The sequence below is a fragment of the Rhinatrema bivittatum genome, chromosome 3 (genome assembly GCF_901001135.1).
Source record: "Rhinatrema bivittatum chromosome 3, aRhiBiv1.1, whole genome shotgun sequence".
Lineage (NCBI taxonomy): Eukaryota > Metazoa > Chordata > Amphibia > Gymnophiona > Rhinatrematidae > Rhinatrema > Rhinatrema bivittatum.
In genome coordinates, this window is record NC_042617.1 from 102,894,755 (window position 1) to 103,038,933 (window position 144,179).

Sequence of the window (144,179 nt, forward strand, 5' to 3'; positions counted from 1 at the left end):
CAGCAACCTGAGCTAGAACTGAACCATATTTCCAGAGGTGAAAGATTCTCTTATCTGTGCTGATCCACAGAGCTGATAAGTCCCTTTATTTACTTCTGAAAAACTTGAATGGAAAAATAAAGGAATACAATATACTAACATTTCAGGGACAATGGAATTATAACAAGATTTCCAGAAATTATTTTATGTTCTTGGGAGCCAGTTAATTTCCCTTCTAAGAGAGAGAGAGAGAAATTCAGCGCATCAAATTTTCCCAGCAATTTACTCCTTACAGTAGATTTGTGAGGCATCTCCGAAAACTTCCTCGTGACATGACTCCTTAATGATATTTGAAAACTAGAGGTGAATTTAAAAAGAGTTGCTCATGTTAAAAGGTCCATATACGTGAGTATATGGGCTGAGCGCCACGAACTCTTCTTTTAAAACTGGCAAATTACGCGTGTATATGCAAATGCACGCGCAACAGGATGCACAAAAAAAGGGGCATGGCGGGGCAGGGGTGTTCTAGGGTGCGGCCAACATTTCCACACATAAATCCCAATTTTAAATCCGGCAAACGCAGTGTGCCTCGGGCTGTTACCTGCGCATATTTACTTCTTCTCTTTTTCAAGTGTAAGTCAGAATAAAACTTGTTACAGCCACAAACTGACTGGGGGAGGGATCCGGGAGAGGAGCGCAGGCTGAAGAACCAGAAGGGTGTTGAGGACTGGGCAAACTGGTGGACTAAGTAGTCAAACTGGTTATTTCCTTCACGTGAGCCTGTTTTAAAACGTGCTCACTCGTGTGTGTAAAAGCCACCAAGTGCTAAGGAAAGATACGCTAATAATGATTCCTCGCAGAACCGCATAAAATTAGGAGCACACATACGCGCACCAGGCTTATTTTAACTAACACACGTGCACTTGCACGAACAATTTACAACTCCACTGTATGTGTGTGCTCGCACACTCGTTTTAAAGTTACTGTCTTATTTTTCAGCAATACAAAAATTTTAGATCAAAGAAAATGTATGGATCTTCTCCAAGTGACAGCTAAAATACTCGATTTATATTTCAGTCCATACAGATCAATTTCTAGAAGAATTTTGCAAAAATAATTTTATTAAAAAAACCAAGACATGTTTTTTAAATTCCTAGTTCTGTACAATGCTCCACCACACAAAAAAAATCAGCTATCCTCAACCAGGCTATATTTGATGCCACTGAATTTGTTCGGATGAAAACACAAGAGACAGATACTTCTGTGAGGAGTGAATGAGGAGAGGCTGAGGTGCAATTAACACAGGTTTATTCTGAAGCTCAAGACCTGCACATAATGCTTATGTGGTCAATGTCTGAATATACAGAGCTGCTGCTGCAGATGCAAAGACAAATGTAAGGGACATATTTTATTTATTTATTTAATATATATTTCTATACCGGACTTCATGAATAAAATTCACATCAGGCCGGTTTACATATGAATCCTTACCAGGGACTGTGCTCCTTCCATATTTTGATAGAAAAATGTAGTGAGTAGGTTGAACCATTTGCTAAAGCCTTCCCCATAGATCAGTGGTTCTCAACCCTGTCCTGGGGACCACCCCCCCAGCCAGTCGGGTTTTCAGGATATCCACAACGAATATGCATGAGAGAAAATTTGTATGTTATGGAGGCAGTGTATGCAAATTTTCTCTCATGCATATTCATTGTGGATATCCTGAAAACCCGACTGGCTGGGGGGGGGGGTCCCCAGGACAGGGTTGAGAACCACTGCCATAGATGATGCCTGAGTGGCTTAGTCTTTGGTTTTATGTAGTGACCTGAAAGAAGATTCTACGAGATTTGGTAATGGACTTCGGAGAGGAAGGAGCTCCAGTTTCCCCAGCCTGCAGTGGACTGTAGAAGCTGCCATGTAGGTATATTTGGCAGTCTTTTATAAGTTTGTTCCATAGTAATATCTGGAGTGGATTATTTCCCAAAGTGGATTTCTCTTCAGAGGGACAATCTAGACTGTGTGTAGTGAACCACTGGTTAATCTATCAAGGTGCTAATAAACCAATGTGATATCTCAGCTCGGATGTCGTTATATAAAAAATAATAAATAAATAAAAATAGAAAACTTGGTACCCATCTACAGGAGAGGAGAAAGGAGAGAGAGGAGGGTCTCTGCTGAAATATATGTGGCAACTAGATGCCACTATCCCTGTACTTAGAACATACGTAATAGGAGCCATCCATCCCTTCAGGCTCTCTCACTAGGAGGCTTTGGGTTGGGTGATTCAGTGCTATTTATCCCAGCCATTTTAGCACTCAGGGGCTTGAGTCAGAGAGAGCAGCTGCAGAGTAAACATGTATTTTTTCCACACTCTGATAGGACCTCCCGATCTTGCCCAAAGGAGTTTTCTTTTAGAATAGACACCTCACCGTGCGCTCCCTGCCAGAGGGTCCTTCTTATAATTTACAGTGAGATAGACTTTTAAACCTGATATCCCTTTGGGGCAAAGACCTGTGAGCCTACTCTGCTCACTAGGTAGGCAAGCACCAGTGATGGATCCTGCTGTGAGAGACAGTGAGGGCAGAGAAGATATTCAGATTAAGATTTAAAGGGCTTTTTTTTTTTTTTTTTTGGAACTAAAGAATAGTGGGGGGAGGTTTTTGGAACTCCTTCCCCACTGGGATTTCAGCACAGGATTAATAGCCTGGTCCCCAGATTTTTCCACAAGAGAAATCACCGGAAGTAACAGCTGAGGAATAAAGTAACAGCATAACCAGAGGAAGAAAGTACAAGTAAAGGAGATCCCATCCGGATTTCCACCCCAGGAATCAGGACAGGCTGAGTGTCCATGGGAAAGAAGATCTCTAAAGGTAGGATTTTTCCAGTTAAAAGGGAACCCTCTCACCAGGATTCCACGGGACAACAGCTGGGAGAGTATGCGCTTTTAAAATCACCATGGGCTCCATCCAGAGGTCTGTAATAAGGACACCTACCTACACAGAAAGAACCTTGTAACTACAGACAGGTGTACACTCATCAATTTGGGCAAATGGACTTTAACTTTATTAATCAGTAAACCTTATTTTAACACCCAGACCTGGTCCTGTCTGAGTTCTCACAACCTCTCACCTCATGAGAAGCACTTAAAGTACGGCACACGCACTGGTAACCTTCTTTCATTGCCTGGGCCATAAGCAAGAGCTTCCCCCATACATTAAAAAAAAAAAGCCCCCCACCCCAGGGATTAAGAGTCAGCATGGGAGTGGATTGTTAGCCAGAGCAGCCCCAGAACATATAAATAAGATTGTGTACCCTTGGGACTTAAATCACCCCACTAAGAGTTACATATACATGGATGCCACCCAGTGATGCATTTAGGATTTTGCTGGCCCTAGCACTGTTGGTGCCGACGCACCTCTCCCCCCACCCAGACAAAGGACAATAGAGCAGAAGATCCAAGGCACAGTCTTCTTTGCTCTGCTCTAGGCTCACCTGCTCCCCTAATATCTCTAAATGACAGAAGGAAAGGGGTAGGATTAGAGAGCAGAGTGGCTTTTCTTTGCTTCCTGCTGTATGCTCTTGTCTTTCCCCTCTACTGCTGTTCCCTGTACAGACCAAGAAGGGAAGAGCTGGAATAGGGAACAGAGCAGATTTCCTTTGCTCTGTCCCCTTCCTGGCTTTTACTCTTCTTCTCCAGTTCTCTGCATTGGGAGGGGAGGGGAGGGGGTTGGTTCAAGAAGCAGTGAGATTCAACACAGCTGAGAGGCAGCAAATCTTCAGCTGGCCTGTTGCTCCCCAGATTTTTGCTGCCCAAGTAGGCACAGGCCTGGCCTGCCTATTGGGAAATCCATGCCTACTGCCACTTGGTGGCTACATCTAACACTGACATGCTAGAATCAATACATAACAGACACTTCACTTCACTCCGCATCCACAAAGGCAGACTAAAAGGAAAATGAACAACACACAATACGAATATTAGGAAGAAAATGGATTCTATGCAGAGAAAGATAAATAGATTGGCTGTATGACTCTGATCACTACTTATAACTCCTTATCTCTACTCAAAGAAATTATCAAGGATCTACAATCTCTGCTTATTGTGGATGAAACACCAAGAAGCATATATTCACTCATGGAACTTTTCAGGAGCAAAATACCATCTGACCAAGCAAAAAGGACTAAAAGCCTTCTACCATTTCATAAGAAGATATGCAAGACATATTATATACCATCCCCACAACATACCACAAACGCACACATATACATGATTGCTTCACCTGCAAATCCAGCAATATGGTATATTATCTCATCCAGACCACAAAATGCCCCAACAAGTAGTATGCAGGAGACAACAAACAGGGCCTCTAAACCAGAAAAACTTTGATCTGTTATGTCAAACTCTAATTCTACCACTTCTGTGGAGCAGCACATCATTCAGCCAGGACTCTCACGTTGCAATTTATCTGCATCGGTCTTCCAAGGTAACTAAGATTATAGGAAAGAAGGCTGTAGTAAGAAGAATATAGTCCCTTACTAGATTCAGAAACAAAAAGGGGTTGAAATTAGCCAGGCCCGGTCCTTCCATTAGGCAAACAAGGTCATCACCTAGAGTTCAAAATTTTGGGGGTGGCAAAATCCCACCAGTATGAGGCCCAGAGGGGTGTTGTTATTAAGCCAATGCCACCAAAGAAGGGAGTGCTGGTCTGAAGCCACTGCCGCCAGCAGCAGGGAGCACAGAGCTGGAACTACTGCCAACTGATAAGTTAGGGGAAGGGGGCGTATGTCCAAACGTTCACCTAGATTGCCAAATACTCATACACCAGCCCTGGAATTGGCACAAGTATGACATTTGTGAGCAGTAATGCCAATCATCAAGGCTTCAACTCTGTCTACTGTCTATTTGTGAATCTTTCACATTTGCTCATAATTCAATCATCTTAAAAACAATTTTATCTAAAGATATTTTTCTAATTGAACGAATTTTGACCAGATATGAAAGATGCACAAATGGACAATAGCAAGTGCTGAAGGTTTGACAACTAGTGCCTCTGCTCACGGTTTTTAAACTTGTGCTAATTCAATCCCTTTTTGTATCTATTACGTGTACAATATATGAGTGCCGATTGTTCCTGTGGATTCAGAAATTAATGGACTGAATCGAGACATTGGATTCATTACCCATTAATGATAACCTTTTAACATCTTCTGCTCACAGCTCTGATGAAGTGTTGCTTTCACCTTCCGGGTGAATTTTCAAATAAGTAACACATGAAATATTAACATATACGCACATAAATAGCTTGTACTTGTGTACAAGCTATTTATGTCAATTTTCTCAGTGGAAAAGGGTAAACAGTGGAGTGCCTCAGAGATCTATACTTGGACCGGTGCTTTTTAATATATATATAAATGATCTGGAAAGGAATATGATGAGTGATGTTATCAAATTTGTGGATGATACAAAATTATTCAGAGTAGTTAAATCACAAGCAGACTGTGATACATTACAGGAGGACCTTGCAAGACTGGAAGATTGGGCATCCAAATGGCAGATGAAATTTAATGTGGACAAGTGCAAGGTGTTGCATATAGGGAAAAATAACCCTTGCTGTAGTTACACGATGTTAGGTTCCATACTAGGAGCTACCACCCAAGAAAGAGATCTAGGCGTCATAGTAGATAATACATTGAAATTGTCGGCTCAGTGTGCTGCAGCAGTCAAAAAAGCAAATAGAATGTTAAGAATTATTAGGAAGGGAATGGTTAATAAAACGGAAAATGTCATAATGCCTCTATATCGCTCCATGGTGAGACCACACCTTGAATACTGTGTACAGTTCTGGTCTCCGTATCTCAAAAAAGATATAGTTGCAATGGAGAAGGTACAGAGAAGGGCAACCAAAATGATAAAGGGGATGGAACAGCTCCCCTATGAGGAAAGGCTGAAGAGGTTAGGGCTTTTCAGCTTGGAGAAGAGACGGCTGAGGGGGGATATAATAGAGGTCTTTAAGATCATGAGAGGTCTTGAATAAGTAGATGTGACTTGGTTATTTACACTTTCGAATAATAGAAGAACAAGGGGGCATTCCATGAAGTTAGCAAGTAGCACATTTAAGACTAATCGGAGAAAATTCTTTTTCACTCAACGCACAATAAAGCTCTGGAATTTGTTGCCAGAGGATGTGGTTAGTGCAGTTAGTGTAGCTTGCTTAAAAAAGGTTTGGATAAGTTCTTGGAAGAGAAGTCCATTAACTGCTATTAATCAAGTTTACTTAGGGAATAGCCACTGCTATTAATTGCATCAGTAGCATGGGATCTTCTTGGTGTTTGGGTAATTGCCAGGTTCTTGTGGCCTGGTTTGGCCTCTGTTGGAAACAGGATGCTGGGCTTGATGGACCCTTGGTCTGACCCAGCATGGCAATTTCTTATGTTCTTATGCTTTTGCGCGCATATTTACCTGCACCAAAAAGGGACGTTCGGGGCAGGGCTAAGAGGTACGTGCAGAAGTTGTTATTTTCTAAAAGACTTACAACATTATATTTTATTTTATTTTTTATTTATTTAACACTTTTTTATACCGACATTCATGGGTACATCATATCGGTTTACAACGAACTAAGAGAAATACAGCGAACAAGGCAAAAGGGGGAGGGGTGCAAATAGCAATAAAAATAGATTAACTAATAAGGATAAAAGAGTAAAAGAAAACAGTAATCAGATAACAATAAACATATTGATAACATAATAGGGGTTAGTTTGGGACAACAATATGGGGAGAAAATAAATAATGTAAAATGATAAAATGGAGGGGGGAGGGGAGGGGAGGGAGCTGGAGGACTTATGCTGGGAAGGCCTGCCAGTCTTATATATACTATATCATGCTTAGCTTTCACTATCCCTTTCCCTCATTATATGTGGTAACTTACTCATGCAATTTTATACCTGCTTTTTATCTCACACAATTGATAAAAGCCTGGTCTGTTAAGTATTGGTTGGATGGAAGGTCTGGGTGAATTTCGGGGATATCAGGCTGAAAAACTAGGAGGGTCAAGATGTCCTGGAGAAGGACTAAGTGAACTAGTGGAAGAATCAGCAAACTGGTGATTTCAATTACATGCGCATGTTTTAAAATATATCTACTTATGCACATGAATCAGGGTTTTATGTGAGCAAGTTATATTTTTTTTTGGTACAGTGAGAAGATGCAAAATACTGACAGACACTTTGAATCACTTTTGAATCTCTGTTCAATAGGTTCAGAAGGAAGGATCTCATTGAACTGAGGCCAGAAGGCAAAACACAACTGGAGCCCAATAATGGTGTTCAACCAAAAATAGCTTAAAAACAGGATCCAGGCCAAAATTGAAATTGTTTTACTTTTTTTTTTAATTGTTTATTTGTAACAGGAACAGACAAAATGGAAGAATAAAAAAAAAAAAGAGTATACACAGAGGGCCAGATTTTAAAATCTACGCCCGATTTTATAACATGTGCGTGCAGCCACACGCATATCATAAAATCCAGGGTCGGCGCGCACAAAGGGGTGCACAATTGTGCAACTTGCGCGCGCCAAGCCACGCAGCCTTCCTCCATTCCGGACCGGCCTCAGAGGGAACTTTCCTTCCGCCTCCCCCCCCCCCCCCACCTTCCCCTCCCTTCCCCTACCTAACCCGCCCCCCCAGCCGTACCTAACCCCCCCCCCCTTACCTTTTTCATTTGGCCTGCCTCCGGGCAGGTGTAGGTTGCATGCGCCTGGAGGCTCCAGCCCTGCCCCCTCCCCGCCCCTGCCCCACCCCCTTTTTCAAGCCCCGGGACATATGTGCGTCCCAGGACATGCGCGCGTTGCCGAGCCTATGCAAAATAGGCTCAGCGTGCGCAGGAGGCTTTTAAAAGGGTAACCCTTTTAAAATCCGCCCCAGATTCTGCAGTACATAATCACCTTAAAGAATATAAATCCCTCATTATAATCCAAACTTCAAACTCTAGCAAATCTTAAACAGGGTGCATATACACTGAAGATTTGTGCTGTGATGAATAAGTAAGCTTTTCAATTGTGGCAACCTCTGCAAGCTGTTTATACCAAAGTGACAAAGAAGGGATCGTCTTCCAGAAAATTGCCACAGTAAAACGAGCGGCCAACACCATCTGATCGCACAGTTTCCTTTGAGATTTAGTAAGAGGTAATTACCCATGTCCCCCAAGAGGCACCCACGTAGTGTAAGCTGCACTGGCACAGTCAAGCATCTGGTGATTTCCTTTGCACCTCCTTCTAGAAGGAGAATACTAACAATTTTTTCTAGAGCTACAGTTTCTTTGACAATAATGCACCTCCTCTTAACTCTTCTCCTCTGATCTAAATCAATGTCCAGTATGCCTTCTCCTTGAAGGGTGGGAAAATTCTCCTCTTTCAAAATCATAAGCAAGGGGCTAAAATAATAATAAAAAAAAACTCCTTGCTCTAAAAACTGGATACCAACACTCTTCTTGTCCAGTAGGCTTTGTCCTGTTAACTGGTCACAGATTTGAAGCAACTGCAACATTCAGCACTTCCAGCAAGGGTGTATTGGTCCTTCTGTTAGGATCTGGTCAAAAACCACAAAATTCCCCTTGTAGGAGAGAATGGCTCAGCCTATGGAAGAGGCCACATAGGCCCTCACCGACAGCTGGTGGAGCTAAGAAGTGAAAAGAAAGGACAAGAGTTTCACCTATACCAACCCCTTTCCCCTTGGGTTGAGCCCTTGGGTTCTGGGGGCCTGCAGGTCTTAGGTGAGAGTCTCTATAGAAGTGGCATAAACGCAGGTCCAGGGCCAGACTAGGGTTAGAGGAAGGCAGCAATCTAGAAGGGTTAATGTCCAGGCAGGGGTTCATGGCAGGCAGCGAACAAGAATGGTCAAAGTTTGGGCTACCGTCAGATCCAGAAGTCAGTCCGAGGGCAGGCTTAGGAGAAAAGGAGGACTGACACAGCAGGGCAGAGAGGCAAGGGCTGGATAAGATGAGGCTGGACAGGCTGGAAGACAAGGCAGACACAGGATTAGGAACCAGCAACTCACACTACACAGAGGATGTAGGCGACCCATTGCTGAGGTAAAGAAGAGGCAGCAGGAAAGCCCTTAATAGGAGTATGGAAGTGATACCATCACGGGGATACCATGGCCTGCTCCCACTGCAGGCCCTTTAAATCTGGTGTTGCTGGCCGCATATGCGCCTAAGGATGCACACAGATTGTGGCAGCTGAGGCAGCATCCTGCCACATGGGTGGAGGTCATCAGTGTCCACAACAGCAGGGAGACCCAGGCAATGTTATGGCAAGTCCCACAAGCCACCAAATGTAACACCCCAAAACTCCCAGCTTCCTTCAATTGGCATGCTGTGAAGTCTACCAAAAACATCTCTTCACTTTCCTCAATCAAGCCGGTCTCTGTTCAAGAGCTTCTCCTCCAATTCTCTCTTCAACAGCTTGCTCTGAGCATGTTCACACAGTATATAAAGGGGATGGCCAAAAGTTAAGGGAGGATTCAAAATATGCAAAAATCCTCAAAAGGGTATTACTAGGGAAAATGTTCAGTGAGGGTTAAGAAGCCATTGTCACATTTATACTTTAATTTCCATCGATTCTCTTCTTTGTACCCATGGTCTGTAATTGAGGGGTGATCACAGGTATTGTTGGATTTATTTTCCAGTTATTTCAGGCTGATGTTAAGCCACATTCCATCCTTGCATTAAAAGAACAGGGAAGTTAAACTTGCATTTGGACATTTCCTGGGCTTAATAAGTAGATTTCTTAGGTTGCCTTTCAACCACCAAGGGTCTGATACAGCTGAGCGGTTTCCAAGGGTAGTGGTAAACTTGGCCGAGCGTACTAAATTGATTAGCATCAGTAGCAAACTGATCTCAGGGAAACTATCACTATTTGTTACAGCATGATGGTGAAGGACCTTGAATTGTATACGCTGGCAATGCAAACATGACTTCTGCTAGCACTGACCGTGTCCTTCTCTACAGACTAGAATAATACAACATAGGCTATCAGGCTCAATAAATCTGGCCCCTTTTGATTTTGCAGTCTGCCTGTGAATGTGTTGGCAGTACATCAGAACCATTGACAAGTACTGTGTTTATAGTTATTGGTTTTGACAGCAGTTGGATAAGATCTGAGGTGACCTCTGGTGTCAGGTCACATCAGATTCCTGCCACTAGATCTGATGCCCGCTACCATGTGTGACGCAATGTATATCGGTGACTTCTGTGGTAAAAGGAGCTGCAATGCAGTTATACTAGTAACCTGAAAGATATATATATATATATATATATATATTAGCAAAAATTAAACTAAAACAACTGCCAAGTCCCTGAATGGACTGAATATAAGTAATTCAGCTGCATAAGTTTACTGCTTCATTTTGCAGCCAAGATCAATGTGCTTATTGATTTTAATATTCTTCACTATGGAGTGTTCAGTGCCAGTGAAATGTGGGCCCACTGGGACACTTTCCTTACAAAAAAATCAGTGGTTAGGGGACCTGTTGATGTCCCTCAGGTTTACTCTCCTCCTATAAGTATGGTGTGTCCTTCTGCACGTCTGTTTCTCTCCAGCGTTGGCTGAATCACATCTCTTACACATGCGGCTTAGGTAAAGCAAACAATTTTTGACAAAACCATTTGTCACCGGCTTTTCTCACAGAGTGACTGATTTCATTCACAGTACTGTTGGACTGTAGCTATTTCCAATATTTGTTCACCACGGTAGTACATTTTAAACACTGCAGGAAAAGTGAGCCAACTATTCTAATGTGAATATAGCAGTGACAACTATAACAAAGTGTGGAAAATGTAAAATTACTATGCTACAGCTCATCTTGCTCAGTAGGAATCAATGAGAAAGCAGACACTTATACCTACTGTCAGCATACCAGCCTGTTTATGTTAATTTTACCTGGAACAGAGACATACATAATCGATATCTGATACCTGGCTGTTTCCCTTCAAATCAATGTCACCTAGGCTTTCAAGCCATTAAATCTGAGATAAGAATCTGTTGTGTGTCATATTTAAAGATCTCAGATCTTTCTAAAGTAAAGGCAAACAGGTTTATAATTCAATGTTTGCTAAGCATCAAAGCAGCTTCTCAAAGAAGATTCCTCTCAAATGCATTGGTCTCCTGAAATATTTATTTGCAATGAAACATAGGTGATTTGGGCACCTTTCATACCCCAAAATAACACCATTATTATACCTTTTTCTGGAAGAGGTAGGATGTCTGCATTCTAAAATATGCTGACAATAGGAACTGGCTTAATAATTCTTTGAGCCAGATGTGCAAAATTATTTCTCCCATTGACACAAAGAGGATGATTCACTAAATTATACAATGTTTAACTTTCCAAACTTAACAGTCATGCTAAAACTTTGATTATCACACCATTTACAGATGCCGCAACATGCAAATGAGCAACATGGTAAAATTTCCATGGTAACAGGTATTACGCCTCCATTACTGCTTAAATTTGGGTTTCCTCCATGTTAACCATTCTAATGTTAAAGGTTAGCATGGGGAAAAAACACCCCCCATAGCCACAATACAATTCTCCCACCGAGCCCCAGCATTCTGATCACCCACCAGATCCCCTCCAGGTACTCTGATCCAGCTCTCACTCATACACACATATTGCCCCCCCATCCCACCTCACTCCCCATCTTACTGGCAGAAAAAGAGGTCCTTCCTTCCTGCTAGTAATTCATCACATCTATAATGGCACGTGAATCTAAGTGTGAAGCAGTGTTCATTGCAGCCATTACAGCCGCAACACAGGCTGGCAGGAAGTCAGAATCTTGCCAGCAGCCAATAGACTGGAAGTGGGGATAGTGTGGAGTAAATGGGCTGAAGTGGGGTGATGTTGGATTAGAGTGTATTCTGGGAGCCAGGGGATGAGTGCAGTACCTACCTAGAGAGTATGGGGTATGTTAGATGGGCGTGCCAGAAGGAGGATGGAAAATACTAGCTTGTAGTTCCTGGAGGGGCACGAGGGGATAATCAGCATGTCTGGAGGGTAACAGTATTGGGTGGTGATCGTAGTGCTGGAAGGAGATAGGATTTGCAACTGACTAAGGGTAGGACAAAGGGGCTAGCTAGCAAGCCGAGTTGTATAGTAAAGAGGCCATGCAAAATTTCCCTCCCCATTTGTGGATTGGTGACTAGAGGGATAATATATAATGATCTAATTATTCCCAATTTACATATTTAACATGTCTGCCCCTTGCTCAATATTAGCACAGCCATGCTCTATCAAGATAGCATAGAATTAAAACCATGTTAAAATGCTAGTGCATGGTGCAATCATTAATGTGCATGCTAAATAACAGCACATGTTAAGAATAGCACACGTTAAGAATAGTGCACTTTAGGAGATCTGGTCAAGTGGGCAGTTATTTACACATATGTTGGGAATGCAGGGTGGTTCAGGTTTTTTGGATGCATATCCTCCATGTTATTTCTGAGATATGTGAACATGCTGTTTTTACAGATCCAGTGATTTGTTTATTAAGTCTGTGGAAAGATACTTTTCATTAATTTCCACACAAGAAGCTGATTAATCATCGGACTTCCTGCGTGCAGCTCACCTGACGACTGCTCATATGTGAAAAGCATCACCTGGCTTCGAGCTATGGCAATCTAAAACAGTAGAGATTGCCTATCTTAAACGACTTACTTATTCTCTGCAGGAACAACTGGACTATTACAACAAGATTTGGGACCTAAACTGGTCCTGTGGAGGGGGGGGAGGAGACAACGAGCATCTACAGTTTGCAATTGTCCTTTTTTGATATAGAAGGGTTTAACTTTATTTGCTGGTTTGTAATAGTTACATTGTGTTTCACACTATAAAATGACTCATACTTGAGTGTGATGTGCCTTTTGTTATTGCGACTAGCTTACTGTGCCTAAATCTTTTGTCCTGAGATTCTTATTTAAGGTTTTCACATGAGCACTTTAACATGCGTGTCATGTCTCTTTCTGATTCTTGGAGGATAGGAAGTTTTCCTGGTTGTTATGGAATTACAATGCACAGATATGTGGTACTTAAAGTCAACCACTTTGTTTTTAAATTTCTTTTAGAATCCTCTAAAATTGCCTTAGCCGGCCTCTTGCTGGAAGATTACCGTGCCTATGAGAAAGAAAGAGGAATTTTGCACACAGTTCGATTACTGTGATAATATTTTGTTCATAATAGTTTTTATTTTTAAAGAATTAGAAACAGAGGTGAATCCAGAGACAATTTTTCACGTGTACTCCCTCTTTAACTTTTCATCTCAACATTTTGCTTCCTTCTGCTCTGTGATCTTGTACTCTCAGTAAATGTTCCAGTACAGTCAATCTCATTATTTCATATCCTAAGGGATAAATGAAAATTCATTTCATTGCATGCAATTTGGGCTATAGGCTAAACCCTTTCAGGGGGGAGGGGGAGTGCTGCATGGGATTTGCTTGTGTTCCTGGACAGTTCTGATTTTTTGTCCATTGCAAGTAACACATCCAAGCAACTAATCTTTTCCCTCCTCTGCTCCACATTCTAGGCAAATAGGTGTGTGCATGAATATGGACAGAAATGGATTTTAGAGCATCTCATATATAAAGCTAAGATCAATAAATAGTACCAGTACATAAATGATATATTTCTAATCTGCAGAGGAAATGAAGGGAAATTGGATTTCTTGAAATAACTAAATGGACTTGACATTTGTATTAGGTTCCTGAAGGATGGATTAGAGGGAAGATTAATTATTCAGATTCCAATGTATGTAGGAGTATCCAGGTTAAAACCATTGCAGAGTCATTTAAAGCTGAAAATACAAATATGATATTCACTAATCAAAATTATATGATGCGGAAGAGGACATCTGCATAAATCAAGCGGGTACTACAAATAAACTTAACATGCACCAAATTTTTTTTTTTTTTAAATTTAGGAGGAAAAGACTTCAAATGCTAAACCTGTGTAAAGACTTGTCCTAGGTTGGCTGCTCCTGAGACCTAGCCCTCTCCCTCTTGCTCCCTCCAGCCCCAATCCCCATTTCCCAGCTCTCCCAGGCCCGGCACCTTATCTTATATGGATACTGCAAGAAGAACTGCAATCACTAATGAACACTGATTCACAGACAGAAGGCAGATTGGGGGTGCCGGCAGCACTCGGCAGAGTCTGGGTTGTGGATTGAGATCCACACAGCAGTACAAAGGGTGCTCCTGGGTACCAGAGAGGCTGGGATAGCTAAAGCAGGTCCCAGCTCAGCAGGCAAATCTCCCTCCTGAGGGTGGCTCAGCACAAATGGTTTGCATAATCAGCCTGTCAGCAAGTGAAAAGTTCACAAGGCAGGTAAACAAGCAAATAGGGCCTACACATGCTGCAGGCTGTTTTTAAACTTTCTCCCCTCCCCGGAGGAAATTATGTCTTTGATGTAACTTTTGTAGTGAACAAGATGCAGCTCTGGTAGCAGGAGGGGAGCCAAAGCCAGAGGGGCTTCATGAGCAAGCTTAAGGAAGGGAGTGGGACCGGAAGGAAACAGGATTTGTTCTCAGCTGTGGCTGAATCTTGGGTGGGGGGGGAGGGGGGCATGGCCCCCTTGTTTCCCCCTTCCCGTCCAATACCTATAGATGAAACTTCAAAAGTTAACCCAAAATGATTCAAGTTTGAGACAACCTCATCAGCCAAGTGTTGGATTAGAGAGGTAATTGCCTCCTTCCAAACCTGTGAAGCCCAACCCACCAATCATAGGGGAACCAAACAAAAAGAGCTACTTCTCCTTAAACTGCTAACCACAAATGGTGCACCGATCTATCATCCAGCCTACACTTAAACATGCAGGAGCCTACCACTGCAGCCACCACACAGGGTGCCATGGCCAGTGGTCTGCTCTACTCCCACACTCAATACTCCAGGTCTTTGACTAGGGCCAACTAGTACATATCCCAAGGGATTTTCTACACTTGACAAAGCTAGATATGGCATGAGATCTGCCTGTTGGAGAAAGCAGATCTTGCTTGGTGTTCTCATATAAAGCCATAATGGCATCTAAAATCAACTTATATCTGCAGATACTTTGTCTTCAGAAAGTCCCAGCAGTGTAGTCCGGGGGCAGAAAATCCTGAACCTGTACTGCCTGTTTACCCTTCCTCAAAGTCAACTCCTCTGCCCTTTCCTCCTGCATGTCTTACTATTTCTGGACTCTCCCTCTGTTTGTATCTCTTTCCAACTTCTCACTATTTCTCAGTTTCTACCTCTCTCCCTCTATCTCTGTTCTCTTTTATGGCTTTCTCTTCAGTTTGTTCTGCCCTCTGCTATTGCAGCCAGAGCACTATAATTGGATCCAGGTTAGAGAGAAAAAAAAAGGTGTCCTGTCAGGTATGGGCTTTTTTATCTGATGAAATGTGCATTAAGGAGGTATTTTTTCAAACTATCTCTAGTGGGACAAAGACCACACTTTTTTTTTACCTGCACACTTTGTACTAATTCTCAAAACAAAAATCCATACGTACTTTCACTTTGAATGCTGCTGTGCAGTCATTTGCACCTGTTTTTTCTGCTTGAAAAGTACATGTGAATATTTGAAAATAACATCTATGTATGTGCTTTTTCTTCTCTGACCTAAACCTGCCCCTGGAAACAAAAGCTTTGAACACACAGAGAGGATAACTTTCAAAACTTCTTGCACCTGCCCATACATACATGTAGTGTATATGGGTGCACGCAAAGTTGCTACAATATTTTAAAGCCTGCGTGCAAACAATATGTGCAGATTGTAAAATATGAATACATATGCGCGCAAACATGCCGCTACTTAGCCAGATAAGTTCGAATTTATCTGACTAAGTAGCGGCAAAACCATTACTTATCAAGAAAAAAACTACACTATCTTTCATGTACATAAATCCTGAGGTAAAGTGGAAAAAGTTTACTGAAACAAAATTTGTTCCTGCTGCCCTCAAATTCAAATATGCGTATATTCAATAGATGCTATAATAATGACCATCATAAAAGGCATCATTGATTCATGCAATCGCACTTTGCACTCAGTCTAATGTATAATCATAGGTCATATTCCAACCACAGTTCATATTCCTTTATCTAAATGTCTTCTTTTTTATCTTCTATGCATTTAAAATCCATAAACTTATATAATTCTTCTCCACATTTATCACTTATCTTTTACCAAAATAAAGCCACAAAAAGGGACTTATCTTAAATTCTTCAAAGTCTTTCAAAACTTCAAGAGACGCCATGAAATCCTAGGGATATGCAATCGTTTAGGACAAATTAGGCAATTTCAACGAAATTGCCTAATTCTTCCTGGTTCAGGGAACCCGAAAACCAAACCAAATTTTCCCGAAATTTCAGGAAAATTTGGTTTTCATGTTAGCGCACTCTAACTCCCATTAGGGCGTGCTAATGTTAAAATATTAGCGCGCACTAACAGGAGTTTGTTGTGGTTAATGGTGTTTGGGTGGATCCTTGGACACTGTGGCAGCTGACCACGCCCAAGGGGGGCAGTCCCATGAGGGACCACAGTGTCAAGCTAAACTCCGGACAGACAAACACAGATTTGAATCTTTTATTATACAGTTTATGGAACCACCAGAGGTGGCAGTAGTGAGTAGTGGTTGTAGAGCCCAGCTGGGCGCATCTCTTACAGAATGCTAGAACCGGCGGATCCTCTGTTGAGCAGTGCTATAGTGGAAAGAGACTGAGAGATATGAGTACACAATAAGATTAGCATTCAGAGTCCCAATAGAATTAGAAGAGCTCCGAGACAGGGACAGCAGGCCCTCGAGGAGCAAGTACCTGATCCCTTAGAGCAGAGAGACTCAGTGGTGTTGTACTCACTAGCAGTAGCAGAGATTCCACTAGACGAGAGGTCTGGCACCGGAGCAGAGAGCAGGCCCTCGAGGAGTGAGTACCTGATTCCGGCAAAGCAGTACTGTAGAGAGAGATGTTTTCTGTACTCACTGATGGTGATTGTAAGTTAGTTCTTCCAAGTAGAAGGGTAGAAGTAGCAGGCAGCGACACAGGGAACATGGGCCATCGAGGAGCGAGTACCGGTTTCCTAATAGCATCTGAAAGAAGCAGAGAGGCAACCAAGGAGCGGGTACCCCATTAGTGACCCCGAAGGGTAGTAAGAGTTCCAGGTAGAGCTGGAGTGGCAGAGTAGCTTAGGAACGGAGAGCGAATCCCATCCGTACTCAACGAGCTAGCAAATACTGTAGGCAGATATACCCTGGAGTCTTGATGCGTGCATATGCTCTAGGGCATATGCACGCATATGCCCTAGAGCAGAGCTTTCCAAACTTTTCATGTTGGTGACACACTTTTTAGACAAACATAATTTCGGGACACAGTAATTCAGTCTACTAGCAAAACAGAGGTTAAAGGTTAAACGAACGAAATGTATTTTGACAATTTATGTAGGTTTCCTTAAATATATACATAATAAAATGTTTCACGACACAACCTATCTTGTGAAAACCTTTAATTTATATTAAAAATATATAATATTCCAAGATTAATGTTATTGTTATAATTTATGAGTAACAATAATAAAACAAAGTTATTGTGTTATTCAATTTACCTTTTTAATGTAATTCAGTACCTGAATGTAAACCGGTGTGATATCTCAATTGAGATCGAATGTCGGTATATAAAAATAAATAAATAAATAAATAATAATAATAATATATGAGCTTGATGGGATGAATACAGCTTTTGAATATTTGGTGTTAATAAGAAAGTCCAAAGGGTCTTCTGCGTAATTTTAAAAAGCTGGCCAGTTTCACACTATATAATTATTTGATAGCCTTATTCAACTAATTCTATATGGCTATGAGAGTGAAGTCTGGAATTTATAGGAAGGGACAGAATGTCAATACAAATCCTGCACCTCCAGTTCTGTAACTCTGTGCATCCACTGAAATTCCCCCAAACAATGGAGCTTGAATGTTTCCCTTACAGCTCATCATACTAAAAGATATTTTCAAATTCTTGTGTCACCTCACAGTAACAGCAGCACAAACACCTTCCACTGCCAGGCACATTGTGAACGAAAATAAAACCTCGCAAAAAAAAGACACTCAAAATCTATACTGCAATCCCACTGTAACATAACAGTAATAACACCAAGGACTCAAACAACAATAACCCTACCTGTGAAAAAGCAACGGTAAATATTATACTGGGTCCTAGAATACCAATACACCACCTACTGAGGAAACAAAACAAACCCGATTGCTATAGATTCCTATGCTAGCAAATTTCTCATCATGGTCACACACACAGAGCAGAGACAGATCCTCACCAAATACAGAATACAAAATAAAGGAGCACAAATTAGACAAAAACTGAAATGGAAACCCCAAGAAGCCAGACTCTGTGTATTAATAATGGAAAAACAGAACCACCATTCCTCATAAAACAAATAAAATCAAGAAACATAAAGCATCAGTTATCATAGTAAAACCATACTAATAAAAGAATATTTTAAAACTACTGATAAATATTTCTATTCATTAAAATCATATACATTTCCCAAACACCAATAAAATATTTCAAAACAGCACATATATCAAATAACACCCAATAATTAAAACTAATAAGGATTTTAAAAAGCCCCTGCTGTCCATACGTGGGAGCTCTTGATTTCCAGTCACCCTGATATTGTCAAGGATTAGGAGGTTATCCTCTCTCTCTCACACATACTCACATTTCCATTCTCTCTCACACATACACTGTCACATACATACACATTCATGCTCTTATACCCACCATAACCTCTCGCTCTCACAGACACTGACACACTCTCAAGCTCTAAGACACTCTCTCTCCCTCCACACACACCCCCCCCACACAAACTCTTACTCCCCTGGATTTTCTCATACACACTCTCTCTGGCTCCCTCACATACACACAAACACACACACCCAGGCAAGTTCCCAAACATTCTCACACAAACACACACACCCAGGCAAGCTCCCAGTCATTCTCACACACTGAAACTGACCCCCAGGCAGGCTTCCATTCATTTTCACACCACTCCCTCACCATCCCCCAGGCATGCACACATTCATTCTCACACACACAGACCCCCAGGCAGGCACCAATTCATTCTCACACACACATACACCACACACAGGCCGGCACCTATTCTCACACATACAAACCCCAGGAAGACACCCATACATTCTCATACACAGACACACCCTCAGGCAGGCACACACTAAAGGCAAACCCCCTCTTTCTTTTGCCAGCAACCTCGGAGCCTCTCTCATTCCTCTGCTGCCACTGTCACTGATGCCGCATGGCTATTGGGGAGGCGCTGATTGCTGCTATTGGCACTGAAGCCCATTCTGCTGCCTCCTCTGTGCAGGCCCCGTGGGTTTCCACTTCCTCCATGTTGATCTCGTACATTGTGAAATCAGCATAGAGAAAGTGCTACTCTTGCACATTACCAATGATTACATGTGCCAATCAGTAAAAAGTAATTTATTTCTTTTTTTTTACCTTTGCTGTCTGATCTTAGTTTTCTAATCGGTTGGTCACAGGCTTTTTTGTTTCACCTCCCCTTTCTTATTTTTTTGCCAATTCCTTTCATATTGTCTTTTTTCTATTTCTTTTCTCTCCATCTATTTTCTTCCCTCAAACATTCAGTCAGGTTCTCATTCTCACATGCTTTCTCTCTCTCACACACACACACACACACAGGCTCTCACTCTCACATGCTCTCTCTCATACAATCATTCATACACAGTCTCTCTCTTGCACATGCTGTCTGACTCACACACACAGGCTCTCTCTCACTCCCACATGCTGTCTTGCTCAAGCACAGGCTCTCACTGTCACATGCTCTCTCTCATACAATCATTCATACACACAGTCTCTCACTGGCACATGCTGTCTGACTCTCACACACCCAGGCTCTCTCTCACACCCACATGCTGTCTTGCTCAAGCACAGGCTCTCATTGTCACATGCTCTCTCTCATACAATCATTCATACACAGTCTCTCTCTTGCACATGCTGTATGACTCTCACACCCAGGCTCTCTCTCACACCCACATGCTCTCTTGCTCAAGCACAGGCTCTACTGTCACATGCTCTCTCTCATACAATCATTCATACACAGTCTCTCTCTTGCACATGCTGTCTTGACTCTCACACACCCAGGCTCTCTCTCACTCCCACATGATGTCTTGCTCAAGCACAGGCTCTCACTGTCACATTCTCTCTCTCATACAATCATTCATACACACAGGCTCTCACTGTCACATGCTGTCTCTCTCACACACACACAGGCTCTCTCACATGCTATCTCTGCAAACAATCAGGTCCTCACTCCCACACACAATCTCTCAACTCACCTCATACACGCACACAATCGCTCAACTCACCTCATTCACGCACACAATCTCTCAACTCACCTCATACACTCACTCTACGGGGGCCCTCAGCCTCTCTCTTACCTCTGGGCCTCTTCACGGGTCACTGCAGGATGGGCTCTGCAGCGGCCCTGATCTTCTCGGGCCGATCGCAGCGACAGCAGCAGCCCTGATCTTCTCGGGCCGATCGCGGCAACGACAGCGGCCCTGATCTTCTCGGGCCGATCCGCGGTGGGGGCCCTGCTACCGGGCCTCCTCCTCACCCGCTGCAACAACGCTGCTGCTCCTCTTCTGCACGCGGCTGACGCTCCTCCCCCTTTCTGCCCGTGCGGCTCCGGCAACATTTTTCTTCCGGGGCCACATGGGCAGGAAGGAGGAGGAGCACATGCACGTTTCGACATGACCTTTTTCTTCTTCGGGCCGTGGTGAGGTGAGCTCCACCACGGCCATGCCGATCTTCCTGCTGTGTGTCTCCGGCACACAGCACAGCGATATTTCACTGCTCAGCCGCCAGTGGGATGAGCTCCACCGGCGGCTGCATTGGCTCCCACTTGCCGGTATGTCACGTGCACCGGGCTTGCGCGACACACCGGCAAACTGCAGGCGACACACTAAAGTGTCGCGACACACACTTTGGAAAGCTCTGCCTTAAACGGACTATGATGTCCGACCACACTATGCGCGTGTGAGGCCACTTGATCATGAACTGGGCTAAGTCCTTTTTGATACATGTGAGCAGAGCTCAGCATGTCTTGGAACCAATATCATTGCCCCCAAGGTGAATTACTAATATGTTCGGGGTCCCCCACATCTCAATCCTGTCCCGCAAAAAAGACCACAGGTCATCTCACTGCATGCCTCTCTTGCTGAACCAGGCCAACTTCCACTCGAAGCGTTCCAACTCCAGGCTTTCTCCGTACGGGCGTTTCAATGCACATCGTTGAGCTCTATGGATAAATGAATGGCCCACGATCCAGGCACATCCTGTCCCATGTCTCCTCCCCATGCTCTCTGAAACAGAAGACATACCAGTTAATACAACATTTCATAATACATCCCAATTCCCCCCCCCCCCGCCCTTTCACCCGCTGCGCCCCCACATGCTCCCCTACCTCTACCCTGCAAAATTCCTAATATATCCTTTATATGCATTTGAGGTCCACCTTCCCAATCTCTTAATCCCCTCCACTGAAACACCGGCTTCCACCGCTGTGGTCGCAGCTCCAATCCGAAATGAGTGCGAACTGTATAACTCCGGATCTCTACTTTCCTCCTGCACTACATAATGCAAGACCTGTGAAAATTGATATTGGGTCAGCACCGATCCATCCGCATGGATTAAGAAGGACCCATCCCCTTCCGGCCACCACCGGAGGTAATTCCAAGCCATGTGTACTGGACAAACTACCACATTCAAAGCCGATAATAAATGTATGCGCGCCCCTTTACCCGATTGATCTGTCTTGGATTTAGGCAAGAATAGGGTGACTTCCTCACCAAAAATCTGCATGCATCATGACTGCAATCCTTGTTCCTGGGTTCTGTTCCTGGATTTGGCTTTAAGCTCGCCTATACACATAGCGCCAAAGAACGCCCAAGAGAAAGCCACTCGGAATAAGGCGACTTCGAAACCTGACCAACAGACTTTTGATAAACTTGTGGAAAAACTCACCAATTCATGGTATCGTATAGGTAACTGCTTGTCCCTGATGTTACCCAGACCTCTTTTCCAGCCATTTAACACTTTCTTTAATCGAAAGTTGCGCGCATGGTGCCCTCCCCCTGCTAACTTTTGAAAAAAGGCGAAGCCGGCTAGGTAAGTATTTACCGATCCCACCGTGTACCCCTCTCTTTTGGCCTGTAACACAAATCTGACTAACATGTCTTCCGGGAATCGCCCCCCCGTCCCACCCTGATTGGCGTAAATACTCTACAACAATTTGATTTCCTTTGACATAAGATGACCACGTATTAGGTGCCACCGAACTCTGAATTAATGCCCATTCCTCTTCGTCCATAGTCTTCTCCCTGCTCTCCGCTCCACTCGAGTGCGCTGCGGACAGCCGTCCTTGCGTAAAGGAAAATTGTGAACACATCCTGCTTGCGCATGTATAACTACTTTTTTTTGGTTTTTTTTGTTATGCCTTTTTACGCTGTCTCCCTCCCTCCCCTTCCTGCTACCCCTCATCCTGATGCAAGCCCCCTCCCCCCTTCTTCTGCCGTCCCGCGTATGTATTCTTTTTTTTTTATTATTTGGTTCCCGCTATCGATGATTTGGATATCGCCTGCGGACATTTCGCACTAGGATGGGCACTGTTACACGTCGCGCAGGCATGCCGGAACTTGCAATCCTGAAACAGGCACGTAGCTCTGTTATACCTCCAGCAGACGTCTTTATTACCTCCTGCAATCCTGTCCTCCCTGGTAGCCTGTACCCCTCCCCCCCCTGTCCCCTCCCGCACTATTCCCCTGCCCGCTGCCCTTCCCAGAACGCTTGTTCTCGCTCACCCCAGAACCTTCCCTTGCATGGCGCTCTTGTTGGTCATCTGCATCAACCAGAGATTGATGTCCTGTAAACCCCAACACATGAATTTATTGCCAGCCATCTTTTCCCTAAACTTCTCATCATAGTTGAGCCAAGCCCAACCTTCATAATCCTTGTATGCTCCTAGGATGCTGTCGCAGTAAGATAGCAATGCCCCGTGTAATTCTGGCTGATAATGCCCCACCACACTGGCTAACCTTAAAAAACCTTGCATCCAATTTAAAATATTTTTGGCTATTTTGCTCCGAGGATCGCTGTCCTGCTTCCTTTTGCTTCCCTTCTTCTTCCGCCTCTTACTCCCCATCCTACCTGCGAGTAATTGGAAAATGTTTACATATCTGTGCTTCCTTATTTTCTTGCACAGCTGGCTGGGCACGCTTTCCCATAGCTCCGTTAAGAAAGCTAACGCTGGGTGCCCCATATCCTGCTGTGGCCCTAAGTCGCTACGTCTCATCACCCTCCTCTCTGCGCTGGAATCCGAGGAGGACTCCGTGGAGAAACTGCTACTAGTGTCTGAGCTAGAGGACGTGTCCCTGCGGCACTTGACCTTCTTCTGGCTCACCTTGTCTACCTGCCCTTCCCACGCTTTACCTGCATCTGGTCTGGGCATCCTGCTCCTCATGACGTCTCTGGTCCCTTCTGGTGACCCCTCTTCTCGCTGCACATCGCTTCAGTAAGGAGGCATTGATTGCCGCTCTCTCCACGCTGCTTGGCCCGAAGTCCCCGGCGTTTTCCATTCCTCCACATCTGCAAAGACAAATGCACTGGCCTCAACACCTGGTTCCGCTGCCCAAGCTGCGTCTCCCCTATTTGACCTGCGCTCCAAATGGAGGTCCTTGCACTGCTGCCATGAATCCCCTCTCTTGTATCCCTGATCCCAAAAATCCGGTCTATGTGCTGGCTACCCTCGCCCCCTGTCCGCTCCCTTCTACCTTACCGATCCCTCCCGCTAATCTTCACGCCCCCGCGGATGCATTTGCATGGTAATAACCTGTGTCCCTCTCCTCCTGTACCCCTGCATCCCCCCCTCCCACTGCCCCAAAATCCTCACCATACTCATCGCCTACTGGAATGGTGCTCCGTATCTCCTGCTCTTCTCCTCTCTTGCTCTGCCGTCGCACACCTGCGGCCGCTCTGCTCCGACCCCTTCTCTCTCCGGCGCATGCTGGGCTTTCTTCCATCCTCGTAGGCCGCACCATGCGCTGCGCACATGCGCTAAGCCCTCTCCATCCCGCTCCCCGTCGACCTGCATGCTCCATCCGCCGAAGGAACTCCTCGCCCCTCAACGCTACTATAGTGTGGAGCCTCGGCACCGCTGCCGCAGTCCTGCCAGATCGCTCCTTGGCTCCCGCTTCCCTCTGTGCTCCTCCGCTGGTTACAGTTCCCTGCAGGCCGGTCTCCTCGATCTGCCGGCGTGGGACTCCAAATCGGAACCTGACGCCAGTAAAGACAATTCGCCAGCCCCCCCAGCCCTCGGTTTCCCGACTTTCTTCAGTTGCCTACCTATTCCCTTCCCCCTTTGCCTACGCCTGCCCTCATCTCGCGCAGTTTCCCCCATGTTATTGTCGCGGCTCTGTAATACTCCCGCCGCTTGACTTTAAATTACATATACTGGTTCACCTTTATCCACATACAAATGTAGCAGGTTTATGAGGCAAGGCTTCCCTTGGCTAAATCCATGGTGGCTGTGCTTCATTGAACCATGTCTTTCTATATGTTCTGTGATTTTGTTCTTTAGAATAGTTTCCACTATTTTTCCTGGCACTGAAGTCAGGCTCATTGGTCTTTAAATATTGGGGTTACAATGGCCATCCTCCAGTCTTCAGTTACTCATGTATATGCTATTTTACATGCTTAAGTGCTATTTTTTATGTGCACAACTTTTGAAAATTCACCTTTGAGAATTTGTTTTCAGACAGCCTGTCCACATAGGTATAATACTTTTAATCCAAGAAAATTGCTTTGAAACTTAAGTCTCTTAATAGTGCCCTTTTTCTGACTAATATTTTCTGTGGTGTTTCCTATTTGCTGATTAATAAATATCACAGGAATGACTAATTGGCTGATTATTCCTCATTTGCATGCCTATTTCCATACTTACAGATGAAATCACAATATTTCATAGCATTGCATTGATTGCACTTATTAGATGCATTGCCCTTTTAGCATATAGGGCAATTCATTTATCACAATGTAAATGCCTTTGCTGTATGATAAATTCATTATCACCCTTTCAAACATCTATCCCTAAATGTTAGATCATTGATCATGAAACAACCCATCAGTTAATTCATTTTTTTAAAATCCTCCTTAGCAATTCAGTATGCACCACTTGCATTAACACTCCACCATGTCCATACTGTGGCAGAATAATTAGAAGGGAAGGTGTTAACATGACCTAATCAAGATCCTTTTCTCTGGTAACAAATGTGTAGGTACAGCTCTGAATTGTGTATGTACAGCTTGTGCTTTTCTAAGGTTTGTTCTGGTGATCGCTTACAATACTATATATCATTTCATCTTTAATCCCTCCACAGCCACTTTATTTAGCAGCATGCACGCTCTCTACCATGCATGGGAAACCTCTATCATATAAGCGAAGTCACCAAGAGGTTTTACACACAGACTTGCATTGTTTCCCCTTCTGATTGCTCGGTTCAGTCCTCATAGCCAGACATATAGACTGGCGTCAGCATATTCTCCTGATCTGTAATTACTCTCATTCATGCAAGGGCCAGCAACTTCACTGAAGCACCAGTGCAACTACTCTATGTGCATCCTAAAGTCTGGGAACTGAGCCTGCCAAATATGTGTTTGGAAGAAAATAATAGATTGGAAGAAAATCAAGAACATCCGAAAAGAAAATCCGAAATCCATAGTCTCCACTTTTTGTTAGTCTAGTTTAAAGGCCACATGCTGTCACCACTTTGCAAGTTGTTTCTTCATGACGTGACACGTCCCACAATAGCACTTCTATTGTATTGATTAATAATTAGTATGCTCCTTCCACCCCGCTACAAATGCACATTGTCATGAAATGCTGCTTCCAACAAAAGATGAGGAGGACAAGACAGACAATCTCTGAAAGAGAAGAACCTGGCACTAAAGAAAAAGAGAGGGAAAAACAAAAAAAAAAAGCAGAAGTGAAAAAAGAGAAAGGACAAAATGTAAAATAATAAAAAGAAAAAGAAACACAAGCAGAAGGAAGCGAGAACCAAGAAAATAAGGGAATAGCAGAAGGAAGAAGAAAATCAAGCAGAGACAGGTTGACTGTGATGCACATTATTCTTATTCTTACTCTTCACCTCTATATAGTAATTCTGTCCCTTTGGAACTTTAAAGTGCAGGTGACTTCAGTGACTGCAACTATCATCTGTGACAAGAAGAAAGTGAGATGAATAAGCAGCACTTTTGTTCTGATCAGCAGGAAATATAATTATCCATTGTACAACTGCTTGCTATTTTTATTAACCTTTTCTGGCAGGTGAGTGACTACCTTGGAAATGTTGCAGTCATTTCCACAAAGCTGTTACAGATGATCCAGTCACTCCTGCCCCCAAATTTTATCCCTGGATTCATTTGCTTCTCACAAACACCCAAGTCACTGTGGGTCCTGTTAACTTTCATTTAGTAGGAAAACAAGGAAAACCCATTTTGATTGATTTATTGACTGTAGGCCTTAATCCCTGCAGTTCAGCTATAAACAAGGCTAGCACAAGCTTCAGCATGCCCTGGAGATGGGGAGATTTGCATGGATTAATTCTGCACTGAAGGAAGGTTTATTGTTCTTTAAGAGCTACCTTGTCCTCTGAAAACAACAAAGACTCTTTTTAGGACATTCAGCCAACGTGTTGAAGTAGTTTGGTGCTACGAACCTGCCCGCCAAATAACTTGGATCTAAATTTTGCAATGTAAATGTTTAGCCCTGCAAAAGCGCTGCATAGATCAATATTTTAGCACCTTAAATAAAAAGGCAAACCTCTTGCCAGCAGCCCCTTTGCACCACCTGCTTCTGACTGATATGGAGCTTATGAGTCTTCCATGGAAATAAATATTCGGATTTCAGAGGCTTCCTCAGGTCTCAGTTGGGATTTCTTCATACAGGATTATGTTATCTTAAAAGGGTTTGCAACATACCTACACCACCAATGCTTCTTATTGCTCCTGATATTCTCTCCATTACATAATGTGCTTCACAAGAAAGGAGAGGAGGTAGTTTGTTTCCTCAAAAGACAGGAATAATCTGGCTGAAGTAAATAAAAGCTTATGATTAAAAGCAGCCATCTCCTCCTGACCATTTTGGCATCCAGGCCTAAGTGAGCAGGGTCACTGATTTCATGAATTTCCTGCCCAAATGCCGAGGTGAGAGAGGCAGATTAATGTTGAGCTAAATGCTACTAGCGTGATATGGATACAGAAAAAAGTCTAGAGCATGAATAAAAAGAAAGACGAGCTAACCTCCAAACTAAAAGTTTCATCTGTACAACAAATTATTTGAGGCTTATTATACAATGCAAGTATTTTTTCCAGATATGTGTAGCGAGCCACTATAAGCCAGGTTCCTGCCTTCATGAGCTTATCATGTGTTGGAGCCTTACAATGTGGACTGAGCTGCGTCTGGATCTGAGTGATGTGTTTTGGACCTGCCAAAAATAGTTTTTCAACCTTCCAGAGACTGCAAGTCACTGCAGCAAAGGTGAAAGAATAGAAAAATACAACAAACCCATGTTCTTTCCTGCAAGAACCAGTATCCAGCACTCACCATGTTAATAAATTGGGAAATGTGCTGTACTGTTTAGCCTGCCCAGAGAACAGCACTATCTAACCAGCAGAGGAGGAATTCTGGGAGACCATTTAAGGAAAAAAAGGTATAATTTGGCTGGTTCTGTCTGTATGAGGGGCAGGGATAGCTAGAAGCCAGGAAGAGAGAAGTGTATCTGGTAGCTGTGAAATCAGTTCTTCTCCTGAACAACTTATCATCAAGAGGGAGAGTCAGAAGCCTGCGCTCTGAGGAAAGAGATTGACAGACAGCTGGTCTTGCTTCTGTACCAGAGGTTAAAATATGAAAATAAGGGGGTAAAAAATGTTTTTACTGACCTGAGTCCTGGGGTTGTGAGAAAGCATTGCTGGGATGTGCCATGCTTTTTCAATTTTTTTCACTGAGTCTGTTGCTGCATAGAGTAGATGTGCGGCAGCTGTGAGAGTTCTTTCCCTGCTCCCTGGCTTGGAAGGGAGAAGCAGAGATGCAAAGATTTTACTTTCATTTTTGAAAAAGCAGTCCCACCATTTTGAGAGCAGAGCAGCACGTTCAGAGAGAGACATGGGTCAGAGCTCAGAGAAGCAGCTCAAAGCAGCGTCTCTATCACAAAGTATGTTTAAGTGCCATTTTTACTAGAAAAAGGACACTGAGGGAAGGTATAAGCACATTTTATTTATTTATTTATTTATTTAGGGATTTTTATATACCGCAGTACGTAAAAAGATACATCACCGCGGTTTACAATAAACAATAATTAGCAACAGGCTTTACAGATAATAGGTATGTATGATAACAGGCAGAACAGACAGTAAACCATAAATTAATATAATGTTTTATATACAATAGTGATATCGTATGTATCTAAAAATCATTTACGAACCAACACAATACCTTAGAACATAAAAGTAAAAAATAGAGCTGATTGTAACCACAGGAACTAAATTGAACCAAATGCATATTCTATTATTTTAAAACTAATTGAAAGATCATAATCAGTGATAGGGCGGGAGAAAGGGGGGAGGATTAAAATTAAGGGAAAAAAAATAGAAAAAATATAGGGTCGTAGGGACAAGAAGCAGGGAGTTAAATGGGGTAGGATATTAAATGGCATTTCGGTTTAATCGGATATCATAGTGTGAAGGCTTGTTCAAACAACCACGTTTTGAGTCCTTGCTTGAATTTTTTATGGCAGTGTTCCTGACGCAGGTCAGTGGGCATCTTGTTCCATAAGTTAATTCCAGCTATGGAGAAAGCGCGGTCTCTTGTGGTAACGTGTTTGACATGTTTCATTGGCGCAGATGTAAGTTTAGCTTGATGGATATTTCTTATTGGTCTCTTAGAGGTACGAAAAACGAAATGCTCCGAGAACCATTGCATCTCTTGATTATGGACCGACTTATGAATAAGGGAGAGTACTTTAAAGATAATTCTAGATTTTAGATTGAATGGATGTGTTTGTGAAATTTACAGTAGTTAAATGCAAATTTGAACAAATTTGTCCAGGTAAGAGATGGGACAGAATTACTTAAAAATAAATTTTAACCAAGGCTGCAGAATATTTTCTTGGCATTTGTTAGAAAAAGTGTGAAAGACTAACGAATTCTGGAAATGTGAGAAGTATTACTTTTGGGAAAAAAATGAGTTTCTTACCTATGAGCTACAGTAGTACCTTAGCCTATAATCATTATTTGAGGATAAAATACCTTTTAACTTCTTGGAAGGAATATTGTTCTGGGATATTGTCATTATCGCTGGATAGCGAAGAAACGAAACAAAGATCGGTGTAACAAGGGATTCTTTATTCGAACTTGCCCGACTCTGGCCGAGTTTCGCTCACGTAAGAGCTGCCTCAGGGGCTACTGTACAGATGGGTTCTTTGAATAAAATACCTTCAATGCGAAATCATCACAAAATACTGAAAACGATTCTTAACGATGTCTGTGCAGTCAATGCCACAGATATAGTATTCAGAATTGTGCCATGTGTGATTAACAAAGTATCAAAATCATAGCACTGTAAGTTCAGTCAATGCCACTCAAAACAGTATGGGATATAATTGAACAAATTTCCAAATTGTGTAGTGCCGTCTCTCATAATAAATGGCAATAGGGGGCTCTCCCGTATTCAAACGATTATTGTGAGCATCGGCAGGAAACTGCAGCGCGTACTGTTTTGAGTGGCATTGACTGAACTTACAGCGCTATGATTTATCATTTATTTTTGAAGCCACAGCTAGCATTAAGTGACACCAAGCCGGCTAGATAACACTTAGTATACACTTTAATTTCCCTGACCAGGAAGACTTTATCGCATTAGCATAGTCAGGAATCCCGCTGTTCATTTATTTAAAGTAAATCATAGGAGAAGATCAGCACATTTTGGTAAAAAGAGTTCCTGAGATAGCATCTACCATGATCAGCAAGGGAAGGGGAAGAGCCTCAATCGGAGGCTGTGTTCTTATTAAAAAAAAAATAAAAATTTCAGGATCCTGTACGCAGCAGCGCCGATAAAAGCGAGCGCCGTTGCCTTCTTTTTCACCTGGGGGCGATGGCAAGCGACCCCACCCACCCACCCCCGGCAACCAAAGATGTACATGTATTAAGAATAGCAATAATTAACTTGTTCCACTTGTTGTATCTAATTGCATTGTTAGATCGCTTAAACATTTACAATTGCTCACTCTCTCCTTTTGTTTTGTTAATTGTTGCAGTGTACAACTGTGACACCACATGTCGCAGCTTTAGGCGGGTGCACGAGTCGGGGCCAGATTTGGTAGGCCTGGACTGGGGCCCCCTTGCTAGTAAGAGCACGGCGGGGGGGGGGGGGGCGGATGAAGGGGCCACCTTGCTAGGAGACACGGCAGGAGGCACATGGGACTATTGGATATATACAGATATGATTAGTGACTCGTGCATCTCATTTATTAGTTCCAATTCTGAATTGTTAATACTACAATAAAGCTGCGGCATCTTCAACCACATAAAGCCTGCGCCTCATATTTCTAGTTAAGTCTTAGCAGGTTCTGGCTGGGAGGGTGAGTGGAGGTGAGTGTGCCTTGCTTCAAGGGTCTCGACGTTATAATCTGGCTGAAAGTTTGCCCTCTGATGATGCCTTCTTGGGTGAAACAACAAAGGCTTTTTGTCCGGGTTTTTGTTGAAGATTCGTTTCTTTGAAGTTTCCTGTCACCAGTGCTTTTCAAACTGGACTGCCATTTTGTCCTAATTCATTATGTCTATGGGGTTCCTTTAAAGAATTGTTAATTTGAAGCTGCGAGTCAGCGCTGCTTTTTAAATCAGATGGTCACTTTTTCTAATGTTTGTCAGATTTTCAACATTGAATTTACTTTGTCTGATCTTCTGCTAAGCTTAGCCACTTAGTGGTTTGTGTTCTTGAGTTAGGGATTTTAATTCAGACCTCAAAATGACATATATGAAACTTTGTAGAAATATTTGTTGTGATTATTTCTGTCTTTATTGTATTGGAACAGTTTTTTCATGTATACTGGTTAGTAACCAGGTTTTTTTTTTAAAAAAAGAATAACTCTTTAGTATAAATAATAAAAAAGATGTTAATGGTTGTTCTATAATATTGTTTCATTAGTGTTCATTTGCTGGTATTCGACACCCCAAACAACGAACCAGTCACATACCTCTTGTACGGAGTTAACTCCAATTCAAACTCAACATAGCAGAATGATTCTGTGACAAGGCCACCCCTACGACGACAGATGGATAAAAACCATCAAGAACCTTGGATTGGAATTTGCTCAGACATAGCCAAGACCACAGAGACAAAACAAATGGCAGTTTCTGTTGATGAGGGATAAGATAGTACACCTGAGAGCAATGTTCCTGTTAAGGTTTCTGTGCAGAATGTTTTATTAAGTTTCAAAATGTTAATTGTGTTTTTTGACCCTGTTCATCTGTCTCTGTTTTTGAGTGATAAGATTGCCCAGGAAGCTTCTTCTGCATCTCTCCCTGGTCTCTCTTCTTGAGCCTAGAATTGGTTCTCTGTATTGTGCTTAGGTCATCTCTCTGACTTTCCTATATCCTAATTTGCTGCCTTTCGCGTTTTTAGAATATTAAAAACAATGTGTGGCATTTCCTTGTGTAGGGACCAGGTCCCTTCTATCCAGATGTTCCTGGCTTAAGCCCTGAGCTAGAATTAGTTAGAAGGAAGGGTAAAAAAGTGTAGACCATCCCTGTACAGGCTCCTTCTGTGAGGATGCCCGGATTGGTCAGAAAACCTGTATAAAAGCAAGCAGGGTATAGCGATTAGGGATGTGAATCGTTTTTTGACGATTTAAAACAATCGTCAGATATATTTTAAATCGTAAAAAATCATTAGAGCCGCGATACAATAACAATTCCCCCGATTTATCGTCAAAAAATCGTAAATCGGGGGAGTGGAGAGGGCGGGAGTCTGGTCCTACCTTAGTAGGTTGTTCTCCCTGCCTGGAGGAAATCAAGATGTGCTTCAATTCCCTGCCTGAAATACAAGGAGGCACAGTGGTGTTTTGCAGGAGAAGAAAAAAGGGATATTTTAATCAATTAATTATTTATTTATAAAATGTATGAATTGCTATATAGATCTTACAATAAGATCTTTCTTAGCAATGTACAACAAATTAATACATTACAATAAAAACAAACAAAACAAAATAATAATATAAAATACAAAATAAACAGTTGTAAGCCACTTTATTGCTGGTCAAAATAAATTCATTCATAAGTCTGAGATCATGAACCAGTTCTTCAAAAGACCACAAAATTGTTATAAATCAAGTTCCCCCCTCAAATACACTGGGAGTTCATTCCATGGCATAAATTTAGTCATAAAAAAAGATCTTTTTTGTAATTTCATGTGCTGATATTTTTGGTGATGGATTCTGAAGCTGATAACTATGCTGTGATCATGAAGCTCTGGTTGATGATCTCCAGCAGAGTGAAAGAACATATGAGGAGGGCCGTTTCCATGTAAAATCTTATTTTTGGAGAATAATTTTGTTTGGGAGTAATTTTGGCCACTAGTTCCTGCCCAAGAGGAAAAAAGATTTTGGTTTATGCTGTTCTGGGACTTTCTAACCCCGAGGTCCAAGAGAAACTTCAGAAAAAGAGATCAGGAGATCCCATTCCCTACTAAGGGCCCGATGCAATAAAGGCGCGTAGAAAGCAGGCGCTGAACAGACAGCGCCTGCTATCTTAACGCGCGCATGGCGCCCCAAAGGGGGGGGGGGGGGCGCGCCATGCAATATTTAAATTAGGGGATCGCAAACCCAGACGGTTTACGTGACTGCCGTACGGCGGTCACAAAAACCAACACCGGGTTTATCGGCATTTCTTCAGCAGCAGGATTGCTACCTGGGCTTCTGTGCTGCATGCCGCAATTCGTCTCTGCCTCCAGGGCGCGCCCTCTCTTCATAGCCAGGCTCTTCACTTCCTCCAGCTGGCCATGCTCTCCCCGGTGCTCCTCTTCCTGCAGCACAGCTCCGGGCACTTTGCTGTCACTGCTGTGAATTGAGCAGTTCTGCTGGGTCTTCCCTCCATGTGCTGGTTTTCTGCCTGCCTCTTCAGCTACTGCAGCACTTTCCTATTTAACACCCAACTCTGCCTGGGACCTGGGAAGTAAGTAATCCAAATATTTATTTTAGCCTCCGCTACACTATAAAAGTTTAGAAAAGTAAAGATCATTATCAACACTTTGAAGTGAAGCTGGATTTCTTCCCGCTCGGGAAGAAGAGGCGGAGGGAGGGACTGAACTCTCCTCCTGCAGTGCCCCAGCGCATCGACGGGACTGGAGGAAGTTCGCCGCTCGGACTGCCGGGAGGAATCGGATCGCGCCGGAAGGTCACCGGGGTCTCGCGCCGCATGGAGGAGGCAGAGGACGAGCTGGGCCGGCTGCGCAATGGAGAGAGAGAAGAACGTTTCGCTAGTGGGTTTCTCGCTGAAAACCAACACTGGGTTTATCAGCATCGGTTTTCCTTAGTGGCGGACAGCCACGAAAATCGGCACCATTAAACTCGGCGTCGGTTTTTGTGATGGGCCTGATTGTCACTTTTTTTATTTTATTTTATTTTTCTTCGGAGACGCACATTTTTCTTTTTGCATCAGGAGTGAATGCCTAATAGCCTCATTCACATGCATTTGTATGTGAAGAGCGCTATTGCATTCACTCCGCGTTAGACGCACATTGAATAGGTATTAATCCCCTTATTGCATTAGGGGATTGATTAGCGCCTATTTTACCCGCGTCTGACTGCTCGTTAATAGTGCACTAGGCTCAGCACACCATATTGCATCGGCCCCTAATTGCCCACTTTTATCCCTCAGGAGCTTTGTATTTGTTTCCAAGTAACGGTTAGCTGAAGGGACACTAACTTGGCTGTGCTGGCCTGAGACACACAGTACTTTTGGAATTTTGTTTGAGAAGATCAGTTGTCGAATTTTGATTGCTAATTAGACTGAAGATGTTTTTGGTGGCAGTAACAATTTTGTTGCAACACCCCACCAGCGAGTCCAGTGTCGTTTGTGAGAATACAAAGTGCCACTAACATAAGAACATCCCAATTGTGAAATCATCTGCGAGGGAAAGAGACTGAGAGACTTTGTGTTCCCCCCCTGTTTGTATCGGGTCTTGGAGGATATATTCCTCCACTCCCTCATCCCCTACAGAAAGGACTCCAGGACCTGGGGCCTGTGGACAGTGAGAAGAGAGAGAGAGAAAAAAAAGGAGTTTGTGGCCCTAGAACAATTATATACCCCTTTATTCAGGACACCCACCAAAGAGGGGTTTACAGTTGGTTTATAGCTTGGATTCTCCAATAACTGCAGACTTGTTTGGATTGAGGGTACTCAGTTTCCCTTAATTTGTAATTTTCCTTTTTTTTCTTACATCAATACCTTTGCAATACCTTTGCATCGCAAGATGTTTTTTTTTAATGTAATTATAAAGCATATAAATATTTTTTTCAATGATTTTAGCTGTACACAGAATTATTTTTGGCCAGGGGTATGGTGAGATAGGAAGGGACAGTTTTACAGCAAAAATACAGATACTAAAGGTGTAAAATATCCTCCTTGCATCCCCCCTCCCCCAACCAAGTCCTATAGTTTTAAACTTACATTTATTAGCCTTGCTCAGTGCTTGGAATTCTCTGCACAATTCTCAAATCACTCTAGAGTTTGAAAATAAAACAGTGAGTCCAAGATGCTTTCGTACTATATTGTTATGTTGTATATAAATCAGCAGTCCATGTTTATAAGGCTCCTGCATAGAAAAGATAACCAAAGTAAAGTTCTTCTGCATGATTTAGCATGAATTAGTCCGACTCTGTATGTCACTCTCTAGAAAAACAATGCTCTTCAAACAATCCAACACATTTCACTCCACAGAAGGTGACTTTTATCAATTCGCCACAATATAATAGAAACATAAAAAAGTCTCTAGGGGTAAACAGTGCATTTTCATTTCCTCTGCAACACCAATGGGGCCATTTAGAAAACAGCAGCAGTAGCATTTCAATTGGCCCCCATTAGCATCATCGGGACATCAGCAGTGTGGGAATGAATATAAACCAGGAATTATTTTCCATCCTAGTTTAGTGATTTGTAGTGAAAGGTACTGCCTGGTAGTGTTATGAATATATAAGCCCAAATTTTAAAAGCCCTGTGTGCATAAAGATTGGGAGTTACATGTGTGGCCTAGCCCTGTGCATGCCGCACGAATTTTAGAAAGGGCCCGGCCATGCACGTAACCCTCGATACGCTCAGAAGTGCCGGGCTTGTTAAAAGGAGCAGGCTGTGGAGTCTGGGCGGGGAGGGGAGGGGCAGTGCAGGGGGAGGGGCCGGGACAGCGCCATTAGACGCTGTCCAGGGGATGCGCATGCCGGCAGCCGGAGTTTACTTCTGCTCTGGAGCAGCAGTAAGTATAAAAAAAAAATTGGGGATAGATAGGTTTAGTTTAGGGGTCAGTGAGGAGAGGGGAAGAGGGAGGAAGGATAAGGTTAGGGTTAGGAAGTTCCCTTCCAGTCCGCTCCTTAATTGTAACATCGCTCCTTAATTATAACATCACATGGATATTGTATTTTATTACATGTGGTGGCAATGAGCGCATGTTATAAAATCAGCGCGTCCATGTGCGCATGCCAGGAACCTCGTGTGCGGGTGTCTTAAAATCGAGCTCATAGTAACATAGTGATGACAGCAGAGAAAGACAAAATGGCCCATCCAGTCTGCGCAGCAAGTTCTTATAGTAGTAATGCCCCTCCTAGCAGGTTACCCCTTGCACCCTTTTCATCATTTCCAATCTCTAGTCTTTACGGATCCACAGTGTTTTCCCCACCCTTTTGAATTCATTAACTGTTTGCCACCTCTTTCGGAAGGGCATTCCTGGCATCAACCACCCTCTCTGTGAAGAAATATTTCCTGATGCTGGTTCTGAGTCGTCCCCCCTAGAGTTTCTTAGCATGATCCCTAGTTCTACAGTTTCCTTTCCAATAGAAACGTTTTGAAGTTTGTGCATCATTAAGACCTTTCATGTATCTGAAGGTCTGATGTGCATCATGTCCCCCCTGCACCTCCTCTCTTCCAGGATGTACATATTTAGATCCTTCAGCCTGTCCTCATAAGTCTTTGGATACTGACCTCACACCATTGTGGCTGCCCTTCTCTGGATCGCCTCCATCCTGTCTCTATCCTTATTGAGATACAGGCTTCAGAACTGAACACAGTACTCAAGGCGAAGCCTCACCAAGGATCTCTGCCAGGGCATTATCACCTCCTTTTTCCCGCTGGTTAATCCTCTCCATGAAGGAGACCATGGAGTGCTGCTTTAATTTTTTTGCCACTGCTGTCAGTCCATGATCCCATACCCCAATAATGTCCATAAGACCAGATACCATCTGTGCCTGTAACCTGGTAGACCATTGTCTGAACATTAGTGATATGCTAATTTTTAACAAAATTTCCTATTTTGTGTCATTTTGAAACAAAAAAGAAAAACAAAATCACATTTGTTTTCCATTGTATTTTAAAAAATTGTCTGGTCCTTGCCTCTCAGAAAAATAAACACTTTTTCCCCAATGCTCCCAGCCTCTGCCCTTGTTATTTTCTTTTTGCTGGTCGCTGAAGAGGATTGGTAAATATTGCTAGCTGGATAATATTAGTACTTAAGTTCAGGCAGAGGTTAAATTGTGAGGTAAATTAACTTCAAGTGTGTGTGTGCCTTGACTAAAAGCCAGGTAAAGTCATTTCTTTTACTCTGTGTGTGTGTGTGTGTATGTGTGTGTCTTTAAATAAAAAAGAAGATCAGGGAGCTAGATAAGTTATTTTCTAGTGTCTCCTGTGGCAGCATTTAGAGGATAAGATCATCTTGTTGGTGGCTAAGGAGGATCGTGGAGTATTGCTTTTGGAAATTTTAGGGCTTAAAAAGTTTGGGGGAGAGGTAAAAAGGACTGACCCCAGGACTGTCCCCACAAGGAAAACTGCTTTTGTGGATCTTGCACTGCTCTTGTTGGATGAGACCTCCGAACATCCCAAAAATGGGAACGAACCTGAAAAAATCTCTTGCCTTTAGGCCTATCTTCCTGCAATCTGAGAACCTTATTATCACCTAGAGACTGCATCAACCATTCCAGGTCCTCCCCAAACAGGAGCCGGCCTTTAAAGGGCAGCGAACCTAGCTGAGAGAAGATAATGTCTGCCAACCAGTTAGGCAACCAAAACAATCTTCTGGCCGAAACCACAGACACCATAATCCGAGAGGATGTCTGAACCAAATAATACAGAGCATCCACCTCGTAAGCCGCTGCCACCTCAACTCGCTCAGCCCTGTTCGCCTCTTTGCCTGACTTTGGCAGACTTTCCTGATCTGCTGTACGCAGCGCAGGCAAGCAAACTGCATAAAACTAGTACAAATAGCAGCATGAAAACTCAGGGCCAACACCTCAAATATCCTTTTGAGGTGCACCTCCAGTTTATGATCCTGGATGTCTTTCAACGCCACGGATCCTACCACCGGGATGGTAGTCTTTTCAGTAAACGCCGAAACCACAGGATTGACCTTAGGAAGGGCGAAAAGATCCAATGTCTGCTCAGGCAATGGATAGGAGCTTCATCATGGCCCTTCCCACCTTTAAACCTGAGTCAGGAGTTTCCCCAGTCACTGTCAACCAACCTCTTCACAGTCTTGTGATAAGGGAAGGACGTCAGGGGACTACATAGCCCATCCAGGACCAGATCTACCCCCTTCAAATCAAGGGGGTAGATCTGGTCCTGGATGGGCTATTCAGGACCAGATCTACCCCCTCAGGCTATTCAGATCTACCCCTCAGGCTATTCAGGTGCTGGGAGTTAAAGTTCCTGAGGAACTTTAACTCCCAGCACCTGAATAGCCTGAGGAATTAAAGGAGCAAGTTCCTCTTTTCTAAAAAAACGAGCTACCTTTGGGTCATCCACCTCGGGGACCGGGATTCCCTCTGAGTCATCCCCCAGACCCACACCTCCTGCTGCCGGATCTACTGACAAATCATTGCCAGCAGGGTTTCCTGTCCCCACTGGCACATTCTACCGAAGAACTCGGCTTGGCACAGCATGCCCCTCCGACAGCTGGAACCGGGAATCCAAGCTAGAACAATCTGCTTGCTGCTTGGCCAAATATTCTTCATGCAACAGCAACACAAAGTCAGCTGAAAACGGCTTAGAAACCCCAGCCCCAGCAGGAGAGGAACCAGGGAAGGGCAGCATGGGAACCTCTTCCCCCTCCAAGCCTCCCTGATCCTCCCTGGAGCCTGAACACACCAGGGACAACCGCGGGAGGGCAGCCCCTTCCTCTCCCACCAACGTGGTTATGGCCAAATGTGAATTTAAAATGGCCGTCGCTCCCGCACTGAGCAGAAAGGGATCTTTACCCCAGCGTGAACCTCGCGGCAATGCTCCCCAGAGCCTGAACCCCCATCTCATCCACCTTAACCAGACAGGGAAGGACTCACCAAGATCCAAAAAACCCCAGGAAGAAGGCTCAAAACAAAAAATTGCCCAGATTGCAGAACTGTAGGTTTTGCACCATCTACCATCTGCTGGAGACAGAGAAATACTGAGGAACTGCAAGTGGCACACATGGTTAAGTAGCAGTGTCAGTAAAACATTCTCTGTCTCCATCTGCTGGAAGGAAGGCAAAACCCAGGAGTTTGGACTGATTTGGGTACGTATAGGGAATAGTGAGCTATATTCTTCAGAGTGTATGTGCCTATAATAAAAACCGTCTAAGGTAGGTAATTCTAGTGTCTGTCGTTCCCTCCCCTCCCACCCTTGTTACCTTGCAGGTCACTACCAGATTAATAGGGAATACACCAATACATTTAAAGGACTCTAATTTATGCATTCCTACTCTTTTAGCAACCTTAACTAAGAATTAGGGGGATGATCATTCATTGCCAGCCCTTCCATTGCAGGGCTGTAATGGATATCCTCTGCAGAGCTATGGGAGCACCTTAAGTTGGAAGATAGTGAGAGAGGTTGGAATTTCTTTCCTTAGTTGCTTTTTGGCCTACCTGGAGCCTTGGAAACCCTCTAAGACCTTTCAGGGTGGGTTTGGACTTCAATACTATACTCTCCAACTGAGGTACAGAGTGTTTTGTCCAGGGACTGAGAAGAATTTTGAACTGTTGAGTAAAGGAGCCCTGTTGAAGGCCTGGGACTTTCCGAGGCACCCTGAGTTGAAGAAGCACAGGTTTAGAGAAGACCTTTCCTGAAGTGGTGGTGGCCTGTTGCAGAGGACCTCTGAAGATGCCTATTTCGGGAAACAAAGAAGTAATTTTTTCTAAGATCTGGGAAAAAGTGTCTTTCTGCCCCTCTTCTGTTGATGTATGAGGTAGTTGTGGATGGATCCTTGGGCCGGTGGCAGATGACCATGCCCCCAGGGGAAGATCCCGAGAGGGACCACTGGTCAGGCTCAGAGTATGGAGACAGACACACACTAGTTCTTTTATTAAACAGTATATTGAACCACCAGAGGTGGCAGTAGTGAGCTGGAAGTGCCCGGCTGGGTTGTAGTCCCTCAGGTACTGGAACAGCGATCCTGGATAACTGAGCTGAAGAGAAACTGAATATAGTGAGTAGGCAAGGTATGCAGAGTTCAGGAACAGAGCCTTGATGGTAACACTCACAATAGTCTCTAGCAGTAGTCCAGGTGTTGGAATGAGTAGGCCCTCAAGGAGCAAGTACCTGGTTCCAGGGAAAGCTCTGAAAGAAAGAAGGTGCTCACTGGTGTAGTAGGCAGTGATGACTTCCAGGCAGAAGAGAGATTCAGCAACCAATCCGGGAACATGGGCCCTCGAGGAGCGAGTGCCGGTTCCTGACTGTGACCTGAAAAACAAAGAGAGAGCGAGGACCCTGAGGAACGGGTACCCCTGGTAAGTCCGAGGAGGCAGAGTAGCTTAGGTAGCGGAACCTGTATCCAACTCCTTGCTAACTCGATTAGTTAGCGATTTCCAAGACCTTATATATCCGGTACTGATGACGTCATCTCAGGGGGATGCCCCTGAGGTTCACGCCACTGCTGGTACATCAGTCGGGGCCGCACTACGCGTGTGCCTTTAGGCCCTTGTGAAACATGGCGGGTTGCAGCGTCGAGCCACGACGGAGATGCCAGAGGAAAATGGCAGAGAGACACCATGGCAGCCAATCTTCCACTTGAGCAAGAGGGAGTCGCCAAGAAGATAAGGAGGGCGGAGTGGAGACGTCGAGCAGCGATGGCTGCAACAGGTATTAAGGTATTAAATTGAGGAAAATGTGTATCCAGAGGGCCACTCACCAGAGTAGATATGGTGGTAGGAGTCCCGGTCTTCCCCTTGCTTTTTTAACCCCATAATAGAATGAATAAAAATGCCAGAAGAAAAAACAAGAGAAGGGGCATGCCCCTTTAGCATGCCAGCATTGTGCCGCTGGCTGCCTGCTCTTGAGGGCTCCTGTGTGTCTGCTCTGAACCTGGCTGGAGTGGCTGGAAGAGCGCTGAAATTGTGCTCGCCAGGAAGCCGCTGGCTGCCTGCTCCTGAGGGCTCCTGGAAGGCCCCAAATCCGGGTGTCCACACTGCCGCCTGGCTAGAGGGGCTGGAATAGCACCGAAGTTGTGCTCTGGACTGGTCCTTTTTAATATATTTATAAACAATCTGGAAAGGGGAGCAATGAGTGACGTGATCAAATTTGCAGATGACACAAAATTTTTCAGAGTAATTAAATCACAAGCGGATAGTGGTAATTTGCAGAAGGACCTTGTGAGACTGGAAGATTGCATGTCCAAAAGGCAGATAAAATTTAATGTGGTAAAGTGCAAGGCAATGCATATAGGGAAAAATAACGCATCCTGTAGTTACATGATGTTAGGTTTCATGTTAGGTATATTACCCAGGAAAAAGATGTAGGCGTCATAGTGGACAATATATTGAAATCACCAGCTTAGTGTGCTACCAGGGGTCAAACAAGGAAACAGAATGTTAGGAATTATTAGGAAGGGAATGGTAAATAAAATATCATAATGCCTCTGTATTGCTCCATGGTGAAACTGTGCCTTGAGTACTGTGTTCAAGTCTGGTTTCCGCATCTCAAAAATGATATAGATGCACTGGAGAATGTACAGAGAAGGGTGACCAAAATGATAAAGAGGACAGAATGGCTGCCCTATGAGGAACGACTAAAGAGGTTAGGGCTATTCAGCTTGGAAAAGAGAAAGCTGAGAGGGAATATGATAGAGATCTACAAATTCATGGGACTAGAACAGGTAAATGTAAATCAGTTGTTTACTCTTTCAGATAATAGAAGAACTAGAAGGCACTTTATGAAATTAGCAAGTAGCACATTTATTTATTTAAAATTTCTTATATACCGCCAATACAGTTGGATTAAAGATGTAAGTGGTTTACAATTCAAACATACATAAAATTTACAATAATACAAATAATAAAAGAATGGAACAATAAAATAATAAAAAATATAAAATTTAGTTATACAAATAGATAATCATAGAAATGATAGATAAACAAGTAAAGAATAAAATAAGTACTAAAATGGCAAGGGCAATGTTCTTGATGGGAAAAGTGCATTGCATCTATGAATTATTATAGCCAATGGCACAAAAGTATGTTTTAAGTACTTTTTTGAATTCTTTAGTATCTGAAATGAGATGGATGTCTTCTGGGAGTGCGTTCCACAAAATCGGGCCAACAACAGAAAATGCACGTCTGTGAGTCAGATCTAATCTTGCCGTCTTTATTGTAGGAATCTCAAGTATACATTTGTCCATTGATTGCAATTGTCGGGATGGTTTATAGAGTCTTAACATTGAACATAACCAAACTGATGGTGGATTATCGATGAGATTGTGTATGATAACAAGTACTTTCAATTGTATATGGTATGATAAAGGCAGCCAATGTAGAAATTGTAGAATGGGTGTAATGTGATCTTTGCGGAACCACAGAACGGAAGTCAGAAGGAAGTAGCAAAGGTTTAAGTTTTTTAAGTATTTGTAGTTTGAAAAAGGATTTTTTTTTACGATTATTTAAAAGAAACTGGAGAAAATTCTTTTTCACTCAATGCACAATGAAGCTCTGGGATTTGTTGCCAGAGGCTATAGTTAAGGCAGTTAGCTTAGCTGGGTTTGAAAAAGGTTTGGACAAGTTCCAGGAGGAGAACTCCATGAACTGCTGTTAGTCAATTAGTTGCATGGGATCTAGTTAATGTTTGGGTACTTGCCAGACAGTTGGAAACAGGAAGCTGGGCTTGATGGAACCTCGGTCTGACCCAGTATGGCAACTTCTTATGTTCTTATATTTATACAAAATGGCACCAGTCTGAATCTGGTCATTTTGGCAGCATTCTAAATAGCAGCAGTGACAGAGCAGGAGCAATCAGGGATCACTCCTGCCCCATTAAGATTTAAACAGATTTTAAAGTGTTCATGTGGTAAGAGGGTCCGAGAGAGACTGAGAGCATCAGGGAAGAATCTGGGAGGTGGGTTTTTTTTTTCAATTTGCAGGGATCGGAACAATTTTTGTTTAATTTAATTTTTCATTTCTTTTTATTATTTTGTGTGTGTTGGCGGGGGGGGGGGGAGGGGTTCATTTCAAATAAAACAGAAGAAGTCTATGCACATCCCTATTGAATGTGGCTCAAACTGAAATTACATTCTTCTTCCAGGCATCTTTAGTACAGTAATCAGTAATTAATAATGAAGAGCCCAAAAAAGAGAGATCTATCAAAAAGAGTGGTACAAAATGTTTAAGTACTGTGAACAAAACCCACTTTCTTCTGCCCTCAATAGTCTGTAGCCAGAATCATAAGCAATCACTTATCAAATCACTTACTATTATTAGATTACTTATTTTTCATATATATATATATAAATGTTCTCTTTTTGATAGATCTGGGGGTTTTTTTCCTCTTTTTTTGTTATTGACATGTTGATAGTGGGAAGTTGTGCTCTCTTATTTGTTTATAATCTTTATTACAGTACAAATACTGTGATAAAAGTAATGAAAGCACAGTGTTATAATGAGCTCATTATTTTTTATAGCACCAGGCCGATTTAAGATTTTATACGATGTTCTGCACCAATGGATTTGTATGAATCCTCAAAGAATAAATAGCTACACTTTTGCCTCAATACATGGAGACTTGATTACAGCATCAGTAGTTGACACGGGAACACGTGTGATCAAATTTTGAAGTCTGCATCCTGCCTTATTCCTTCTAATGAGCCATCGACCAGCCACAGTTGTTACTCCTCTGAACTCTGCTTTCCGGCTCAATTTGTCTTCAGTTATTTATTAAAGTAATTACATTGACTTGCTGTGCTACCACCCCAAATACACACACACATACAAACAATGTGTTATAAACACAAAATCATTTGTTGCATTGCTTAAATAATTAGGAAAAGAGATTCATGCAAAGCTCCCAGGAAATCAAATGCAGACCAGATCAAAATGCACTCAGCAGAATTTATAGAATCTCCCATGAGTCTTTGACTTTTATGTCTTACAACCCCCTTCTTACCCTGTGGGTGTTTTGCTGTATTGGTTCATGTCATATCCCTGCGCAGTAGATTATGTATGGAAAATATACAAACATAGGGCAAAAGGGCAGCTCATAAAATTGAAAAACCGAGACTTCTGTTTTTGGTACTCCTAAATCCTAAGAAGCATTAAACTCCATTTCAGTGTTGTCATTAATTTATGTTGTTTAAGCTGTCTTATTGGTTTAAAAAAATGACAAAAGATTAAAAAACACTTTGATTTGCTTGGTAAACTAATGGCAAAAGGAAAGTTTCTGTTGCAGACTTTTCAGTACAATGAAAACAAATGCACAATTTGCACATTATGATTGAGCATATAGGAGGTCACTTCAGGCAGACAATGAAGATTCTCCTCTAACTCATGTGGCAAATTTGGTACTGGATTCACTGATACCACAAGAACTGAAATATGACTTAGTTCCTTGGTGCAGTTATTCTCTTCAAGACCCATTGGTGCAGAAGTCATTAGGGATGTGCATTCATTTGAAACAAATTGGTAATCCAAAACAAAAGACAACATTTTCATTTTGTTTCATTTAAAATGAAATGAATGTGTCTAAAGTTTGCATTTATTTTCAGATCCCATTGAAGTTTATGGAGCAAGTATAGTTTCAGGGGTTTTATTTCTACTCAAGTTAAGCCACTGAAGTGTGAGAGAAAAAAGCCAGGGTGAGAAGGAGAAGGAACTACAAATGCATGAGCCCCTCTTGCCATGACACAGCCTCGTAGAGTCCTGAGACCCATGCCAGCAGGGGGTGAGCAAGTCTTGGCACAGGCCAGACCATGACTGAGGCCAAAAATCTATACAAAGACCAGGCTGCAGCTAAAGCCAGGCAAGGGCAAGACTGATAGCTTGAGGTAAGGCTTATGGCTTGTGATAAGGCTGAGACTGCATGGAGCCACAATCAAAGACTGAAACACAGCTGAAAAGATGAAACCAGGTTGGAGAGCTTGAGCAAAACCAAAGACTAGAAGTAGGAACCAGGAGACCTTCTTGCTGAGGCAACAAATCCAACTCCAGGCAGGCTAAGTAGACTTGAGAATGTGACATCATCATCGGGGTGGGTACCCAACTCTCCCACCAACATGCACCCTAATAGTGCGCACCAATGTGCATGCACGCCCTAAGCATCTCTTCGCTGGGTCCTAGTATTACACGCATCAAAGAATCCAATTGCGGATCCCTGCCACACAGTGAACGCCCACCACCGAGGAGTTTCGGAAGGCAGCTGGAATCTAACAATCGGTAGTATAATAGGTTGATTATATGAAGCTTTTGCTAATATCATGGAGTAATCATTCAGTTCTTCAGATGGACCTAAATGGGGTTTGTAGGAAGAGGGTGATGAAGAAAGTTGACTAGAATTGTGGAATTTGAAGATTGTTACTTTGGATGAATGGAATAAAGCATGTGAGAGCCAATGTGTTGCACCATAAAGGATCCCCATCGGAAACAGGGGCAGACAAGAAGTTCCACAAACAAAAAGATCCCCTATAAGTGGCTAATTTAAATATTCATGAGGGGAGCTGTTATAGTATGAGAAACATTCGGGCCACCTTTTTGCAATGCTATTGAGTGGAAGGACAGACTGTGCCAACAGATGTATGAAGAAATTGTGATTTAAAATGTATTACTAAATGGAACAACCTTCAAAAGAGTTTTCAGGGCACTTAAAAAGATCTCTTTGAGTCCATATGGAATTCTTTAAATTTAAACAATTTCAATCTTATCAGAAAAGTATCAGTTATAAATGACATTTGAAGAGACAGTTGTGGATTTGAACAGGAAGGACATCTATGATATTGATTCTTCACAGATAGACAGAAAGTACTCTTTCTGTGAACAACTGTTTGCTCAAAGCAGTGACAGCTTAAGCACTTAGTCAAAAATATGAAGCCATGCTAATTTGGAGCATTTTTACAGATTTTAATTGGTATGAATGAGGCAGATGAGTTGAGTTTTAAGTTAAAATAATTGGGAAAACAAGGAAATTCCCTTTTAAAAGGTATGAGGGTGAAGGAGGTAAAATAATAATGAAGCAGGAACGTTAAGTTGATGGTACCAAAAAGGAAAAGAATGTCATCACCTCATTCTTAAAATACAAAGTCTCTTAAAAAAAAAACAGACTTGTCATTTATTGATTGTCCTCATTACACTTGCCAGGGGAAGAGAGGAAAATTGTGTGCTTCAATAGACTAATTGGCTCACTGGGAAAGAAAAGCCAGTGGAGACATCCCTTTCAACTAAAAATAATTAATATAAAAAAAACATGAACATCAGCTACTGATGTGTTTAAAACTTTTCTTCTGTCAATAGACTATTGGGATGCTCACAAGCTGACAGTGCAGAGCAACAGAGGGCAACTGGCAGTATCTAGAAACAGAGAAATGTGACAGCAGAAAAAGACTACGTGTGTGGCCTATCTACTCTGCCCATTCACCCAACTAATTTAGCTTAACTATTCCCTTCACTCCCTCAAATATTCCCCTATGTTTCTCCCATGATTTCTTGAATTCAGATACTGTTTTTGTTGCCACCAACTTTACTGGAAGGTTGTTCCATGCATTTGTTATAGTCTCTGTAAATATTATTCCTAAAATTACTCGTCTACCTCTTTTCACTCTCATCACATGATCCCTAGTGCTAGAGCTTCTTTTCTATTGAAAGAGACTTGCCTCCGGTGAATGGAAACCTCAGAGGTATTTCAATAGAGGAGTAGCCTAGCGGTTAGAGCAGTGGGTTATGAGCCATGGAAAGCAGCATTCAAATCCCACTGCTGTTCCTTGTGACCTTGGGCAAGTCACTTTACCCACCTTTGCCTCAGGTACAAACTTACAGCGTCATTCATCAAATTGCATTAGGGCCCTATCATGCAATAAAAGGGGTCTAACGCATGATCTTTATTGCATCACGTGCTAGCATGAAAATATAAGAATGATTAACCAAAACCAGGAAAATTATGCAAATGAGGGACTCCTGCATTTCGCAGTAAAATAATGCATAATAACATGAAATTTAACATGGGAAATAACACCCTTTTTTTTCTGGTAGAGGGGAAAAAAGTTTTTATCGTGCCATAACGTCCATTATCATGGATCGTGGCTATTATCACACATGATAAAAAAAAGGCCTTCTCTCAGACACACTGACATAGCCCTGCTGGCCCACTACAAACTAGAGATGTGATTCAGCCAAAGCTTTTGGTTCAGCCTTCATTATTGGCCTGCCGCGGGAAATCTCGTTTTCCCGCAGTTTGGGCCGATTTTATTTTGGCTACCCTGAAAACGAAACCCGAAATCCACCCCAACCCTTTAAATGTAATTAATTACAACCCTGACCCTCCTGACCCCCCAAAAACTTACTGAAAGTCCCTGGTGGTCTAGCGGGGGTCCCGGGAATGATTTTCCGCTTTCGGGCCGTCGGCTGCCAGTAATCAAAATGGCACCGATGGCCCTTTGTCCTTACCATGTGACAGGGGCTATAGGTGCCATTGGCTGGCCTCTGTCACATGGTAGGAGCAATGGATGGCCAGCGCCATCTTAAAAAATGGCGCAGACCATCCATTGCTCCTACCATGTGACAGGGGCCGACCAGTGGCACCGATATCCCCTGTCACATGGTAAGGGCAAAGGGCCATCGACGCCATTTTTATTAGTGGCAGCTGATGGCCTGAGAGTGGGAGATCGCTCCCTGCACCCCCACTGGACCACCAGGTAATTTTAAAACGGTTTTGGGGGGGGTTCGGGAGGGTGGGGGAAGCAAAGGGGTCATTTTTAAAGGGTTGGTGGGTTTTTCTTTTATCAGGCCATCGGCTCCATTTTTATTAGTGGCAGCCAAAATGTCGCCGATGGCCTGAGAGCAGGAGATCGGTCCCGGGGCTTCCACTGGACCACCAGGTACTCGTAAAAAGTTTTGGGGGGGTGAGGGAGGGTGAGGGAAGGTAAGGGTTTAGTTTTAAAGGGTCGAGATGGGTTTAGGGGTTGTTTAGGGGTTGTTTTGGTGTGCCAGTTTTCCCATCCTCCCCCCATATAACTCCCGTTAGTGGACACTAACCCATTAACGATTTTTCACGATAAATCGGGGGAATTTCTATTGTATCGCGCACTCTAAGGATTTTTGACGATTTAAAAAATATCGGACGATTTTTTTAAATCATCAAAAAATGATTCACATCCCTACTAGATATGCATTCAAAGTGAAGAATCAGGCTTAATTGGTTTAGGGTAGTAACCACCGCAACAAGCAAGTTACCCCCACGCTTATTTGTTTACCCAGGTCAGTCCTTGTTGGTTGGTTGTTGTCTGAATGCAAATCTTCTTTTCCACATTTCCCCTTGCCGTTGAAGCAGAGAGCAATGTTCGAGTTGCATTAATCGTGTGAAGGCTTATTGAGTAAGAGTAGTAATCACCAGGTAGTAGCCACCATTCCAGCAAGCCACCCCCATGCCTCTTCTCTTCATTTCCATCCTCTAGCCTTTATGGATCCACAGTGTTTATGCCATGCTCCTTTGAAATCCTTCACAGTTTTAGTCTTCACCACTTCCTCCGGAAGGGCATTCCAGGCATCCCCCACCCTCTCCGTGAAGAAATACTTCCTAACATTGGTTCTGAGTCTTCCTCCCTGGAGTTTCAAATCATGACCCCTAGTTCTACTGATTTTTTTCCAACGGAAAAGGTTTGTTGTTGACCATGGATCATTAAAACCTTTCAAGTATCTGAAAGTCTGTATCATGTCACCCCTGCTCCTCCTCTCCTCCAGGGTATACATAGTTAGGATCTTCAATCTCTCCTCTTCAGTCATTTTATGAAGACCATCCACCTTTTTGGTCGCCCTTCTCTGGACCACCTCCATCCTGTCTCTGTCCCTTTGGAGATAGGGTCTCCAGAACTAAACACAGAACTTACAAAAGGATCATCACTTCCTTTCTCTTACTAGATTTTCCTCTCTCTATGCAGCCCAGCATTCTTCTGGCTTTAACTATCACTTTGCCACATTGTTTCACCGACTTCAGTTAGACACTATCACCCCAAGGTCTCTCTCCTGCTCCGTGCACATCAGCCCTACACCCCCCAACCCCACCCCCCCCCCCCCACAATAATACAGTTTATGTATTTTATGTTTATGCTTTTTTTTTTTTCCTTCAGTCAATGTGTCTTTAGAAAGAATCTGAAAAGCAAAGTCATGGTATTATCAAAAATTTAATGAGATGATGTAATTATGAAAATGTATTAGTTAAAATTTCAATAAAAGCTTTTTTTATTTAAAAAAAAAGCATCACTGAAATTAAAGGGGCTGATTCATTCTACAATATATATATTTGTGCTGTAAATAGGGTGGAAATAAAAATAATTAAGTTACCTGCCCCGAGTGCTGTGTCATCTCCTGGGGCTCTGTAGTGCTGCTGGAGAACTGTCTCAGAAGCTGTGCTGGGACCTGTAAACCAAAAGAAGATCTGGCCAGAGTTTTTTTAATTTTGAAAAAGAGGTGGCTGTGGAGAAACATTGTGGAGCATGGCCCAAAGTTTTTTTAAAGAAATTGAGATGGCCCAGAGGGGAAGCAGTAAGGGCTGTCTGTGAGCAGCTCTATGCTGCATTGTAAAGTGAAAGCAGCTCGCAGCCGATGCAGTAAAGTGCGCTCAGGCTGAGCGCACCATTAGTCCCCATTTGGACGCGTGTTTTCCACGCGCTATTTTTACCCCTTATACAGTAAGGGGTAATAGCGTGTGGAAAATGCGCGTCCAAACCCCCCCCCCCCCCGAAACTAATAGCGCCCACAACATGCAAATGCATGTTGATGAGCCTATTAATTAGTCCCGCACGATACAGAAAGTAAAATGTGCAGCCAAGACACACATTTTGCTTTCAGAAATTAACGCCTGCCAAAGGCAGGCATTAATTTCAGCCGGCACCGGAAAAGTGTACAGAAAGCCAGCGCCATTTTTAAGGATGGTGCCGGCCATCCAGTGCTCCTACCATGTGACAGGGGCCGGCCAATGGCACGGTTACCCTGTCACATGGTAAGGGCAAAGGGCCATCGGCACCATTTTTATTAGTGGCAGCCGACGGCCTGAGAGCGGGAGATCGCTCCCGGGGCCCACTGGACCACCAGGTAATTTTAAAACATTTTTGGGGGGGTCGGAAGGATGGTGGAGGCTAAGGGAGCGGTTTTAAAGGGTCGGGGTGGGTTTTTTGTTTATCGGATCAGGCGCAGCCGATTAAAAAAAAAAACGATCGGGCCAAACGAAAAAAAATGCACGATTTGAATCAGAACCGGAACAGAACTGATTCCGGTTCCGATTCACATCTCTAGTAACCAAGGGGAAGCATGGTGATGGAATGGTTACCTGAAGCCAAGATGCTGAACGACCGGCATAATTACACCTTTGCCAAGGCAAAGCACAATTACTTTTAATTCTTTAATTAGATTAAGAGAAAATTTTGGTAATGCCAAATATATTTTCATTAGTTATATACATGGGCTGGAAGATTTTAATATGGATATAGCTAATTCCAGCCGAGTACCTGAAGTTCCAGCGTTGTTCAATTCACCCGGGACGACTCCTCCTTGCACTAAGGCTTCAGTCACAGATCCCTTCTCTGCAGGTGACCCGGATGTGGTGCTTTCGAACTGCGGTCCAGGGTAGGACAGCAACCCTGCTCTGAATGTCGGCGCTTGCCTCAGGGTTCAGCTCAACGACTTCTCCTCCGGTATCAGAGGTCCTCTCTCCCCAGCTGACACAATGGGCTCCTCAACTCGTGGGGTTACTGCTGGTGAGTTCAAAAATTGTGTGATTTCCTGCTGCATTATTGGTGAAGGTAGTGGTACAGTTGGGTTCACACGTACCTTACCCTTTCGCTTTGCTGGCATGTTTTATGAGGTAAAAATTCCAAAATCTGCAAGATTCTCACTTGCTCTGAGCTCAGCGTGCGGCCATCTTGGATCCTTCCAAGTACTTATCTTTTAAGTGAAGTTAGTTTCTGATTCTCACAGCTACATCTAAAAGACAAAAATTATCACAAATAATCAATTCTTAAAAGTAAAATTAATGTTGAGAAACAGTATTAGAATAAAAGAAAAAAAATTATGAAAAAATACTTACCTAATATTAATATTCTCTTTGAACGGAAACCAGTTTTCTAGAGTTTGATATATTTGCAAAGATAAAAATATTTAACTTAGTGTTAATGTTTTGGTCTGGTCTGAAAGCAACTTAATTTGATTTTATTAAACACCTTGAAATGCTAAAAGAATTTATATAACAATATTGTTGCAATTGCTCTAAAGAAACTTAACTTTTAGTATTGCTACATTATATAATTTACTGCCAGCTTAGCAAGCTATTGAATACAATTTTATTTTTATTAAAAACAAATCTTTTTCTTTAAATGTCTTTATTCGTAAATTTACCTGGTGTTGACTTTAACAACTAGTGGGCTATTCTAAATAAAATCTTTAATTGAGAACCCTACAACCTAAAACCCTTGACTATTTATGTGACTGTGCTAAGGAATAGTTCTCTCACCAGGTGGTTTACAGTACAACTCTATGACATTCACTGCAAAAAGCTGACTTGGCCAATAAGATTGCCATGATGAGTGGTCTCTGTCCAACTGCACAAATAGCATGAGTTTGCTTTGTAGTGATTATTATTTCTGAGATCCCTCATCTGGTTTTAATAGGTTTATGAATTTGGCTTGATCTATTTCTTTCTATCTTGAAGTAAAAACCCATGCTGCAATGCATATGGCTAGACAGGCTCTTTCTTTAGGCATGTTTAAAAATACTGAACATTAGCTATTAAATTGTCCAATCCACTAATTTAAGAATAATCCTAAAGTGTACTATAAGTAAGATTTTAACTAAGATTGAAGTAATAGGACTGGAACTAATGTACTATGACTGAAATATGCACCTTTTGCCATTACAGACATTCTGTGTTGCTCTACTTATTCAATAAGTCAGGACTTCTACTTATTCAATAAGTCAGGACTTCATACAGTACCTTCAAAATACTTTCAGACTGATGATGGCTGAAGGATAATGTGGCAGAACAGAAACTATCCTTGCTTGGAATCATAAGACTTTCAGAGGTAAAAACTTACCTGGAGGATAGGCAGTATGTAGCACAGCAAAAAAAAAAAAAAAAGTAAAGAAAATCAGGATTGTTTTTATGCTGTAAATAATTTTTATTATGCTCTTGTTGTTAGGGAATGTCAGTTTAGTGGACCCTTGGGCCAACCTGCAGGAGACTGGGAAAGGTATTCAAAAGTCTCTAGTATACCACAGGCCGGGAGGAAGATGTTTAGGCTGGACGCAGAGGTGCTCTTCACCCTGGAAGCTGGTACTCCCCCGAGAGGAGTCCATAGGAGCCCAACCGCTGGGACTTAGGTGGCTTCACGCTTGGAAGCCGAAGCCCCACCGGGAGGAGCCCGTAGGAGCCCGGCCGCTGGGACTTAGGCTGTAGTGGATCAGGACTGGAAACTGGAACCAGACTAGGACAGTAGGTGAGTACTGTAATGGGGCTCGGGTTCTGGAACCAGGCAGGAACTGTAGCAAGACTCGGGAACTGGAACCAGGCAGGAACTGTAGCAAGACCCGGGTACTGGAACCAGGCAGGAACTATAGCAGGCAAGCAGGAACCAAGCAGGTACTGCAGCTGGCAAGCAGGAACCAAGCGGGCTCTGTAGCTGGCAGGCAGGAACCATGCAGGCTCTGTAGCTGGCAAGCAGGAACCATGCAGGTACTGTAGCAGGCAAGCAGGAACGAAGCGATAGCAAAGAAGGACGCTCCGGGGCACAGCGCAACAGGGATCCGGTAGGTAAGCCCGTTGCAAGGCAAAGACTGGGTGGCCGCGGCCGGCTTATCAAGGCCGTGGCGTCTGACGTCAGGATTTGGGCGGAGTCATCGCTGGCGGGAAATGACCTAGAAAAGCGCCCAAGTGGCACACGCGCGCCTAGAGCCAGGGTGTCCAAGGAAGGCTTCCCGGTGGCGCGGCCCTGACCGGGATGCCGCCGAACAGGACAGGAACTAGGCTGGTGAAAGCGGGAACAGGTCCAGAAACATGGAGGTAAGGGTCTGGTCACGGCACTCGCGGCCAGAACAGTAACAGTACCTACCCTCTTACGCCCCCTCTTAGCCGGTCCGGGTTTACTTGGGTGGTCCAGATGGAACTGCTGTAATAAGTCCTTGTCAAGGATGTTACGGGCCGGTTCCCAAGAACAAGAGGCTTCAGCAATGACACATGGAACACATCGTATATGCGCATGGAGGAGGGTAGGCATAGTCAGTAAGAGACTGCTCCCACTCATTCGGCGACTCGAAAAGGCCCACAGAATCTTGGAGCTAGTCTTCGAGACGGAATACGAAGCTGAAGATTTTTGGTGCTTAGCCAGACATGGTCTCCTGGGAGGAAGATGGGTGCTGGCTGACGATGTCCGTCCGCCCATTTCTTGGTGGACGGTGTGGCTTTATGGATCTTTCCCTGGATAGACGTCCACAAGGAAAGAAGCTGGCGGGCTGAAAGTTGCACTGCTGGGAGTGCACTAGGTTTAGGTGAAGGCAAGGGCGGTCGAAGTTGCTTCCCATAGACGACCAGGAAAGGCGAACTTCCTGTAGCAGCATGCGTATGATTATTGTATGAGAACTCTGCCCATGGGAGTAGCTTGGCCCAATTATCTTGGCATTTGTTCACGAACGAATGGAGAAAAGTCTTCAGGGTTCGGTTAGTTCGTTCTGTTTACCCATTACTTTGAGGATGGGACGCAGACGAAAGACTAAGTTGCACATTGAAGCATTTGCAAACTGCCTTCCAATAAGGAGCCGTAAACTGTGGTCCTTGGCCGGAGACTATATCCTGTGGGAAACCGTGAAGTCTGAAGATATGCTGGGCGAAAAGGTTAGCTAGGTCAGGTATAGAAGGCAACTATGGCAGGGGGACAAAGTGTGCCATATTGGAGAATCGGTCTACGGTTACCCAAATGATCGAATTACCTGCCAAGATGGGAAGATCCACGACAAAGTCGGTGGAAATGTGTGTCCAAGGCTCCACTGGGGCAAGCAATGGTTGCACCAGGCCTCTAGGCCTCCCGATGAGCGGTTTCTGCATGGCGCAGGTCGGGCACGAGCTCACAAAATCTTGGACGTCCTGTCTCACCGTCGGCCACCAGTAGAATCTGTTCAACAAGTCTAAGGTTCCTTTACAGCCAGCATGGCCCTCCGTGAGGGAGTCATGGGCCCAAGTGGGACCTGCTCTCCGGAAGCGACGTGGAACGACGGTCTTCCCTTGAGAGGATACCAAGGTTGTTGCTAGACTGACCTTCACAGGATCCAAAATAAACTGAGGCGTGTCAGGGGTCTCTTCGACCTCAGAAGAGCACGAGGGCGCATCGGCTCAAACCTTCTTAGAGCCGGGTCGATAGCATAAGGTAAAGTCGAACCGGTCAAAAAACAGCGACCACCGGACTTGTCTTGGGTTCAGGCATTGGGCTTGCTTCAGAAATGCTAGGCCTTTGTGATCGATGTAAATCGGAACCCGGTGGGTTGGCTCCTTCCAATCACCGTCTCCATTCCTCCAGGGCAAGTTTCACGGCTAGCAACTCCTTATCTCCAACACAGTAGTTGCTCTCTGCCGGAGAGAATTTCTTCGAGAAATATGAACAGGGTAGCAATTGTCCAGAATCTGAGTACTGGCTCAGTACGGCCCCCACGGCCACAATGGAGACATCCACTTCCACCACAAATGGCCGGCTGGGTTCCGGATGACGAAGGCAGATGTCTAAGAAAAAGGCTTCCTTAAGGGCCTCGAAGGCTTGGCAGGCAAAAACAGGCCAATCCACCGCGCTGGCCCTCTTTCGGATGAGGGCGGTCAGCGGGGCCACAATACGAGAGTAGTTAGGAATAAAGTGACGGTAGAAATTGGAAAAAGCGAGGAAGCGTTGCAACGCTTTACGGCCCTTAGGACGGGGCCAGTTCTTAATAGCCACCACTTTCTCAGGATCCATTCGCAAGCCGGTTGCAAAGACTATGTAGCCCAGGAACGGCAGGGATGTCTTCTCACAGCTACTTTTTTGCAGTTTTGCGTACAGGCCATGCTCCCTAAGTATTTGGAGCACCTGACGGACATGCTGACGGTGGGAAAGCAGGTCCTGGGAGTAGATTAACACATCATCAAGGTGGACGATTACGCAAGTATTCAGAAGATCCCAAAACACCTCTCTCGCAAGGTGCGGGGACTCCGCCGGAACATTACGTAAGTCCAACCTTGTGAAAATCTTCGCTCCCTGGAGCCTATCGAGGAGCTCCGAGATTAACGGGAGCGGGTAACGGTCCTGCTTAGCAAAGAAATTTAGGCCTCAATAGTCTAAGCATGGTCTCAGCGAGCCGTCCTGCTCGCTAACATAGAAGGAGACTGCCCCTGCAGGGGATTTGGACGGGCGAGACTGCGAAAGGGCCTCCGCCTGGGTATAGGAAAATATGTCCGTAAAGTCCTCATAAGGTACAGGAGGACCCAAGGCAGAGTGCATCAACGGAAGTGCGGGAATCTTAGGCACTTTCATACAAATAGCTAAGCAAAAAGGACTCCACTCGACAATCTGTAACGTATCCCACTGAATCGTGGGGGAATGCTTCTGTAACCACGGCAACCCTAGCACCACAGGGTGGACAGCCTTATCCAAGACTAGGAAGGCTATCTCCTCCGAATGGATCACCCCGGTGCGGACGGTAACGGGTGCCGTGGACATCAGGACAGGACCTGGAAGGAGCGTCCCCTGGATAGAGGTAATTTGTATCGGGACTTTCTGTCTTTGCGTAGGGATGCGCAACTGAGAGACTAGGTCCTGCAGGATGAAATTACCTCCGGCTCCTGAATCCAGGAACGCCATCGTCTCAAACGATCCTCCAGGATATTCCAGAGTAACAGGGACGGTAAATTGAGGAGCTGTAGCACAGCCTAGGAGGAGCTCCTCCCGACTTCCTAGGCTTTGGCGTTTTCCGCACGCTCCTGGCAGCATGCCAAGAAGTGGCCCTTCTGACCACAATATAAACACAACTTCAACGAACGGCGACATTGCCTTTCTTCAGCAGAAAGTGGGGCCCATCCCAGCTGCATGGGTTTGCAGGTGGGAGCATCCGGATGAGAAATCTTGGGAGAGGATACCGGTCTCGCAGGCCCACGGGCAGGACTGTGGCGAGAGGAGCGCTGCTCCTTGGCCCGTTGTTGTAGGCGGCGGTCAATGCGAGCAGCCATCTCAATCAAGGCGTTGAGGTCCTCCGGCAGATCTCGAGCCAGACAGACCTTCCAAGAAGATGGCCTTAAGACTACCATCCTGCCAACCTACTTCTTGGGCTAAAGTCCGAAACGCCATAGCATAATCTGCCAAGGAGCACGCCCCCTGTCAGAGTTGCAGCAGATCAGATGTAGCCGTGGCTACTCGGGCGGGCTCATCAAAGGCCTGACGAAAGTTCGAGATGAACTGTTGTAGGTTCATTAGCGAAGGATCATTGTTTTCCCAAAGGGGAGAAGCCCATATTAAGGCTTTCCCATCAAGCAGGGACAGGATGTACACCACTTTCACCGCATCCGAAGGGAACTGCCGAGGCAGCAGAGAGAACCGTACAAAACATTGGTTCAGAAAGCCGCGGCAGGTCCTTAAGTCTCCAGCATAGCGGGAGGGTGCCAGCAGCTGAGTCACTGAGGAGTCTTGACCCTCGGGGGCTGGTTCTGGGGCAGACGAGGATCTGGCATCCAACCGGGCCAATAACTCCCCTACCGAACCAGTAAGGACCTCGAAATACTGTTTTTGATACTGCAGCTGCTGGGCCAACCCAGGCAGGTCCAAGGGGACAGGCGCATCTGCAGAGTCCATGGCCTTGCAATCTGTTAGGGAATGTCAGTTTAGTGGACCCTTGGGCCGACCTGCAGGAGACTGGGAAAGGTATTCAAAAGTCTCTAGTATACCACAGGCCAGGAGGCAGATATTCAGGCTGGACGCAGAGGTGCTCTTCCCCCTGGAAGCTGGTACTCCCCCGGGAGGAGCCCATAGGAGCCCAACTGCTGGGACTTAGGTGGCTTCACCCTTGGAAGCCGAAGCCCCCCCAGGAGGAGCCCGTAGGAGCCCGGCCGCTGGGACTTAGGTGGTAGTGTATCAGGACTGGAAACTGGAACCAGACTAGGACAGTAGGTGAGTACTGTAACGGGGCTCGAGTTCTGGAACCAGGCAGCAACTGTAGCAAGACTCGGGAACTGGAACCAGGCAGGAACTGTAGCAAGACTCGGGAATTGGAACCAGGCAGGAACTGTAGCAAGACTCGGGTACTGGAACCAGGTGGGAACTATAGCAGGCAAGCAGGAACCAAGCGGGCTCTGTAGCTGGCAGGCAGGAACCAAGCAGGCTCTATAGCTAGCAGGCAGGAACCAAGCAGGCACTGTAACTGGCAAGCAGGAACTGTTAACGTCTGGATGTGGATCCTTAGGCCGACCGGCAAGAAGAGACGGTCGGAAGGCAGACACGCACAGTGAAAGATGAAACTTCACCTGGAAACCCGTGACCCCACCAGAGGAGCTGTTAAGGCCCGGGTCGCTAGGACTTAGGTGGCTTCGCCCTGGAAGTCCGAGGTCCCCCCAGGAGGAGCCCGTAGGGACCCGGACCGCTGAGACTTAGGAGAAACGCTGGTGTGGATGAAAACCTGGAGCGGACTGTGGTGAGGACTGGCAGCAGAGGTCAGGAGCGAAAGGACGAACCGGAGTCTGGGCAGGCAGCAGGAGTCGGAGCCGAGAAGACAAACCAGGATCGGGGCAGGCAGCAAGAATCAGAACCGTGAAACAAACCAGGATCAGGACAGGCAGCAATCAGGCAGAAGCAAGAGGAGCGCTGGAACCGGTACACAGAATCAGGAACTCAGGAACAGCAACTAGCTCTCCGAAGAGTGACCACGTTGCAAGGCAAAGCAAGAGAGGAAGCTGCGAGTTTAAATGCCCCACCAGGGCTTACGTCAGAATAGAGGGCGGTTCAGCACTTCCGGGTGCTGGACCTTTAAGAGGGCCGTCCTCGCGCGCGCGCGTTCCCCTGCAGGGGGAGGAGTTACCATCAGGCCGAGCCGGCGTCTCCACGAGGAGGACGCCGCTGCCATGCAGCCAGGCCCACCCGGAATCGCGTGGCTCGCGGCGCTGGAGAGAGGCCCGCGAGGGAGGTAAGGACCCAGTCGCTGTGCAAGCGACTGGGGCTGTAACAGTACCCCCCTTCTTACGCCCCCTCCTCAGGGGTCCCAGCTTCCCAGGATTGTCCTGATGGAACTGGAGTAACAGCGACTTGTCCAGAATATTTCGGGCCGGCTCCCAAGAATCCATGCCAGTAGGTATTCCCAGCGACGAGCGTGGAAACGCATGTCTAGAACCTCTCGTACCTGATAAGTAGGCTCTTCATTAGAGATGGACGATACGGCATCTGTAGCTGGGTGATGAAAACGAGAGAGTACCACAGGTTTCAGTAGAGATACGTGGAACACATTGTGAATACGTAAAGATGAGGGCAGTCGAAGTCTATAGGAGACTAACACAATCCGTTCCGCTACAGTGAATGGGCCACAGTATCTAGATGCCAATTTCCGAGAGCGGCCCGGTAAATGGAGATTCTTGGTGCTTAACCAAACCTTGGTACCGGGTAGAAACACGGGCGCTGGTCGCCGATGACGATTGGCACATCTTTGTGCTTTCTCCCCGGAAGATGCGAGTCGCTGTTGAACAGTCCTCCAGAGATGATGAATCTGATGAGCCACTGATAGCGCTGCCGGTGAAGGAACCGTAACTGGAATGGGAACCGGCGGTTTCAGGTGGCGTCCAAATACCGTCTGGAAAGGTGATTGTCCCGTCACCGAGTGAGTGTGATTGTTGTAGGCAAACTCGGCCCAGGGAAGAAGAGAAACCCAGTTGTTTCCTTTCTCAGAGATAAAGCTTCGGAGGAAGGTCTTCAAAGACCTATTCATTCGTTCAGTTTGTCCATTACTTTGTGGATGGAAAGCAGTAGACAGATTCAACTGCACCCCAAACTTCCTGCAGATGGCTCGCCAGAACCGAGCAGTGAATTGAGGACCCCTGTCAGAAACGATACTTTGTGGGAGCCCGGGAGCCCTAAAAATGTGTTGTGTGAACAGGAGGGCCAGCTCAGGTGCCGAAGGTAACTTGGGTAGAGGTACGAGGTGAACCATTTTGGAGAAACGATCCACTGTTACCCATATCACAGTGTTGCCCTTGGAAGGAGGTAGATCCACCACAAAATCAGTGGCGATATGGGTCCATGGTTCCGTGGGTATAGGAAGTGGCTGCAGGAGACCCCACGGTCGGCCGCTGAGAGGCTTCTGCCTGGCGCAAACGGGGCAAGAGTCCACGTACAGGCGTACATCCTGGCGCACCTTGGGCCACCAGTAATATCGATTCAGAAGATCAAGTGTCCTTTCTCTCCCGGCGTGGCCCCCGGAGAGGGAGTCATGAGCCCAAGCGAGAACTCTCTTGCGGTCCCTACGAGGAACAACTATACGCCCTTGAGAGGATACAATAGTACTGGCTAACTGGACCTTGGCAGGATCGATAATATGTTGAGGAGGTTCCTCCTTCTCCTCCTGAATATCATTACGCGATAAGGCATCCGCCCGGATGTTCTTAGCGGCTGGCCGGTACTTGAGGATAAAGTCGAACCGACTAAAGAAAAGCGACCAACGCGCTTGTCTGGGGTTCAGTCGCTGAGCTTGGTTCAGGAACTCCAAATTCTTGTGGTCGGTGTAGATAGTCACTGGATGGAGAGCTCCCTCCAACCATTGCCTCCACTCTTCTAACGCCAGTTTGATTGCGAGCAGCTCCTTATCCCCTATTCCATAGTTGTTTTCGGCTGGGGTAAACTTTTTGGAAAAATAGGAGCAAGGAAATAGATGACCAGAACTGGACTTTTGAGAGAGGACCGCCCCTACCGCTATGTTAGAGGCATCCACTTCCACGAAGAAAGGCTGCGTTGGATCCGGATGTCGCAAACAAGTGTCTTGGAGGAAGGCCTCCTTTAAGTCCTCAAAAGCTTTGCAAGCCTCGGAAGACCAGATTCGAGTGTCCGCGCCTTTCTTAGTCAGGGTGGTGAGTGGCGCCACCATCAGGGAATACTGTGGAATAAAGTGCCGGTAGAAATTTGCAAAGCCTAAAAAGCGTTGCAGAGCCTTCAGACCTACCGGCCGTGGCCAATTCCGGATGGCAGATACCTTGCTGGGATCCATTCGAAAACCTGTTGCAGAAACGATATATCCTAAAAAGGGCAAGGAACTCTGTTCAAAGAGACACTTCTCTATTTTTGCAAACAACCGATGATCCCGAAGAATCTGGAGCACCTGTCGAACATGTCGTCGGTGAGAGACCAGATCTGAAGAGTAGATAAGAACGTCATCTAAGTATACTATGATGCATGACTGTAGGAAGTCCCGAAGAATCTCGTTCATTAAGTGTTGAAACACAGCGGGAGCGTTGCATAGCCCGAAAGGCATTACTAAGTACTCATAATGTCCGTCCCGGGTATTGAAAGCGGTCTTCCATTCATCCCCGGGACGGATACGGACCAAGTTGTAGGCCCCCCGTAAGTCCAGCTTAGTAAATACCTGTGCTCCCTGGAGTTTGTCCAACAGTTCTGGGATTAACGGCAGTGGGTAACGATTCTTTTTGGTTATGGCATTATGTCCACGATAGTCTATACATGGCCTCAAGGACCCATCCTTCTTTGCCACAAAAAAGAAACCTGCCCCTGCAGGAGACTTTGAGGGGCGAATAAACCCCTTCGCGAGATTTTCAGTAATGTAATCCGACATGGCTCGAGTTTCAGGCTGGGACAGAGGATACACTCTTCCACGAGGAGGGGTGGATCCAGGAAGCAATTCGATTGCACAATCAAAAGGGCGATGCTGTGGCAGTAATTCCGCTTTTTCTTTAGAGAATACATCGGCGAAATCCTGGTACGGGAACGGAAGCTGAAGTCTGATATCTGTATGCGCTAGAGGTATTTGCTGCCCCTCACGGGACTGGATGCAGGAGCGGAAACATTGTGGACTCCAGCGAGTGATCTGGAAGTCGTCCCATCGAATCACCGGGGAGTGCAGTTGGAGCCAGGGTAACCCAAGAACCACAGGGTATACAGATTTTTCCAAAATCAGGAACGAAATCCTCTCCGTATGAAGCAGCCCAGTCTGGAGGACGATGGGCGTGGTAATCGTAGTTATGCTGCCAGCAAGTGGTGTACCCTGGATAGAAGTGACCCGTAAGGGTGGTTCCCGAATTTGCGTGGAGAGGTGAAGTCGCCGCACCAGGTCCTTAGTGATAAAGTTCCCTCCTGCCCCGGAGTCAATGAGGGCTTGCGTGTGGAAGGAACCACCTGGGTACTTTAAGGTTACAGGCACTGTACATTGAGGAGTTGCATTAAGACAGCCTAGGGAAACCTCCTCACTTATCCCTAGGCGCTGGAGTTTTCCGGCCGCTCCTTGCATTGGGCCAGGAAATGACCCTTCCCTCCACAGTATAAGCATAACCGCAAGTCCCGCCGACGTTGCCTTTCCTCTGGGGTCAAAGCGGATCTTCCTAAGTGCATGGGTTCCTCCGTGGAAGACTCCGCTGGGGTACTGGGGGTGCGAGACCCAGAATTCGAGGGTCTAGTGGTAATCGGTGGCAAGGACGCCGGGCGACAGGGAGAACGCCCCTCCTTAGCTCTTTGTTGAAGGCGTCGGTCAATGCGGCCTGCTACGTTAATGAGCGAGTTAAGGTCCTCCGGAAGATCACGAGCTGCCAGCTCATCTTTAATTCTAGCCGCCAAGCCTTCTAGGAAAATCCCTCGGAGAGCATCATCGCCCCAACCAACCTCTAGAGCAAGTGTGCGGAACTCCAAAGCGTAATCGGCTAGGGTTCGTGTCCCCTGCCGGAGCTGGAGCAGCTCTGAGGTTGCGGAGGCCTGACGTGCAGGTTCATCAATAAAGAAAAAACTGACTCCCTTCATTCCCAAATCAACAATACTTTTCAGAAAACCATGCTCTATGGACGACCTCAGCACCAGCCTTGCCAAGGAACTACCCAATTTGGACCTCTCCAACGCCGACACTGTTATAATGTCATGGCTTAACATCACGCTCTCAGTAGCAAATAAAATTTGCCCCTTGACATCCAAAGAAATCAATCCAGCACATCCTAAAAAAAACCTTGGTTCTCAACAGCACTGAAAAAGCTCAAACAAGACCTACCTCATAAAGAGCAACGCTGGTGTAAAGATCCCTCCCCCGCCCATCAAGCCAACTATAAAACCACTATGAACCACTACAGGACCACCATATTATGCTCGAAGAGAGATTTCTATGCCAAAAAAATACATAGCTTCCTGTACGACCCAAAAACACTATTTTCATAAGTATCAGTCCTCACTACACCTGTTCCACCAGTCATCCCAGAAGAAGAAGCCCAAAACAAATCCACAGAATTGGCATTATTCTTCGAGAAGAAAATCAACAACTTACTCGCACCGCTGACTACTTCAAACACCCAGCCTCCACCCATCTACAAGCCATCCCCATCCACACACAAACCACTACTAGAATCATTTGAACTCACATCTTCCCTGGAAATTGAATCCTTAATCAAGAAAATGAAGCCATCGTCACATCCAACTGACCAAATACCTACTAAACTCTTACCATTCCAAACACCATAGCCAAACTACTGGCAGATATCATACATTGTTCCCTCGCACAAGGATCTGTTCCGGACTCTTTGAAAACCGCTTCTCTAAAACCACTACTAAAGAAACCCAATCTTGATCCAACCAACCCCGCAAACTTTCGCTCCATCGCAAATTTATCATTTATCGCCAAACTAATGGAAAAATTAGTCAACAACCAACTTACAGACTACTTAGATTCTCACAACATTCTCTATCCTTCCCAATACGGTTTCCGAAAACGCTTAAACACGGAAACACTCTTACTCTCGTTAACAGACAACATACTGATGGGCCTAGACAAAGGCCAATCCTACCTTCTGGCCCTTCTCGACATCTCCGCAGCATTCGACACGGTAAACCATGCAATCTTCATCAACTGTCTGACGGAAATCGGCATCACAGGCTCGGCACTCAAATGGTTCAAATCTTTCCTCAATAATAGGAAATACAGGGTGAGAATAAACGATAAAGAATTCCAGCCCATCCCTTCCAACCATGGCGTACCCTAGGGATCCTTGCTATCCCCCACATTGTTTAATATCTATCTGTTACCCTTAAGCCAGTTCCTAGAAAGCTTCAACCTAATTCACTTCGTATATGCTGACGATGTGCAGATCTTAATCCCTATCACTGATCCCACCTCCAGCACCCTGCACTTCTGGAACAACTGCCTTCGCTCCATCAATAGTCTGCTCTCAAGTCTCAATCTGGTTCTTAACACTTCCAAAACAGAACTGCTAGTCATCTCTCCTAATGACAACAACCCCCTTATCAGCAACCCACTTTCACCATTAGTAAAGCAAGTGAGAGACCTAGGAGCTACTCTTGACACCAGAATGAACTTCAAAAAGTTCATTAACAACACCACCAAGGAATGCTTCCATAAGCTTCATGTCCTAAAACAACTAAGACCACTTCTACACTTTCAGGATTACCGTTCAGTAGGGATGTGAATCGTTTTTTGACGATTTAAAATATCGTCCGATATATTTTAAATCGTCAAAAATCATTAGAGCCGCGATACAATAACAATTCCCCCGATTTATCGTCAAAAAATCGTAAATCGGGGGAAGGGGGAGGGCGGGAAAACCGGCACACTAAAACAACCCTAAAACCCACCCCGACCCTTTAAAATAAATCCCCCACCCTCCCGAACCCCCCCAAAATGCCTTAAATTACCTGGGGTCCAGAGGAAGGGTCCCGGTGTGATCTTTTACTCTCGGACCTCCGTGCGTTGTAGAAATGGCGCCATTTTGCGCAAAATGGCGCCGGCCATATGGCAACACGATTCGACTGCAGGAGGTCGTTCCGGACCCCCGCTGGACTTTTGGCAAGTCTTGTGGGGGTCAGGAGGCCCCCCCAAGCTGGCCAAAAGTCCCTGGGGGTCCAGCGGGGGTCCGGAACGACCTCCTGCAGTCGAATTGTTTTTCCGTACGGAAAACGATTCGCGGTAGGAGATCGTTCCGGACCCCCGTTGGACTTTTGGCAAGTCTTGTGGGGGTCAGGAGGCCCCCCCAAGCTGGCCAAAAGTCCCTGGGGGTCCAGCGGGGGTCCGGGAGCGATCTCCTACGCTCCTGCCGTCGGGGGACAAAAAACCAAAATGGCGCCGGTGCTACATTTGCCCTGTCATATGACAGGTCAAACGTAGCGCCGGCGCCATTTCTACAACCACGGAGGTCCGAGAGTAAAAGATCACACCGGGACCCTTCCTCTGGACCCCAGGTAATTTAAGGCATTTTGGGGGGGTTCGGGAGGGTGGAGGATTTATTTTAAAGGGTCGGGGTGGGTTTTAGGGATGTTTTAGGTTGCCGGTTTTCGATTTACACGATATTTAAAAAACCCAAACTGCGACGATCCGATTCCCTCCCCCTCCCAGCTGAAATCGATCGTTAAGACGATTGATCACACGATTCACATCTCTACCGTTCAGTACTACAAGCCATACTGTTTTCAAAGATCGACTATTGCAACGCGCTTCTCCTCGGCCTTCCATCCTCCTCAACCAAACCACTACAGATGCTTCAAAATGCCGCAGCCAGGATCCTTACAAACTCTCGTCGTAAGGACCATATCACACCAATCCTTAAAAACTTACACTGGTTACCCATCAACTATAGAATACTGTTCAAGACCCTGTCCATCATCCACAAAACCATCTATCATCGAGCTACACTCCAACTCAAAATACCACTCGAACTCCACACTTCCACAAGACCAATCAGATCGGCATACAAAGGATCTCTCCAGCCTCCCCCTAATAAATCCACTAGTCACACCTCCATTCAGAAACGAGCCTTGTCCACTGCTGGACCTTATCAATGGAATCTTCTTCCCCCAGAACTGCGCCAGGAACAATGCCCTTTCTCCTTCAAAAAGAAACTGAAAACTTGGCTGTTCATTCAAGCCTCCCTTGATGGGTCACTCCACAACTAGCATAGACTCTCACCCCTCATTTTCACAGTTCCCCCCCCCCCCTCCCCTTCTCCTGGATCGTTCCTGCCACAGTTCGATTTACATAGCAGGCCATTGTCTAAGCTTGTATCTTACATCAATTCTTACGTACGTTTCTCTTGTTAAAATTATGTTAAACTAATATCTTTCACTCTTAATTCTCCCATACTGTAAATCCCTGTTCATTGTAACTTTATCTTCTATTTAATTGGTTACCCCTGGTTACGCTGTAAACTGGTACGATAAGACCTTCGTCTTGAGCATCGGTATATCAAAAGAATTTAAATAAGTAAATAAATAAATAGCAGATGTGTCCCAGAGATAGCCCCGAGGAACAGGGGACCTTGCAGGATAGAACCCAAGAGATGCAGAGCCAGCCCAAGGAGCGGGATAGGTCAGGAGAGCGAGTCCCCGGTGCGTGCACTGGCCCCCAAGGAGCAGGTACCAGACAGGCTTCCCAGTCAAGGCACGAAGCGTAGTCTCAGGAACAGGAAGCAATAGTCGAAAATGTACGGAACCTGTTGCCAAGTCGGCTAACTATATTTTTATTTTTATTTAGGTCTTTTTTATACCGACACTCATGATACCAATCATATCGTATCGGTTTACAATAAACAGTGGTGCAATAACATTAAAATTAACAACTTCGTGAACAATAGGCTAGGAGAGAGGGAGAGAGTGAAAAGTTACAATAAACAGGGGTACTTGAACTGGGAGGAGGAAATGCCAGAGTAGTGGCTAGCATAGAAATAGGTAGTATTTAGTCTCAGAAATAAATAATATACAGATATATACATAAGGCTATAATAGACTCTAGTATTCAGGACTGAATGAGTTTAAATACCCTGGTCTGATGATGTCATCAACGGGAGACGCCCCTGAGGTTCCCACCAAGGAGGCTAGAAAGGAGGGCCCAGTGGCGCACGTGTGCTCCTAGGAAGGCCCGAAGTTGAGGAAGATGGCGGCGGCGTCCGAGCCACCAAGAGGAGTCCCGGGAAATGCAACAGTGAAAGCTGGCCTGAGCCGCGAGCAGCCCCGGGGAGAGCAGGAGAGCAGTGCAGGAGATAAGCACTCGAGGTTGCAGCCATCTGTGACTGACGTTCAAAACAGTACCCCCCTCTTAAAGCCCCTCCCCGAGGGTTTCGGTTTGTTAGGATGCTTGGCATGGAACTGTCAAATGAGATCCTTGTCCAGGATATTGGCCATGGGCTCCCAGCTGTTTTCTTCAGGCCCAAAGTCCTCCCACAACATGAGGTATTCCCATCTTCTGCCATGTTTCCTGATGTCCAGGACGTCTCAGACGTGATAGGTGACATCAGCCTTGGAGGATAGCAGTAAGGGATCTGGTAACACCAACTTCTACTCGCGTTCCAATGCTGTTACCGCAGAGTTTGATAGATGTGATGCCAGAGTGGGAATCCAACAGATATATCACATCAACAAGATTATGTTTTTCATATAAAAAAGGAAGGATCAATCTCATAGCGGATCATAATTGTCCAGATTACACTCGTTTCAACTTGAGTCCTAATCAAATTGAGCCCCTGAGGCAGCCGTTTGTTAACGGCGAAACTCGGCCAGAGTCGGGCTTTTAAAATACATACGTCTCCACTTCAATAAACTTTTGAAAAAGACTGTGGCATCTAATCTTGGTTTTCTTCCTGACGGCTTCTTAGACCGCCTACCTTCGTGTTTTCTGGTAGGCCATAGTACAGGCAGAGGCCAGCCTGCTATTGACGACGATGTTCTTTTGGTGAAAGTCTACTTTTACCCATCTGCATGGGTTCCTCCTCCGCTGGAGTCAGCAGTGGGTTTGGTCTAGGAGAAGACAAACGTCTGACTCGAGATGGTCCTGGGACAGCCTTCCGGGATGCTCTGGACTCCAGAGCGCGTTCCTGTAGTCGACAGTCGATGCGCCCAGTAAGGTCAATCAGAGAGTCCAAGGAAGAGGGCAATGCATGGGCCGCCAACTCATCCTTAATCCGAGGATTCAGCCCTTCAAGAAATATGGAATGTAAGTAGTCAATGTCCCAATATAATTCCGACACAAGGGTGCGGAATTCAATGACATAGTCCATTAAAGGGCGAGAGCCTTGCTGAAGATGCAGAAGGGATGACCCGGACATGGCTCGTCAACCTGGGTCTTCAAAGACTGATCGAAACAGGGCCAGAAACCCTGGGAGGTCCCGAAGGACTGGGTCTGCTCGCTCCCAGAGAGGCGACACCCAGTCCAAGGCCTTACCATCCAAAAAGGGACAGGATGTATGTGGTCTTGGTGATCACATCCGGGAAGTAAGCAGGTTGCAGGCAGAAATGCATATTGCATTGGTTTAGGAACCCCCGACACATGAGAGGGTTTCAAGACAAACTTGGAGGTGCCGGCAAGGGCACAATCAGCCGAGGAGCCGGCAAAGGGGTAGAGGTATTGAGCTTGTTAGACATGATAGTGGCAGCCACAGAAGCATCTAGACGAGAGCTCAGGTTGTCGATGGCAGCAGCCAGATACTCTAAGAAATGTTGCTGTTTGCTGATCTTTTGCGCCACGCCAGGGATGGCCTGGAGGGCCAAGACCTCTGCCGAGTCCCTGGACTTGGCTCTGGAGTCCAGAGCATCCCGGAAGGCTGTCCCAGGACCATCCCAAGTCAGACGTTTGTCTTCTCCTAGATCAAACCCACTGCTGACTCCAGCAGAGGAGGAACCCATGCAGATGGGAAAAAGTAGACTTTCACCAAAAGAACATTGTCATTGACAGCAGGCTGGCCTCTGCCTGTACTATGGCCTACCAGGCCATGCTATTGCCTCATGTCCGGTCTGTCCGGGAAACTTCCAGGCCTAGGATCTGATGGAGGACTTCTCCTAGGTCTAACCTCGCCATCTCCTCCACTGACCATCCCTGGACTTGGCAATCTGCTATGATTTGTCGGTATGTGGGCCCTGGGCCTGAGGTGCAAGTTGACACTACCTGTGGGAAGGACCCCCACAGGTCTGCACCATTGGGAGGCGAGGTCAGAGACAGCGGAGAGCTCTGGATGAGGCAATAGAGAGATCCCGTGGCACTAGGAGGGGGCCCCAAGAGAGTAGACTGGAGGCAATGCCTGGGCAGGGACCCTGAGGGAAGGGATACCAGACAGACCACAGAGCAGGGGGCGTGAGGCTTGACCAAGCAGAAAGTACTCCGGAGGGCAACCCTGAAGGGAGGAGTTGCATAGTGTAGGATGATGATGAAATGCCGTAGGCCAGCCCACAGGAGAGGGAAGCCCGAGCAGAGCCTCTAGTGATGACGTAGCACCACCCTGAGGAGCGGGGAAGTGGAGGCAGTCCCTATGTTGTTCGTAGGCACAATCCCGAGGAGCGGGGAAATGCACAAGTCCCAGGGAAACTGGAGAGCGTTACCCCGAGGAGCAGGGAAGCTCTGGCAATCACTGTAGTATGAAGACGCGGTCCTGAGGAGCGGGAGGCATGGACAATCTCATTCAAGGTGGAGGCACAACCCAGAGGAGCGGGGGAGTCCCCTAGTAGAACTCACGAATAGTAGATGTGTCCCAGAGATAGCCCCCGAGGAACAGGGGACCTTGCAGGATAGAAACCAAGAGATGGGGAGCCAGCCCGAGGAGCAGGGTAGGCCAGGAGAACGAGTCCCTGGTGCGTGTACTGGCCCCTGAGGAGTGGGTACCAGACAGGGTTCACAGTCAAGGCACGAAGCGTAGTCTCAGGAACAGGAAGCAATAATCGAAGACGTACGGAACTTGTTGCCAAGGCGGCTAGCTGAGGGTGAAGGTGGAGTTTAAATACCCCGGTCTGATGATGTCATCAACTGGAGATGCCCCCGAGGTTCCCGCTGAGGAGGTTAGAAAGGAGGTCCCGCACCTAAGAAGGCCCAAAGTTGAGGAAGATAGCAGCGGCATCCGGGCCGCCATGAGGAGTCCCGGGGAATACAGCAGTGAAAGATGGTCTGAGCCACGAACAGCCCCATGGAGGGCAGGAGAGCAGTGCAGGAGGTAAGCACACACAGTCACAGCCATCTGCGACTGATGGTCATAACACTTTGCAGTTGCTCCTTTCAGTGGTTTCCTAACCATTTTACTCATTTTATCATGACCTAGGTTTATGTTTACTCAGCCACAGTAATGTTTACTCAGCCACAGTAACTTCTTCCCCCCTCCCCCCTCCATTAGTTAATTTCCCTCCTATTTAGCTTGATATCCCTTTAATCCAATTGTTCTTTTTTCCTAGTTATGTTCTCCAAGTTGCTCACATCCTTGTTCAATGTAAGACATATTTGTCATTATTTGCTACTTGTTGTAATGTAAACTGGAATGATAAGTAACCCTGTTACTTGAACTTCGGTATAAAAAAAGTTATAAATAAATAAATAAATAAATAAATCATAGTCATATTTTTTAAAGTTAAATGCTGTTGCAGTACATTTCATTTTTGTGTTCCCTACAATTATTAAGTCAATTTGATAATGTTGTGATTATTATTGCCAAGTGGTTTCAACACTTATCTCTCACAGCAAATCCTGTGTTCCACTAAGGACATATGGGGGAAATTTAAAAACCGGCGTGTGCAAATCCCAGGAGATATGCGTGTGGTCGGGCCGCTCTAAAAATGCGCTTGGCATGCATACAGCCCGGCTAAGCGCGAATTTATTTATTTATTTATTTATTTATTTATTGTTTTTATATACCGATGTTCCTGTATAATATACATATCACACCGGTGTACAAGGAACTAAAACTGTCGCCTCAGGGGCGGAATACATTGAAACATAATAACAATAAATAACTTAAGCAGATACATAAAAAGTCGTAATATAACTGAGATATAGTATCTCAGTTATATTTCGACTCTCCTGGTACAAGCAAAAGTGCCAGATTTTTTAAAAGGGGAAGGCCAGGGAAGGGGTCTGGGTGGGGGTGGGGCAGGGCTTGGCCAGGACAGCGCCATTAGGGTTTGTCCTGGTAAAGAACGCGCCGGCAGCTGGCCGGCGCATGCCGCATGGAACTCCCTTTTGCACAAGAGAGCAGGTAAGTTCAAAAACAAAAAAAATAGGGTAGTTAGGTCTGGTTTAGGGGTGGGTGAGGAGAGGGGAAAAGGGAGGAAGGATAGGTAGGGGGATAGGGAATTTCCCTCTCGGTCTGCTCCTTTACTGGAGCGGACTGGAAGGGAACTGAGGATGGCCCAATTGCTTCGCCATATGCTGTTAAAGAAAATACCTCCTCTTGCATGCATGTGCGCACAGGTATCAGATTTTATAACTCGTGCATGTTTTAAAATCGGCGCTTCCTTTTAAATTTTACTTCTAAGTCTAAAATAGTTCCCCTCTTGTTGGTTCTTGTACCAGCTGCTTTCATCTAGGAACTTTACTTCTCTAGAATGTCCTGACATCACATTCACCCAGTCAATACTGGGGTAATTGAAATCACCCATTATTATCACTGTGCTGCTGATTTTGTTAGCTTTCCTAATTTCTTTTAGCCTTTCATTGTCTGTTAGTTCATTTCAGCCAGTGGATGGTAATACATCCCCAGTACTATTTTATTGCCTTTTTCACCTGGAATTTCTATCCATAAAGATTCAACATTGCATTTTGTTTCCTGTAGAATTTCTATCCTGTTTGACTCAATGCTCTCTCTTTAACATATAGTGTTACCCCTCCACTATTTTTTTTTTTTAATTTTTCTATACCGGTGTTCGTGTATCAAATACATATCACATCGGTTTACATTGAAACAATGGATGCAAAATAGCATTACATAGAACAGGGGTTACGCGGAACTGGGATCCATGCAGATAAATAACTGGGGTTAAATACAAACTGCTAATATGATATTCGAGTATAGCACCAACAATAAATTGAATTAAGAATTAACAATAGATATTAAATTAAAGTTAGCAATAAATATGAAATTAAAACTAAATATGAAATAAAGAACAAATAAGTAGTTAAGCTGAAGAGCGTACATTGAACTGTGATCCAGATCAGGGTGACAAATCTCAAAGTTATGACAGCAGAGTGTGGGGGGGGGAGAACGAACAAAATGGGGAACCTGGGTGAGAAGGGGGGGGCGGGATTTTTACTAGTGTCCTGTTATGAGAAATGAGAATGATTGTCCAAAATGGGAGAGAAGAAGAGAAGAACGAATATCCATAAAGGAGTGAAGCTCTTGGAGTAGCCAACATGTTTCAGTCTAATTTAATCCATCCTATCATTACAGTGACCCATTGGTTATCCTCCTTCCACCAGGTCTCTGAAATGCCAATTATATCTACTTCTTCATCCAGTATTATGTATTCTTAACTCTCCAACCTTATTTTTTAGACTTCTAACATTTGTATAGAGACATTTCAAAGTATGTTTCTTGTTTGTAATAACAACCTGCTCATCAGTTGACAGGGGTAATTTGAAATCTTTCTGCACTTTACTTAAAACACCTGGTCCACTGGGATACCCTATATTCCCTGTTCTCCTAGTATCCTTCAAAGATTCATCATTCCTAACCATGCGCTTCTGAGCAACTGTCAGCTTTCCCCCATTATCTAGTTTAAAAGCTGTGCTATCTCCTTTCTAAAGGTTAGTGCCAGCAGCCATGGAACAGGAAACTTGCCATGAAAACCCAAGTATATGCTGCAAGCTTGATATTATCCTAATAAATAATAAAAGTACATAAATATCTTATGTACTATATATTTTTTAAAATACGTAAAGAAAATTAATATAAACTATTCTTGTTATAGTTCTGGAAAAAGTAATGCTTTGAGGGATTTTTTCCTTCTTGGGTCATCATCTACCATGAATATGATTCATGTCATTATAATATACACTACAGTACATCTGGTTTTGTATCCAATTTATCTCAGAGTTTCAGGCAAACATTATACAGTAAACAACACCCCATTGTTCAGCAACTCACCATCCAGAATACTCAACCAGCATCTTGCATGGCTTTTTTGGTTTGTTTACTGCATGACTGCATGGAGGCAGGGACATCCACAGTGCAGGGAGTGTGTGTGCGTACACACAGACCTTTTCAGCCCCGCAGCACCGCACAGCGCTGGGTGAAGGGAGCTCACCAGGCTTGCTGCCGCAGAAGGAAGCACTGAGGAGGGGGGAAGGGAATTGATTAACCAGCATTGTCTACTTCCCCATGCATGCAAAATAATAGAGCTTTTACTTATTATCTTTCTGGAGACTGCTCGTTACAATGAAGTCAATCCTTAGAAATGCATGCATGTCCTTGTTACTACTGGAAGATACTAATGACATAGTTAAACAGAGTAAATAGTAGAAATTATTCTACTAGGTAACAAGAAGCTAAAGGCAGTCTAATTAGACAAGTACACCTCTTTGGTTCCACAGATATCATTCAAGGGCTTTTATTTACATACTTAGAATAATACAATTTCCAAAGTGCAGTGATAACTGCCTGATTGTATTAACAAATTGAGACATTCATGTTATAAAGAAATGCCATACAGCCATCTAATGGAAGGATAAGCAATTGAATTCTGAATTAAACTGAGGATGTCTGAAATTGTTTTATACCTAAGGGATCTTCCTGATACTTATATAGTGGCTCAACCTTTCACAGTGAGAGGAGATTACTAAAATGAGATTAGTGAGGACATGCGACAAAGCCTACTCATGTAGGGCCCCCTCATTTTCTTGTTGGTTCTTTTTAGGTGTTTTTATGAAGGTTTTATGCTTTTACAAATTGTGGGGGGATTCTTTTACCACTGGTTATCTTAAGTTTTACTTCAGAAATGCTGTTCCAGTCTAATTTTATGTTGTCATAAATTTCTTGTATCTTTTAAATGGTTTAAGTTTTGTACTGTTTTAGCTGTTTTCTTTGCTCGAGCATTAGCAGGGACTTCATTGGTTAGAAGTTGGGGCTAGTTGACAGCTGGAGTTTGTTCTTTTGACAATTGATAAGTATGAGTCTTTATTGTTATAAGGGTTTGTTGTGGTCAGATGTGTTTTTGTATGGATTGTGATTGGTATGTTATGTGTGTCTTGTATTTTTTTCCCCTATTTTATTCTATGTTATGTTTATTTAATATGGTCTTTTATGTTATATGTTTTTATTAAATTGTTAACTGCTATAAGCATTGTTTCTTTGGATTAGTGGATATTAAGTATGTTTAAATAAATAAATAAAAATAAAAAATATATTATACCCCATTTAGGACAAGATTTTACTTGGAAAGGCAGGCTATAAATCTGAAACAGTAGGTCAAAGTGTCTGTGTACTGTGTGCATGTGTGTGAATGGATCTGTGCCTGGGTGTGTATTTGTTTTGTGCAAGTACTTTCAAAGGCAGCAACTCCTTGTTCCATTATTGCAGTACCCAGGGGAGAAGAAGGCAAGGGTGGGGGTTACTCTCTTTTTTTTTATGTTTTTGTACTTCACTTACCACTTTGAAATATTGCAAATAATACTGTAAATTTATTTAAATATAAATAAATAAAATAAATTAGAAAGTCTAAGCCAGAAAGAACAAATCATCAATTGCCAGAAAAAAATTGAAATATAACCTAAAAGATACTGCTAATTGCTGGATAAATGTCAGTCTCTACCAACATGTTATGCCCCTCACTTCTGCTGTCATTGGAACAGCAAGTCAGAAAGATACTAAAGCCAAGTAGACAGTGATGGCATAATGATTTTTTCATGACAAAATACCTCTCTTCATTTCATGCTAATTTCATTTCTTTCTTAAGCACCATTAATTTCCTATCCCTCTCAACCAAGTGTCACCTATACAACATTCTGTATGATAACATGTGCTTACATGACTATTTCTGGCCTCAGCATGTGCACTCAGCAGAACACAATATTCTAATCCTAGTCACACCTGTCTCAGATCTTGGACTGTTACTCTGAGTATCTAGTGAAATGTAATTTCCAGGATCTTGTCATGACCAGTATGAATGGTTGCAGATCTCTAAAGATCTCTGTCAGCAAAATGGAGCAGTATGGTATTATGGAGGTATAGTGACATCACAACAGAGGGAAATGTCTTTGAGCTCAGAGGGAGGGGCAGGATCCTTTTCTTGCCCCTAGCCCCTGAGAGTATTAGAGCCGTGGGTGGCTCTATCATCAGGCAGGATAAGGCAGTTGCCTTAAGCACCAACATTTTATAGGCAGCAAAAGGTGCCCCCACAAAACTGTCTTGCAGCAGCCACCTCAACTTGCCAGGAGACAAGCATTTAATGTTATGTGGATATGGTTCCCACTTCCTGTGAGACACAAGAAGAGAACCACTGTGATGCAGATAGATAATGTGGAAACTGGGGTCCCACCTCCTGCAGGCCAGAAGAGAAGCCTTGTGACAGCACAAAGACATGACACGTCCATGGGGTTTCCACCCTCTAAGGGTCAGAAGAGAAGCCTCATAGCAGCCCAAAGATATGAAGTACACACAGGGTTTCCACCCACTATGGATGACACTGTGCCAGTGGGGTTTCCACACCCTATTGACAGGAAGAAAAGAAAGATCCAGTGAGAGAGAGGAAGGGAAATGAAGAGGGATGATTGAGAAAAGGGGCAAAGAATGGAAATGTATTTGTGAGAAAGAAGGAGGTGAGTGCATAAGAACAGAGGGGTAGGGTGAGTGTGTGAGAAGGAAGAAGGTGAATGAAAAGTGAGGGGTGAATGGGAGGAAGAGGGAGGGATGAGGGAGAAGAGAGGGATCAATGAGTGAGGAGTGAAGGGATGAGAGGAAGAGGGGGGAAGAAAAACATGGTGAGAAGGGAGAGAAGCAGGTGTGAGTGAGGAAGGAGGGGTGAGTGAGGGAAGTGAAGAGATGGGGAGAAGGGTGAATGAGAGGGGAAAGGAGGGAATGGGTGAGGGGGAGGGGTGAGATGAGGGGATGAATGAGCGAAGAGAAAAGGGAAGGAGAAGGGATAGAAGGATGTTGAGTGAAAAGGGAAGGGAGGAAAGGGTGGGTGGTGGATGAGTGACAAAAGAGGGAAAGGGCTGAGTGAGAAAAGAGGAAAGGTGAATGAGAGGGGAGTAAAGGAAAGGGAGTGTGAGTGAGGAGACAAGCTGAGTGAGAGAAAAGTGAAGAGAGAGAGCAAGAATGAATAGGGTTGTGTGAGTGGGAGAAAGTACAGGGCTGCCTAGGGTGCTGTAGTTTTGGGGGTGGCACAGCATTGATAGGACTGTGACAATTGTACCTCCTTGTTCTTTCCACTTGCATGGGCCCAGACGTTGTTGCATGGCTCTCCCCCAGGTGGGAAAATTGGAGGCCAATTGCTGCAGCTGTAAGTAGGAGCAGCACTGACCTGTGTGGTCAGAAGAGAGGAACAGGAGCAGCATTAGCCCACATTCCAGGAAGAAAAAGGAGTTCCATCGACTGTGTGGGCTGAAGATAGAGGTTGCTGCTACTTGTGTGTTCCGGAGGAGGAAAAGTGGCAGTGAGTGTGTATGTGACCAAACATCTGAGAGAGAGAGAGAAGCCATGGGATGTTTATTATACTGTAATTGAGTTTACTCATGGCTTTCTGAGGACCAAGCCCACACCAAACACACTTTACAACCATTTGTGCTCCAAGGGTCTTTTTTGTAGGATTTTCTGGTTGACCCCACAGCAATGCATATAAAAATAATATACATGTTGTCTTACTTTTACCCCAGGAAACTATGCTTTGAAGATACATTTCCATGTAAAATTTGTTATTATAAATGCTTTGGGGTAGATTTTAAAAATTTGCGCGATCGCGTACTTTTGTTTGCGCACCAGGTGCTCCGGCTGGATTTACGCGCACAGGGCATTTAAAATCCGCCCCTTTATTTTTAATTGTGTGGGTGGTGGGGGGGGGAGGCACAAGGCTTTAAGGTTCACCTAGAGTGCCTAATACTCCTGTACTGGCTCACTGAGAATATACCATGCACAGACGCTCACTATTCACCCATCTACCACTTCTCCAGGAGGTATATGCTGGGGAAAAGGTGAGAGGCAGGTCCTAGGTTTCCTGGGAGTATGGCAGGGTTGTCAGCTTCCAGGAAATATCACTGATAACCTATCTGCCATGCCTCTGGGAATTCTGACCCCTGATTTCCGCATTCTGTAGCATTTAAAATCATTGAAAGGGCCAGACTACAGAGAGAAGCCCCTCCCCCGCCATTTGACCCTCATGATGAATTGTTGTGGCCATGTAAATTTTCAAGTGCTAAAATGGGGTCACATTGGTTAGAAGTTTGGGAATCCCTGGTCTGGAGGATTTAAAAAAAAAAAAAGCATCTTGTCTCTACCACTTGATGTAAACCATAACCTGTTAATATCTTTTTGTAATCTTTATTTTTATGGACTGATCCTGCATCAATTTTTAGTAAATTTACTTTTGCTTGTACAGCCAAAATTTGGTCTGGGTATGTGCTTTATTGAAGAGTGGGTATGCTGCTGATAGAGGGGCTAATGTAATAAAACCTGTGCCGATTTTTCATACCACGTGTATTTAAAAAAATGTGGCCCCACTTGATCCTATAAACTAATAATATGCAACTCTAACTGGTGCTAAAAATCTGTGGTAAGTCCAAACACTGTGCCAAAACGGGCACTAAAGCTGAGATGCAAAAAAAAACATGAGAAAAGGGCATTAAAAACTGGCATTAGTTTAGAAAATGCTGCAGTATTCTCTATTGGTTGATAGAAATGACCTGGGCAGGCCTGTGGTGTGATTAGTGGTTCATAGATGTCCATCTGGGGTGAAAATCTCTAGCCCAACAATGCAGGGCCTGTCACAGGTACCACAAACTGTGCCTCATTGGGCCAGAGAATTCCACACTGCCTTAGGAAACTCTGGCCCAAGGATGGCAGACCTGCGATAAAATGGAGTCACAGCAAAGGAAGAATTAGACCAGTCCGTCTTTAAAAATGTATCTTTATTAAAATCACATTTGAAATCAAAACATATTAAACTTATTAAAAGCATATTAAAATTGGAACATATCATAGATGTAAAAATAAATTAAAAAAATTTAAAGCACACTAAAATCAGAAAATATACATTTTAAAAACACATTAAACATAATAAAAAAAAAACAGGTACATGGCTACATTGTGTATTTTGCTTTTTTAAATCAAATTTAAATTTGGGGCATTTAAAAAAGGTATTTCCCATCCTTTTGTCTTTGTGTTCTTGAGTGAAATTTTAGTGCATCTGATTGCTGGTCTGTGATTGCCTGTCATTTTGTTCACTTGTGTGTTTAGAAGGTGTGAGTGGAGAAGTGGATAAGAATGAATGATGGGCTAGTGGTGACAAGAGAGGAGTAGTGTTCTGACAGGGAGGGAAGATGGGGCAGAAAGAGAGTGGCATGCATGAGGTGGAGGGCACAGTTATAGGAAGGAAGAAAAGAAAGCGGGTGGAGGAGTCAGAGGGAGGGGGAAGAGGGCAGATAGTAGAGATACTGTTTAGGGAAATAGAGACCCACACCAGTAATCATCTGTGAGTGATGAGTAGGCGGGAACCAGCAGCCAACAGCTGGAGAAGAAGTAGCATCAATGTGATGTGCACTTCACGGAGGAAAAGAAGGACCTTTTGGTGCAGCAGAAGACCTGGGAAAGCATCATCAAGGATGTCAGTAGCCTGTCAGTGATGACCAGGACAGTGGATTAGCTGAAGCATCCCTGGTGGGACATCAAGGAGGCTGTCAAGCCCAAGCTGGAACAGATCAAGAGTCCTGAGTGCTGGACGGGAGGAGGCCCACTATGCAAAGTGCAGCTGATGATGGTGGAGGACTTGTCTGGGGACCCTTCAGCTGGACTCTTTTGCTAGTGTCCATAATAGAAGCACGGATGCAGATGGTGCAGAAGAAGCAGGTGAATATAGCGGGAAATGTATCTCTAGGATGAAGCGGGCTGGCTGAGGAGGGTCAGAAGAATGTAGTACTTGGCTTTGATATGTCTTTTTTTACATGGTTTTTCAAGGTGATCATGAGCTGATGGAAACAAAGGAGTCTGCCTCAGAGGGGTCTTGCAGCTGGAACCAGCATCTTCTGTTGGAAATACAACAATCCATTAAGTAGCTGTGTGCAAGGCACCAAAATTAATCATGCTGACAACGTCTTGTTACCCATCCCATAGAGATTACATGTATAGCAGAGTAGCAGGCAATTTTGGCACCATGAGTTAACATTTTAACTTCTTAGTTTATATTTTAGCATCCCAGAGATCATACTTGTATAATGGGGTAGCATTCACTTTCAGCATCCTTCAGCGGCAGACAGCATGTGCTACTCCACTTCTGGTACCCACCTAAGAGAGATCACATTAATGTAACTGTTCAACCAACACTTTTGGTACTCAGCCCCAGAGAGCGTGCATGTATTGCAGGATAGTATGTATCTTTGACAACTCCACCAGTGTATACTAGTCCACTTTCAGTACCCACCCCAGTGCCACAGTTTTACTTTTTAGCTAAAGCTTTTGTAACCCCTTTTTTGGAGGATTGTTTCTCCTTAGGGCACATAACTAATTTATATCTTCAGGGGCTGCTCCGGCTAGCAATTCCATCCCATGTGTGACCCTCAATCCTTGGGGGGATTTTTTTTTTTTGTAAATATCTTTATTGAGGCATGAACATACATACAATGCAAAAAACCAACAAGCAGTACAACAACAAATGGACACCTCCACATTTTAGAGGGGCAGATTTTATAATCTGCGCGTGCGGGGTACATTTGTGCATGCTACTCGGCGCGAACAAATGTACACCCAATTTTATAACATGCGTGCGCAGCCGCGCACATGTTATAAAATCTGGGGTCGGCACGAGCAAAGGGGTGCACACTTGTGCACCTTGCACGCGCCGAGCCCTAAGGGAGCCCCGATGGCTTTCCCCGTTCCCTCCGAGTCCGCTTCGAAATCGGAGCGGCCTCGGAGGGAACTTTCCTTCCACTCCCCCCCACCTTCCCCTCCCTTCCCCTATCTAACCCACCCCCCAGCCCTACCTAAATCCCCCCTACCTTTATTTCAGGATTTATGCCTGCCGCTGTGCCGGAGGCCTCAGGACTGCCCCCGGACTTCCCCCGGACCGGCGCCCAGCCCACGGCCCCGCTCCCTTCTCGCCCCTTTTTCAAAGCCCCGGGACATGCGCGTGTCCCGGGGCTTGTGCGCGTCGACGAGCCTATGCAAAATAGTAGTAATATATAGACCCCATTCTATATATGTCTAATATACAGTAATTGGAAGGACAAAATGTAGCATAAGCAGAAAACAGGAAACTTATAACACTTATATAACATATGCCTTGGAATTAACTAGTGTTACATTATTTTTTATTATACCAACCCCCCCCCCCCCAAAGGTTAAGTAGAGTGGGAGTCGAGAAATAACCGTAACTGTTCTGGTTCTCTAAATATATATTTCAAATTGTTATATGATATAGTACAATAGCATGGAAATCGTAATGTATACTTAGCTCCCCTTGCCTGGGTTTCTTCCCTCATTTCTAGAATTTTTTTCCTTTTAATTTGAGTAATCTTTGAGATGTCTGGAAAAAATTTTATCGGATACCCATAAAATTTTGAGGATTGATTACAGAAGAATGTTTTTAAAATTAAGTCTCTTTCAGCAGATGTTGCTAGTTGAACAAACAATGTCGCTTTCTCTTCAACTACTAATTCGTAAGACTTTTCCAGAATAGATGTCAAATCAAACGTGGTTTCTTCTTTCTCTTTCTGTTCTTCAGGATTTCTTACTCTAATAGATTGAGGAAAATAGTAGATTTTTTCAATCTTTGATAACTCTTGTTTCGAGAATTTTAATATATTGAGAAGATAACTTCTAAAAATTTCTCGATGTGCAAGCAACCACATCTTAGGAAAATTAAGAATCCTAATATTATTTTTTCTTATATGATTTTCAAGATTTTCTATCTTCACCATTTGAAATACTCTCTGACTTTATCAAGTTTACTTGAATTTTTTCCACTTCAATTATTTTCTTTTCCATTCCCCCCACTGAAGATTCAATTTTCCCCGATTCTTCCTTCCATAACTTGATTCTTAGTAATTCTTTCTTTTATCATCGTTATTAAAGATACTATCACTTTTTCCATAGAAGAAATTGCCTTCAAAATTTCTTCCAAAGTCGAGTTAGAAGACATAGATTTAGGAACTTCCCAAATCATGCGTATATCTCCCTCTCCCCCCTCTTCCTTCAGGGGGTCAGCTCCCACCACAGCTCGATGCAGCACTTCACTGGGCAGGCCCCTGGAGCCAGATGATCCAAGGCTCACCGAGGGCAATGCATTACAATCACTCCCTCTTTGAGGCCCTACCTCTAGCGAAGATGATGATTTTTTTTTCCAGCAGAGCAGATGTAATCAGTTCAAATTCTCTCCCCTCAAATGGGGGAGCTGGAACAGTTGGCACGCCGGGGCTCAACGATGTTTCTGTGGCCAAGAGACTCAGCGTCTGCTCACTGCTGACTCCACCAGCAGCCCCTCCCTCTGGCATCGACAGCACTAGTCCGGCAAACGCTTCCTCAATCCGGGGTTGCCGCGACGACAAAACAGGAGTAGAGGTAATTTCTTTAATCTTTGCTATACATTTTGTATGCGGCATAATACCACGCGAAAAAGGATAAATTCAGGCAATATCAAGCAAAGAGAGCAGATCACCTCGGGAGCTCAGCGTTTGCCGTTAATTCCTCGACCACTATCTTGTCCCCCAATATGCTGGCTGTTTTAAAGTTTTGTATAGACAAATCTCTAAATTCCAATGTTTTTAATCTTTCTTCATGGCCATTGAGTAAAGATTTTTGAGTACACACTTGTTCTTTAATAGAGTCCACAGATATTGGAAAAATCATCTAATCTTTTTCTGACAGTCATTTCTAACAACATAATAGTCTTCCATACATCTTTGAGGCCTATATTAGCAGGATGCTGCAAAATAAGCTGCATAGATGCAATAGACTGATTTCTCTCTAGCACCTGGATTTATTCCTTGCATCTTCAGATAAGTACTTGGTGGATCAAAGTCTAAAGCTTCCTGCAAGCCTGGAGCAGGTGGGGGAATGTGATTCTCAAGGCGAAGAGTTGTTTCAGCCTCTAGCAAGCCAGACGATGCTCCTTCAATGCCTGAAGTTAAGGCCATCCCTGAGTGATCTTGTCCTAAGGAACCTTCCAAAAACTGAGGAAGTTTGTAGCTGGGGAGGACAAGAAGAAAAAGTTAACTTCTAAACTTGACCTCCTTTTAGTACCCATTGGCACCTTCTCAATGACATCAGTCCCGCACAGGGGGAGGAGAGACGGACAGCCATAGTTGTTCCAGGGACACAGGCAGGCAGCAGCGACCCAGAGAGAAATCTTTCGGGCCCAACCATTACCACGGGCTGCCTCTTTTTGGGCACTCACCAGCACCTCTCGATGATGTCAGCCCCACATGGGGGAAGGAAGCCGAGCAGCCAAGGATGTTCCAGGGACACAGGCAGGCAGCAGAGAGCCAGAGAGAAGTCCTTTGGGCCCCAAGCATATACATTTTTATTTACAATAAATTTTGGGGTGAGAGACAAGAACTACAGAGTGAAAAAAAGAGGGTGAAGCAAAAAGGACCCTGGGTAGCTAAGGAAGAGAGATATTATGAGGAAGAAGAGCTGACATGGTAGCAACTGGGCTAGCATGCCAAGCCCTGAGTAGCTTACATTGCTGACTTGATTTCAAGTAGCTGCTCCTGCCCAGTACCCAACCACTCCAGACTGGCCTATGTCCCCCTAGGTTCCCCTTGAATGCTGGCCAGCATCCAACTCCGATGGAGGGTGGCCCTCTGATGGAGGGTGGCCTATGTAACCCCAATATTTAAAAAAGGCTCCAGGGGTGATCCGGGTAACTATAGACCAGTGTGCCTGACTTCAGTGCTGGGAAAAATAGTGGAAACTATTCTCAAGATCAAAATCGTAGAGCATATAGAAAGACATGATTTAATGGAAAACAGTCAACATGGATTTACCCAAGAGAAGTCTTGCCTAACAAATCTGCTTCACTTTTTTGAAGGGGTTAATAAACATGTGGATAAAGGTGAACTGGTAGATATAGTGCATTTGGATTTTCAGACAAAGTCCCTCATGCGAGGCTTCTACGAAAACTAGAAAGTCATGGGATAGGAGGCGATGTCCTTTCATGGATTACAAACTGGTTAAAAGACAGGAAACAGAGAGTAGGATTAAATGGTCAATTTTCTCAGTGGAAAAGGGTAAACAGTGGAGTTCCTCAGGGATCTGTACTTGAACCGGTGCTTTTCAATATATATATAAATGATCTGGAAAGGAATACGACGAGTGAGGTTATCAAATTTGCGGATGATACAAAATTATTCAGAGAAGTTAAATCACAAGCAGACTGTGATACATTACAGGAGGACCTTGCAAGACTGGAAGATTGGGCATCGAAATGGCAGAAGAAATTTAATGTGGACAAGTGCAAGGTGTTGCATATAGGGAAAAATAACCCTTGCTGTAGTTACACAATGTTAGGTTCCAAATTAGGAGCTAACACCCAGGAAATAGATCTAGGCATCATAGTGGATAATATGATAAAATCATCGGCTCAGTGCGCTGCAGCAGTCAAAAAAGCAAACAGAATGTTAGGAATTATTAGGAAGGGAATGGTTAATAAAATGGAAAATGTCAAAATGCCTCTATATCGCTCCATGGTGAGATCGCACCTTGAATACTGTGTAGAATTCTGGTCGCCGCATCTCAAAAAAGATATAGTTGCGATGGAGAAGGTACAGAGAAGGGCAACCAAAATGATAAAGGGGATGGAACAGCTCCCCTTTGAGGAAAGGCTGAAGAGGTTAGGGCTGTTCAGCTTGGAGAAGAGACGGCTGAGGGGGGATATGATAGAGGTCTTTAAGATCATGGGAGGTCTTGAATGAGTAGATGTGACTCGGTTATTTACACTTTCGAATAATAGAAGGACTAGGGGGCATTCCATGAAGTTAGCAAGTAGCACATTTAAGACTAATTGGAGAAAATTCTTTTTCACTCAACGCACAATAAAGCTCTGGAATTTGTTGCCAGAGGATGTGGTTAGTGCAGTTAGTGTAGCTGGGTTCAAAAAAGGTTTGGATAAGTTCTTGGAGGAGAAGTCCATTAACGGCTATTAATCAAGTTTACTTAGGGGCGGATTTTCAGAGCCCTGCTCGCGTAAATCCGCCCAAAACCGGGCGGATTTACGCGAGCAGGGCCCTGCGCGCCGGGAAGCCTATTTTACATAGGCCTCCCGGCGCGCGCAGAGCCCCGGGACTCGCGTAAGTCCCGGGGTTCTCGGAGGGGGGCGTGTCGGGGGCGTGTCGGGGGCGGGCCCGGTCGTCGCGGCGTTCCGGTGGCGTGTCGGCAGCGTTTTGGGGGCGGGTACGGGGGCGTGGCTACGGCCCGGGGGCATGGCCGCGCCCTCCGTACCCGCCCCCAGGTCGCGGCCCGGCGCGCAGCAGGCCCGCTGGCGCGCGGGGATTTACGTCTCCCTCCGGGAGGCGTAAATCCCCCGACAAAGGTAAGGGGGGGTGTAGACAGGGCCGGGTGGGTGGGTTAGGTAGGGGAAGGGAGGGTAAGGTGAGGGGAGGGCAAAGGAAAGTTCCCTCCGAGGCCGCTCCGATTTCGGAGCGGCCTTGGAGGGAACGGGGGGAGGCAGCGCGGCTCGGCGCGCGCAGGCTATACAAAATCGATAGCCTTGCGCGCGCCGATCCAGGATTTTAGTGGATACGCGCAGCTCCGCGCGTATCTACTAAAATCCAGCGTACTTTTGCTTGAGTCTGATGCGCAAGCAAAAGTAGGCTGATCGCGCTTCTTTTAAAATCTACCCCTTAGGGAATAGCCACTGCTATTAATTGCATCAGTAGCATGGGAACTTCTTATTGTTTGGGTAATTGCCAGGTTCTTGTGGCTTGGTTTGGCCTTTGTTGGAAACAGGATGCTGGGCTTGATGGACCCTTGGTCTGACCCAGCATGGCAATTTCTTATGTTCTTATGCTTCAGAGCTTCAAACATGGTTTCAGATCTGGGTACAGCTGAAGGAGCTTGAGTTCCTCCCCGAGACTCAGTTTCAACTGTTGCAGGCTATTCCAGATCAAATGCAGCCTATTGGTGCGATCTGTTGAAGGGACCGTGCTCCAAAGCACATGAGGATCCTCTTCTTCAGTTCACGGGGGCAAAAATGAGGGGAATCATACATGGGGGAGAAGGGATGGCAGGAGAATGCCCACTAGCTCCTGTGTGGCCTTTGGGGATGGAGGCTCCTGGATGGTTGTAATCACTGGTAGTGATAATGGTAGTGAAAGACCCTGGTTGGTGGTGATTACCAATGAAGGTGATGACTCTTGGCCGGTGATGACCATCACTTGTGTTGGTAGAGTTGGTGACAGCCCCTGGCTGGCGATGACAATCACCAAAAATGGTCCATCAAAAATGAGTTCTCCCAGAGGGGTGATCTATATCCGAGGATGATGAGGAGGAAGAAAAGCTGCTGATATCTGAAAAGAGAAAGATGAAAGCCACTGTGAGAAAACGTTGGGATGAGCTATCAGAATGGTTGCCACTTTATCTAGGGAGTATTGTAAATGCCTCAGTAGAATGGTCCAAGCACCAGAAACAACTTTTCGTGGCGTGTGCCTTATATCGTTTCTCTTCAGCTAGTAGGGGAGTTAACAATCACAGCTTGCATCTATATCCAGCATCTCCTACCCAAAAATAAAGGTGATAAAAACAACTTTTAACAAATAGTGACTCCATTTGTGCCCCCCCAACACACACACACACACATACAAAAAGCTGACAGATATATATGCAGAGAACGAGCACTGTGCACTGGCAACCACCCTTTCTATCACAATTAGTGCACCCTCACTAAAGAGAAGACCGATTATATATGCAGAAAGTGAGCACTTGCGATCACCCTTTGTACCACAATTTGTGCCCCCAAAGTGAAGACTGATATGTATATGTAGCGTGTGAGCCCAGTGCACTGGTGACCACTTTTGTGCTGCAATTTGTGCCCCCTACCCCATAAAGAGCTAATTGCTATGTTTGCATAGAGCTAGCATTGCGTGCACATTGGTGTACAGCCTTTGTGCCACAATGTTTACCCCTGCCCAGGTAGCTCACAACTATATATGCAGCAAGCTCTCTACATGATAATAGGTCGCTGCCTCAAAGAGCTGACAGACAACTGTAATATTTTAGACTTACCCAGAAGCCAGCCTTTGTCATATTTCACTGGGCAACAATGAAAGTGTTATAGACTTAAAAAGGTCCTACTCTGTAGTATCTTGATGTGCTGAACACGAATATGACCATGAAAAGTTTTTATTGGCTCTCGTTTTGAAGATATTTAATATAGTTGACTTTCTATGTTTAGTCATGTAAATTTATCCAGTAGGACTGTAAATAAGCCTAGAATAAGAACATAAGAAAATGCCATACTGGGTCAGACCAAGGGTCCATCAAGCCCAGCATCCTGTTTCCAACAGTGGCCAATCCAGGCCATAAGAACCTGGCAAGTACCCAAGTAGAATGATGTAATATTGCATCATATTGCATAATACCATCATGCACACATCATCCAGAGTTTATTACATCATTTTCTGATGCAATGCAGTTCTACTGCCATGCTGCTGCTGAGTAAGCTGACGTCAGCAGTGTACTATATGAAGCCCAGTCAGAAAGGGTGAGCATTTGAAATATTCATGCTGGCTGACTATTGCTGGACACTCCGCAGAGATGCTCCCGAACAGGTGTACAAGAGACAAGCAAAGAAATCTAAGACATAGTCTATGACTTCATTTTTCAAACGGTATTAACCGTAGGTCTCCTACTATTGACATACAGTTCAAGATGTAATTATATTATTGCATATTACAAAAAAACTAGAGCCAATTTTGCATTTTCACAGTCACATGTTTAGCACATGGAAATGTATAAGAATTGACTAATTTCATTTCCGTAACATGACTTTTGTGAAAATTTGTTGCCCAGTGTTTCCCTTCTGTGAAATTATGCCCAAATGCTGACATTAAACAGCTATATGAGTCATAGCAGGTCCTGAGAAAGTTTGAAACAACACTCAGGATTTTCAGGTGTGCATCTGTAAAAGGGGGCTACATATAAAAAGATATTTAATTACCTGTGAGAGGGTGCCTGAAGGTGTCTCTGCTTGGGCTGGTTGTGATATTTTGGGAGAGGCAGCTGAGTTAAGATTTCAGAAATTGCCCAGAGAACTATTCCTTGTTCCTTTTAATCATTATTTTAGGGGCCTAGGATCTATAGGAGGCCGGAGGCTGCTAGCAGCATAAGGCTGCATCAGGGAGGATGCTGGAAGGCAGCATTGCACTGCTGTCAAAGTAGGCCTGCTGGCAGTGTGAGGGGGCCTAGTGTGAGGCTGACAAGGTAGCATTGAGTTGCTGGGTTTAGGAGCCAACAATCACAGGAGCAAGTGAGAACTTCCTGTGACACTGAATTAGCAGCAGTTATGGTGCGGGACGTTGAGTTGGAGCGAGCAACAAGGCATCAAGGTTGGTGCCGCTGCCGCTGTTCCTGTTTGTTTTCTGGCTGTGCCGGTGACCAAAAGGGATTTACATCACCATAGTTTGCTGTTTGGGGGTCTCGTTAAGGTGATTGGGGTCCCAGGAAAACCCCTGGCGCCAGAGTAAAGTGTAGGCCATGATTTTGATGAAGTCATGATGAAGTCAAAGGCAAGCTGTGGTCTCAGGCCCAGGTATAATACCTGCAACAGATGTGGGATTTCAACAATGAGGAGATTAATTTGGATGTGACAACTTTACTTGAGACTTCGGATTGCGAGCTGGTCAAGCTGGCTACTTTAATAGTGTCCCTCGCGTTGGAATCTGGTTACTGAAACTTTTCTTTAGGCACTATTCTTAAACTTTTTGCACCTTAAAGTTAAAATGCTTCCTGATGCTGCTAAGCAAACTCGGAAAAAGCAGAAACAATTTTTTTATGCGACCAAGGGTTTTGCAATTAAGCGGATCATTTTTTATAAAATTGTCTTGTAAATGTTACGTGAGATATAGAGATGTCTCATACATATTTTTTGAGCCTAACCAGTTAACGTGGTTTCTTAGTGATAAAATTGTACAGCCTTGTCTTTCACCAACAGCTCTGTCTTAATATCCATTCCAGCTGTGCTAAAACAGTTCTATATTTAAATTGGGCCACTGGAAACTGATAATAATTTTTCTTTTAATCTTTGCTATCTTTGGGTGGTAGTATTGAATCCTCCTCTATGTTTGAAGACTGGGGTAGAATTGATTGAATGTATGTATAATTTCTTTATATTTTTTCCTTGACTATTATTTCTTTTCAGTTCTGATTTTCTGCTTCAAAATGTTGGTCTTGAATATTGCAATTGAAATGCATAAATTAAAAGTTAAAAAAGAAAGCTATGTTTCAAAATTTTACTTATCTGACAGTAATCCTTTAATTTATTGAGAGAACCAGTTCAATGATACTAGAGTTCTAGAAAACAAACAGAAAAAATAGATTCTTGATTTGCTGATGTGAATGTTTTTATGAAATCTGGTTTATATTAAAGGAAAACTTATTGCTAAGAAAGGACATTGTCTTAAATAAAGTTGTTTCACATCAGCTTATCACTATCTCTGCTTTCCCTCCAAGTCTGTGGACACCTGTGGGTTGTGGACACCTTTCCTTTTCAAGAGACCCAGTTTGGGAGAGGGCATTCAGCTGCACAGCCTGGGAGATGACACCAGAAGACCTTATAAGTTTGAAACCCCAACCTACATTTCATCACCCTCAGCCACTACAGTGGGAGAGGTCTTTGCTACAAGGGGACGCAGTTCAGACATTACACGTGACCCAAACCTTCAAGGACTAGAAGTGCTTTCTATTGCAGAATGCTTTTTCTCAATCAGTCGGTGGGGTATGAGAATCATGGGTGCAATCAATTGCACCCATCACATTTGGCATGCCAGCAATATAAAAAAACAAACTTCAGCTTTATCTTCTGCAGTTGTGCTTTCTATTGAGGATACAGGATGTATAGCCTGATGTGTAGAGATATTATTTGTTTAAAAATAAAATGAAAGAGGGGCGTAACCAAGATGGCCGACTAAGAGGTAGCAGCTCCCGGACGCTCTGATCGATTCTGAGTTACTTTTGTTACTATTGCCACTTTTCTTGGAAAATGCCCCACAAAAGAAAAGGTAAGGTGAGGGTATACCCATCCGAACCCTCCCTACCTTCCGACCAGAGGTTAATCCGGGAGTACGCGACATCAGTGGCGCAGGCGGCGGCTCCCGCAGGTGGAGGGGTTAGAGGAGAGCCCATTTCACCGGGAGAGATATCTTTAAGCCTGCCGAACCCGAAACATGCGCAGCAAGCTTCCTCCCCAGAATCTCCTGAAGCTACTGGTGAACCCCGAGGAAACTCGGTTGGAGGAGACCAGTCGGTGGGAGCCGAAGGAGTTAGCTCTGGGGTAGCGACGACATCAACCCCCATAAAGCTGAATGGAGCAGTTGGAGAAGGTGGAAGAATGGCGGAGGTAGCTGAGAGAGTGGATTCGACTTCTAGAGCTAATGGGGTGAGTCAGAACGCTTACCGGATTGAAAAACCTGCAATTGTGACTTTAGACTCCCTATGGGAGCTTATGGCTGGAATGGACATTAAGATACAGGAGCAATCTCATAAGTTACAAGGAGTTTCTGCCAAATTGGATATTGTAGCCCACGACCATCAGCAAATATTACAGGAACAAGGATCCGCTATCCAAAGGATTGAGTCGGAGGTCAAAGATTTAAAAGAAGTTTCAGCAGCATTCTCTAGGGAAAGGCTTGCTACATTACGTAAAATGGAGTTTCTTGAAAACTCTCTCAGACATTTGAACCTTCGTTTATTAAATTTCCCGGTGATAAAGGATGAACAATGCCTAGTAACAATTAAGAAATACCTGGGAGAATTTTTAAAAATCCCCCAGGAGAAAATTCCTGTGATAAAAAAGATATTACATCTTTCTCAGAGGCAAAGTACACCCAGAATAAGTGTTTTGGACAATATGGACAATCTGACGCAGTACTTAGAGGCATCAGAAATAGAGGTCGCCAGAAGAGAGACTCTTTTAGTGACTTTCATTTCAGAAGAAGATATAAATTTGATTATGCGTAATTATTACAAAAATTTACGGGTACCTTTCTGTGGGGACTTGGTAAGGATATTTCCTGACCTTGCCAAAGCTACCCAGGTGAGGCGGAAGGCATTTCTTCAAATGAAACCCAATGTATTATCTTTGGGAGCAAGTTTCATTGTGAAATACCCGTGTAAGTGTGTTATAGGCTGGCGTGGGTCTACTTATATTTTCTTTGATATACCACAGTTGAGAGAATTCCTGAGTTCTAAATGCCCAATGACAGTTGAAACATCTATGGAGGGTTAGTAATTATGAATGTCTACTCTTGGTTGGCTATTGTTTGAATTAGAATTTCCTTATAGATTACTCCTCTGTATTTCTGCACGCCCCCCAAAATATTGTCCTCTATAATGTGATAGTGCAAAACTAAGAGTTAAAATGTTACCTCTAATGGAAATGACTAAATTGTGTTTTCTTTCGTATTTCATTGTAAAAGCACTTAAATTTCTGTATGACAAAGAAGGATTGTTATTATAATTTGAAAAATTTAATAAAGAATAAAAAAAAAAAAAAAAAAAACAGGCAGGACTCGCTGAATGGGTATTCAAAATAATATTTACTGATATAGATTGGAGGAAAATCAATAAAGTGTATAAATAAAATGTCCAAATACATCCAGATTCCTTGTCTTTGATGTAGTACAAGTTTAAATGATGAATCCCTCTGTGAAGTGCCTCTTTTTACTGAAACTTAGAACTTGTACTCCATCTATGGTTCCAAGGGGCTGGGGTATCCTAACCAGGGCAGATGTCCCTTTTCCCAAACAGCTCCTGACTCCAGAAGGGCACACCCGATCTTCACCTGCCTCTGTCCCATGTCCCATGTCCCATGTCCCCAGGTGGAAACTCCAATTGGGGGTCTCCTGATGGTCTTCTTCTCCAAACTCCTCTTTGAAAATTAGCTCTCTCACTGGGCAAAGAAGGGGGGGCAGGAAAAACACCTTCCTTCCCACAAAACAGAAAAACCAAAACAAAAAGGGTTTCACTTGCTGGGCACTGCAACCTCCTCTTGATGAGTCGAAGGGGTGTACAGGTCCTTCCCACAACTTTGGGGAGGGGGTTACAACCTTTCAGAAGGTACAGGTCAAACCAACCAAAATCCTCACTTTCAGTCTAGAAAAAATTACAAAAATCACTCTTTCCCTCTCTTTACCTCCAGCCTATCACTCACCAAGCAGTGGCAGGGCAGTGTCTCTCCCTTCTTTTGCTAAGCTGAGGGCCTTATCTCTGGAGAGCACACGGAAACAAGTCCTTCCTTCTTGAAATGAAAACTACACTGCCTCCTAGTTACATGGTCTAACCCCCCCCCCCCCCCCCCCTTGGTTTTAACTACCTGTTCCTGCAGGAGGAGCAGATGGACTAAAATTAAAGGCTGGGAAATAGGGCCACTTGGTGGAGACCTCATAGTCTCTACATATTCTTTTCAGTAAACAGCGAGCACTATTTGCAAATAGATTGATATTCAGCTCCACTTAATACAAGTTCAGACTTATCCAGCTAAGTGGTGCTGTTTGAAAATGGATAACTTTTTATCTGGCTGGTTATCCAGCTAAGTAGTGTGTGGAATAGAGCATTCCAGCGTGTGGATACTTATCTGGCTAAGTAATCTGGATAAGTGGTGATATTCAGATTCATCTTGCTAACGGGCCAATGTAGTAAAGTGCGCTCAGGCCGAGTGCACCGTTAGCCCCCATTTGGACGCACTATTTTTACCCCTTATACAGTACGGGGTAATAGCACTCTTGGTCGAAGTGGTGATGACTCCTCCCACAGGGAGGGGCCCCGTGGGGAATCACAACAATAGGCTAGACTCTAATAAGCAGACACTGAGGAAAGAAAGCTTTATTGTACTGCTGATGTAGTACTGTAGGCCAGCGATATCACAGTAAGCTCAGACAGTCTCTATAGATGATGGTCTTACCCAGATGTAGCAAGGTTGGGTAGTGTTCCTCAGCACGGGATAAGCCGAACCTGAAGGGTGGAATAAGAAGAGCTGGAGCACAGCGATACTCACAGAGTGTAGTGCTGGTAACTTCTTTGGTAGAAGAATGGAGAGAGGGACGAAAGGTCCGAGGTACAGGATACCCTGAGCAGTATAGGCCCTCGAGGAGCAAGTACCTAGGAGTGCCGAAGGATCCTGGAAGAAAGTAGATAGGACCCCTGAGGAGCGGGTGTCCTAGGTTAGGTAGTTGAACACCGAAGGGCAGATAGAAGCGAGGGACCCCCTAGAAGTGGGTACCCAGAGCTTCCGTAGGAGCGAGTTACCCCAGAGGGTAGAGAGGAATCCAAGTAAGCAGCTTTGAAGCGGTCAGAGTAGCAAAACTGAAGTCCTTGCTAACTTGGGCTATAGCGGAGCGGAGGTTTAAATACCCGGAGGTACTGACGTCATGTGGAGGGGACGCCCCCGAGGTACCCACCATGATGTATTCAAAAGCGTAGGTGGCATACGCGCAAGCACCTAGGAGGTCTCAGGAAGAAGCATGGCGGACAGGGACGCCCATGCTGTGTTGGAGACGCTGAGGGTTTCGGCAATCAGCACCGGAGGCAGCCATCTTTCCCAGGGAGGAGGAAAAGGGTAGAAGAGAGGTGAGGCAGAGCAGTCACAGCCGTCTGTGACCGACGGACACAACAAGCGTGTGGAAAACGCACATCCAACCCCCCCGAAACTAATAGCGCCCGCAACATGCAAATGCATGTTGATGAGCTTATTAGTTAGTCCCGAGCGATACAGAAAGTAAAATGTGCAGCCAAACCACACATTTTACTTTCAGAAATGAATACCTACCAAAGGTAGGAGTTAATTTCAGCCAGCACCGGGAAAGTGTACAGAAAAGCAGAAAAAACTACTTTTCAGTACACCCTCCGACTTAATATCATGGCGATATTAAGTTGGATACCCCAAAGATAAAAAAAATATATAAAATCTGCCCGCGGGCCTCGGGTTGGAAAACGGACGCTCAATTTTGCCGGCATACGTTTTCCGAACTCCTGGCTGTTAGCGGGTTCGACAACCGGCGCCAGTAAAATTAAGTGTCGGCTGTCAAACCCACTGACAGCTGCCGCTTCTGTCAAAAAGGAGGCGCTAGGGACACGCTAGCGTCCTTAGCGCCTCCTTTTTACTGCGGGCCCTAATTTGCATACCTGGGCTTCCTGAATCGCGCGCCCAGGAGAGTGGCCTGGGCGTGCATCGGGAAAGCGGGCGCTTGCCGGCTCTCCTGCGAAGTTTTCTGTATCGGCCCGTTAGTTACCTGGATAAATTAGACCTGCTCTTGAGCAAGTCTAAAGTTAGCAGGATAAATGTATCTGGCTAACTCACAAGGTCATTCATCTTTTTGCGATAGGCCGTTATTGCGTGTGTTACAGCGTTATGTGTGATAACGGCCTTTCACAAATCGTGTATGCAAATTAAACATTTATTATTAAACAGGGAGGAGTTTGGGTGAGGTTTGGGGAGATTAGGGGCTGCCAGCGCTGTGTGCGATAAACTACTGCACACTAGCGTGGGCAATTTTGCAGGAAATAACTACACCTTTTCCTGGGGCACTATAGGGGCGACAGTGACTAGAGCGGCCAACATCACCACGTATGATAATGCAACTCCACATGCGTTACCATATGCTGCGAGGCGGCCGACTGATCATTTGCCTCCCCACGCCCCTTTTTCTACCATGGGTAATCATTTTGCTAGGTCTCAGCTATCTAGGTATATTCTGTGGTGCAGCCATGATGCTGATTATCCCAGACAAATTAGCTAAATATGTTTATCTGGCTAACTTGTTCAACCAGATAGCAGCTGAATTTGGACCTTAGTATGCACTGTTTAAGAATTGCATGTCCTATTTGCAAATAGCACTATTTATTTGTTGCAACAAATAAAACCAAATATAAAGCCCCCCAACAAAACAAAATTTGAACAAAAACCTTTTCTCAACAAAATGAAACAAAACAACATTTTTTAGCCTTAAGACCCCTATTGAAGCATTTTCTCATGGCCTGCACTACCTGGCTAAAATGTCAGGAAAATGATAGCTAGTTCTTTCTGCCTATACTATTCCTACTGTATTCTGAAACAATCCACTGGTCAGAAAATGTATAGTGGTGAGTAGCTTCATCAATCTAGGTATGGCATGCTCACAAGCTGTAAGAGGATCAATATCACTCCTAATGTCTTCATATAGGGACAAAATTACCCTGGAGCTCAACCTGTACCTGTGCACCACATCCGTCTCTGGTAATCCCAGCAGTGTTGTATTTATTTATTTGAAATATATGCTGCCTGCAGGACCTCCTGAAGATGGCTCAAGCCAGGCTGTCTGATCCTCTCTCTTTCTTCTCACAGGTAAATCATGCTGGCACAGCAAACTTCACTAAGGCTAGCCAATGGAAAGTAAGCCAACTTTTTTTTTTTTACTTCACCTCTGACCAGGAGTTAAATTCACAGCATTAAAAAAATGAGGTTTAAGCATTCAGGGCTTATGTGACTTCTCTGCATTGGAGAATAATAGCTAATGCTTTCGTTTACATTGAATTTCCATGCAAGAGTATTTACCTATATGCACATTTTTTACAAAATTATTTGCTGCACACAAAACTCCTTCCTGCATCGTGCGTAAAGCCTATGCACCAAAAATGTGGATACATTTGTGCATAAAACTCTGTGTACAGCCTAGCACACCTTACTACAATGGCCCCTGTACTTTTATTAAAAATACAGGGAAGGATAGAACTCCTATTCACTTATACATGGTGACACCTAGTGGCCGCATTTAGGATTCATGATTGCAGGGTTCTGGAAAGACCCTGGTACATAACCTATGGCCTAGGACTTGTCTCTGCAATCTCTGAGCAAGGTAAATTGGGAAGAGATATAAAATAAGTAAAAAAAATTCCTGAATCATTGCAAATGAAAGCTCATGGCACCGGCTCTCAATCCCAAGTCCAATTGAACTGGAAGTCCAGAAAAGTAAAAAGAAAACTGCTTTCTCCCCACTCCCTACAAATAAAGATCATATACTACTTGTATTTTTGACAGTGTTATGGCTGCCTACTGGGATGCATCACATACTTGTGCTGAAGTATACTGTCCACAATAGCAGACTTTCTGCTTATTGTCTGTTTCAGTGCACTTTCTTGAAGTGGCATGTTTCTCCATCTCTGGAATAGGGGGGGTCTGCTGAAAAAAGCAGTTAAAGATGGGACCCACAAGAGTCTGTTTGGCTACAGGGGCTACAGAGGGAGGATAAAAAGCTTTGTCCCACCCCTGGGAATGCCTCCAAACAATCAGGGTAAACTGATTTGAACAGAACATATGTGTCTTCCCAAACATAGGGAAGACAATTTTATACAATCCCACTTCTGCTTGTAAAACGGTGTTTTACGCATGAAAACGGATTTGAGTATTATCCCCTAAATTAATAGATATGTAATCCAAAATCCAAATCCAATGAATTTAATCAGAGCAATTTATTTTTCAGTCAATGTAACGATCAAGCTTTGGCTCAAATCCTACACTCAGCCCTAAAAATAAAAAAAAAATCTTATTTCTGCATATATTTCACTGAACTCTTCTTTGTTTCCCATACCTCTGCTTCTTCTCTTTTCCTTAAAATAGCTATTTTTCCTTTAACAATATACAGAAACAAATGCAACAAACACATTAGAAGCTATTTTACACACCTTGTTCATTTTCCTTAAAAGCAATATTTCAGTATAATCAGTGAATGAAATAATACAAGGGCTATGTGAGACCACTTGAATGCATGGAAATAAATGGTCATCCAAAAAATATTAGGTGATATCTTTGTATTGGACTAAATTAATACAGTTTGTACCAGCTTTCTGATTTGACCTGAAGGAAGGGAGTAATAGCTCCTAAAAGCTAATCAATAAATGTATTAAATTAGCCTAATAGAAAGATATCACCTAATTTTTTGGATGACCTTTATTTCCAAATATAATCAGTGAAACATTTTTGCACTAAACTGTTCCACCATGGGTGTATGCTACTGTATGTTATATACTCCTGTGCTCTCTTTGATGGAAATAAAGTTAGTCCCTCTATATATCATGTATTTGATGTAACTAATTACCTAGCCCAGAAGGTTTTTTATTCCTATTAAATCCAATAGCAGACCCTACAATCAGAAAGTAACTCTCAGATTGCACACAGCAGGGGTTAGAGAACAAAGAAAGTAGGACAATCAAGATCCAGCTGTGTATCATAAGAAAAATTACAGAGAAAACACCTTGATGTGTAGTGCAAAGCAGCAGCGCTATACCACCCAGAGTGGAACATTTTAGGATAAAAAGCCAGGCAGGCATTTAAAGGTCATAGCCAATGTCAGTGTGACTGCCTGAGAGGGATGAGATGTCTTCTGGTTGCCCATATCTCCTGCTGCTCAGTACTGTTAACGGAAAGCAGAAATTCCATTGGCTATGTTGAAATTCTGTTTTAAATACTGATAGGAGTTAAATGCTCACCCCCTTCAATTACTAGGATTACCTGCTGACATATTCTGTTAATCAGAAAACAGTTAAGAAGAACAAGCACTCTGAGTGATGTACTCAGCAGTGCAAAACGAAAATGCACACAAGTCTGAAAGAAAAAGAAGACCAAATAACAAACCAGGGAAAAATGGAACAGTGCAAAAATCATAAGGGTAGCAAAGCTCTGTCTACAAAGGATTAAAATTAAATAAAACAAAAAAAAAACCTCCCAATTTTGTAAAAAGTGTAATATAATGAAGATGTTTTAAAGACTAAAGTTTCAAAAGATATGATAATGTATTATAAAACATTAAAGAATTACCTGACAATAGAATGAAATAGAAACCCACGAGGTCCATATTCAGTCAATGGCCAGATTGAAAAGTCAGCCAGATAACCTATCAAGCTACGGCGAGAGTACATTGTACAAATCTATCTCTTTATTTATTTATTTATTTATTTATTATTTATTAGTTTTTCTATACCGATGTTCAACTAGTGTTATCACACCGGTTTACATAGTGACAGTGGGATCCACAGATTTACATAGCTTTATCATAGAGTATCTGTTATGCTCAGCTTGTGAACCCTTGGGCTGACGGGAGGATGGTATACCTTAGGAGGAAGATCCATAGGTTCTCCCGTCGGGTGGTGAGGCAGGAACAGAAGACATGACCAGCTGACCCTCAGCACTGGAGACAGAGGTGACTGTGGAGGCAGATGAAGAGTTGTAACGTCAAGGAAGGAAATGTGTCTTCACCACTGGAAGTCCGTGGCCCCCCAGGAGGAGCCCATAGGGACCCGGACCTCTGGGACTTAGGTGGACCTTTGAGAGGTCAAGAAGTCAAGCGTTCGGTGCAAGGGCAGACTGGAGCTTCACTCCTGGAAGCCCGTGGGCCCCCCGGGAGGAGCCCATAGGGACCCAGGCCACTGGGACTTAGGTGGACCCTTGGTGACGATGGTCAAGAAGAAGTCCAAGGTTAAGTGCCAGAGGTCGCGCCCAAGATGGCAGCGGCCATCTTGGACTCCGGCTGCGGGGGAGAAGCTGTAGCTGCCGCACAGGGGAAGCAGGAATGAGTCTCAGCCCTATGGACACCCCGGGGGCCCGCACCGAAGCGCGGGAACAGCAGCACTGGACCATGGTTCCTCTCCCGGTGTTTGCCGTGGCGGGTCGCCATCGCGGTCAGGTAGGGGGGCGCGCCCGCAGACGGCCACGGACGCGGAACACAACAGTTACATAGATTTAGAAATCTCATCTTTGTGTACCTTTCCTCACTCCAAATTTCATCAAATCTTCACTGATGTGTACCATGCATGTAAAACTGCCCCCCAAAACCTAGGCCACCACCAAAACCTCATCCCAAGTTACTAGTTGCTCCTTCTACAGTGGTATAAATAGTTTACTTATATGAAAGCCTTATAAAGAGTCTCTCTCCCTCTATCTCTAGCCAGGAACAAAACTTGGAAAAGCCTGTCTGGCACTTCTTAGCTTGCGATGTGAAAATATTGCAGGTGCGATAAATTTAATGAGCATTGCAGTAAAATACCTATGCAATGCACTAAAATAGCACATGTTGCAGTATCTCTCAAATTACCTTAACCACGCCCCCTTTTTTTTTTTATCATGGGCACTATTCATGAAAAATTTACAGCAAAATGATATATCTAGGTCAGAGTTAGCAAGAAAACTTAGCCAGCTAACCTAACTCCTCCCAGAAATTCCCCCAGAATGCTCCTAATTTATCAGGCTAAATTTTAGCCGGAAAATGAGATATCTGCCTAGCCGGAAAAGGGGGGAAATGTTAAGTCAACATTTAGCCAGATAACTTGAGTTATGTGGATAAATGCCTCTGAATATGGACCTCCAAGTGAACTGAAAGCTTCAATCACTGGTCAAAAAACCTCTATAAGGCCAAAAAGCTAAAGATATTTTATTAGTTTTTCAAAATATTTTAACATCATGAAAAAAATGCTAGTGCAAAATTCTTGACAAAGAAGTACGTCTTTTAAATAAGGAATAGGTCCACATAAATCCTTTACTTATACATTAGTCAAAACAAGAGACTCATCTCAAACTGAAAGTCACCTGCCTCAGGACCTCAGGACGTTTCGAGAATGAAATTCTATGAGTCTCTGACTCATCTATTCAATGGTCATTTAAGTACCTTCCCGTAAGGGGTCTGGCATCCTTTTCAATCTCATTCTGGGTTTCCTGGACTAGGGGCTCATGCTACATAGCTGCATTGTCCTCTTTTTTTTCTCTGATGCAGTTCACTTAAATGGTAGCCTGCTCTTGGGAGGGGGGTTCATATGCTTAGACACTATTGGCCCAATTTTAAAACAGCCACGTGCATAAAAAGCAGGGGGGGGGTGGTTTACATGCGTGGCCAAGCCTTCCACACACATGCGCATTTTAGAATGGGCCCAGCCACACGCGTAACGCCCGTTTCACGCCAAAGTGCCGGGCCCTGCAAAAGGGCCGGGCCGGAGGCCTGGGCTGGGACAGCACCATTAGCCACTATCTCGGTAAGCAGCAATATTAAAATACAAAAAATTCGGGATAGGTACGGTTAGGTTAGGGGTTGGGAAGAAGAGAAGCGATAGGAAGGGTAGGGTTAAGAATAGGAAAGTTCCAGTCCGCTCCTTAATTGGAGCGAACTGGGAAAGACCTGGGGGAGGCCCAATTGCGACGCCGCATATATTTTGCTAAAATTCCCCCCTGGGCACGCGAGTCATGGGCTGCTTGCACGGCCATCGGATTTCATAACATGCGCATGTATGCTATAAAATCGGTGCGTCCGAGTGTGCGCACCGGGAACTGCGTGCACATGTCCATGTGCACGCGGGTCTTAAAATTGACCCCTAAGAGTTAAAAAAAAAAAGTACACTGACTGGAAAATGTGTGTACAAACCTGAATTAAAATATGCACAGAGCACAAGCTGATTGCACATTTTAACTTGGAGGAGCAGGAGAGTCACTCTTGTTTTGTGCACATATAAGACATGTGCACAAACATGATTTGTGGGCATAAAATACAATTTCGGAATACAAAAATGCTTTCAGTGCAGAAAATATTTTTTTGTGCATAGAAAACATGCTATGCACAAAGTATGTTTTCTGCACATAAACCCCGATTTCAGGTCCCGACACCAGTATTCTGGTTTCTGCCCATAGACTGACACTGGCGCTGGAAACTTTACTCCGCCTCTGATGTGGAGTAAAATTTCCAGCACTAATTAAACGTGTTAAACAAGCGCCCCTCTCTGCATTGTAGGGTAATAGTTATTGTCTTCATTAGCATGGGATTTCCACACAAGACTTGCTAAACAGAACGCACAATTTTACATGCACATATTTTGTGTGCAAAACCCCCTGCTGCAACAAGTGTAACATGTGTGCACAAAAACAATGTGTACAATTGCAGGTAAAACTGTGCACTCTTCTGACTGCAGCTTATTACATCAGGCTCAGAGCTAAACAAATTTAGAATTTCCAAGCAGCAGTCCTAAAGTTAGCCGGATAAACTTATCCGGCTAACTTTAATCTAGAGGAGTATATTGAGCAGCACATGATTATTTGGAAAGTTTATCTGGCTAATTTTGCTGGCCAGAGAATCTGAAAATGGATCTCTTAACTGTGCACTAAATCAAAATAGAGCACACTGAATAAAAAATGCAAACCAAAAAAGACACACTACAACATAAAACATTTTAGTTGCACACCCCTAGCATGCACTATACACGAAATCAAGTAAAGTGCATGCACTGTAAAAATATATCTTGCATTGTGAAAAAAGAAGGGCATGCTAAAAAGGAAACAAAATAAATTGTATAAATGGAAAAATGTAACAAGATTCACATCGATCCGAAACAAAACCATGTAAGAACACAAAAGGAAAGCGTTTTCACCCCCCTCCCCCGTAATGGCTGGTTCCATAAAAGAATGACAAAAATACAGGGACAAATAAGATGCTAGTATGCAGTATTTCTCTTAATGTGCTTTTTTCCTTTCTTTAAGAAGTTGCAGATGCTGTGCAGCAGGAAACATGCACCTGAATCATCTTAGTGCCCTCATTAGCTCTGGAAGAGAATGTGATGGGCTGTTAAATGTTACAGCAGGTTCACCCATGCCTGATCACCCATTCTACTGAACACTCTGCACCATGACAGTTAGCTCCCTGGTGGTTAATGAGCTCTTCAGCAGTTTCGCATGAGTTGGGTTGATTTGTGGTTGAGCTATTCTGAAATTCTCTATTAGCCCACAGAATTTTTTCCAGAGGTGAAGACATTTGCATTAAATTCCTAAGTTACTGTGTTTAGTACTTCCTGTATTATAAAGAGTATAAAATATATAGCCAGCATGTGATTAACTTGTGAACTTTACTTCTAAAAAGAGTAGCAATAAAGAGCTATGATAGATTTCCTAAACAATATGGGGTAGATTTTAAAAGCTGCGCAAGCACGTCCATGTGCATGCGCTACCCGGTGTGCACGCATGGACACGCGCCGACAATCCGAAATCAGAGCGGCCTTGAGGGACCTTCCCACCCCCTTCCCCTCCCCCCCCCCCAACCCTACTCTAACCCCCCACCTGACTTTTATCCTACCTTTTCCACCTGCCTCCGGGCAGGCGCAAGTTGCGCGCGCTGGCAGCCTGCCGGCACGCGATCCTCTGACACAGCTGTAATGGCCGCTGTGTTGGAAGCCTCTATAATTTAGCCGGATATACCCGATATTCAGCTAAGTTAGCCGGATAATGGGATCCCTCCCCAGAACACCTTTAAAACATCCCTTTTATATTCAGCTAAATTATAGTCGGATAACAACACATCAGGCTACAATTTAGTCGAATAGGAGGCTCAATATGCCATATAACCCATTTAGATGGATATATATATATATATATATATATATATATATATAATTTTTAACCCCCCCACCCCCACTTCTTGTGGCAACAGGGGCTCACATGGAAGGGGTCACAGGATATTCCAACATCCATGTTCCTAGGTTCTTCCCACATGGAGGGTAGGGGACAAATCTTTCAAGGTCCTTACAGGTTTCCTCAAGGTCCTCTACAACAGTCCAACAGAAAAAAAACAACACACTACCTCTATTATTCTTGTTCAAAATAAAATCCTTTACTGGTAAAACTTCATTGCAAGTATAAATCCAGGTGCTAAAAATTGCCTCCCTTCCCCAGCTGGGCATTAGAAGAGAGAGTCTGAGGCAAGAGCTGGGAGGAAACTCTCATTTAGTTATTGCTGTTAATTTCCCACTTCTGGCTCATTCTGCGGGCCCGAATCAATCAGCAGTGAGAGCCAGGGAAGCACTCTCTCCTTCCCCTTGCTTCTGCATGGACCACAAGGGCAAGGGGCAGGGGAAAATGGATGGACGAAGATGCAGGGAGCAGTGAGAGGAAAAAGCAAAAAAAGAGTAGGAAAGGGGGGGGGGGGAAGTGAGAGGAGAGTGCAAGAGTGGGGACAATGAGCAGACAGAGAGTGAGAGGAAAAATCAGGAATGGGGGAGAGGGAGTGGGGAGAGCAAGGATGGGGGAAGAGGAACCTCGGATTGGGGAAGGAGGAAGGAAGAAAGGAAGAAAGGAATCCAGGGAGATAATGTAGGAAATAAGGGGATATGGTGCGGAGGACAGAGAGCACAGGAGAAAAAAAAAAGAGGATGCATGGTGGAAGGAAACAAAGAAGAAGAATAGGAATAGGAGAAAGAAGGAAAAAAGCAGAAGGAGACAGAAAAGGAAGGGAGAACTGAAATAGAAATGAAAAGGACGAGTGAAACCAAAGTGAGAAAGAAAATAAGAAAAGGAATAGAGACAAGGGCAGAGAATGAGAAAAAAAAAAAAGAGATGCTGAGCCAGAAAATCAAGCCAGAGACACCAACAGTTGAAAACTATTTTATCTGATAGGGAATATTAATTAAGAAAATAGTTTTCTATTGGGGGGGGGGGGGGGCAGAGGCAGAGAGCAGCCTCCCTCTGCCATCCAACTAATCGTAGGTGAACAACACTCAAAAATTCCAAGCTATGGGCAGAGAGAGGGAGAGAGGGGGATGCTGGCTAGGTTGGCAGAGGGGAGAGAGAGGAATTAGTGGATGAGGAGAGAGACAGAGAAAGGAGGTGCGAGAGACAGAGAAGGATAATGGGCAGGAGGAGGGAAAGAAAAAAAATATAGTGGACAACCTCCAGGGGTGGTGGAGGGAGATAGATGGATACTAGGCAGGGGGTTGGTAGAGATAGGAAGGGAATGCTGGCATGGGGAATAGAAAGGAGAGAGGGATAATGCTGGACATGGGGAGGGAGAGAAAGAGAGAAAGGCATACTGGGAAAGAAGAGGGAGTGAGAGAGGGAAAACTGACCTGGCGAATGGGTGGAGAGGGGAGTGAGGTGATACTTCAAGAGGGAAGAGAGAGAGAGGGATACTTGCTTAGTTATATTTGCTAATATTTTGACTAATATTGCTTTTTTATTTTAACCCCTGAGTGGAGCGGAACCCTTAGACTAGACCCAGGAGCACATAGAACTAGAGATGGACCCTATCTGCACCCAATTCTCCACAGATAGCTTCTACTTCTGAGGCCTAGAGCTTCCTGTGGGGATAAGTGTAGCTTCAAGACCCTTTTGCATTCTCTGAAATGCATAGCCTTTTCCCAGTCTCTGTAACTAGCACTGATAATCTCCACAGTCTACAGCAGCAATGATCACACCAAGAAGCAATGTGCTTTCCAACTTCTTTAGAGTTGATAAATTGACTAAAGAATAATTAGAGCATGTACAAGTTGATTTTAAAAGCTTTACTCATGCAAAAAATGCCGCATGCGAGCAATGCAGATTTATTCATTTAAGCATTTTTATGTTATACAATTTCCATATATGATTCCAGTATGGATTACACAAGATCACCACAAAACTATATAAAATAAAACAAATGCAATCTTAATACAAAGCATAAAATACTGATGAAACTAAGTTAATCTTTATTCAAATGCCATCTTAAAATAATGTGCTTTAACCATTTACCTAAATACTTTAATAACTCTCTCAGACCTTATTTCTGCTGGAAGACCATTCTATAATTTAGGACCTGTGTAAACAAAGGCTCGTTTACGAGTACTCTGTAGCTTATAAAACCCTGCTACTGGTTACTTTAGTAAATATTTACCTGCTGACCTTAAATCTTCAGCTGGGAGATATCAACATATCTGTTGTGTTGGGAACCCTGGCCGTGGCAACCTGTGACCGGATTCCCTTACCTGCCTCGGTGGGCAACGGTTAAGGGCTTCCCCCCTGTCAGCGCGGCATGGCCCGGCTCCGGCTCGGCCAACAGTGTCTCTTCCAAGTGGCCCAGGACACTGCCGACTTCCTTCCCACGTGCACTCCCCTAGACTTGCTGGTACTTAAAGGGGCCGCGGTGGGAAAAGTCGGCCCAGCCCCCGAAGATGACGTCACGACTCCTGACTATTTAAACCCAGCTCAGCTTCCTGCTCTTCGCCTTGGCAGCAGGTCCTGCTCGTGAGAGTACGTTGTTGCTGGGTTCCATTGTTCCTGCTTGTTCCTGATCCTGAGTTCCTGCCTGTTCCTGATCCTGTGGTCCTGCTTGTTCCTGTTCCTGTTCCTGCATTCCGCTCCTCGGATTGTCTTCCTGGTTTTGACTTTGGCTTGGTTTCCTGGTTCCGCTTGTCTGCTGCCCGTCCTGACCTTTGGCTTGTCTTCTCGTCTCTGCTTGTTCGCTGCCTGCCCTGACCTCCTGACCTCCGGCCATTGAATTGTCCATAGGATATTCAAATATAAGTGTACTTTATGTTAGTAAAAGGTTTTAAAAAATGTCTATGATAGTATGAGGCCTCACCTGGAATACTGTGTTCATTTCTGGAGACCTATCTCAAAGGGGACAGAGACTGATTGGAGGCAGTCCAGAGAAGGACAATCAAAATGGTGAGAGGTCTTCATCAAATGACTTATGAGGAGAGGATAAAAGACCTTAATATGTATAACCTGAAGGAGAGGAGGAACGGAGGAAATATCATACAGACTTTCAAATACCTGAAAGGTTTTAATGATGCACAATCAACAACAAACCTTTTCCACTGAAATGAATCCAATAGAACTAGGGGATCATGAAATGAAACTGGGGAGGAGGACTCAGAAGCAATTTCAGGAAATATTTCTTCACAGAAAGGGCGGTGGACGCCTGGAATGCCCTGCCGGAGGAGGTGGTGAAGACAAAAATGGTGCAAGATTCCGAAAGGGCATGGATTAAACACTGTGGATCCCTAAAGGCAAGGGGGAGGGAAATAAAGTAAGGCATGGGAGTATCTTGCTGGTGTGGTGGATACTAACCTTGGCAAATAGACTTCAAAATGTGATGCAACTCCATCATTGCTCACTGCTTCAATGGCAGAGGGAAAAGAGGAAAGGAGGAATTGGATTCAGACAACAACCAAAAAGACATTGAACTGTTCGGTCTGGGAAAACACATGAGTATGGAGGTACCTTGCTTGATGCATCGGTTAACCTTAACCAAAAGCCTGATACTATACTTCTGATGCAACTCCAACATTGCACATTGCTCTCTGATTCAATGGCAGGGGGGGAGGGAAATTGGTCTCAAACAGTAACCAACAAGAGCCCTGACCTAGGCGGTCTGAGTAACTGATAGATATGGGAAACTGATAATTATGGGAGCTTGCTGGGTAGACTAGATGGGCCATAGGGTCCTTTTCTGCCATCACTTTCTATGTTTCTATGTTACATTTATACATGTAACTCCTTTTAAAATTACCTCCTCTGTTTTTACCTGAGGAGGGACATAACAGTTTCTGAAAGCTAATCATGAAATATAATGTCAGTTCAATAACACATTTTTTTGGTTGACCTTTATTTCCATTCATAACCAGTGAAACTGTGCCGAACAGTTCAGCCATGTGTGCTACGTTTCTATGTGTTATATATACTGCTGTGTTACCTTGTTGGAAATAAAGCTAATCCCTCTATAACATGTTTTTGATGTAACTAATTACCTAACCACAGTAGAATTTTGATTCCTTGTGAGTCCAACAGCAGACCCTGTACCCAAATGTAACTCTCATATTGCACACTGCAGGCATTAGAGAACAAAGAGAGTAGGATAATCAATATCTAGCTGTGTATCAAAAGAAAAATTACAGACAAAACACCTCAATGTGAAGAGCAATGTAGCAGCACTATACTCTCCAGACAGGAACATTTTTGGATAAAGAGCCAGTCACTTAAAGGTGGTAGTCCATTTCAGTGTGGCTGCTTTGGATAAGCGCACGTCTCCTGTTGCTCAACACTCTTAACGCAGCACAAATCCCATTGGCTATGTTGAAATACTGTTAAATGTTCACCCCTTCAATTATTAGGCTCACCTATGGACATATTCTGCTAATCAGAGAACAGTTAAGAGGAGTCAGCACTCTGAATGAAGTATTCAGCAGTGCAACACAAAAATGTACCTAAGTCTGAAAGAAAAAGAAGACTAAATATTCCTGAAATTTTAACTTAGTCCTATGGCTAAGTCAGGGTATGCCCCAGGAACACTTCTGAAGAGAACCCCCATGTGGTTGGGTCCAGGATGTGTCAGGGCAGACAATAGGAAAGATCCAGTGTCTTTCCTCTGAGAAAGAGAGAGAAATAGAGAGGTCTGTAGGGAATTTGCAAATCACAGGGAGGAAAAGCTGGCATTTAACAGGCCAGAACCACCAGACTTCCTGACAGGGCTACCAGGGCCCAAAGGGAGGAATATGACTTCCAGGTAAAAAAGCTTAGAGACTGGTGAAGGATGTCATGAGTCTGGGAGTAAAAGAAAGGATCCAGATGCGAGCAAGGAGCCCCTTATGGCTGAATCACACTACAGAAGTGATAAGATGTAGTAGTAATACTACGGTGAAAGGTTTTGACCAAAGGAGAAACACAGATAAATGAACCAGCCTCTCAGTGTGCCAAAGAAACTCTCCCTGAACACTGATATTGTGGTAGTGCAACAGTGAACATAATATCCCTGAAGTTGTTTGCCTATGGGAAAGAAAATCCTTCTGCAAATATTGGAGGCATACTTTATAGTGAATTCTATAAAATAGTTGCATATGCTACCATTTGACAGAACTCTAAAAGACCTGTAGAGAGGAATCTGGTTATGAACTTTCAGGCTGATTGAATAAAAGGTGCAGGAGAGCCAGCACGCAATTCTGTATTTAAATGAGGCCGGGCAGTAATAAGGAGGCGCTAGGGACAATAGCACATCCCTAGTGCCTCCTTATTAGCGGAAGTGGCAGCTGTCAGCAGGTCTGACAACTGATGCTTAATTTTACCGGTGTCCGTTTTCAAACCCACTGACAGCCACGGGTTTGGAAAACGGAGGCTGGCAAATTTGAGCGTCCGTTTTCAAACCCGCCAACCAGTGGGCAGATTTTCTAATTTTCTTTTTAATTTTTGGTGCCTCGCTATGATATTAAGTCAGTGCTTTCAAAGTTAACGCCTGCCCTTGGGCAGGCATTAATTTCTGAGAGTAAAATGTGCGGCTTGGCACATTTTACTTTCAGTATTCCGGGTGAATAACTAATAAGCTCATCAATATACATTTTCATTTGGAGAGCGCTATTAATTTTTTTTTTTTTGGGGGGGGGGTTGGCTGTATGTTTTCCACGTGATATTACCCCTTACAGTATAAGGGGTAATAATAAAACGTCTAAAACGGTGACCAAACGGGGGCTAAACGGTGCGCTTGGCTGAGTGCACCGTTCTGTATCAGCCTGTTAGTAAATAAAAGTAGCCAAGTTCGGAAAAGCAATATTTATTTATTTTCAAGAGTTATAGGCTGCCTATACATAACTGTTGGTGGCTTACATATATACATAGCAAATTTAAGTCAATCCCAGTTCAGTATGTAACCTGACCATCCTGGCGGTTACTAGTAAGCCCTGGGAAATGCCAGATAGGTTAGTGAATGGGGGCTGGATCCATACAGAATTCAGCATCTCCTTTTGAGGGGTCTGGGAATGTCTTACAGACCCTCGACTGAGAAACTTTATAACAGCTCTCTTCGGAGAGTCTGTGAGTAGTCCTTTATAATTTTGGAGAGTTAGGAGACAGTAAGTGTTGTGACCTCGGTGGAAATGTAGACCCTTGGCCTGTGCTGAGATTGACACTACCTGGGAGGAAGACCTGCCGCAGGTTCCCAGTGACAGGAGGCGAGGCTGACGGAAGGCAGGGGCCGGCTGGAGCTTCACCAATACCAATTCCCCGCAGGTTGAGCATTTGGGTGCTGGGACCGGCTGGGCTTAGGAGGGGCCCCTGCGGACACAAGATCCAGTCCGGTGGTCGGTGGTAGGCGGCAATCAGGTGATGGGAGGTCCAGTCCAATGGTCGGTGGCAGGTGGCAATCAAGTGACGTGAGGTCCGGTCCAATGGTCAGTGGCAGGCAGCAATCAGGCAACGTGAGGTCTGATCCAAAGGTCAAGCCAGGGAAATCCGTCCCAAGGAAGAGAGGGAAGCCGGGGTCTGGAACAGGCGAAGGCAGAGGCAGAAACAGGAGCGGGCACAGGTGGGCAAGGCAGCAACAGAAGGCGGAAGCAGGGTCCAAACGCTGAAGCAAGCAAAGTATGCAAGGAAGACCTGTTGCCAAGTCATCTGGCAAAGGTACTACTGGGGATTAAATAGGGCCGCTCCTGACGTGACAGGGAGGGGTCTGCAGCATCTCTCAGCTGTGGGCCCTTTAAATCAGCGTGGGCCGTGCACGCGCACCTAGGGGGTGGGGCTGACGAGGCAGACGTCTGTGCCTATGGCAGGAGTGGAGCAGCCCCAGCGGGGAGAGCATTGGCCCTGCTGGGGGTTTGCCTGTGCTGCCGCTGAAGCAGGAGCGGTGGAGGAGGAGCAAGGAAATGTCCGGAGGCTGATAGGCCTAACAGTACCCTCCCTTCTAGGCCCCCTCCCAAGGGGTTTAGGTTTGTTGGGATGAAATGTATGGAATTCTTGCAGGAGGGTTCTGTCCAGAATGTTGGTGGCAGGTTCCCAGGAGTTTTCCTCTGGGCCAAACCCTTCCCAGGCGAGTAGATACTCCCACTTCCGGCCTCTTTTCTTAATATCTAATACTTCGTGGACTTGGTAGACGGTGTCATCCTCTGAGGCTAAGGTTCTGGGGGCCTCTTGGTGGGCCAGGAAAGTACTACAGGCTTCAGGAGGGAGATATGGAAGGAGTTATGGATCCTCAATGACGTTGATAACTGTAGTTGGTAGGTCACCGGTCCTATACGGCGGAGCACTGGGAAGGGCCCGATGAGGCGAGGGGCCAATCACATGGACGGGAGTTTTAAGTGGATGAAATGCGTGCTAAGCCAAACTTTGTCTCCGGGCTGGAGTTGGGGAGCAGGCCTACGATGTGCGTCCGAGTTTCATTTAGCTGGGCTGATAGCCTCCTTAAGTAGTTGCTGGGTGTCCTCCCAAAGGTTGTGTAACTCCTGCGTGGTTAACTGGGCTGCCGGTGAGGGAACTGTCAGAGGGACTGGAAGAGGAGGAAGTGGCTGCCTTCCGTACATGACTTGGAAGGGCGAAGACGACTTGGTGCTAGCGGAGATGTGAGAGTTGAGAGCAAACTCGGCCCATGGCAACAGAGCGGCCCAATCATCTTGTTGGATATTGACATAGGAGTGGAGGAATTGTTTTAGAGTGTGATTCATCCTCTCTGCTTGGCCGTTCACTTGTGAATGTTAGGCCGTAGTGAAGTCAAGGGTGATATCAAACTTCTTGCAGAGCGCTCTCCAAAACTTTGCCGTGAACTGGGTGCTGCGGTCGGATACTAGACATTTGGGGAAGCCATGAAGATGAAAGATGTGCTGTACGAAGAGCTGTGTGAGTTGAGGAGCTGAAGGAAGCCCTGGGAGTGGGACAAAATGTGCCATCTTGGAAAAGCGATCGATCACTATCAAAATGGTGGTCTTACCTTCGGAGGGTGGTAGATCCACAATAAAATCAGTGAATATGTGCGTCCAGGGTTCTTTAGGTGCCTGTAGGGCTGCAGTAGTCCCCAAGGTCAACCAGATACTGGTTTTTGCTGTGCGCAGACCGAACACGTATCCAAATAGGCTTGGACGTCTCTCCTCATGGTGGGCCACCAGTAGAACCACTAGATGGAGTTCAGGGTACACCTTCGTCCTGGGCCCACCGGAGTACCTTTCCCCGTAGTCGGCGGGGCACAACGTCTTCCCCAGTGGTACGGAGACAGTGGTAGCGAGCTGCATGTGAGCAGGATCGATGATGTTGTGGCTCTGGAACTTCATCAAGGATGAATGAGCGGGACAAGGCATCTGCTTTGATATTCTTGGTTGCTGGTCGGTATCAGAGCACGAAGTTGAACCATGAGAAGAGGGCCCATCGGGCCTGTCATGGGTTAAGGCACTGGACTTGGTGCAAATACTCTAGATTTTTGTGGTCAGAGTATACGGTGATGCAATGCTGTGCCCCTTCCAGCCAGGGTCGCCACTCCTCGAAAGGAGTTTTATAGCGAGCAACTCCTTATCTTCGATACCGTAATTCTTTTCGGCTGGCAAGAATCGCTTAGACAGGAAGGAACAGGAATGTAGCATACCGGTGGGGGAATGTTGGCTTAGAACAGCCCCCATCCCTTCAGAAGAGGCATCTACTTCCACAATGAAGGGGCTCTGAGGATCAGGATGCCGGAGACAGGGTCTGTCATGGAAGGCTGCCTTTAAGGGCTGAAAGGCCGCCTGGGCTTCCGGAGGCCATAGTTTGAGATTGGCTCCCTTCCGAGTCAGGGCCGTAAGAGGTGCAGCTAGGCTGATGTAGTTATGGATGAAACTTCGATAGTAGTTAGCGAAACCTTTGTAAGGCCATGAGGCCACTTGGTTGTGACCAACGTTGAATACTGGCGAGTTTCTCCAGGTCCATGGAAAAGCCATGTTTTGAGACTATGTATCCCAAAAGGGTCAGGCTCTCTCGTTCAGAAGTACATTTCTCCAGTTTCGCAAAACTTTGATGGTCTCGGAGGCATTGGAGCACCCGGGTGACATCCCGGCGATGGGTGGCGAGGTCTCAGGAAAAAATCAAGATGTCGTCAAGGTAGATGACTACACATTTGTAGAGCATATCTCGAAATTCCTCATTCATCATGTTCTGAAAAACTGCGGGCGCATTTCAGAGGCCAAAGGGCATAACAAGATACTCGTAATGCCTATCTCTGGTGTTGAAGGCAGTTTTCTACTCATCACCGCGTCGGATGCGAATCAGATTGTATGCCCCCTGGAGATCTAGCTTGGAGAAGAATTGGGCTCCTTGTAGGCGGTCAAATAGTTCTGAGATAAGTGGCAAGGAATAGTGGTCCTTTCAGGTGATGGTGTTAAGCCTGCGGTAATTGATACATAGGTGAAGCGCCCCGTCTTTTTTTGCCACAAAAATCCCACCCCTGCGGGAGAGTCAGAAGGCTGGATGAATCCTTTGGCCAGGTTTTCTCAGATGTAGTCAGACATAGCTTTAGTCTCGGTTCGCGACAAGGGGTAGACCCGACCCCGAGGTGGTTCAGTGCCAGAAAGTAGATTTATAGAGCAGTCGTACAGACGATGAAGTGGTAGAGTATCTGCGCCTTCCTTAGAAAAGACATCTAGGAAGGATGTGTATTGAGGCGGAAGCCCCGGAGAGAGAAGAGTGCTCATCAAACAGGACTTCTGGAGTTTCGGTCTCAGACAGGATTCGTGACAGGAGTCCCCCCATCGGGAGAGTTGAAGGGCCATCCAATCTAATTGGGGAGAATGCCGTTGGAGCCAAGGAAGGCCCAGCACTATGGGATGAATCGCTTTCTCGATGACTTGGAACGTCAGGGACTCCTCAACCAAGGCGCCTGTATGGAGCTTTACTGGAGTGGTGATAAGGAAGGCTTGCCCTGGCAAGTGTTCCCCTTGGATGGATGATAGGATGAGCGGAACTGGAGCGGAGTAGGTGGGAATCCAAAGGTGCGTGACTAGTTGCCTCATAATGAAATTCCCTCCGGCCCTGGAATCCACTAGGACCAGCGTATGGAAGTCCTGGTCAGACATCCGAATGGTCACTGGAAGTGTGAGAAAGGGGGCAGGATGCGTCAGGCCTAGGAGTAGTCCCCCTTTGCAACCTAGGCCTGGGAATTTCCTGGCCACACCGGGCAAGAGGACAAGACGTGTCTGGCTTCTCCGCAGTAAAGACACAGTCCCTCACGTAGACGACGGTGGCGTTCCTCCGGAGATAACTTGCCTCGGCCTGACTGCATCGGTTCTTCCAGAGGGGTTTTGGGTGGAGGAGTAGACCGCCCAGGGGATGGTGAAGACCACAGATGTGGAAGGTGGAGGAAGATCTCCTGGAGGATTGCTGTTCTCTGACCCACTCTTAAAGACGGTAGTCGATGCAGCTGCTCAATTTGATGAGAGCATCGAGGGAGGTCAGAAGCTCTCGGGCCGCCAATTTGTCTTTTATGTAGGCTGTGAGACCCTCCAGGAATATGGAACGAAGACAATCCTCGCCCCAGTGAAGCTCTGTGGCTAAAGTCCAGAACTCAGTCATAATCAATGTTATCCCCCTGTTATATGTAAACCGATCTGATGTGAATTTTTTTCATGAAGGTCGGTATAGAAAAGTGTTAAATAAATAAATAAATAAATAATCAGTCAGGGGCAGGGAACCCTGGCGTAGATGAAGGAGTGAGGAGCCAGAGGTAGCCTGTCGTCCAGAGTCTTCGAAGACATTGCAGAACCGTACAAGGAAGCTGGAAAGGTCCTGGAATATCAGATCTGTCCACTCCCACAGGGGAGAAGCCCATGCCAGAGCCTTGCCATCCAGCAAGGAAAGGCTGTAGGTGGTCTTAGTGAGGTCATCGGGGAAGACAGCGGACTGAAGACTAAAGTACATACTGCACTGGTTCAGGAATCCTCGACACAACGCTGGGTTCCCCGAGAAGCATGGGGGAGTCGAAAGAGGAAGAACCAGTCGATTCACCGGCATGGCTGCTGCGAACCTTGGTGCAGAAGAAACTGAGAGCCTCTGGGACCGGAGAATCCAAGTGGGAGTTGAGCCATTCTACCGCAGACGCCAGAGCTTCCAGCGCCCTCTGGGGCCAGACCAGGGATCACCTGCAAGGCGGTGGCCTCCACCGGGTCCATGGACTTGGCAATCTGTTGTGTCCTCGATGGAAATGCGGACCCTTGGCCTGTGCTGGGATTGATGCTACCTGGGAGGAAGACCTGCCGCAGGTTCCCAGCGACAAGAGGCGAGGCTGATAGAAGGCAGGGGCTGGCTAGAGCTTCACCAATACCAATCCTGTTCCCCGCGGGTTGAACCTTTGGGTGCCGGGACCAGCTGGGCTTAGGAGGGGCCCCTGCGAAGACAAGATCCAGTCCGGTGGTCAGTGGCAGGCAGCAATCAGGCAATGTGAGGTCCGGTCCAAAGGTCCAGCCAGGGAATCCATCCGAAGGAAGAGAGGGAAGCTGGGGTCTGGAACAGGCAAAGGCAGAGGCAGGAACAGAAGGCGGAAGCAGGGTCCAAATGCTGGAACAAGCAAACTATGCAAGGGAGATCTGTTGCCAAGTCATCTGGCAAAGGTACTACTGGGGATTAAATAGGGCTGCTCCCAACATGACTGGGAGGGGTCTGCAGTGTTTCTCAGCTGCGGGCCCTTTAAATCTGCGCGCGCACCTAGGGGGCAGGGCCAACATCAGTGGCATCTGTGCCTGCAGCAGAAGCAGATCAGCCCCGGCAGCTTGGGGAGAGTGTTGGTCCTGCCGGGGGATTGCCCGACCCGCCGCCGAAGAAGCAGGAGCAGCAGCAGAAGAGGAGCGAGGAAACCTCCGGAGGCCGGTAGGCCTAACAGTAAGGAGATTACTTTTTTCATGTTTTTTCAGGCCCAGTCAGAGGAAACAGGCTAACTTAGCTTGGGGAACCTGACCAGGGTTAGGATGGTATTCCTTCCAGTCTACTCACTAACTGGTTGGGATATGCATCTGGGTTGTTTTCAGGACTTTGAGATTTTTGTGGTAGGAGCCTTGCTGGACACCTGGGTCTTTCCTGGATTCAGAGAACGGGGAAACCTATGTTTGGGATGCCCAGGGATAGGGAAGACCTGCCCATCTGAGGTTTTAACCCACTGCAAGGGGTAACTCCGGTGTTATTTTCAGTTGAGGGAAAAGGATATTAAGTTGAGACATCCAGGAGGAAGATTGTTTTGACTGCCCTTCCTTCCTGCATTGGAGCAGGGTAAGATACCTGCACCCAGGGATGTCTCCCATCAGGGTCCAGAGGAGAGACTGAGACAGTGATAAACCTAAAGAATTGGAAAAGCTGCTAACTGTGAGTAAAAGAACTGTAAAGATCCTAAAGGACACCCATCTGGAGTCTTCAGCCCCTGGGGAGAGAGAAAGCTTACTCTCTGTGTAAGGACAGGATTTTTGGCCATCTCTGGAAGGGGTTTTTCCTGATCAGTTTAAGGATTACTCTGCCCACCGGGACCTCCATTTCACCTAATCCAGGAGGGTGGATGGATCCCTTGCCTGCTTGAAATATTCCTGTACAGATAGAGGTGAATACTGTAACCAAGGAGAGAAAGACAGTGGTGTTGGAAAAATATTTATTGTGCCATCTGCAAGTATTTTATCAGTAAAGACTTTAATTTCAGATACTAACCCAGTGCATTCAGTGTATTTATTTGGGCATGCAGCACTCACAGAGAAGAGAAATTACCCCTCTCCCAGGGATAAACAGAAGGAAGTTAGTCACCCCTGCACTGGGCCCTGAACAAAACCCTTCCCCCCCCCCCCCACAAAAAGAATCCACACACTGGGGAAAGGGGCTCAGAGAATAGCTAGCCAGGGTTCCTATCCCAAAGAACATATAAATTCTTTTATGGCCCCCACCTGTGAAGGACATGCACACCAGGGTGGGGTTACAAGTATTCTTGTTGGAGAGAGAGGTAATTTGCCATAGCAATCCCTGAGTGGGAACTGAACCCTGGCTTCCCTGGTTCAGGGCCCATTGCTCTGACCACTACGCTACGACTCCACTCTAGTATATAATTACAGACCTCAAACTTGATTTTCCACAGGCACCATGTTATCAATTTAACACAGTGCAGATACTTTCAATATTATCATAGGACTTAGAAGTAACTTTTTAGTAGATCAAATATAGTGTCCATAGTACATCAAAATATACACTTATCTTATTTCTTAAGTCATTAAATCATCAATGGCATAAATTCAATCCCCGCCCGTGATATATCATAAGTTCACAGAAGCCCCATCACCAGCCGTATATCGAAGTAACATTTCTTCTGCTTCAGGGGAACTGTTGTTTTGTCCCGATGTTACCGCTCTATGATGCTCCAATTGGAGGAGATGTGGTCTAGTGTTTAGAGCAGCAGCCTGAAAACGAGGGAAGCCAGGGTTCAAATCCTATTGACACTCTTTGGGAAAGTTGCTTCACCTTCCATTGCTTCAGGTACAAACTTAGGGCCTGGATTTACTAAGTCAATCCTACTCCTTCCAAGAAGGGGGGGGGACTTCCCTTCCAAGGTTGGGCAGTTGAATGGAAAAACAAACCCACTCTCTATAAGGCAAAAACTCTCTTCTTTACTCTTCTCTACATAGGAAATATATCCCCTGCTGGTCCAAGAGGGCATAAAAGATAGGATTTCGCATTGTTTTCCTACTTTGCAGGCTGTATGGCCTACTTCTTATGTTCTTTCTTATGGGATCACCAGCAAAAAACTCCAGTCTTCTCAAAACCAAAACTACAGCCAAAAACATAGTGCTCATGCTCAGCCCAGCTTATAAGGAGGAGCTTAGCCACTGCACGAGGGCAAGGGAAAAATCATAGGGAAGGTCTAAAAAGACTGACCACATCCTCAAATGGAGACCTGTGAATCTACATATCTTGGCACTTCCTCTGGTACTACCTTCAAATCTGGATGCAGCTCTCTGAAATCCAGTGAATTGGAACTGAATGCCCTTCTTTAGACAAAGACAAGGTGAGCCTCTGCTGATGCTTCCTCAGACAGCAATTCTTAAGTGACTTTTTCCCATGCTTGGCAATTCTCCTAATGACTGCAGCTAGGAAACTCTTTAGTCAATTAGAGCAATCTCCCTGGATAGCTGAGAAGTACCTTTCTTGTCCTTGAGACCGCCGCTGGTTTTGCAATAGTCTCAGAGGTTCCCTTGAAGGCCTAAGACTTGAAGGCCTATTCATCCCAATACTGGACCCCAGCAAATTCCCAGGACAGGAGACAGGTCTCTCTTGGAGTGACCACCCTAGAAACCTCTCTCTCTAAGAGACCACAAAGAAGAGGAAGAACCCTGAACCATGAGGGCAGAGGAGATTTGTTAAACTACTGACAACTCCCACTCCTACTGTCTCTGATCTCACCTGACCTCTGTGGAGACTCTGAAGCCTATTAATAAGGGACGGTTTTGTGACCTACTTGCTTATCCATATTTGTAGAGACCCTCTAGGTCTGCATTAGTTGGACCTAGTACAATCCTGGTGTTAGAGAGTTAGGAGAAGGGTATACCATTCAATACAGCACCTCCTCTGAGGCTTGTTGGAGTGGTTAACTTCTGGTTGCATAAGAGAGTGGGAGTAGAGAGTATAGTGTGGTATTTTGTATTAGCTTATGAAGAGGCAGGAGCTGTTTCTGTTTTGTCTTCAGTCCTAGGCCTCACTGCCTAAGTCTTTTGGAATAACAGAGATATTGGTATTTGGAGTTTTGAGAATAATTTTTCAGATTTTTGTTTAGGAAGGAAGTATTTGCTAGCCCTCCATGGGAGGGTGAAGACTCCTTTTCTTCTACAAAGACTGGTAGCTTGTCCTTCATGGTAGGAAGAAGAGTTAATCCCCTCTGGGAGCAGGTGGACTGTCTTTTCATTTGAGATTATGCTTCAATCAAGAAAAACAGAACATTTACAGCTATGAACTGTGTTAAGCCCTTGGGGAAGGCACATTCGTATTTGAAATTTATTCTCATTCTATAATGATTGCTTTTGTAAATATGATCTCGTTGTGACATGCTTAAATGCTTTTCTCTCTTTTGAAGTTTATAAAGTTCTAAAACTTCATTAAAAGGGTGTTTGATTCATTTAATGTCAATTTTGTTGTTTTCCCTTTTAGGTGGAGTCTCCTGATATGATTCAACACCTCTCACACTAATGCATTATTTATTTACAGGAGAATTACTCTGCAAATTAAATAATAATCCTGTGTCTCAGTCATTAAGAAGAAGTTGTCACGCTATATACTAGCAATGGTAACATGGAATAGGCTTAGTTTTTGGGTACTTGCCAGGTTCTTATGGCCTGGATTGGCCACTGTTGGAAACAGGATGCTGGGCTTGATGGACCCTTGGTCTGACCCAGTATGGCATGTTCTTAGGTTCTTATGATTTTATGGAGAAGTGTAAAAAGTAAGAGATTTCTAATTGGAATTAAAGTATTCTAATGTATTCTATTTTGATTAGTATCTCCTCCTTGGGATGTACTAGTATTACTAGGCAAAGATTGAAAAGGAGAAGATCTAATGGCTTTTTCTTCAGGGATGGCGATTAAACATGACTAAGATACTCAGAGCACCGACAGTGCTGTCTGTGCTTTCAAAACATTCACAATACATCGATTGGTAAATCGCTGATCTACCATCGAGCCAACTTGTTATAAATTGAACCATTGCAATGCGAAGATCTTACATAATTCATGTAGGATAATATAAGTCACCATTGGTACAGTAGCCCCTGAGGCAGCTCTTACGAGCGAAACTCAGCCAGAGTCGGGCTAAGACCAATAAAGAATCCCTAATTCTACCGATCATCATTTTGTTTCCTATTTAATGCATTTTTACATGTTATATGGGTTTAATGTGAACCATATGTTCTCCAAGTTATGCTGGTCATAGTTTCCCCAGGGAAGTGCATCCCCTGATGGCGGGATTTATATTACCAGCTGCTTACTAAATATATATTTATATGGTTTACTTAGTGTGAAATGTTAGTAAGTTTCCTTCCTCAGATCATTTTTTTTTTGGGGGTGGGGGGAAGAGGGTGGCAGACCCTCCCAAGCCTGGTCACCAGATGTCACTGTCCCAGTCCTTAGAACACATGTTGTAAGAAGTCATCCATACCCCTCAGCACCTCCTACCTGGAGGTTCTGGATTGAATACCTGAATGCTATTCAACCCAGTTATTTTAAGACACCATGGGTTCAGTTTGAGGCTGCAACCAAGGAGTAAAGATGTATTTTTTTCTACATTCTGATGGGGCCTCCCAGCTTCACCCAAAGGAGTTTATTTTAGAAATGATACCTCCCAGTGCACTCCCTGCCTGAGGGTCCTTCTTATAAATTACAGCAATAGATTTTTAATCCTGATACCTTTTTGGGGCAAAAGGGTTCTCACCAGGGGACCAAAGACCTGTGAGCCTACTCTAAACCCTAGGTAGGCAAGCACCAGTGATGACGTCTGCTGCCAGAGTCAGTGAATGCAGAAGAGATATCCAGTTTTCCTATTAGAAGTATGTTTCGAACTTAGTGTGGGGAGGTTTTTGGATCCCTCTTCCCACTGGGATTTCAGAGTGGAGAACTTTCCTGATCTCACTGACTTTTCCCCAAAAAATGTTCCCTAGAAAGAACAACCAAACTAAATGAAGGAAGAACAAGATCACGAGATCCCATCTGGATTTCCACCCTAAGGACCAGGACAGGCTGGATGTCCGAGGAGAAGTTGCCTAAAGGTAGGATTTTTCAGTAATGCTGGGGACACCTCCAATAGGATTCCTTCACCACCGCTAAGAGAATTATGTGCATTAAAAATAACCATGAGCTCTACCCAGAGGTCTGGATTAAGGACACCTACCTATAGAGGAAAAACAGTAATGTACTATCTGTAAAATGTAAACTCATACATCTGGATAATGAACTTTAATTGATTTATACCAATCAGTAAACTTTATTTTAACAACTAGACCTGATTCCGTCTGAGTTATTACAGCCTCTCACCTCATGGGAAGCACCAAATGACTACACACACACACACATACACTGGTGCATCTAGGCCAAGAGCGAGAGCTTTCCCCCATAAAAAGAACCCCCTCCTTCAGGGGGAATATACTCCTGGGGGTAGCCCATGGGCCACTCCAAAGCCCTTTCAGACTGACGAACAGGAACAGTGAATTGTGTGAGCCCCTGTGCCGTAGTGCAACCTCAAAGCAAGGCCCAAGGCCCGCACCAACAGCAGGCAAGCATGTCCTGACATGGACTAGACAGAGTCCATGAGTCTGAACGAAGGCAGGATGTATAGCTGAAGGCTTGATAAAGACAAACTGAAACAGAGAACTAGCTAGGTCAAGGCTGATGGCTTGAGACAAGACTGATGACTAGGCTGATGGCTTAAACAATGTACAGTTGAACTGAACTAGAACTGAAGACTGGAGCAGAACTGAAGACTGGAACCAGGCTGAGCCAAAAACAGGAACCAGGCTCAACCAAAGACAGGAACCAGGACAAGCCGGAGACAGGAACCAAGTCAAACTGAAGAACGCAGCAGCAGAGTCCGACAGAAGGTCCAGGGTCCAGCAGACAGAAGTAAAGCGAGATCCAACACAATGCGGGGTCAAGGCAGGTAACAAGCAAGGAGAATCCAAAACCAGGGATACAGTGAGCAAGGTAAGGAACAGGATAAGCAACCTGTAGCCGATGTAAAGAGTCCAGATTCAGGAAGGCTAAGTAGTCTGGGGCATGTGACATCATCATTGGGCAAACGCCCAGCTCTCCCTTCGACGTGCACAGAATCGTGCGTGATGATGCGCACCTATACTGTGTGTTCCTCTGCTGGGTCTTACTTGTGTATGTGTCAGGATGCCCACTGGCGGTTCCCTTCCGCACAGTGAGTATATGAAGCCAGGGGTTCTGGGAAGGTAGCTGGATTCTAACACCCCCAGGGATTAAGAATCAGCATAGGATGGATTGGTTAGGCGGAGCAGCCCCGAATATAAATTAGTTGTGTGCCCTTAGGAGGAACAATCCTCCAAAAAAGGGGTTACAAATAGGATGAAACAAGTCCACTGGAATTAGGTATTTGAGGGGTCTGAGCATTTTTAATTTTTTAAAATGCTGCTCGCGAGATGTCTTAAATGGGGTTTCATATTGAGTTGTGAATCTATAAACACCTCTAGACTTTTTATTTCTGATAGAATAGGCATTACTACTTCCTCAAAATTAATAAATACTGAATTAGCTGCCTGAGGACATCTCGCTACCCAAAGAAGTCTAGTTTTTGGGAGATTTAAAATCGGCAATTGATACCTAACTAGTTCTTAATTTCACATAGGTATACATATAGATACTTCAATTTTAGAAGGTTAATCATTACAACACAAATCTTTACTACACAAATGCAAACAAAAACAGAAGATGAGTCCAATAATCTCCTAATTTGCCAGTAGCTATCTCATACATCTGTAGCCAATTCTAGCAGAGAGGGAATTACAGGGAACAATTTTAAAAAAATTTAAATATATATATATATATATATTTGAAGTAAGGTTTTTTTTAGTTGAAACAGTATGAGGTTTACTGCTCCCGTTTAACTGCAAAATATTTCATAGTGTATTCTTCTGTTATATTAAATATAACCATTTATTAGAGTAGAACCAACTCATCATTTAATATATATTCCATAACCATTGAAATCATATCCCTAATTCAGTTCTTAATGCACTGCATATAATGAATGACTTGGTAAGTAAAATATTTTGCCATGAAGGGTTCAGAAACATTTTCCTGCAGTTCCATCTAGTGGATTTTTCCAACATTACTACTGTAGTTACTTCAAGTTAATAGAAAGCCAAATACATGCCTTAAAAATCAGAATATCCCAATTATAGTAGGAATTGCTTCCACACTGGGTCTTAGGCAAAGATACTCTTTTTACACGAAAGGGTTTAGTGCAAGGAATGAGCTCTGATAGATGAGGGCTGTGGACCACTCAACAGTCTTAGAGGAGAAAAAAGATTAAAAATGCCCCAGATACCCATATAGCAGGATGGGACTTGGGGAAAAAAGACAACTGGTTAAAACCATCTCTCTTGACTTGGGAAACATTTGAAGACTGTGAAAAGTAAGTTTATATGCAACAAGAAATGTAAAGGGGAAGATGAGCTCCCAGTCAAGTCACAGAACAAGGAGGGAAAGACAGATTTCCAAAATGAATGACCCAAAGGTATCCAAACAAGTACTATAATGTCCAAGTTTACTTTATGGGGTAGATTTTAAAAGTTTGCTTGGGCGTACATGTGTGCGCGCTACCCAGCACGCGCACATCTACACCTGATTTTACAACTTGCGTGCAAGTTATAAAATCCTGGGTCGCGCGCGCAAGGGGGTGCACAGTTGTGCGCGCGCCAAGCTGCGCAGCCTTCCCCCATTCCCTCCCCCCTAACCTTTCCCCCCCCAGCCCTACTCTAACCCCCCCAAATTTTAGTTTTACCTTTTGCGCCTGCCTCTGGGCAGGTGCAAGTTGCGCGTGCCGGCCAATTGCCAATGGCCGGCACGCGATCTCTGACACAGCGACAAATGGGGCAAATGCTCTGGGGCAGGCGGAAAATTTAATGGGTTAAAACGTGTGCCTTAGGCGCATGGCAATTTTTTGCATCATGGGGTAATAACTAATAGCCTCATCTGCACGGCATTTACATGTAATGCTATTAGCTATGCCTTTGTTTGGATGTGCGTTTTGGAGGCTCTGATTCCCTTATTGCATCAGGGGTTATGGACGCACATCCAAAACAGCATCCAACTGCTCGTTAACCTGTGTGCTAGACTGGGGGCATTTTATTGCATGGGCCTCTTTATGTGTTTTAAACGCTCCTATATTAAGACAGACAATTGTTCTTTAAAGGTGTTTTTGTTTCTTGTCTTGTAGAGTGCCTACCGTTCTTCTTCCTGATTCATAGCCATCCGATACAGAGAGATAAGCAGCCCTGACAATGGGGAAGAGTGACTGTAATCTGAAGGGTTTCTTTCAACACATAAAATCTCTGTCCTTGCTGCTACCAAATAATAAATAACCAGGCAAATGGATTGAGATGCAGCAATGGTGACCATTCAAATTCTGGGACCCAAAGCACTGCACCTCACCTTCATGTCTCATTCACAAAGAGCAAGGGCTGGGAGTGTCCTTTCAATGGTCCAGCTCTTCTCTACATTCATAGACAGAATACAAACCCCTGTATCTTTAATAGTAAAAGCATCCCATCCAACCTTCTTAAAGGCATAATGGTTGGTGGGCCGGCACAATAACAGCAACATTTGTATGCCGGTATCTAATGACAGCATTGATCCCCCTATGGATCTGTCCCTGGTCTTCTATCTCCTACCCTTCTTTCATTGGCCCTTTTCTGGCTCCTCTCTCCCCTACCCTTCGCCCTTGGTCCATTGTCCTATCCTCTCACCTATAACCAATTCCAGGGTCCTTTCCCTACTCTCCATAATTGCTTTCTAGTTCCTCTCACTCCTGCCTCCCCCATATCTTCAGCCCTCCTCTCCTTGGCTCACCTCATTTCGCTGGTCATAGGCCCAGTGGCAGTATAAATTATCTAGCTAAAACTGCACTTGCAGCAAGAGAAGGGAAAGTAAGCATGGGGTCTGCAAGACTATGCACACTGACAGGCCCTGCAGTGGCCCCACCCTTTGCACAGGTTTACTGGGGAATAGGAAGCTCATGGGGGAGGGAGAGGCAGGCACTGCAGGGTCTGTGAGTGCACAGGTTCACAGGTCCTCTTCTGATTGTAACTCTTCTTGTTGCTGCTGCCACCTGAATATATCCATTGGCCCTGATCAGTTCTTCTGGGACAGTGAGCCACTAGGTCTCCTTTCCACTTAAGCTCCTATCTCCCCCTGCACCCAGGGGGCTGCTTGGGCAGAATTTAGGTCACTGAGTTCAAGAGATGTTCCTAACTAAAATGAACAATGAATAAAAACTGAAAGAATTAACTGCTGTGTTTTCCTCAGCCCATAGGAATACATAAAAGGCTGACAACTCAAATTAATAAATCAATATTTAAAGAAACATAGAAATGACGGCAGAAAAGGACCAAATGGTCCATCCAGTCTGCCCAGCAAGCTTATGGTAGCACTAGTCGTGCCATACAGGTCTCCTCCATAAAGGTATCATCGGGGGGTGGCAACTGGCTTGTCTACACAGGTCTCCCCCGTAAAGGTATCATCAGGGGATGGCATCTGCCTTGCAGTTACCCCCATACTTATTTTCCCAAACTGTTAAAAGCCAGGGCCCTTGTTGGTTTCTGTCTGATTCCAATTCCCCTTTATCTTTCGCCACTGAAGCACATAAGAATGTTGGAGTTACATCACAAGTATAAGACGTATTGGTTAAGGGTAGTAACAGCCGCATCAGTAAGTTACCCTATGCTTGTTTGTTTTCCCAGACTGTAAAATTCATGTCCTTGTTGGTTTCTGTCTGAAATTGATTCTCCTTTTCCTCTTTTCCCCCTGCCGTTAAAGTAGAGAGCAATAATAAGTTGTATAAATAGTATGAAGGCTTGTTGGTTAAGGGTAGTACCACCACACCAGCATGTAAGCCCCATGCACTCTTTTTCTCATTTCCATCTTCTAGCCTTTAGGGATCCACAGTGTTTATCTCATGCCCCTCTGAAATCTTTGACTGTTTTTGTCTTCACCACCTCCTCCAGAAGGGCATTCCAAACATCCACCACCCTCTCCATGAAGAAATATTTCCTGACGTTGGTTCTGAGCCTTCCTCCCTGGAATTTCATTTTGTGATCCCCTAGTTTTAAGATTTCTTTCCAACAGAGAAGGTTTGTCAAATGTGTATCATTCAAACCTTTCAGGTAGCTGAAGGTTTGTATCATATCTCTCCTGTGCCTCCTTGCCTCAAGGGTATACATATTTAGGTCCTTCAACCTTTCCTCATAAGTCATTTGATGGAGACCCCCCCCACCACCACCACCATTTTTGTCACCCTTCTCTGGACTGCCTCCATCCTGTCATTGTCCCTTTTGGGATACAGTCTCCAGAACTGAACACAATACTCCAGGTGAGGCCTCACCAAGGACCTGTATAAGAGAGTTATTCCTCTCTCTATGCAGCCCAACATTCTTCTGGCTTTAGCTATCATCTTGTCACACTGCTTTGCCGACTTCAGATCGCTAGACACTATCACCCCAAGGTCCCTCTCTTGCTCTGTGCATCACAATCAGCTCTTTCGGATTACCACACCCCAGATGAATGACTCTGCACTTCTTGGCACTGAATCCCAGCTGCCATATCTTCAACCACTGTTCAAGCTTCTTTAAATCATTTCTCATTCTCTTCACTCCTTCCGGCATGTCCACTGTGTTGCAGATCTTAGTATCATCCGCAAAAAGACATACTTTACCTTCTATTCCCTCCACAATGTCGCTCACAAAGATGTTGATCAAGACCGGTCCCAACACCGATCCTTGCGGCACTCTGCTTAATACCGTTCTCTCTTCAAAGTAGGTTCCATTTTTCATCACACACTGTCTTCTATCCGTCAACCAGTTTGTAATCCATGCCACCACCTTAGCACTCACTCATAAGCTTCTCATTTTATTCACAAGCCTCCTATGAAGGACTGTATTAGAAGCTTTGCTGAAATCCAAGTAGATCACATCGAGCGCTCTTCCTGGATCCAATTCTTTAGTCACCCAATCAAAAAAATAAATCAGATTTGTCAGACAGGGCCTTCCCCTCGTGAATCCATGCTGCCTAGGGTCCAGCAATCATCCTGACTATAGATAAGTCACTATCCTTTCCTTCAGCAGAGTCTCCATCATTTTTCCCACCACCGAGGTGAGGCTAACTGGCCTGTAGTTTCCAGCCTCCTCTCACTCTTGTGAAGCAGAACCACCACCGCTCTTCTCCAATCATGTGGCACCACTCCCATTTCCTGGGATCTATTAAACAGGTCTTGCAGTGGACCTGCCAGCACATGCTGAGCTCCCTCAATATCATGAGATGAATCTCATCAGACCCCTTGGCTTTGCCCACTTTCAGTTTTCCTAGCTCTTCCCATACATTATCTTCTGCATTCTGAGTTTTGTCTACTCCACACCTATCCAATGTCTTGTTAATTAGCGATGGTCCCTCTCCAGAGTCTTTTTTAGTGAACTCAGAACTGAAGTAATTGCTTATTATTTCCGCTTTTTCTTTGTCTCTCTCCACACATTGATCCTTGTCACCTTTCAGTTTCACTATACCACTTTGGAGCTTTCTCCTTTCTCTGATGTATCTGAAAAATATTTTGTCCCCTCTCTTTACCTCTTTGGAAATCCTTTCTTCCACCTGAATTTTTGCTTTCTTGATTGCTTTCTTCATCTCCCATAGTTTCACCAAATATTCTTCTTTGTGTTCCTCTTTTTGGGATCCTTTATATTTCTTGAATGCTGTTCTTTTTGCTTTTATTTTATCAGCCACCTCCTTTGAGATCCAGATTGGTTTCTTATTTGTCTTGCTTTTGTTCATATATTAGTTGCCTTAGTAATTGCTCCTTTTATTTTAGCCCACTGTTGTTCCACCTCTTTCATTTTCTCCCAGTCTTCAGGTTCTGCCTCCATGTACTTCCGCATTTCCAAAAAGACTATATTTTGAAGTTCAAAACTTGGGTCTTTGTGTGACGTCTTCAGATCCTATTTGCAATATCAAACCATACTGTTTGATGATCACTGGTGCTGAGGTGGGCACCCATCTGGACATTAGAGACATTATCCCCATTAGTGAGCACTAGTTCAAGTATAACTCCCTCTCTCGTGGGTTCCTTTAACATTTGTTTGAATAGGGCCCCTTGCAGGGCATCCACTATCTCTTTACTTCTGTTAGATACTGCAGAACCGATTTTCCAGTCTACATCTGGCAGATTAAAATCTCCAACGAGCAACGCTTCTCCCTTCTTTCCCACCTTTCGGATGTTTTTGCCAAGATTTCTGTCCAGTTCTTCTGTTTGATTTGCAGGCCTGTAGACCACACCAATAAAACTGGAAGCACCTTCTTCTTTTTTTTAGGACTATCCATAATGCCTCTTTCCTAACCCTTGTCCCTTGCAATTATTCCTTGGATATTGTTTTTGACATAAAGAGCTACTCCTCCCCCTTTTCTGTCCTCTCTGTACATCTTATAGCCTGGTATGGCCATATCCCAATCATGAGAATCCGTGAACCATGTCTCTATAACAGCAACAATGTCCAAGTCCCCCTCCACCATTAGGGCTTGCAGGTCTGAGATTTTATTGCCCAGACTACGAGCATTTGTGCTCATAGCTTTCCAGATTTTGTTGTTCAGGTTACTGCTTTTCTTGGACTTGTTTTGTGCCTTATTCAGCTGACTTTTGTTATCCCCTGCACCCATTTCCTTTGAATTTGTATTTGAGGGGTGACGTTCCAATATCCTTCTGCCACCCCCATCATCTAGTTTAAATGTTTTATGACATAGGATTTGAATTTATCTCTTAGGATCTTTTTCCCTGTCATAGACAGATGTAAAGATACAGATTATAATTATCTCTCAGACAATTTTTGGTGAGGTAATTGTCATAGTGTATATTGGTAATGTAACAAAAAGACTCAAGTACCTCTAACAATCCAAAGTCAATATTTGGCAAAAACAATTTTTTTCGCATTTAAATGACCTCATACCGGGCTTGGATGTGCAGAATAGCATGGTCGTTTGCCTCTATATGCAGGGTAGCAAAATTAGTTGCCTCTGCCAAGGTTTTTAATCATTGGTCATGAAAATGTTATTTTAATTATGCTTATTGTGACAAAATTTTCTTCTTATATCATGGCAAAATTTCTTATTGTGACATGCTGTTTTCATTCAAAAATGGAATCACCATTACAGTTATTTCATAACTTTTGTGATATAAAATTACAAGCTACTTAGCTCAGTTGAAGAAACACTATAGACCCAGTGCGTTCAGAGGTATTAGCAAGCTGCCCGACACGGTCCGTGTTTCGGCTGAAACCTTCTTCTTGGGGCCATATATATCTATGAGAACAATTATCAAAACACATAGTAAGTATTTTCTTTGAGAAAGCATTTATAAGGCACATATACAGTGGTACTAATGGGTGACTTGTTTCAGCAACTGTTCATCGGCCATCCGGTAATGCGTCTCTTCCACTGGAGGGGCCGCACATGCACCATTTTTAAAGGGCTCTTAGCCAATGCGGAAATACCGCGTATGGTGGAAATACTGACGTCACAATCTGTCAACATGGAATCGCTGGTTAAAGAATAGTGTACCACTCTATTGCTGCATTTAAACCAGCAGGATGGACACAGTTTAAACGGTATATCCATCTTTGTTCATGAAAATTATGACAATATTGTCTATAACCTGCCACTTTAGATCTACGAAGTCATGAGAATGTTGGATGCAATGTGCGACTATTGGAGTCTGCATTTTACTTGTAGTTACACAGCTGCGGTGTTCTGTTAGCCGGGTCCATAAGGACCACTTGGTTCTTCCGATGTAGTATTTGTTACATGGGCAAATAATTAGATAGATCACATGGGATGATGTGCAATCAGAATATGCCTTGGCTGTATAAGTATTGCCTGCTTGATCTGTCCAAGACGGTCCTGGCAATGTTTGGGCACACATGGAACATTTCTGACAAGGCCAATGTCCAATGGGCTGTTCAGTGGAAAGGATAACTTCCAGGTGCAAAAAGGAGTGAGTAGGAAGGTCTCGCAAATTTTTACCCCGGCTGTATGCGATAATGGGGCACTCTGTGAAAATAGAGTGAATTTTCAAGATGTTCCAATATTTCCGAATGAGAGCTGCAATACAAGATGATTTAATTGAATATCTCAACGTGCATACCAGTGGTGAATCATCTTCGTCATTGTCCTTGTGATGTCAGTATTTCCACCATATGTGGTATTTCCACCTTGACTAAGAGCCCTTTAAAAATGGCGCATGTGCGGCCCCTCCGGTGGAAGAAACGCATTATGGGATGGCCGATGAACAGTTGCTGAAACAAGTCACACGTTAGTACCACTGTATATGTGCCTTATAAATGCTTTCTCATAGGAAATACTTACTATGTGTTTTGATAATTGTTCTCGTAGATATATATGGCCTCATGAAGAAGGTTTCAGCCGAAACATGGACCGTGTCGGGCAGCTTGCTAATACCTCTGAACGCACTGGGTCTATAGTGTTTCTTCAACCGAGCTAAGTAGCTTGTAATTTTACATTACAAAAGTTATGAAATAACTGTAGTGGTGATTGCATTTTTGAATGAAAACAGCATGTCACAATAAGAAATTGGTAGAGGCAACTAATTTTGCTACCCTGCATATAGAGGCAAATGACCATGCTATTCTGCACATCCGAGCCTGGTATGAGGTCATTTAAATACAAAAAAAAGTCTTTTTGGTAAATATTGACTTTGGATTGTTAGAGGTGCTTGAATCTTTTTGTTACATTACCAACAGACAGATGTAAGCCATCTTTGACATAGAGCCTTTTACTGTTCCATAAATGGCCCCAGTCTCCAACATATCCAAAATTTTGTTCATTACACCAAATTTTGAGCCATGGCTAATGTATCCAGCTAAAGTTAGCTGGATAAGTTAACCTGGATATTCAGTGGTATATACGTCATACAAAATATCCCAAGATAACTTGCAACCTAACCAGTTAAATTTGAACATTACCAGCTAGGTTGCAAAGCTATCCAGGTAGGACAGGAGGGTCTATGTAGACCCCGGGAGGGTTTTACATTACTTGGGGGTTGGGCTTTTCTTGGGGGTCAAGCAGCCCCTTTAAGGTTATATAATAACACATGTCCCAATGCATCTATGGGAAAATAGCCTTGACTCCTGAGTTGCAGCTTTTTTCAATTCAAATAAGGCGGCTTGAGAATCTTTAAGCAAGCCATATTTGTTTTGCAGCAATTAGGCTAGTAATAAGCTCATTAGCATGCGTGTGCATACTAATTAGCTCATTTAAGTGCACATGGTGCCAGCCCTGGAATAACACAAGATATTTGAAATAACTCATGTTTTCCCCACATTAGGCCCTGTCTTCCCCCCCCCCCCAACCTTACCCTTCACTGAAAAATCGGGCTCTGTGATGCTGGAATCCCTTCTTCCAGAACCCTCATTTTTAAAAAAAAAGCTAACCCTGGTGATCCAGTGGACCACCCCACCCCCATGCCCTCAGATCCAAATTCCCTGGTGGTCTAGTCAACACCTGCCACCCCCCCCCCCATTGGTGGTCTAGTGGGGGCCTAACGTGCCCCTATGCTCTGGGCCCAGCTTGCAATAGATCATCAGGGAGATTTTTTTGTGTAAGGAGGGGTCCGGGGGTTTGGGGCAGTCCACAGGACCACCAGGGCAAGATTCTTTCAAAAAAGGGGGTGTCCATGGGAAAACTAGGATGGTGGAGAGGGTTCCAGCATCCCAGGCTGGATTTTTCAGTGAAGGGTTAGAGTTAGGGGGTGCAGAAGGGATTTTCCACAGTCAGAAAATGTGTTTAGTATTTTATTTTCACAATTATGGGATGCCTAAAAGGGAAGCAGGGTGGATAGGATAGTGGGGGTTAATGCAGACCCCAGGGATTTTACTTTACTACTTTTGGAAGGCATTCTCAGGGCTGAGCAGCCCCTTTAAGCATTGTTGGCCCAATACTCCTGGGACCAACATCACTCTGTGGTTAGTGGGGCCTTCGCTGTCGTGATATTTTTTCCCATGGGCAGCAGTATTTTCCTTGCAGGAAACTTCTGTGGGCCACTGTGTTTTCTCCCAAGGCAAAATACCACAGTATTCACAAAGCCGTGGGTTAATTTACAACAGCATTGTGATTCTCCGGTATTTTTCTCATGGTATTTTCCCCTCCGGGAATAATACTGCAGCTTAGTGAGTGACCCCTAAATTAGCTTGATATGTCTAGGATAGTTATTTGGCTGTCCTACAGCTTTTTTTTTTAATTTTATTTATAAGATTCAAATAGTATCACAAGAAACCTTGTTACAGAAAATACCAATCACTGATCATTCCATAAGAGAAAAAGACTAAATTACCAGTAGTACAAGAAACAAACCCAGATACTATGATTTGATAATTACATTAGTCCCCAATATTATAGGAAGAAAGAAATGCAATACAGGATATATCAAATAGTAGAGATGTGCTTCGTTTTTTTCTACCGGGTCGTTTTTCGGTTCGAATACTTCGTGGTATAATTCGGGTCTTCTCGTTTCGTTTTCGGGTCGTTTGCCCGAAAACGAAACGAGAAACCCGAAACCGGACCGAAAAACGAATCGGTAACGAAGCGAAAAAAAAAACCACCCCAAGCATTTAAAAACATTTTTAAGCATTTTCGTACATATATAACAACCCCCCCCCCATCCCGATCCCTCCCCAAGACTTACGAAGATCCCTGGTGGTCCAGCAAGGGTCCGAAAGCGATTTCGTTTTCGGCTGCCAGTAACCAAAATGGCGCCGATAGCCTTTGCCCATACTATGTCACAGAGGCTTTCGGCGCCATTGGTCAGCTCCTGTCACATGATAGGAGCACAAGATGGCGCCGATGGCCATGTGACAGGGGCTGACCAATAGCGCCGAAAGCCCCTGTGACATGGTAGTTCGGGCTATTCGGCACCATTTTGAGGCGCACGGCTTGCAGCACAGCACACCGGGCACGGAGGGCACGGAGGGAAAATGGACCCCGGGACCCCGCTGGACCACCAGGGATCTTCGTAAGTCTTGGGGAGGGATCGGGGGGTGGTGTATTATAGTGAATTTAAATGTTTGGGGTGGGTTTTAATAAAAAAAAAAATTTGTGCCCCCTCTCCCCAGGCAAACCCGAAAACGAATTTTCCCCCGAATTGCGGGGAAAATTTCGTTTCCGGTTTCGGGGGCTCCGAAATAACGGCGTTTATGTCGTGTTTCGGATACTCCGAAACAGAAACGAATTAGGAAATTTCGTTAAATTTCCTAAATAGGGCGAAAAACGAACCACATCTCTATCAAATAGAAGAAAGGAAAAATACAGGAAAAAAAACCAGGCAAATTCAGCATCTAACTCAAAAACTACTAATATATTAATCCCTAGACCAGGGTTTCCTAAACCTGTCCTGGGGACCCCACAGCCAGTTGGATTTTTAGGATATCCACAATGAAAATGCATGAGATAAATTTGTGTATCATAAGGACTCAGTATATGCAAATTTATCTCATACATATTCATTGTGGATACCCTGAAAAGCCAACTTGCTGTGGGGTCCTCAGGAAAACTTTGGGAAGCCAAAATAGACTTTTTAGCATCAAGAAAAATTCTTAAATGCTTAGGCTCAAGAAAAATAAATTTCAATCCACAATAATTAAACAAACACTTGCAAGGGTAAAATTGAAAAAAAAGATGCCCCAAGTTCCCTAGTCTATTGACACATTGTCAGAAAAAGCTTCCTTCTTTCCTATATAGATTTTGCCAGATCTGGACAGATCTTCCTACCCATAAATAATGCATGTGAATTCTGAAAATATAGACGTCTAGTCATATTCAAATCTTGCTCAAAGAGAAACAAAACCAATAGAGTTGCTCTCTCTTATATACCCTGTGTAGATAATATTTCAAGAAAGGAAGTCAACTCAAGACTCTCCAATTGAGTATGTACTTCTGCTTGAACACTGCCTTGATTACTCCCCTACTGGGATAAAGTAAACCTTATTCACCAGAATAAAGGCTCCTGTTTTATTTTTAACATATCCACCAAAATTTTTTAAAGGATTCAAAAAGCAATAGCATTGATAATCTAGAAAAGTTAAAAAAAATCACAGGTTTAAATGTCTAGCAAATTCTCAGTTTGCTCAATTTTACGATGTGGATCTTGAAATATAGCAGAATTCACAGCCCATAAGTCCTTAACTTCCTTCTCCCTAGTGTCCAACCTTCCTGTATGTTCCTTACAGCTGGACTCTTGGCCTTGTGCAAATAATTTCACATCTTCTGATAGCAAAGTTATATCTGTAGAACAAGACTTAGAGATATCTTATCTTACTAGGACAATCCAAATAGAGTCTATATAGTAACTCTTGAGGGCTAAGATAGAAGAAGAAGAAAAACTTCACTGACCAGCTAGACTGGAGTAGACTAACCCAAGGGAGTAGAGGATTCCGCTGCTTGAGCCAAAACTCCCCTAATGGCTCTATCCTGTCCAAGTTTACTTTATGTGTACTGAAAATGAATGGCTGCGGGATTTTGGGCTATTTATTTTGGGAATGTGTGGTTTTTCGGCTTCTTTCCGGAAGGGTGCTGTGGTAGCCAGAAGGCATATTTCTAATGGTGCTTTTTTGTCTCTTCCTGACAAACTGGTGCCAGTTTAAAGCTTGAGGGTGAAATGGAAGAATCAGCACCTGAGGGGAAAGGGAAAGGGGAAGTGAGTATTGGACAGCTTAAATTTGCTTTGCTCATGTTAGAGAGTCAGAGGGATGAATATTACAAGTGGAAACTTCTTTATCTGCCTTACTTCTTCCATCAAAAGAAAAAAAGACTAAATATAGTCTATGGCTTATTCTAGGTAGACGTACAGTTCACTGTTGACAAAGGATCATTGATGGGTGGCTTTTTCTGTGCAGTGGCAAGTAGCTGTTTCTTGCAGTTCAGGCTTCCCTTTCTCCTGAGGCAGTACTAGGCTGGCTGTAAACTCCCTGATGGGCTTCCAGGTATCCCTTAGTGAGAACCACTACTATCTATTCTGCAATGCCATGTCATATAGCAAAATAGTGCTATTAGTTTCACTCAAAAATACAGCACTGTTTTCAATGCTAAAGGGAATAGAGCTGCCTTATAATACACTGTCAGTGCTAACAGTAACACCTTATAAATGAGCCCCAGACTATTCTGAAAAGAGCAATCAACAGTGCCAGTACAGTGCTATAGCAATCAATATAACTGCATTGGGTTCCGCCATTCCTGGGATCCCGAGTGGGCCGACTGTGAATTGCAGTAAGATATAGCTCCGAAGGCAACTTGCATCACTGTTTCTCTGCTACTTTCACCCTGCCAGGGACTTAAAAGAAATGCTTTCATTGCTCTGCCACCTCATTGCTCTGCCACCTCATTGCTCTGCCACCTTTTTTCAAACCCCACCCTGTGGGGTTTGAAAAAAGAAAGCTGCTTGTTTTACCACCCCTGAGCAGGAACAGAATAGCAGTATTTAATGCCCTAGGGAGGTTCGGTCCCCAACCTGGAATTGCTTCTAATACATCTTGAATGGTGCAGCTCTGCAGAGCTTTCAGATGAATCTTATGTTACAGCAACACTGAACATGACAACCTTGATTTTTAGACTTTTGTAGCAATATTTAACTTTTTAATATACTGTGTTCATTTTGTAAATTTGTCTATTTGAAATGCAGGAATTTGTGTAAAATCATGCATAATAAAATTATTTTTGCAACTTTTGAGTTTTGGGCTACATTTGGTGATTGATTGGGCTCTAAAAGGTTTTGGCATCTGGCAACCCTGGGCCCCAAACTCTTTGCAGTGGAAGAGGACCAGAAAGCTCATCTGCATACTGTTTCCAGCATCCCCTGGAAGAGGACTGCAGAGGTCACAGTGAGCGATCCAGACACCACAGCCCCAGCTTGCAGTGATCTCTTGGTTCCTGTAAGGTCCTTCATGGTCTTCATTTCCTGTGGTTTTTCTGGTCCACTGTTTTTGTCTTCAGTGGTTCCGGTCCTTGCCTCCGGAGGTCCAGTTTACGTTCTTTGCTTCCTGAGTTCCAGTTAAATCTTCGTCACCTGAATTCTAGCTCCAGTCTTCTTCTGCTGAATTCCAAGTCTTGTCTTCATCTTCAGGTCTCCTGTTCCTCATCTGTACCTAGTTCCAAGTCCATCTTCACTGGATCAAATCCTTGGAGTCCTTCCTCATTTTTAAAGTCTTGTTCCAAGTTCCAGAGTTCAAGTTCCTAGTTCATGAGTTCATTTTTCCTGGACCCAGGGAGCTTGTCCAGCCTGCAGTCTGCCCTTGTCTTAAGCTCTTGCCTGAAACTTGTCATCAATCCCAGCCTAGTTCCTCGCCCGGATCCTTCTCTTCAGTGTTGTCTGGACCCCGGTTTTCGTTCCTTGTTTGATTCCTTGTCATAGCCTGGACCTTTGTCTCCAACTGCGTTTATGCTTAAGTCTTCAGCCACGCAATTGCCTTCATCATGTCCAAGTCTTCAGCCTCACATCCAAGTCTTCAGAGCCTTCATCTTGCCCTCAGTGTTTAGAGTCCTCAGTCTTCGCCTGTCCTATGCTCAAGCTGTTGCCAAGCAGTTAGTTTGTAAGGGCTTATATGTGACTGGAGGGCTACCCAAGAAACTAGCATAGGTTGCTGGTTCTCATCCAAGGTCTGCTAGTTCCTGGTTCTTCTGTTCCTGTTCCAAGTCTTTGAGTGTTCCTGTTCTAAGTCTTCAGCTCTGCTTGAGCCTTCAGCCTGTCCCAATGCTCCAGTCTTCAGCTTCAGCCTAGCCCATGCCTGGATGCGCTCACCCACCAGTGGCATGGACCAAAGCCAGCCCCAGAGTTGTGTTGGTCACGTCGTGGCACACGGGCTCACACTCACATCCATCTCACAACAGATTGTGAAGGCCATGAACTTGGTGAACATGTCCCCATGACGGGCTTTCCATGCTTTGACTCTTGTTCCTTCCTGAGTTTTTTTTTCTTTTTGCCTATGATCCACAGGAGGCGCCTGCATTGAAATTCTTGCTTAAGTTCTTCAGCTTTTCCAAGTTTTCTGGTTCACCTTTGAATTATGCTTTTGCCTCACTTAGTATAGGCTCACAGCCATCAGTCTAGCACTTGCCCAGACTTCAGCTCCTAGATTTAGAAGAAATAATAATCAGTGGTGCCCCTGGATATTACTAATCACCTAATACCTGACCTAATGGAACTTCAGCAGTAGAAAGTCCTAGAATTCAGACTGCACCTTAATCAAGAAAGCAGCAGATTACCGACCAACTTTGTGGATGCTGATGTGGAGGCAGCTATTTCTAAAAAAACATCTACCACGGCCATTTAAGTCGCCACTCTCCAATGCCCTCTTCTCGGAGCTCCTCTTGAGTCAGCGTGACTGAGTCCTAGCTGGGGGACCCTAATTAGTACTCTAGTCCTGCTGTTGTGGCAGCTATTAACACTTTCACTATTGACAGCTCAGTGGACTTCAATGACAGTATTTCCATCAAGTCCTAAAAGGCTGCCACTGTCCTTTTCCCTTGAACTGCATTCAAAGTAGAACTTGTCTTCTCTCTCAGGACCTTATAAAGTTCAGTTTGTAGTGCAGCCCAGATTCTATAAGAACCCATTTTGAGCTGGAAGAAAGCAGATAGGTTCTGAAGGCATCCCCTGGAGGATGCTCTATTGTATAGCCCCAAGGTTATTTGGAAACTGCATTCTCTCGGTACAGCTGTTCTTCGGCACTTCAGGCATCCGCCTGCTGAGACCCCACCTTCTACCGGGTCCATCACATCACTGGCCAGATGGTCTAATCCTGGGGGAATTCTGCATTACTGTGGAGTGCAGAATTTGCGCAGGATTCCACCCCTGTGCAGAAAATTGCATAGAAGATGAAGGCCCTGGCATGCTGCGAACAGAGCATGCGTCATTCACGGCGAAGATGAAGGCCCTGATGCGCCATGTGCAGTGAAGATGAAGGCCCTGGCATGCCGCAAATGCAGCGTGCGCTTTCGCAGCGAAGATGAAGGATCCTGCGGGATGCACTCAGCTCACAGCATTGCTGAAGGCCATGGTGAGAATGAATGTGTGTAGAAAAGTGTGTGTGTGAGAGGGGAGGGGGAGGAGGAGGCGTATGGGGGAGAGGAGAGTGAGAGAGTAGAGAGGGGGAGGGGGAGAGAGGAGGAGAAGGAGGTGGAGGGGGTGTGAGAGAGAGAGAACAGGGGAGAGGGGGTGAGCAGGAGGATGTGAGAGAGGGCAGGAGTGTGTGAGAGAGATCAGGGAGGGAAAGCAGGGGAGTGTCAGAGAGCAGAGGGTGTGAGAGAGAGCGGGGGGGGGGGGGGTGCATGAATGTGGGTGCCAAAGAGAGGGAGCCTATATAAGGAGATTGTGGAGGAGTGAGTATATGTGTGAGAGATTGGGAGCTGGTGTGTATGAAAAAGGGATCATGTGTATGTGAGGGTGCTAGCCTGTGTGAAGGGATTGTGAATATATGAGAGAGAGCCTGTGTGAAGGGGTGAGTGAGAGAGAGATATAGGTAGCTTGTGTGAGGGTGTATGCGTGAGAGAGAAAGGGAGCTTGTGTGGGTGTTTATGCAAGAGAGTAAGCCCCTGTATGAGGGGATGTGTATGTCTGAGAGAGTGAGGGAACCTGTATGAAGGTGTGTGTATGTGCACTAGAGAGAGGGAGTATATGTGTGTGTGTGAGAGAGAGAGGCACAGAGGGAACCTGTGTAAGGGGCAGTACTGAGAACAGGGTCAAACTCTTTGAATGGCGATAGAGTGGAAGGGGTGGAGCCTAGAGGTGGAGGGGAGAGATACTGGCAAGTGGAGGAGTTGGGGCCTGAGAGGGCAAAGTGGCCAGAGGAGTAGGGAGAGCGAGTGGAAGATACACTATTACAGTGAATTTCTAGGGGAATTCTGCTCAAAATATTTAAAACTCTGCATCTTTAAGTAATAATTTTTCTGTATTAATTTAAAATGTAATTACTTAAAGACTGTCATGTAAATTGTGATATTTTGTCCAATATAAAATATGCAGAATTTTGCAGAATTTTAAGTTTTTGTGTGCAGAATTTTAAGTTTTTTTTGCACAGAATTCCCCCAGGAGTAATGGTCTCTACTACTTATCATGAAACTGTACTTTCTAATACAAAAGTCTTGGAAATTCCAGTTCTGCTAGAAATCAACATGAGAGCAAGTATTAATTGCTTTGGAATCAGAAACTCTGATTTTGAGCTATGGGAGAACGAGACTGATATTGAAAAGAAGAACATAAGAGTGTGACCGGTCTTCTGAGTTCATTGAGAGAACTTTGTCCTTGCAAGTATTTTCCAAACCCATTGAGTATTCTTAAGATCTGCTCGAAAGTTATCTTGGTGGATAAAGCGCATGATGGTCACCTTGTATGGGAGTGAGAAGGAAGAACTGTTAAAGAGATGTTTACGCTAAATACGCTAATGGTTCAATACCAGCTCTCTACAATCTGAGAATAATTAGTCCCCATTCACGCCAATTCCTATGTGTGCTTTAAAAGCAAAAGAGAAGCCAGCTTTTCTTCTATCTTCCTACCAACGCTTCAACCATAAAGAACAGAATCCACTGCTGATTGTGTGCCTGCTCAACCATAGACCACAGAACCATGGAGTAAGTTCTCTTTCTAAGTCATATTATGAGCCAGAAGATCCTGATGCCTCCTCATCCTGGTTCATGTCTTGCGGCTGACTTCATCTCCTATCAGCAGAACATTGTGATGTCATCCGTTCCATTGCAAGCCCCAAGCTACATGCTCTCACACCATCTGCTCATGTCAAATGCATCAAATCTGGACTACAGTCAACTGGACTTCAGCAGTCCCTGGAATATTCCACTACAAGAAGTGCCAAGGTCTATAGCTGTGCACTTAAATTCTCCTGTGCCATCGTTTGCCCAGGAGCCAACTTTTTGAGATCCTGCCCATCCAGCTTACCCATCTTTCATAGGTCCAGACAATGCCAGCCGCAGGAAAATGCATATAATGATTTTCCTCAAAATCAACCATTGCCATTGCCAGAGGGGTTGAGGACAATAATCCTAAACTGATCCTCATTTCTGTAACAATCAAGTGAGAATCTGAATTGGACCAGTTTTCTGGATAAGTAAATTATCCAAGCCTGCAGCTATGTCTTCGACCAAGCCTGCAGCCATGTCTTTGTTCAACGTGTGCCAAATGGTTTTTCGCTTCAGTACCATAATCAAGTATCTGTGGATCCTCTGCTTGGACTCTTGATGCCCCCTGTGGGTATAGGTATACCTTCATCTCCTCAAAAGCCGAAGAGCAAAGGCTTGAGGAGGGAGCTTTGAGGAGGATGTACTGCTGTGATACCACTTGTGGGAGGGCCCTGCGAGCGGCCTCACTCGCCTCCTGACACCACCTGTGCTGCCATCGTTGCCGAGCGATGCTGAAATTTCCATGCGGTGGAGAAGCACTGCTGATGCTGCTGTGTTCTTCATGGCCTGGATGTCACCAATCCATACTGCCTTTCTGTGTGGCATTGACTCCACCACTCCTCTTGTGGCTGAGAGAGGCCATTGCCTCTTGTCTCCAGAGGTCCAGTTTACGTCTTCATCACCTGACTTCTAGTTCCAGTCTTCATCTGCTGAATCCCAACTCCTGTTTTCATCTTCAGAGTTCCAGTGTTACACATCTCTACCTAGTTCCAAGTTTCCAAGTCCATCTTCACTTGTTCAAGTCCTCAGAGTCCTTCCTCACTTTTAAAGTCTTGTTCCAAGTTCCAGAGATCGAGTTCCTTGTTCATGGTCTTGGGAAGCTTGTCCAGCTTGAGGTCCATCCTTGTCTTGAGCCATGCCTGAAACTTGTCATCAGTCCCAGTCTGATTCCTTGCACGGATCCTTCTCTTCAGTGTTGTCTGGACCCTGGTCTTCGCTCCTTGTTTGATTCCTTGTCATAGCCTGGCCCTCCATCTCCATCTATGCTTCAGTCTTCAGCCACCCTTTCACCTTCATTATGTCCAAGTCTTCAACATCATGTCCAAGTATTCAAAGTCTTCTTCTTGTCTTCAGTGTTTAGAGTCCTCAGCCTTCATCTGTCCTATACTCAAGACTTTCCCAAGCGGTTCATCCAAAGGAGCTTATGAGTGGATGGAGGGCTACCCCAGAGACCAGCATTGGTCCTGGTTTGTATGTTCCTGTTCCAATTCTTCGAGTATTCTTGTTCCCAAGTCTTCAGTTCTGCTTGATCCTTCAATCTGTTCCAAGATTCCAGTCTTCAGCTTCAATCTAGTCCATGCCTGGATGTGCTCACCGACCAGCAGCATGGACTATGGCCAGCCCTGGGTTGTGTTGGTTGTGTCGCAGCACAGGGGATCACATTTATGTCTGCTGTCCGGCTCACAACAGGTGTTGGCAGTGACACACAAGATGACAATGCCTGTAGAGTGAGGAACAGCCTTAAAGGATCTTCAGGATAAGAAGATGGAGTTCATTCTGAAGCAGGCCTTTACTACAAATTCCATGGCTCTTCAGGCCCTATTTGTGGAGTGTATGTAGCCCAAGCTGCCTTGCGATGGATCCAGCAGCTCCAAGAACACAGAACAGCCTGCTATAGCATGTTTTCTGGGGCCAGGCCACTGAAGTAGAAGTCAGGAGGTTCCTATGACTATGTAACTGAATAGCATTTGTAGCATCTAAATCACACCTTTGCAAATTGCCCTTTAAAGGGAAGCTCCCTTTCAGAGAGGAGCTGGAAAAGTTTGTGAAAGGTCTCATTGAATCAAAACCTCAAAGACTCCCGAGAGGATCAGTCTGAGGACGCAAGAGCCCAGGCTACAGCACCTCCAAGATTTGCTAAAACAGAACCCCCTGCAGCAGAAGGTGGTAAATCACTCAAACCAATATTATACAGGGGGTCCCTCTGTCAACAGAACCAGTTGGTGGCCATTCATTGTGGTACGGTTCAGAGTGGACGCGGATTACAGCAGACCACGGGGTCCTAGATACTATATGAAAGGCATATGCCCCAGAATGGGTGAAGCCAGTCCCAAAGGCCTTTATGATTTCCCCATGTACTTCTCAACTCAAGAAAAAAGTGATAATGGGGAAACTGTAAAAACTACAGCACTTCCAGAGCCCCAACAGAAAAAAGGTAAGGTACCTTCTCAATATATTTTGTGGTACTGAAAAAGGATGGATCTTTCCATCCAGTGTTGGATCTAAAAGGGATCCACAAATGTATTTGTATGTCCCACTTCTGAATGGAGACAGTATGATCAGTTATGGCAGAAGTAAGAAGAGACAACTTGACCTTCCTGGATCTAGCAGAAGCACATTTACATATTCCCATTTCGGTCTCCATTTTCAGTTCCCATTTGGGTGACCATTTTCATATTCCCATTTGACATTTTCAGAATCCCATTTTCTATTCCAGGCATAATCCCATTTTCTGTTCCAGGCATTGCCTTTCAGGTTAAAAACAGCTCCTAGGACGTTTACCAAAGTGGCATTGTGCAAACAAGGCATAATGGTCTACTCTTATTTGGACAATTGGCTAATAAGAGCCAAATGGCCCCAAGAGAGCCGCCCACCCTTGGAAGTAGTCAACCAACTCTTGCAGCAGTTAGGCTGGGTAATAAATTATGCAAAGAGCAATACAGAGACATCCCAGACCCTGGAAGTTTTAGGTGCAGAGTTCAATATTAGAGAATCTACCACTCATGCTTCCAACTCAACAGGAACACTGAACTCAGTCCAAAGAAGTAATATATTCATTAAACTAAGGAGCTAGATAATCCACTTACCAGTTTTCAGTGAAGAGCAGGAATTACATTCTGCAAAGTTTGCCCTGAAAAGGCTAACCAAAACATAAAACTTCAGCAGCCTAGGGTATATCGGGGATTAGCCTGCCCTCAGAGGAAAGGAAATTATCAGGTAAGTAGTAATTTCTCCTTCCTCTGCATTCAGGTAGGCCAGTCTCCACCAGTGGGATGTACCAAAGCTAATCCTGAAGAGGACGGAAGGCTGCCAGTGATCCAGTTAATACTGCCCTCGTGAATGCGGCATCCTCCCTAGCCCAAACATCTAAGCAGTTAATGCTTGGAAAAGATGTGCAAAGATGACCACTTCGCCACTTGGCAAATCTTTGCAGGTGACAAACGAAGTTCCGCCCACAATACCACCTGAGCCCTCGTGGAATGCAGTCTAATCTGTTTTGGCAAAGCAACCTCAGCAGCAACATAGGTGGCTGTATTGACTTCTTTAACCAAACAGGATTCATTGCCCACATTGCTGGTGCTCACAGTGCTTACCACAACCATGGAGCACAAACAGGCGATCTGACTTCTAGACAGATTTAGTCACCTCCAAGTACCACAGAAAATGTCGCTTGACATCCAAGGAAAGCAAGACAATACTCACTTTCATCTTTGTCCCTGTCCAAGATGGGCAGGGAAATGGATTGATTCAAATTAAACTCCAAAAGCAATTTTTGACAAAAATGGTGGCACAGTCCAAAACTTTATCGCTCCTCGAGTCATATGCAGAAAGGTCCATGGCAAGAAAGAGTCTGCAGGTTCCATCGGGAAAGCAATGCAAGTTAAAGAAGTTGCATATGTGACCTTGCCCAAGCAACTACTTCTAATCCGGCAGCCATCAACCCCATGACGTGTAGATAAGACCACACAGTCAGGTGAATTTTGTTTGTCAGGGTTTGAACTCAAGCCATCAACCTTTGGATTCATGTCTCCAGTAGAAATACTCTGCCCTGCTTCATATTAAAGTGAACTCCAAGATACTCCAGAGTCTGAACCAGCTGCAAATTGCTCTTGGCCAGATTCACTACCCAGGCTAGCTCCTGTAGTAATGAAACTACCTTGTAAGAAATCCAAAGACTCTTACACGCTCTTGTCTCAAATCAACCAGTTGTCAAGACAGGGGTGAACCAGAGTTCTGTCCTTGCGTAAGGCTGCCGCTACCACCACCATGACTTTGGAAAAGGTCCTGGGCGCAGTGGCCAGCCAAAAAGGCAAGGCTTGAAACATAATGATGATTCAGATTGGCAAACCATAAGAATAGTTGTTGTTCCCAGTGAATGGGAATATGCAGATATGCCTCCATGAGATCCAGAGACATGAGGTATCCCCCTGCTTGTACAGCCATCATGACAGAGTGCACAGTTTCCATCCTGAAATGAGTGACTCGCAAAAGACGATTGACTCTCTTGAGATCCAGTATGGGTCGAAAGGACCCTTCCTTCTTGGGCATGACAAAATAAATGGAATAACAACCCACATTTTGATGATTCAGGAATGAGAATCACGGCTTTCAGGTCCACCAGCCTTTGCAATGTAGCTTCCACTACTACCCTCTTCTGAGGAGAGTTGCATGGAGATATCATAAAGGCATCTGGAGGAATGCGAAGAAATTCTATAACATATGCATTCTGCACTACTTCAAAGACCCATTGATCCAAAATAATCTGGGCCCACCTGTGATAAAAACAAGATAGGTGCCCACCTATCTCCTGCACCAACAGGTGAGCCTTCAAATCTTCATTGAGAAGATAGAGGGGCTCCACTTTCAGAGCTCGCCGGCCATCCAGTGCTCCTACCATGTGACCAAGACCGGCCATTGGCACGGATACCCTGTCACATGGTAAGGGCAAAGGGCCTTCGGCACCATTTTGATTAGTGACAGCCGACGGCCCGGGAGCAGGAGGACGGCCCAGAGCAGGAGATCGCTCCCAGGACCCCCAGGTACCTGTAAAATGTTTTTTGGGGGGGGGGTCAGGAGGGTGTGGGAAGCTAAGGGGTTAGGTTTAAAGGGTCGGGGTGGGTTTTTTGTTTATCGGCTCGGGCGCAGCCGATAAACAAAATCGCGATCGGGCCTTTGGTTAGTGTCCTCCTCCGTAACCACCAATTTACATCTGCCAGCATCCCTGGTGTTACCGATACTGATTGAGACAAGGGTTGATGGTGTTGAGACCATTACTCTTTAATCCCCACTGCAGTCTTCGAATATAAAGACGAGTGTTTTGTACTGTGTATATGGCCGCAGACATGTGACCTAAAAGAGTCAGGATTTGCCGTGCTGACGTCTTCTTTGTATGTTTGATGTTTCGAAGTAATCTTTTCAGGGTTGTTGCCCTGTCCTTTGGAAGAAAGGCTCTGCTCTGATGAGTAACCAGGTGGGCACCAATAAATTGTAGGGATTGAGTTGGTGTGAGATTGGATTTCTGGAAATTGACCACCAGGCCCAAGGTCTGAAGACAGTGAATCGTTTGATGGACCTGATATTGTAGCATTTGTGGTTCCAATGCTACTAGGAACCAATCGTCCAGATATGTAAAAGTATACATTGTTTCCTGAGGTGGGCCACCACCACTGCCATGCATTTTGTGAAAACTCTTGCTGCAGTCGCTAGACCAAAGGGAAAAACTTTGTATTGATAATGCTGGCCCTTGCACTGAAAACAGAGGTATTTCCAGGATGCTGGGTGCATCGGGAAATGTATGTACGCATCCTTCAGGTCTAGGGAGCACATCCAGTCAATGAGTTGGAGGAGGGGTAGAATGGACTTTAAGGATACCATTTTGAATTTTTCCTTCACTAGGTATTTGTTGAGTTCTCGTAGATCTAAGATGGGACGTATTCCCTCTGTTTTCTTTGGAATGAGGAAATATGGGGAATAAAATCCTTTGTTCCATGAGGAATGGGGTATGTGTTGTATTGCTCGTTGATCGAGTAGTTGGGTAATTTCCTGTGATAGCTGAAGGTAATCCCTTATGGTCATCTTTGCAGAAGGTATGAATGGGAGGGGTGGAATCGAAGAAAAATGAAGGTGGTATCCTTAATGTATAATGACCAGTTCCCAGCGGTCTGATGTAATATGTGACCAGGCCTGGGTAAAGAATTGTATCCTCCCCGCAGTTGATTGTAAGAGAAGGAGGTGGCCCTGTGAAGTTCAAAAAGACGCCTGAGGCTTTGATGTAGACATCGCTGTCTGCCCTTGTGTACGTTGGGTTCTAGGTCTACCTCTCTTGGGTTGCTGCTGAGAGACTTGTGGTCTTTATGGCTGTTGATAAGTTGACGGTCTGTATTGTATATATGGGCGAAACTGTCTTCTTTGAAATGGTTGTCTTCGCGGTTGAGAATAATACCTCCTATTTGAGGAGGAATAAGCCGGAGGGTTGACCAAAGATTGACTGCTGCCGATTGTTCCTTTAATTGTGAAACTGTTTCCTGCAGTTGCTTGCCGAACAAGTTGTCCCCATGACATGGTAAGTTCACCAGTTTGTCGTGGACGTCTTCTCGTATGGCATTTGCTCTAAGCCATGCTATTCTGCACGCAGCTATTGCAGAAGCAGAGATACGGGAGGACGTTTCAAAGGATTCATAAATGGATCTTAAGAGATGACGTAAGCCTTCTTCCATGTTCTGTATTGGTTGAGGGAAGCCCAAATTTTCTGTCGAGGTTGGCAGAAGAGTTTTTACCTGTTGCAGACAATCATAGAGGTGTTGGACTATATAGAATTGATGTTGACCTATACGGGCTGCGAGCATGAAGGATTGAAAGGCCTTCTTTGCGAAATCGTCGAGACACTTATGATCCTTACCCAGTGGAGCATTGGAATGAGATCTTGTTTTCTTTGCCCTCTGTAGTGCAGACGCCACCACGATAGACTGGTGTGGTAGTTGCATAAAAGGGGGATTGTTTCATCTTGTATTTTAGATCAATTTTCCTAGATACTGGAACGATGTTATGAAGAGTTTCCCAGGATTTTTCTAGGACACTATCCAGCACCTTATGAGATGGTAAACTAGTTGGTTCACTGGGGAAGTCAAATATTTTTAAAAGACCCAATGTGTCTGATCTGGTGTCTTTTGGATTTTCAGGTGAAGAGCTGTACCCACCTTTTCAATAAATTTTGGATAAGCCAGATCCTCTGGCGGTGAGTACGGCTGTTGGTGTTCCTCTTCCGGATCCGATGGATATCCTGTTGAAGATGTTGGAGAGGAAGGATCTGAGTGTGGTTGTTGAGGCAAATCAATTGGGCATGCTTGCCCTGGTTGTTCTGGCGGTGGTAACAATGGCTCCGGTAAAAGTGGTAAAGAAGGAGCAGAAAGTGTTGGAGAAACATCTAGTGGATGTATAGAAGAGCCATCTGGAGAAGTTGGTGGGGGTATAGGGACTTGGAAAGTTCCCTGTAATGATGTGAGAAATCCTGATAGTAGATTTGATATTTGTAAAAGAGTTTGTTTCGCTTTGTCTGGCATTTGCCGCATTGTCCCTTCGTCCGGGACGAAGTGCAGGGGTGGTGGCGGATCAACAATTGGATCATAGATGTCTGGTGTGATTACATCCTGTAACTTCCTTCTCTTTATACGGCTATGTGAAACTGATGGTTGGTCCGAGTATGTATCCAGTGAGGAAGAGGAGGAACTTAAAGATATAGGTAATTCCTCCTCCATAGATGACTCACATGGTCCCTGTGATGTAATGCCACCTCGCTGAGTTGTTCTCGGTGCAAGGGTAGGAGTAGCTGGATGCGAGGAAGAATGACTTGGTAACCTTCGTCTTGTTTCCTGTTGTACATGTTTCCTCTTATGTGAGTGTTTGGAGCTCACTACACTTTTGGCGGATGAATCTCTATGTCTGGGTTTTGATTTATGTTGACTCATTCTGACATGCTTGTGTTGATCCAAAGCCAAGTCTTTGGAGGCATGAGAATGCCTTGTATGGCTCTTGTGTGTCGATTTAAACGATTTATCCTTTGAATGCATCGGAGGTAGCGTTTGTATTGCCCCCGATTGCACTGGCATCATA

The 144,179-nt window shown here is 44.6% G+C and overlaps 1 protein-coding gene, 1 long non-coding RNA gene and 1 pseudogene across 3 annotated transcripts; 2 read left to right on the forward strand and 1 right to left on the reverse strand.

Annotated features, from left to right (window-relative positions):
• The first annotated feature begins 33,056 nt into the window (after positions 1–33,056).
• On the forward strand, positions 33,057–89,571 carry LOC115086980. 2 transcript variants are annotated; one of them, XM_029593549.1, is made up of 3 exons: positions 33,057–33,323; positions 50,371–50,538; positions 87,585–89,571. In XM_029593549.1, exon 3 carries the CDS (start codon positions 88,114–88,116, stop codon positions 89,356–89,358), a length of 1,245 nt encoding a protein of 414 aa, XP_029449409.1. In that variant the 5' UTR covers positions 33,057–33,323; positions 50,371–50,538; positions 87,585–88,113; the 3' UTR covers positions 89,359–89,571. The 2 variants fall into 2 exon arrangements, with proteins under 2 accessions (XP_029449409.1, XP_029449410.1); XM_029593550.1 differs by lacking the exon at positions 50,371–50,538.
• Positions 76,990–85,194, reverse strand: LOC115086981. The gene is made up of 3 exons (XR_003855379.1): positions 84,254–85,194; positions 78,130–78,206; positions 76,990–77,947 (listed from the first exon to the last, which is right to left on the reverse strand). It is a non-coding gene; the product is annotated as an uncharacterized LOC115086981 (long non-coding RNA).
• A 21,357-nt stretch (positions 89,572–110,928) lies between the features above and the next one.
• Positions 110,929–136,308, forward strand: LOC115088516 (annotated as a pseudogene).
• Positions 136,309–144,179: the final 7,871 nt, after the last annotated feature.

What these genes read in the sequence shown, in the direction of transcription:
- LOC115086980 (XM_029593549.1), top strand. Translation starts at nt 88,114, where the DNA reads ATGCCCCACAAAAGAAAAGGTAAGGTGAGGGTATACCCATCCGAACCC.